Raw genomic sequence first — 144,179 nt, 5'->3', positions numbered from 1 at the left:
TCTGAACTAGTATCATTCTTTGCCGACTACATTCAAAACTTTTCCGAACTTACTATTGAAGAAAACTGGTCATTGTAAAAAAATAAACTGATAGAATTAATAGATAGATACGTACCTAAAATTAGGATTGTCTCAAATACTACCTCTCCGTGGTTTACCAAAACCCTACGCCGCTTATGCAAGAAAAAGAAGCGTATTTTTCGTCGCGCTAAAGCATCTAACCTTCCTGAACGCTGGACAGCATATCATCGCATTCATGGTGAATATTTAATAGCTGTTAAAGATACAATACAGAACTTTTTGACAACACCCTCCTATCACTTCTGCAATCTAATCCGCGTAAATCCTGGAATATTGTTGGGGGCAAAGAAGATAAGGTAATTCAACTAACCCGTTCTGACAAAATTTTCATTCCTCCGAACCAGTGTTGTTCCGTTTTAAATGATGCGGTTGCTTTCGTTTTCCAGAAAAGTGCTAATATTGTACCGTCCGTAACTACTTTCTCTTATTTGCCAATGGACCCTATCAGTATTGACTGGGTCGGCGTGCAAAAGTTGGTTGGAAACTTGAAAATGTCTTCTTCACCCGGTGACGATGCAATCAGCTCATAAATGCTAAAACTCACTGAACCCTACTCTTCTGTTATGCTTTCAATGCTTCTTGCCCAGTCACTCTGTTCCTCAGTACTTCCAGGCGATTGTAGGGTTGGCAAGGTTGTTCCAGTACCAAAATCAGGTAACACTCATTCTCCTGATAACTATCGTCCTATATTACTCACAAGTATACCATGTAAAATTTTGGAGCATATCATATACTCTCATCTGATTGATTTCCTTGAGTCTAATTCCTCCTTTTCAGCAGAACAACACGGTTTCAGGAAGACATTTTTATGTGAAACACAGCTTGTATGTTTTACTAATGACCTTTTTCTTACACTGACTTGAACATAGATGTAGACTGTGTGTTTTTGGACTTCGCGAAAGCTTTTGATACTGTTCCCCACGATCTCCTAATTCTTAAGCTTAGCATGCTTAACATTGACCCTAACGTACTGAACTGGCTTAAAAGCTTCTTATCGAATGGAACTCAATATGTCTCTGCTAACGGCTGTTCCTCCTCTCACACCTCTGTGACATCTGGTGTACCACAAGGGTCGGTACTGGGGCCTCTTCTCTTCCTAATTTACATTAACGATATTCCTGAATGCCTCTCTCATTCTTCTATCAGGCTTTTGGCAGATGACTGTGTCATCTATCACAAAATATCTAACCAAACTGATTCTGTTTATTTTCAGTATGGTCTCACAAGCGTATCTAACTGGTGTGATAAGTGGTGCATGCGACTAAACGTTAATAAATGTAAAACGATGCATGTGTCACGTCGCACTAACATCACTGATAACAAGCGTACTTATGTTCTTCACGACATTCCCCTTGAATCAGATAACTCCTATATATACCTAGGCGTTCATATCTCACGTAACTTATCATGGCATAGACACGTCGAACATGTCGCAAATAACGCCAACAGGACTCTTGGATACTTGAGCCGAAATTTCTCTACCGCGCCTATGCCTATAAAACTAACCCTTTATAAAACATTAGTACGACCAAAGTTAGAATATGCATCTGCAGTTCGGGATCCTAATATAATCACACTGTTAAACACACTAGAATCCATTCAAAATTCTGCAGCGCGTTTTATCTTATCTAACTATTCCCGTTACGCCAGCATTACTTCTATGAAAAAACACATTTGCCTTACCAGACCTTTCATTGCGCCGAAAGTGTTTTCGACTGTGTCTTTTCTACAGACTGTATCACCATAACCCTCTGTTAAAGGATCATCTTTTTTCGAGCCCTTCATACATTTCATCCCGTTCCGAGAACAAAATTGTATTATGATTCTTTTATTCCTAAAACCAGCGTTGACTGGAACGACCTTCCTCCCTCCATCGCTGCCATTACCGATGTTGAGAACTTCAAGAAAACTGTGGTTTCTGCCATCATATAACTTATTTTGTGTACTATGCACTGTATTTTTTTGCTTTGTTGTACCACTCCTTCCTGTAATGCCTTCGGGCTCTGGAAGTATGTGAAATAAATAAATAAATAATTAAATATATAAATGTCTCCAGCTTAGCGCCTTGTATATTTCGGAAGCACGAGAATCCAATGACTCGCCAACACGTTTTGTCAGTTTTCACGGTGAAGACTTTGACCACCACTGGCAACCCTGCTGGATCGCTTCCTCGTGGAGCAAAGCCTCCGGATCGACTTTGTCATCTACACCCATTGTCGATGTGAACAGCTGACGTGTCCCGGAACTGTTCAGTGGGCGTGGGAGCAGCTACGTGATGCGGCTCTTCAATTTCGTCCGTTTTATTGCCCAGGTTACTTCAGGTCTCCAGCTTAGCGCCTTGTATACTTCGGAAGCACGGGAATGCAACGACTCGCCAACACGTTTCGTCAGCTTTCACGGTGAAGACTTTGACCACCACTTGCAATGCTGCTGGATCGCTTCCTCGTGGATCAAGGCATCCGGATCGATTTTGTCATCACCACTCGTCGTCGATAAGAACTGCTGGCGTGTCTCGGAACTGTTCAGTGGGCCTGGGAGCAGCTACGTGATGTGGCTCTTCAGTTTCGTTCGTTTCTTTTCCCAGGTTACTTCATGTCTCCAGCTTATTGCCTTGTATACTTCGGAAGCACGGGAATGCAACGGCTCGCCAACACGTTTCGTCAGCTTTCACGGTGAAGACTTTGACCACCACTGGCAACCCTGCTGGATCGCTTCCTCGTGAATCAAGGCATCCGGATCAACTATGTCATCAACAATCGTCATCGATAAGAACTGCTGTCGTGTCCCGGAACTTTCAGTGGGCGTGGGAGCAGCTACGTGATGCGGCTCTTCAATTTAGTCCGTTTCTTTGCCCAGGTTACTTCATGTCTCCAGATTGGGGCCTAGTATACATCGGAAGCACGGGTGTGCAATGACTCGCCAAGACGTTTTGTCAGCATTCACGGTGAAGACATTGACCACCACTGGCAACCCTGTTGGATCGCTTCCTCGCGGAGTAAAGCATCCGGATCGACTTTTGTCATCAACACTCGTCGTCGATAAGAACTGCTGGCGTGTCTCGGAATTGTTCAGTGGGCCTGGGAGCAGCTACGTGATGCGGCTATTCAATTTCGTCCGTTTCCTTGCTCAGGTTACTTCATGTCTCCAGCTTAGCGCCTTGTATACTTCAGAAGCACGGGAATGCAACCACTCGCCATCACGGTTCGTCAGCTTTCACGGTGAAGACTTTGATCACCACTGGCAACGCTGCTGGATTGCTTCCTCGTGAATCAAGGCAACAGGATCGACTATGTCATCAACACTCGTCGTCCATTAGAACTGCTGGCGTGTCCCGGAACTGTTCAGTGGGCGTGGGAGCAGCTACGTGATCCGGCTCATCAATTTCGTCCGTTTCTTTGCCCAGGTTACTTTATGTCTCCAACTTAGCGCCTTGTATACTTCAGAAGCACGGGAATGCAGCGACTCGCCATCACGGTTCGTCAGCTTTCACGGTGAAGACTTTGACCACCACTGGCAACCCTGCTGGATCGCTTCCTTGTGGAGCAAAGCATCCGGATCGACTTTGTCATCGACACTCGTCGTCGATAAGAACAGCCAACGTGTCCCGGAACTGTTCAGTGGGCCCGGGAGCAGCTACGTGATGCGGCTCTTCAGTTTCGTCCATTTCTTTGTCAAGGTTGCTTCATGTCTCCAGCTTAGCGCCTTGTATACTTCAGAAGCACGGGAATGCAACGACTCGCCATCACGGTTCGTCAGCTTTCACGGTGAACACTTTGACCACCACAGGCAACCTTGCTGGATCGCTTCCTCGTGGAGCAAAGTATCCGGATCGACTTTGACATCAACACTCGTCGTCGATAAGAACAGCTGGCGTGTCCCGGAACTCTTCAGTGGGCGTGGGAGCAGCTACGTGATGCTGCTCTTCAATTTCGTCCGTTTCTTTTCCCAGGTTACTTCATGTCTCCAGCTTGGCGCCTAGTATACTTCGGAAGCATGGGAATGCAATCACTCGCCAACACGTTTCTTCAGCTTTCACGGTGAAGACTTTGACCACCACTGGCAACCCTGCTGGATCGCTTCTTTGTGGAGCAAGGCCTCCGGATCGACTTTGTCATCTACACCCATCGTCGATATGAACAGCTGACGTGTCCCAGAACTGTTCAGTGGGCGTGGGAGCAGCTACGTGTTGGGGCTCTTCAATTTCGTCCGTTTTTTTGCCCAGGTTACTTCCTGTCTCCAGCTTAGCGCTTTGTATACTTCGGAAGCACGGGAATGCAACGACTCGCCATCACGGTTCGCAAGCTTTCACGGTGAAGACTTTGACCACCACTGGCAACCCTGCTGGATCGCTTCCTCGTGGAGAAAAGCATCCGGATCAACTTTGTCATCGACACTCGTCGTCGATAAGAACAACCATCATGTCCCGGAACTGTTCAGTGGGCCTGGGAGCAGCTACGTGATGCGGCTCTTCAGTTTAGTCCGTTTCTTTGTCAAGGTTGCTTCATGTCTCCAGCTTAGCGCCTTGTATACTTCGGAAGCACGGGAATGCAACGACTCGCCAACACGTTTCGTCAACTTTAACGGTGAAGACTGACCACCACTGGCAAACCTGCTGGATCGCTTCCTCGTGGAGCAAAGCATCCGGATCGACTATGTCATCAACACTCGCTGTCGATAGGAACTGCTGGCGTGTCCTGGAACTGTTCAGTGGGCGTGGGAGCAGCTATGTGGTGCGGCCCTTCTATTTCATCGGTTTCGTTGCCCAGGATACTTCATGTCTCCAGCTTGGCACCTTGTATATTTCGGAATCACGGGAATCCAACGACTCGCCAACTCGTTTCGTCAGCTTTACCTATGAAGACTTTGACCACCACTCGCAAACCTGCTGGATCGCTTTCTCGTGGATCAAGGCATCCGGATCGACTTTGTCATCAACACTGCTCATTGATAAGGAGCTGGCGTGTCCCGGAACTGTTCAGTGGGCGTGGGAGCAGCTACTTAATGCGGCTCTTCAATTTCGTCTGTTTCTTTGCCCAGGTTACTTCTTGCCTCCAGCTTAGCGCCATGTATACTTCAGAAGCACGGGAATGCAACGACTCGCCAACACGCTTCGTCAGCTTTCACGGTGAAGACTTTGACCACCACTGGCTTCCCTGCTGGGTCGCTTCCTCGTGGATCAAGGATTCCGGATCAACTATGTCAACAACACTCGTCGTCGATAAGCACTGTGGTCGTGTCCCCGAACTGTTCAGTGGGCGTGGAAGCAGCTACGTGATACGGCTCTTCAATTTCGTATATTTGTTTGGCCAGGTTACTTCATGTCTCCCGCTTGGCGCCTTGCATACTTCGGAAGCACGGGAATGCAACGACTCGCCAACACGTTTCGTCAGCTTTCACCGTGAAGACTTGGACCACCACTTCCAACCTTGCTGGATCGCTTCCTCGTGGATCAAGGCATCCGGATCAACTTTTCCATCAACACTCGTCGTCGATAAGAATTGTTGGCGTGTCCTGGAACTGTTCAGTGGGCGTGGGAGCAGCTACGTGATGCGGCTCTTCAATTTCGTCCGTTTCTTTGCCCAGGTTACTTCATGTGTGCAGCTTGGCGCCTTGTATATTTCGGAATGCAACGACTCGCCAACACGTTTCGTCAGCTTTCACGGTGAAGACTGACCGCCACTGGCAACACTGCTGATTGCTTCCTCGCGAATTAAGGCATAAGGATCGACTATATCATCAACACTCGTCGTCAATAAGAACTGCTGGCGTGTCCCGGAACTGTTCAGTGGGCGTGGGAGCAGCTGCGTGACGCGGCTCTTCAATTTCGTCCGTTTCTTTGCCCAGGTTACTTCATGCCTCCAGCTTAGCGCCTTGTATACTTTGGAAGCACGGGAATGCAACGACTCGCCAACACGTTTCGTGAGCTTTCACGGTGAAGACTGACCACCACTGGCAAACCTGCTGGATCGCTTCCTCGTGGATCAAGACATCCGGATCGACTATGTCATCAACACTCGTCGTCGATAAGAACTGCTGGCGTGTCCCGGAACTGTTCAGTGGGCGTGGGAGCAGCTACGTGATGCGGCTGTTCGATGTCCTCCGTTTCTTTGCCCAGGTTTCTTCATGTCTCCAGGTGTCTTCATGTCTCATGTCTCCAGACGTGTTGCGGCTCTTCAATTTAGTAATTTCTTTGCCCAGGTTACTTCATGTCTCCAGCTTGGCGCCTTGCATATTTCGGAAACACGGGGATGCGACTGGCCAACATGTTTCGTCAGCTTTCACGGGGAAGACGTTGACCACCACTTACAACACTGCTTTTCGCTTCCTCGTGAATCAAGGCATCCGGATCGAATTTTCATCAACACTCGTCGTCAAAAATAACTGCTGGCGTGTCCCGGAACTGTTCAGTGGGGGAGCAGCTATGTGACGCGGCTATTCAATTTCATCCGTTTCGTTGCCCAGGTAACTTCATGCTTCCAGCTTAGCGCCTTGTATACTTCGGAAGCACGGGAATGCAACGACTCGCCAACACGTTTCGTGAGCTTTCACGGTGAAGACTGACCACCACTGGCAAACCTGCTGGATCGCTTCCTCGTGGATCAAGACATCCGGATCGACTATGTCATCAACACTCGTCGTCGATAAGAACTGCTGGCGTGTCCCGGAACTGTTCAGTGGGCGTGGGAGCAGCTACGTGATGCGGCTGTTCGATGTCCTCCGTTTCTTTGCCCAGGTTTCTTCATGTCTCCAGCTTGGCGCCTTGTACACTTCGGAAGCACGGGAATGCAACGACTAGGCAACACGTTTCGTCAGCTTTCACGGTGAAGACATTGACCACCACTGCCAACCTTGCTGGATCGCTTCCTCGTGGATCAAGGCACCCGAATCGACTTTTTCATCAACACTCGTGGTCGATAAGAACTGCTGGCGTGTCCCGGAACTGTTCAGTGGGCGTGGTAGCTGCTACGTGATACGGCTCTTCAATTTCGTCCATTTCGTTGCCCAATTTACGTTATGTCTCCAGCTTTGCGCCTTGTATACTTCGAAAGCATGGGAATGCAGCGACTCGCCAACACGTTTCGTCAGCTTTCACGGTGAACCCTTTGACCACCACTGGCAAACCTGCCGGATCGCTTCCTCGTGGATCAAGGCATCCGGACCGACTATATCATCAACACTCACCGTCGATAAGAACTGCTGGAATGTCCCGGAACTGTTCAGTGGGCGTGGGAGCAGCTACGTGAATCTGCTCTTTAATTTCGTCCGTTTCTTTTAACAGGTTACTTCATGTCTCCAGCTTGGCGCCTTGTATACTTCGGAAGCACGGGAATGCAATCACTCGCCAAGACGTTTCGTCAGCTTTCACGGTGAAGACTTTGACCAGCACTGGCAACCCTGCTGGATCGCTTCCTCGTAGATCAAGGCATCCGGATCGACTATGTCATCAACACTCGCCGTCGATAAGAACTGCTGGCATGTCCTGGAACAATTCAGTGGGCGTTGGAGCAGCTACGTGATGCGGCTCTTCAATTTCGTTCGTTTCTTTGCCTAGGTTACTTCATGTCTCCAGCTTGGCGCCATGTATATTTCGGAAGCACGGGAATGAAACGACTCGCCAACACGTTCTTCAGCTTTCAAGGTGAAGACTTTGACCACCACTGGCAAACCTGCTGGATCGCTTCCTCGTGGATAAAGGCAGCCGGATCGCCTATGTCCTCAACACTCTTTGTCGATAAGAACTGCTGGCGTGTCCTGGAACTGTTCAGTGGGCGTGGGAGCAGCTACGTGTTGCGGCTCTTCAATTTCGTCAATTTCTTTGCCCAGGTTACTTCATGTCTCCAGCTTGGCGCCTTGCATATTTCGGAAGCACGGGGATGCGACTGGCCAACATGTTTCGTCAGCTTTCACGGGGAAGACGTTGACCACCACTTACAACACTGCTTTTCGCTTCCTCGTGAATCAAGGCATCCGGATCGAATTTTCATCAACACTCGTCGTCAAAAATAACTGCTGGCGTGTCCCGGAACTGTTCAGTGGGGGAGCAGCTATGTGACGCGGCTATTCAATTTCATCCGTTTCGTTGCCCAGGTAACTTCATGCTTCCAGCTTAGCGCCTTGTATACTTCGGAAGCACGGGAATGCAACAACTCGCCAACACGTTCCGTCAGCTTTCACGGTGAAGACTTTGACCACCACTGGCAGATCTGCTGGATCGCTTCCTCGTGGATCAAGGCATCCGGATCCACTATGTCATAAACACTCGTCGTCCATTAGAACTGCTGGCGTGTCCCGGAACTGTTCAGTGGGCCTGGGAGCAGCTACGTGATTCTGCTCTTTAATTACGTCCGTTTCATTTCCCAGGTTACTTCATGTCTCCAGCTTGGCGCCTTGTATACTTAGGAAGCACGGGAATGCAATCACTCGCCAAGACGTTTCGTCAGGTTTCACGGTGAAGACTTTGACCAGCACTGGCAACCCTGCTGGATCGCTTCCTCGTGGATCAAGGCATCCGGATCGACTTTTTCATCAACACTCGTCGTCGATAAGAATTGCTGGCGTGTCCCGGAACTGTTCAGTGGGCGTGGTAGCAGCTACATGATGCGGCTCTTCAAATTCGTCCGTTTCGTTGCCCAGGTTACTTCACGCCTCGAGTTTAGCGCCTTGTATACTTCGAAAGCACGGGAATGCAGAGACTCGCCAACACGTTTCGTCAGCTTTCACGGTGAACACTTTGACCACCACTGGCAAACCTGCCGGATCGCTTCCTCGTGGATCAAGGCATCCGGATCGACTATGTCACCAACACTCGTCGTCGATAAGAACTGCTGTCGTGTCCCGGAACTGTTCAGTGGGCGTGGGAGCAGCTACGTGATGCGGCTCTTCAATTTCGTCCGTTTCTTTGCCCAGGTTACTTCATGTGTGCAGCTTGGCGCCTTGTATATTTCGGAATGCAACGACTCGCCAACACGTTTCGTGAGCTTTCACGGTGAAGACTGACCACCACTGGCAAACCTGCTGGATCGCTTCCTCGTGGATCAAGACATCCGGATCGACTATGTCATCAACACTCGTCGTCGATAAGAACTGCTGGCGTGTCCCGGAACTGTTCAGTGGGCGTGGGAGCAGCTGCGTGACGCGGCTCTTCAATTTCGTCCGTTTCTTTGCCCAGGTTACTTCATGCCTCCAGCTTAGCGCCTTGTATACTTTGGAAGCACGGGAATGCAACGACTCGCCAACACGTTTCGTCAGCTTTCACCGTGAAGACTTGGACCACCACTGCCAACCTTGCTGGATCGCTTCCTCGTGGATCAAGGCATCCGGATCAACTTTTTCATCAACACTCGTCGTCGATAAGAATTGCTGGCTAGTCCTGGAACTGTTCAGTGGGCGTGGGAGCAGCTACGTGATGCGGCTCTTCAATTTCGTCCGTTTCTTTGCCCAGGTTACTTCATGTGTGCAGCTTGGCGCCTTGTATATTTCGGAATGCAACGACTCGCCAACACGTTTCGTCAGCTTTCACGGTGAAGACTGACCACCACTGGCAACACTGCTGATTTCTTCCTCGCGAATTAAGGCATAAGGATCGACTATATCATCAACACTCGTCGTCAATAAGAACTGCTGGCGTGTCCCGGAACTGTTCAGTGGACGTGGGAGCAGCTCCGTGACGCGGCTCTTCAATTTCGTCCGTTTCTTTGCCCAGGTTACTTCATGCCTCCAGCTTAGCGCCTTGTATACTTTGGAAGCACGGGAATGCAACGACTCGCCAACACGTTTCGTGAGCTTTCACGGTGAAGATTGACCACCACTGGCAAACCTGCTGGATCGCTTCCTCGTGGATCAAGGCATCCGGACCGACTATATCATCAACACTCGCCGTCGATAAGAACTGCTGGAATGTCCCGGAACTGTTCAGTGGGCGTGGGAGCAGCTACGTGAATCTGCTCTTTAATTTCGTCCGTTTCTTTTAACAGGTTACTTCATGTCTCCAGCTTGGCGCCTTGTATACTTCGGAAGCACGGGAATGCAATCACTCGCCAAGACGTTTCGTCAGCTTTCACGGTGAAGACTTTGACCAGCACTGGCAACCCTGCTGGATCGCTTCCTCGTAGATCAAGGCATCCGGATCGACTATGTCATCAACACTCGCCGTCGATAAGAACTGCTGGCATGTCCTGGAACAATTCAGTGGGCGTTGGAGCAGCTACGTGATGCGGCTCTTCAATTTCGTTCGTTTCTTTGCCTAGGTTACTTCATGTCTCCAGCTTGGCGCCATGTATATTTCGGAAGCACGGGAATGAAACGACTCGCCAACACGTTCTTCAGCTTTCAAGGTGAAGACTTTGACCACCACTGGCAAACCTGCTGGATCGCTTCCTCGTGGATAAAGGCAGCCGGATCGCCTATGTCCTCAACACTCTTTGTCGATAAGAACTGCTGGCGTGTCCTGGAACTGTTCAGTGGGCGTGGGAGCAGCTACGTGTTGCGGCTCTTCAATTTCGTCAATTTCTTTGCCCAGGTTACTTCATGTCTCCAGCTTGGCGCCTTGCATATTTCGGAAGCACGGGGATGCGACTGGCCAACATGTTTCGTCAGCTTTCACGGGGAAGACGTTGACCACCACTTACAACACTGCTTTTCGCTTCCTCGTGAATCAAGGCATCCGGGTCGAATTTTCATCAACACTCGTCGTCAAAAATAACTGCTGGCGTGTCCCGGAACTGTTCAGTGGGGAAGCAGCTATGTGACGCGGCTATTCAATTTCATCCGTTTCGTTGCCCAGGTAACTTCATGCTTCCAGCTTAGCGCCTTGTATACTTCGGAAGCACGGGAATGCAACAACTCGCCAACACGTTCCGTCAGCTTTCACGGTGAAGACTTTGACCACCACTGGCAGATCTGCTGGATCGCTTCCTCGTGGATCAAGGCATCCGGATCCACTATGTCATAAACACTCGTCGTCCATTAGAACTGCTGGCGTGTCCCGGAACTGTTCAGTGGGCCTGGGAGCAGCTACATGATTCTGCTCTTTAATTACGTCCGTTTCATTTCCCAGGTTACTTCATGTCTCCAGCTTGGCGCCTTGTATACTTAGGAAGCACGGGAATGCAATCACTCGCCAAGACGTTTCGTCAGGTTTCACGGTGAAGACTTTGACCAGCACTGGCAACCCTGCTGGATCGCTTCCTCGTGGATCAAGGCATCCGGATCGACTTTTTCATCAACACTCGTCGTCGATAAGAATTGCTGGCGTGTCCCGGAACTGTTCAGTGGGCGTGGTAGCAGCTACATGATGCGGCTCTTCAAATTCGTCCGTTTCGTTGCCCAGGTTACTTCACGCCTCGAGCTTAGCGCCTTGTATACTTCGAAAGCACGGGAATGCAGAGACTCGCCAACACGTTTCGTCAGCTTTCACGGTGAACACTTTGACCACCACTGGCAAACCTGCCGGATCGCTTCCTCGTGGATCAAGGCATCCGGATCGACTATGTCACCAACACTCGTCGTCGATAAGAACTGCTGTCGTGTCCCGGAACTGTTCAGTGGGCGTGGGAGCAGCTACGTTATGCGGCTCTTCAATTTCGTCCGTTTCTTTGCCCAGGTTACTTCATGTGTGCAGCTTGGCGCCTTGTATATTTCGGAATGCAACGACTCGCCAACACGTTTCGTGAGCTTTCACGGTGAAGACTGACCACCACTGGCAAACCTGCTGGATCGCTTCCTCGTGGATCAAGACATCCGGATCGACTATGTCATCAACACTCGTCGTCGATAAGAACTGCTGGCGTGTCCCGGAACTGTTCAGTGGGCGTGGGAGCAGCTGCGTGACGCGGCTCTTCAATTTCGTCCGTTTCTTTGCCCAGGTTACTTCATGCCTCCAGCTTAGCGCCTTGTATACTTTGGAAGCACGGGAATGCAACGACTCGCCAACACGTTTCGTCAGCTTTCACCGTGAAGACTTGGACCACCACTGCCAACCTTGCTGGATCGCTTCCTCGTGGATCAAGGCATCCGGATCAACTTTTTCATCAACACTCGTCGTCGATAAGAATTGCTGGCTAGTCCTGGAACTGTTCAGTGGGCGTGGGAGCAGCTACGTGATGCGGCTCTTCAATTTCGTCCGTTTCTTTGCCCAGGTTACTTCATGTGTGCAGCTTGGCGCCTTGTATATTTCGGAATGCAACGACTCGCCAACACGTTTCGTCAGCTTTCACGGTGAAGACTGACCACCACTGGCAACACTGCTGATTTCTTCCTCGCGAATTAAGGCATAAGGATCGAGTATATCATCAACACTCGTCGTCAATAAGAACTGCTGGCGTGTCCCGGAACTGTTCAGTGGGCGTGGGAGCAGCTCCGTGACGCGGCTCTTCAATTTCGTCCGTTTCTTTGCCCAGGTTACTTCATGCCTCCAGCTTAGCGCCTTGTATACTTTGGAAGCACGGGAATGCAACGACTCGCCAACACGTTTCGTGAGCTTTCACGGTGAAGATTGACCACCACTGGCAAACCTGCTGGATCGCTTCCTCGTGGATCAAGACATCCGGATCGACTATGTCATCAACACTCGTCGTCGATAAGAACTGCTGGCGTGTCCCGGAACTGTTCAGTGGGCGTGGGAGCAGCTGCGTGACGCGGCTCTTAAATTTCGTCCGTTTTTTTGCCCAGGTTTCTTCATGCCTCCAGCTTAGCGCCTTGTATACTTTGGAAGCACGGGAATGCAACAACTCGCCAACACGTTTCGTGAGCTTTCACGGTGAAGATTGACCACCACTGGCAAACCTGCTGGATCGCTTCCTCGTGGATCAAGACATCCGGATAGACTATGTCATCAACACTCGTCGTCGATAAGAACTGCTGGCGTGTCCCGGAACTGTTCAGTGGGCGTGGGAGGAGCTACGTGATGCGGCTGTTCGATTTCCTCCGTTTCTTTGCCCAGGTTACTTCATGTCTCCAGCTTGGCGCCTTGTACACTTCGGAAGCACGGGAATGCAACGACTAGGCAACACGTTTCGTCAGCTTTCACGGTGAAGACATTGACCACCACTGCCAACCTTGCTGGATTGCTTCCTCGTGGATCAAGGCACCCGAATCGACTTTTTCATCAACACTCGTCGTCGATAAGAACTGCTGGCGTGTCCCGGAACTGTTCAGTGGGCGTGGTAGCTGCTACGTGATACGGCTCTTCAATTTCGTCCGTTTCGTTGCCCAATTTATGTTATGTCTCCAGCTTTGCGCCTTGTATACTTCGAAAGCACGGGAATGCAGCGACTCGCCAACACGTTTCGTCAGCTTTCACGGTGAACCCTTTGACCACCACTGGCAAACCTGCCGGATCGCTTCCTCGTGGATCAAGGCATCCGGACCGACTATATCATCAACACTCGCCGTCGATAAGAACTGCTGGAATATCCCGGAACTGTTCAGTGGGCGTGGGAGCAGCTACGTGATGCGGCTCTTCAATTTCATCCGTTTCGTTGCCCAGGTAACTTCATGCCTCCAGCTTAGCGCCTTGTATACTTCGGAAGCACGGGAATGCAACAACACGCCAACACGTTCCGTCAGCTTTCCCGGTGAAGACTTCGACCACCACTGGCTGATCTGCTGGATCGGTTCCTCGTGGATCAAGGCATCCGGATCCACTATGTCATAAAACCTCGTCGTTCATTAGAACTGCTGGCGTGTCCCGGAACTGTTCAGTGGGCGTGGTAGCTGCTACGTGATACGGCTCTTCAATTTTGTCCATTTCGTTGCCCAATTTACGTTATGTCTCCAGCTTTGCGCCTTGTATACTTCGAAAGCACGGGAATGCAGCGACTCGCCAACACGTTTCGTCAGCTTTCACGGTGAACCCTTTGACCACCACTGGCAAACCTGCCGGATCGCTTCCTCGTGGATCAAGGCATCCGGACCGACTATATCAACACTCGCCGTCGATAAGAACTGCTGGAATATCCCGGAACTGTTCAGTGGGCGTGGGAGCAGCTACGTGATGCGGCTCTTCAATTTCATCCGTTTCGTTGCCCAGGTAACTTCATGCCTCCAGCTTAGCGCCTTGTATACTTCGGAAGCACGGGAATGCAACAACTCGCCAACACTTTTCGTCAGCTTTCACGGTGAAGACTTTGACCACCACTGGCAAACCTGCTGGATCGCTTCCTCGTTTATCAAGGCATCCGGATCCACTATGTCATCAACACTCGTCGTCCATTAGATCTGCTTGCGTGTCCCGGAATTGCTCAGTGGGCGTGGGAGCAGCTACGTGAATCTGCTCTTTAATTTCGTCCGTTTCTTTTCCCAGGTTACTTCATGTCTCCAGCTTGGCGCCTTGTATACTTCGGAAGCACGGGAATGCAATCACTCGCCAAGACGTTTCGTCAGCTTTCACGGTGAAGACTTTGACCAGCACTGGCAACCCTGCTGGATCGCTTCCTCGTGGATCAAGGCATCCGGATCGACTTTTTCATCAACACTCGTCGTCGATAAGAATTGCTGGCGTGTCCCGGAACTGTTCAGTGGGCGTGGGAGCAGCTACATAATGCGGCTCTTCAAATTCGTCCGTTTCGTTGCCCAGGTTACTTCATGCCTCCAGCTTAGCGCCTTGTATACTTCGAAAGCACGGGAATGCAGCGACTCGCCAACACGTTTCGTCAGCTTTCACGGTGAACACTTTGACCACCACTGGCAATCCTGCCGCATCGCTTCCTCGTGGATCAAGGCATCCGGATCGACTATGTCATCAACACTCGCTGTCGATAAGAACTGCTGGCGTGTCCTGGAACTATTCAGTGGGCGTCGGAGCAGCTACGTGATGCGGCTCTTCAATTTCGTTCGTTTCTTTGCCTAGGTTACTTCATGTCTCCAGCTTGGCGCCTTGTATATTTCGGAAGCACGGGAATGAAACGACTCGCCAACACGTTCTTCAGCTTTCAAGGTGAAGACTTTGACCACCACTGGCAAACCTGCTGGATCGCTTCCTCGTGCATCAGGACATCCGGATCGACTATGTCATCGACACTCGTCGTCGATAAGAACTGCTGGCGTGTCCCGGAACTGTTCAGTGGGCGTGGGAGCAGCTACGTTATGCGGCTTTTCGATTTCTTCCATTTATTTGCCCAGGTTACTTCATGTCTCCAGCTTGGCGCCTTGTACACTTGGGAAGCACGGGAATGCAACGACTAGCCAACACTTTTCGTCAGCTTTCACGGTGAAGACTTTGACCACCACTGGCTACCCTACTGGATCGCTTCTTCGTGGATCAAGGCATCCGGATCAACTATGTCATCAACACTCGTCGTCGATAGGAACTGCGGGCGTGTCCCGGAACGGTTCAGTGGGCGTGGAAGCAGCTACGTGATGCGGCTTTTCAATTTGGTCCGTTTCGTTGCCCAGGTTACTTCATGCCTCCAGCTTAGCGCCTTGTATACTTCGGAAGCACGGGAATGCAAGAACTCGCCAACACGTTTCATCAGCTTTCACGGTGAAGACTTTGACCACCACTGGAAAACCTGCTGGATCGCTTCCTCGTGGATCAAGGCAGCCGGATCGACTATGTCATCAACACTCTTTGTCGATAAGAACTGCTGGCGTGTCCTGGAACTGTTCAGTGGGCGTGGGAGCAGCTACGTGTTGCGGCTCTTCAATTTCGTCAATTTCTTCTCCCACGTTACTTCATGTCTCCAGCTTGGCGCCTTGCATAATTCGGAAGCACGGGGATGCGACTGGCCAACACGTTTCGTCAGCTTTCACGGGGAAGACTTTGACCATCACTTACAACACTGCTTTTCGCTTCCTCGTGAATCAAGGCATCCGGATCGACTTTTTCATCAACACTCGTCGTCAATAAGAACTGCTGGCGTGTCCCGGAACTGTTCAGTGGGGGAGCAGCTATGTGACGCGGCTATTCAATTTCATCTGTTTCGTTGCCCAGGTAACTTCATGCTTCCAGCTTAGCGCCTTGTATACTTCGGAAGCACGGGAATGCAACAACTCGCCAACACGTTCCGTCAGCTTTCACGGTGAAGACTTTGACCACCACTGGCAAATCTGCTGGATCGCTTCCTCGTGGATCAAGGCATCCGGATCCACTATGTCATAAACACTCGTCGTCCATTAGAACTGCTGGCGTGTCCCGGAACTGTTCAGTGGGCCTGGGAGCAGCTACGTGATTCTGCTCTTTAATTTCGTCCGTTTCTTTTCCCAGGTTACTTCATGTCTCCAGCTTGGCGCCTTGTATACTTAGGAAGCACGGGAATGTAATCACTCGCCAAGACGTTTCGTCAGCTTTCACGGTGAAGACTTTGACCAGCACTGGCAACCCTGCTGGATCGCTTCCTCGTGGATCAAGGCATCCGGATCGACTATGTCATCAACACTCGTCGTCGATAAGAACTGCTGGCGTGTCCCGGAACTGTTCAGTGGGCGTGGGAGCAGCTACGTGATGCGGCTCTTCAGTTTCATCCGTTTCTTTGTCAAGGTTACTTCATGTCTCGAGCTTAGCGCCTTGTATACTTCAGAAGCACGGGAATGCAACGACTCGCCATCACGGTTCGTCAGCTTTCATGGTGAACACTTTGACCACCACAGGCAACCTTGCTGGATCGCTTCCTCGTGGAGCAAAGTATCCGGATCGACTTTGTCATCAACACTCGTCGTTGATAAGAACTGATGGCGTGTCCTGGAACTGTTCAGTGGGCGTGGGAGCAGCTACGTGATGCGGCTCTTCAATTTCGTCCGTTTCTTTGCCCAGGTTACTTCATGTGTGCAGCTTGGCGCCTTGTATATTTCGGAATGCAACGACTCGCCAACACGTTTCGTCAGCTTTCACGGTGAAGACTGACCACCACTGGCAACACTGCTGATTGCTTCCTCGCGAATTAAGGCATAAGGATCGACTATATCATCAACACTCGTCTTCAATAAGAACTGCTGGCGTGTCCCGGAACTGTTCAGTGGGCGTGGGAGCAGCTCCGTGACGCGGCTCTTCAATTTCGTCAATTTCTTTGGCCAGGTTACTTCATGTCTCCAGCTTGGCGCCTTGCATATTTCTGAAGCACGGGGATGCGACTGGCCAACACGTTTCGTCAGCTTTCACGGTGAAGACTTTGATCACCACTGGCAACCCTGCTGGATCGATTCCTCGTGGATCAAGGCATCCGGATCAATTTTGTCATCAACACTCGTCGTCGATAAGAACTGCTGGCGTGTCTCGGAACTGTTCAGTGGGCCTGGGAGCAGCTAGATTCTGCTCTTTAATTTCGTCCGTTTCTTTTCCCAGGTTACTTCATGTCTCCAGCTTGGCGCCTTGTATACTTAGGAAGCACGGGAATGTAATCACTCGCCAAGACGTTTCGTCAGCTTTCACGGTGAAGACTTTGACCAGCACTGGCAACCCTGCTGGATCGCTTCCTCGTGGATCAAGGCATCCGGATCGACTTTTTCATCAACACTCGTCGTCGATAAGAATTGCTGGCGTGTCCCGGAACTGTTCAGTGGGCGTGGTAGCAGCTCCTTGGTGCGGCTCTTCAAATTCGTCCGTTTCGTTGCCCAGGTTACTTCACGCCTCGAGCTTAGCGCCTTGTATACTTCGAAAGCACGGGAATGCAGCGACTCGCCAACACGTTTCGTTAGCTTTCACGGTGAACACTTTGACCACCACTGGCAAACCTGCCGGATCGCTTCCTCGTGGATCAAGGCATCCGGATCGACAATGTCATCAACACTCGTCGTCGATAAGAACTGCTGGCGTGTCCCGGAACTGTTCAGTGGGCGTGGGAGCAGCTACGTGATGCGGCTCTTCAGTTTCGTCCGTTTCTTTGTCAAGGTTACTTCATATCTCGAGCTTAGCGCCTTGTATACTTCAGAAGCACGGGAATGCAACGACTCGCCATCACGGTTCGTCAGGTTTCATGGTGAACACTTTGACCACCACAGGCAACCTTGCTGGATCGCTTCCTCGTGGAGCAAAGTATCCGGATCGACTTAGTCATCAACACTCGTCGTTGATAAGAACTGATGGCGTGTCCTGGAACTGTTCAGTGGGCGTGGGAGCAGCTACGTGATGCGGCTCTTCAATTTCGTCCGTTTCTTTGCCCAGGTTACTTCATGTGTGCAGCTTGGCGCCTTGTATATTTCGGAATGCAACGACTCGCCAACACGTTTCGTCAGCTTTCACGGTGAAGACTGACCACCACTGGCAACACTGCTGATTGCTTCCTCGCGAATTAAGGCATAAGGATCGACTATATCATCAACACTCGTCTTCAATAAGAACTGCTGGCGTGTCCCGGAACTGTTCAGTGGGCGTGGGAGCAGCTCCGTGACGCGGCTCTTCAATTTCGTCAATTTCTTTGCCCAGGTTACTTCATGTCTCCAGCTTGGCGCCTTGCATATTTCGGAAGCACGGGGATGCGACTGGCCAACACGTTTCGTCAGGTTTCACGGTGAAGACTTTGACCACCACTTACAACACTGCTTTTCGCTTCCTCGTGAATCAAGGCATCCGGATCGACTTTTTCATCAACACTCGTCGTCAATAAGAACTGCTGGCGTGTCCCGGAACTGTTCAGTGGGGGAGCAGCTATGTGACGCGGCTATTCAATTTCATCCGTTTCGTTGCCCAGGTAACTTCATGCTTCCAGCTTAGCGCCTTGTATACTTCGGAAGCACGGGAATGCAACAACTCGCCAACGCGTTCCGTCAGCTTTCACGGTGAAGACTTTGACCACCACTGGCAAATCTGCTGGATCGCTTCCTCGTTTATCAAGGCATCCGGATCCACTATGTCATAAACACTCGTCGTCCATTAGAACTGCTGGCGTGTCCCGGATTTGTTCAGTGGGCCTGAGAGCAGCTACGTGATTCTGCTCTTTAATTTCGTCCGTTTCTTTTCCCTGGTTACTTCATGTCTCCAGCTTGGCGCCTTGTATACATAGGAAGCACGGGAATGCAATCACTCGCCAAGACGTTTCGTCAGCTTTCACGGTGAAGACTTTGACCAGCACTGGCAACCCTGCTGGATTGCTTCCTCGTGGATCAAGGCATCCGGATCGACTTTTTCATCAACACTCGTCGTCGATAAGAACTGCTGGCGTGTCCTGGAACTGTTCAGTGGGCGTGGGAGCAGCTATGTTGTGCGGCCCTTCTATTTCATCCGTTTCTTTGCCCAGGATACTTCATGTCTCCAGCTTGGCACCTTGTATATTACGGAATCACGGGAATGCAACGACTCGCCAACTCGTTTCGCCAGCTTTACCCGTGAAGACTTTGACCACCACTCGCAAACCTGCTGGATCGCTTTCTCGTGGATCAAGGCATCCGGATCGACTTTGTCATCAACACTGCTCATTGATAAGGAGCTGGCGTGTCCCGGAACTGTTCAGTGGGCGTGGGAGCAGCTACTTAATGCGGCTATTCAATTTCGTCTGTTTCTTTGCCCAGGTTACTTCTTGCCTCCAGCTTAGCGCCTTGTATACTTCAGAAGCACGGGAATGCAACGACTCGCCAACACGCTTCGTCAGCTTTCACGGTGAAGACTTTGACCACCACTGGCTTTCCTGCTGGATCGCTTCCTCGTGGATCAAGGATTCCGGATCAACTATGTCAACAACACTCGTCGTCGATAAGAACTGTGGGCGTGTCCCCGAACTGTTCAGTGGGCGTGGGAGACGCTACGTGATGCGGCTCTTCAATTTCGTCCGTTTCTTTGCCCAGGTTACTTCATGTGTGCAGCTTGGCGCCTTGTATATTTCGGAATGCAACGACTCGCCAACACGTTTCGTCAGCTTTCACGGTGAAGACTGACCACCACTGGCAACACTGCTGATTGCTTCCTCGCGAATTAAGGCATAAGGATCGACTATATCATCAACACTCGTCGTCAAAAAGAACTGCTATCGTGTCCCGGAACTGGTCAGTGGGCGTGGGAGCAGCTGCGTGACGCGGCTCTTCAATTTCGTCCGTTTCTTTGCCCAGGTTACTTCATGCCTCCAGCTTAGCGCCTTGTATACTTTGGAAGCACGGGAATGCAACGACTCGCCAACACGTTTCGTGAGCTTTCACGGTGAAGACTGACCACCACTGGCAAACCTGCTGGATCGCTTCCTCGTGGATCAAGACATCCGGATCGACTATGTCATCAACACTCGTCGTCGATAAGAACTCCTGGCGTGTCCTCGAACTGTTCAGTGGGCGTGGGAGCAGCTGCGTGACGCTGCTCTTCAATTTCGTCCGTTTCTTTGCCCAGGTTACTTCATGCCTCCAGCTTAGCGCCTTGTATACTTTGGAAGCACGGGAATGCAACGACTCGCCAACACGTTTCGTGAGCTTTCACGGTGAAGACTGACCACCACTGGCAAACCTGCTGGATGGCTTCCTCGTAGATCAAGACATCCGGATCGACTATGTCATCAACACTCGTCGTCGATAAGAACTGCTGGCGTGTCCCGGAACTGTTCAGTGGGCGTGGGAGCAGCTACGTGATGCGGCTCTTCGATTTCCTCCGTTTCTTTGCCCAGGTTACTTCATGTCTCCAGCTTGGCGCCTTGTACACTTCGGAAGCACGGGAATGCAACGACTAGCCAACACGTTTCGTCAGCTTTCACGGTGAAGACATTGACCACCACTGCCAACCTTGCTGGATCGCTTCCTCGTGGATCAAGGCACCCGAATCGACTTTTTCATCAACACTCGTCGTCGATAAGAACTGCTGGCGTGTCCCGGAAATGTTCAGTGGGCGTGGTAGCTGCTACGTGATACGGCTCTTCAATTTCGTCTGTTTCGTTGCCCAATTTACGTTATGTCTCCAGCTTTGCGCCTTGTATACTTCGAAAGCACGGGAATGCAGCGACTCGCCAACACGTTTCGTCAGCTTTCACGGTGAACACTTTGACCACCACTGGCAAACCTGCCGGATCGCTTCCTCGTGGATCAAGGCATCCGGATCGACTATATCATCAACAATCGCCGTCCATTAGATCTGCTGGCGTGTCCCGGAACTGTTCAGTGGGCGTGGGAGCAGCTACGTGAATCTGCTGTTTAATTTCGTCCATTTCTTTTCCCAGGTTACTTCATGTCTCCAGCTTGGCGCCTTGTATACTTCGGAAGCACGGGAATGCAATCACTCGCCAAGACGTTTCGTCAGCTTTCACGGTGAAGACTTTGACCAGCACTGGCAACCCTGCTGGATCGCTTCCTCGTGGATCAAGGCATCCGGATCGACTTTTTCATCAACACTCGTCGTCGATAAGAATTGCTGGCGTGTCCCGGAACTGTTCAGTGGGCGTGGTAGCAGCTACATGATGCGGCTCTTCACATTCGTCCGTTTCGTTGCCCAGGTTACTTCATGCCTCCAGCTTAGCGCCTTGTATACTTCGAAAGCACGGGAATGCAGCGACTCGCCATCACGTTTCGTCAGCTTTCACGGTGAACACTTTGACCACCACTGGCAAACCTGCCGCATCGCTTCCTCGTGGATCAAGGCATCCGGATCGACTATGTCATCAACACTCGCCGTCAATAAGAACTGCTGGCGTGTCCTGGAACTGTTCAGTGGGGGAGCAGCTATGTGACGCGGCTATTCAATTTCATCCGTTTCGTTGCCCAGGTAACTTCATGTCTCCAGCTTGGCGCCTTGTATATTTCGGAAGCACGGGAATGCAACGACTCGCCAACACGTTCTTCAGGTTTAAATGTGAAGACTTTGACCAGCACTCGCAAACCTGCTGGATCACTTCCTCGTGCATCAGGACATCCGGATCGACTATGTCATCGACACTCGTCGTCGATAAGAACTGCTGGCGTGTCCCGGAACTGTTCAGTGGGCGTGGGAGCAGCTACGTGTTGCGGCTCTTCAATTTCGTCCATTTCTTTGCCCAGGTTACTTCATGTCTCCAGCTTGGCGCCTTGCATATTTCGGAAGCACGAGGATGCAACGACTCGCCAACACGTTTCGTCAGCTTTCACGGGGAAGACTTTGACCACCACTGACAACACTGCTTTTCGCTTCCACGTGAATCAAGACATCCGGATCGACTTTTTCATCAACACTCGTCGTCAGTAAGAACTGCTGGCGTGTCCCGGAACTGTTCAGTGGGGGAGCAGCTATGTGACGCGGCTATTCAATTTCATCCGTTTCGTTGCCCAGGTAACTTCATGCCTCGCGCTTAGCGCCTTGTATACTTCGGAAGTACGGGAATGCAACAACTCGCCAACACGTTCCGTCAGCTTTCACGGTGAAGACTTTGACCAGCACTGGCAACCCTGCTGGATCGCTTCCTCGTGGATCAAGGCATCCGGATCGACTTTTCCATACACTCGTCGTCGATAAGAATTCCTGCCGTGTCCCGGAAGTGTTCAGTCGGCGTGGTAGCAGCTACATGATGCGGCTCTTCAATTTCGTTCGTTTCTTTGCCCAGGTTACTTCATGTCTCCAGCTTGGCGCCTTGTATATTTCGGAAGCACGGGAATGCAACGACTCGCCAACACGTTTCGTCAGCTTTCACGGTGAAGACTTTGACCACCACTGGCAAACCTGCTGGATAGCTTCCTTGTGGATCAAGGCAGCCGGATCGACTATGTCATCAACACTCTTTGTCGAAAAGAACTGCTGGCGTGTCCTGGAACTGTTCAGTGGTCGTGGGAGCAGCTACGTGTTGCGGCTCTTCAATTTCGTCAATTTCTTTGCCCAGGTTACTTCATGTCTCCAGCTTGGCGCCTTGCATATTTCGGAAGCACGGGTATGCAACGACTCGCCAACACGTTTCGTTAGCTTTCACGGGGGAAGACTTTGACCACCACTGACAACAGTGCTTTTCGCTTCCTCGTGAATCAAGGCATCCGGATCGACTTTTTCATCAACACTCGTCGTCAATAAGAACTGCTGGCGTGTCCCGGAACTGTTCAGTGGGGGAGCAGCTATGTGACGCGGCTATTCAATTTCATCCGTTTGGTTGCCCAGGTAACTTCATGCTTCCAGCTTAGCGCCTTGTATACTTCGGAAGCACGGGAATGCAACAACTCGCCAACACGTTCCGTCAGCTTTCACGGTGAAGGTTTTGACCACCACTGCCAACCTTCCTGGATCGCTTCCTCGTGGATCAAGGCAACCGGATCAACTTTTCCACCAACACTCTTCGTCGATAAGAATTGCTGGCGTGTCCTGGAACTGTTCAGTGGGCGTGGGAGATGCTACGTGATGCGGCTCTTCAATTTCGTCCGTTTCTTTGCCCAGGTTACTTCATGTGTGCTGCTTGGCGCCTTGTATATTTCGGAATGCAACGACTCGCCAACACGTTTCGTCAGCTTTCACGGTGAAGACTGACCACCACTGGCAACACTGCTGATTGCTTCCTCACGAATTAAGGCATAAGGATCGACTATATCATCAACACTCGTCGTCAAAAAGAACTGCTCTCGTGTCCCGGAACTGTTCAGTGGGCGTGGGAGCAGCTGCGTGACGCGGCTCTTCAATTTCGTCCGTTTCTTTGCCCAGGTTACTTCATGCCTCCAGCTTAGCGCCTTGAATACTTTGGAAGCACGGGAATGCAACGACTCGCCAACACGTCTCGTGAGCTTTCACGGTGAAGACTGACCACCACTGGCAAACCTGCTGGATCGCTTCCTCGTGGATCAAGACATCCGGATCGACTATGTGATCAACACTCGTCGTCGATAAGAACTCCTGGCGTGTCCTCGAACTGTTCAGTGGGCGTGGGAGCAGCTGCGTGACGCTGCTCTTCAATTTCGTCCGTTTCTTTGCCCAGGTTACTTCATGCCTCCAGCATAGCGCCTTGTATACTTTGGAAGCACGGGAATGCAACGACTCGCCAACACGTTTCGTGAGCTTTCACGGTGAAGACTGACCACCACTGGCAAACCTGCTGGATCGCTTCCTCGTGGATCAAGACATCCGGATCGACTATGTCATCAACATTCGTCGTCGATAAGAACTGCTGGCGTGTCCCGGAACTGTTCAGTGGGCGTGGGAGCAGCTACGTGATGCGGCTCTTCGATTTCCTCCGTTTCTTTGCCCAGGTTACTTCATGTCTCCAGCTTGGCGCCTTGTACTCTTCGGAAGCACGGGAATGCAACGACTAGCCAACACGTTTCGTCACCTTTCACGGTGAAGACATTGACCACCACTGCCAACCTTGCTGGATCGCTTCCTCGTGGATCAAGGCACCCGAATCGACTTTTTCATCAACACTCGTCGTCGATAAGAACTGCTGGCGTGTCCCGGAAATGTTCAGTGGGCGTGGTAGCTGCTACGTGATACGGCTCTTCAATTTCGTCTGTTTCGTTGCCCAATTTACGTTATGTCTCCAGCTTTGCGCCTTGTATACTTCGAAAGCACGGGAATGCAGCGACTCGCCAACACGTTTCGTCAGCTTTCACGGTGAACACTTTGACCACCACTGGCAAACCTGCCGGATCGCTTCCTCGTGGATCAAGGCATCCGGATCGACTATATCATCAACAATCGCCGTCCATTAGATCTGCTGGCGTGTCCCGGAACTGTTCAGTGGGCGTGGGAGCAGCTACGTGAATCTGCTCTTTAATTTCGTCCGTTTCTTTTCCCAGGTTACTTCATGTCTCCAGCTTGGCGCCTTGTATACTTCGGAAGCACGGCAATGCAATCACTCGCCAAGACGTTTCGTCAGCTTTCACGGTGAAGACTTTGACCAGCACTGGCAACCCTGCTGGATCGCTTCCTCGTGGATCAAGGCATCCGGATCGAGTTTTTCATCAAAACTCGTCGTCGATAAGAATTGCTGGCGTGTCCCGGAACTGTTCAGTGGGCGTGGTAGCAGCTACATGATGCGGCTCTTCACATTCGTCCGTTTCGTTGCCCAGGTTACTTCATGCCTCCAGCCTAGCGCCTTGTATACTTCGAAAGCACGGGAATGCAGCGACTCGCCAACACGTTTCGTCAGCTTTCACGGTGAACACTTTTACCACCACTGGCAAACCTGCCGCATCGCTTCCTCGTGGATCAAGGCATCCGGATCGACTATGTCATCAACACTCGCCGTCAATAAGAACTGCTGGCGTGTCCTGGAACTGTTCAGTGGGGGAGCAGCTATGTGACGCGGCTATTCAATTTCATCCGTTTCGTTGCCCAGGTAACTTCATGTCTCCAGCTTGGCGCCTTGTATATTTCGGAAGCACGGGAATGCAACGACTCGCCAATACGTTCTTCAGCTTTAAAGGTGAAGACTTTGACCAGCACTCGCAAACCTGCTGGATCACTTCCTCGTGCATCAGGACATCCGGATCGACTATGTCATCGACACTCGTCGTCGATAAGAACTGCTGGCGTGTCCCGGAACTGTTCAGTGGGCGTGGGAGCAGCTACGTGATGCGGCTTTTCGATTTCCGCCGTTTATTTGCCCAGGTTACTTCATGTCTCCAGCTTGGCGCCTTGTACACTTGGGAAGCACGGGAATGCAACGACTAGCCAACACGTTTCGTCAGCTTTCACGGTGAAGACTTTGACCCCCACTGGCTAACCTAGTGGATCGCTTCCTCGTGGATCAAGGCATCCGGATCAACTATGTCATCAACAATCGTCGTCGATAGGAACTGCTAGCGTGTCCCGGAACGGTTCAGTGGGCGTGGAAGCAGCTACGTGATGCGGCTCTTCAATTTGGTCCGTTTCGTTGCCCAGGTTACTTCATGCCTCCAGCTTAGCCCCTTGTATACTTCGGAAGCACGGGAATGCAAGAACTCGCCAACACGTTTCGTCAGCTTTCACGGTGAAGACTTTGACCACCACTGGCAAACCTGCTGGATCGCTTCCTCGTGGATCAAGGCAGCCGGATCGACTATGTCATCAACACTCTTTGTCGAAAAGAACTGCTGGCGTGTCCTGGAACTGTTCAGTGGGCGTGGGAGCAGCTACGTGTTGCGGCTCTTCAATTTCGTCAATTTCTTTGCCCAGGTTACTTCATGTCTCCAGCTTGGCGCCTTGCATATTTCGGAAGCACGGGGATGCAACGACTCGCCAACACGTTTCGTCAGCTTTCACGGGGGAAGACTTTCACCACCACTGACAACAGTGCTTTTCGCTTCCTCGTGAATCAAGGCATCCGGATCGACTTTTTCATCAACACTCGTCGTCAATAAGAACTGCTGGCGTGTCCCGGAACTGTTCAGTGGGGGAGCAGCTATGTGACGCGGCTATTCAATTTCATCCGTTTCGTTGCCCAGGTAACTTCATGCTTCCAGCTTAGCGCCTTGTATACTTCGGAAGCACGGGAATGCAACAACTCGCCAACACGTTCCGCCAGCTTTCACGGTGAAGGTTTTGACCGCCACTGGCAAATCTGCTGGATCGCTTCCTCGTGGATCAAGACATCCGGATCCACTATGTCATCAACACTCATCGTCCATTAGAACTGCTGACGTGTCCCGGAACTGTTCAGCGGCTTGGGAGCAGCTACGTGGTGCGACTCTCCAATTTCGTCCGTTTCTTTGCCCAGGTTACTTCATGTCTCCAGCTTGGCGCCTTGTATACTGCGGAAGCACGGGAATGCAACGACTAGCCAACACGCTTCGTCAGCTTTCACGGTGAACACTTTGACCACCACTGGCAACCCTGCTGGATCGCTTCCTCTTGGATCAAGGCATCCGGATCAACTATGTCATAAACACTCGTCGTCGATAAGAACTGCTGGCGTGTCCCGGAACTGTTCAGTGGGCGTGGGAGCAGCTACGTGATGCGGCTTTTCGATTTCCGCCGTTTATTTGCCCAGGTTACTTCATGTCTCCAGCTTGGCGCCTTGTACACTTGGGAAGCACGGGAATGCAACGACTAGCCAACACGTTTCGTCAGCTTTCACGGTGAAGACTTTGACCCCCACTGGCTAACCTACTGGATCGCTTCCTCGTGGATCAAGGCATCCGGATGAACTATGTCATCAACAATCGTCGTCGATAGGAACTGCTAGCGTGTCCCGGAACGGTTCAGTGGGCGTGGAAGCAGCTACGTGATGCGGCTCTTCAATTTGGTCCGTTTCGTTGCCCAGGTTACTTCATGCCTCCAGCTTAGCGCCTTGTATACTTCGGAAGCACGGGAATGCAAGAACTCGCCAACACGTTTCGTCAGCTTTCACGGTGAAGACTTTGACCACCACTGGCAAACCTGCTGGATCGCTTCCTCGTGGATCAAGGCAGCCGGATCGACTATGTCATCAACACTCTTTGTCGAAAAGAACTGCTGGCGTGTCCTGGAACTGTTCAGTGGGCGTGGGAGCAGCTACGTGTTGCGGCTCTTCAATTTCGTCAATTTCTTTGCCCAGGTTACTTCATGTCTCCAGCTTGGCGCCTTGCATATTTCGGAAGCACGGGGATGCAACGACTCGCCAACACGTTTCGTCAGCTTTCACGGGGGAAGACTTTCACCACCACTGACAACAGTGCTTTTCGCTTCCTCGTGAATCACGGCATCCGGATCGACTTTTTCATCAACACTCGTCGTCAATAAGAACTGCTGGCGTGTCCCGGAACTGTTCAGTGGGGGAGCAGCTATGTGACGCGGCTATTCAATTTCATCCGTTTCGTTGCCCAGGTAACTTCATGCTTCCAGCTTAGCGCCTTGTATACTTCGGAAGCACGGGAATGCAACAACTCGCCAACACGTTCCGTCAGCTTTCACGGTGAAGGTTTTGACCGCCACTGGCAAATCTGCTGGATCGCTTCCTCGTGGATCAAGACATCCGGATCCACTATGTCATCAACACTCATCGTCCATTAGAACTGCTGACGTGTCCCGGAACTGTTCAGCGGCCTGGGAGCAGCTACGTGATTCTGCTCTTTAATTTCGTCCGTTTCTTTTCCCAGGTTACTTCATGTCTCCAGCTTGGCGCCTTGTATACTTCGGAAGCACGGGAATGCAATCACTCGCCAAGACGTTTCGTCAGCTTTCACGGTGAAGACTTTGACCAGCACTGGCAACCCTGCTGGATCGCTTCCTCGTGGATCAAGGCATCCGTATCGACTATGTCATCAACACTCGTCGTCGATAAGAATTGCTGGCGTGTCCCGGAACTGTTCAGTGGGCGTGGGAGCAGCTACGTGATGCGGCTCTTCGATTTCCTCCGTTTCTTTGCCCAGGTTACTTCATGTCTCCCGCTTGGTACCTTGCATACGTCGGAAGCACGGGAATGCAACGACTCGCCAACACGTTTCGTCAGCTTTCACCGTGAAGACTTGAACCACCACTGCCAACCTTGCTGGATCGCTTCCTCGTGGATCAAGGCAACCGGATCAACTTTTCCACCAACACTCGTCGTCGATAAGAATTGCTGGCGTGTCCTGGAACTGTTCAGTGGGCGTGGGAGACGCTACGTGATGCGGCTCTTCAATTTCGTCCGTTTCTTTGCCCAGGTTACTTCATGCCTCCAGCTTAGCGCCTTGTATACTTTGGAAGCACGGGAATGCAACGACTCGCCAACACGTTTCGTGAGCTTTCACGGTGAAGACTGACCACCACTGGCAAACCTGCTGGATCGCTTCCTCGTGGATCAAGACATCCGGATCGACTATGTCATCAACACTCGTCGTCGATAAGAACTCCTGGCGTGTCCTCGAACTGTTCAGTGGGCGTGGGAGCAGCTGCGTGACGCTGCTCTTCAATTTCGTCCGTTTCTTTGCCCAGGTTACTTCATGCCTCCAGCTTAGCGCCTTGTATACTTTGGAAGCACGGGAATGCAACGACTCGCCAACACGTTTCGTGAGCTTTCACGGTGAAGACTGACCACCACTGGCAAACCTGCTGGATCGCTTCCTCGTGGATCAAGACATCCGGATCGACTATGTCATCAACACTCGTCGTCGATTAGAAGTGCTGGCGTGTCCCGGAACTGTTCAGTGGGCGTGGGAGCAGCTACGTGATGCGGCTCTTCGATTTCCTCCGTTTCTTTGCCCAGGTTACTTCATGTCTCCAGCTTGGCGCCTTGTACACTTCGGAAGCACGGGAATGCAACGACTAGCCAACACGTTTCGTCAGCTTTCACGGTGAAGACATTGACCACCACTGCCAACTTTGCTGGATCGCTTCCTCGTGGATCAAGGCACCCGAATCAACTTTTTCATCAACACTCGTCGTCGATAAGAACTGCTGGCGTGTCCCGGAAATGTTCAGTGGGCGTGGTAGCTGCTACGTGATACGGCTCTTCAATTTCGTCCGTTTCGTTGCCCAATTTACGTTATGTCTCCAGCTTTGCGCCTTGTATACTTCGAAAGCACGGGAATGCAGCGACTCGCCAACACGTTTCGTCAGCTTTCACGGTGAACACTTTGACCACCACTGGCAAACCTGCCGGATCGCTTCCTCGTGGATCAAGGCATCCGGATCGACTATATCATCAACAATCGCCGTCCATTAGATCTGCTGGCGTGTCCCGGAACTGTTCAGTGGGCGTGGGAGCAGCTACGTGAATCTGCTCTTTAATTTCGTCCGTTTCTTTTCCCAGGTTACTTCATGTCTCCAGCTTGGCGCCTTGTATACTTCGGAAGCACGGGAATGCAATCACTCGCCAAGACGTTTCGTCAGCTTTCACGGTGAAGACTTTGACCAGCACTGGCAACCCTGCTGGATCGCTTCCTCGTAGATCAAGGCATCCGGATCGACTTTTTCATCAAAACTCGTCGTCGATAAGAATTGCTGACGTGTCCCGGAACTGTTCAGTGGGCGTGGTAGCAGCTACATGATGCGGCTCTTCACATTCGTCCGTTTCGTTGCCCAGGTTACTTCATGCCTCCAGCTTAGCGCCTTGTATACTTCGGAAGCACGGGAATGCAAGAACTCGCCAACACGTTTCGTCAGCTTTCACGGTGAAGACTTTGACCACCACTGGCAAACCTGCTGGATCGCTTCCTCGTGGATCAAGGCAGCCGGATCGACTATGTCATCAACACTCTTTGTCGAAAAAAACTGCTGGCGTGTCCTTGAACTGTTCAGTGGGCGTGGGAGCAGCTACGTGTTGCGGCTCTTCAATTTCGTCAATTTCTTTGCCCAGGTTACTTCATGCATCCAGCTTGGAGCCTTGCATATTTCGGAAGCACGGGGATGCAACGACTCGCCAACACGTTTCGTCAGCTTTCACGGGGGAAGACTTTGACCACCACTGACAACAGTGCTTTTCGCTTCCTCGTGAATCAATGCATCCGGATCGACTTTTTCATCACCACTCGTCGTCAATAAGAACTGCTGGCGTGTCCCGGAACTGTTCAGTGGGGGAGCAGCTATGTGACGCGGCTATTCAATTTCATCCGTTTCGTTGCCCAGGTAACTTCATGCTTCCAGCTTAGCGCCTTGTATACTTCGGAAGCACGGGAATGCAACAACTCGCCAACACGTTTCGTCAGCCTTCACGGGGAAGACTTTGACCACCACTGACAACACTGCTTTTCGCTTCCACGTGAATCAAGGCATCCGGATCGACTTTTTCATCAACACTCGTCGTCAGTAAGAACTGCTGGCGTGTCCCGGAACTGTTCAGTGGGGGAGCAGATATGTGACGCGGCTATTCAATTTCATCCGTTTCGTTGCCCAGGTAACTTCATGCCTCCCGCTTAGCGCCTTGTATACTTCGGAAGCACGGGAATGCAACAACTCGCCAACACGTTCCGTCAGCTTTCACGGTGAAGACTTTGACCAGCACTGGCAACCCTGGTGGATCGCTTCCTCGTGGATCAAGGCATCCGGATCAACTTTTTCATCAACACTCGTCGTCGATAAGAATTGCTGCCGTGTCCCGGAACTGTTCAGTCGGCGTGGTAGCAGCTACATGATGCGGCTCTTCAATTTCGTTCGTTTCTTTGCCCAGGTTACTTCATGTCTCCAGCTTGGCGCCTTGTATATTTCGGAAGCACGGGAATGCAACGACTCGCCAACACGTTTCATCAGCTTTCACGTGAAGACTTTGACCACCACTGGCAAACCTGCTGGATAGCTTCCTCGTGGATCAAGGCAGCCGGATCGACTATGTCATCAACACTCTTTGTCGAAAAGAACTGCTGGCGTGTCCTGGAACTGTTCAGTGGGCGTGGGAGCAGCTACGTGTTGCGGCTCTTCAATTTCGTCCATTTCTTTGCCCAGGTTACTTCATGTCTCCAGCTTGGCGCCTTGCATATTTCGGAAGCACGGGGATGCAACGACTCGCCAACACGTTTCGTTAGCTTTCACGGGGGAAGACTTTGACCACCACTGACAACAGTGCTTTTCGCTTCCTCGTGAATCAAGGCATCCGGATCGACTTTTTCTTCAACACTCGTCGTCAATAAGAACTGCTGGCGTGTCCCTGAACTGTTCAGTGGGGGAGCAGCTATGTGACGCGGCTATTCAATTTCATCCGTTTCGTTGCCCAGGTAACTTCATGCTTCCAGCTTAGCGCCTTGTATACTTCGGAAGCACGGGAATGCAACAACTCGCCAACACGTTCCGTCAGCTTTCACGGTGAAGGTTTTGACCACCACTGGCAAATCTGCTGGATCGCTTCCTCGTGGATCAAAACATCCGGATCCACTATGTCATCAACACTCATCGTCCATTAGAACTGCTGACGTGTCCCGGAACGGTTCAGTGGGCGTGGAAGCAGCTACGTGATGCGGCTCTTCAATTTGGTCCGTTTCGTTGCCCAGGTTACTTCATGCCTCCAGCTTAGCGCCTTGTATACTTCGGAAGCACGGGAATGCAAGAACTCGCCAACACGTTTCGTCAGCTTTCACGGTGAAGAATTTGACCACCACTGCCAAACTTGCTGGATCGCTTCCTCGTGGATCAAGGCACCCGGATCGGCTTTTTCATCAACACTCTTCGTCGATAAGAATTGCTGGCGTGTCCCGGAACTGTTCAGTGGGCGTGGAAGCAGCTACGTGACGCGGCTCTTCAATTTCGTCCGTTTCGTTGCCCAGGTTACTTCATGCCTCCAGCTTAGCGCCTTGTATACTTCGGAAGCACGGGAATGCAAGAACTCGCCAACACGTTTCGTGAGCTTTCACGGTGAAGACTTTGACCACCACTGGCAAACCTGCTGGATCGCTTCCTCGTGTATCAAGGCAGCCGGATCGACTATTTCATCAACACTCTTTGTCGATAAGAACCGCTGGCGTGTCCTGGAACTGTTCAGTTGGCGTGGGAGCAGCTACGTTTTGCGGCTCTTCAATTTCGTCCATTTCTTTGCCCAGGTTACTTCATGTCTCCAGCTTGGCGCCTTGCATATTTCGGAAGCACGGGGATGCAACGACTCGCCAACACGTTTCGTCAGCTTTAACGGGGAAGACTTTGACCACCACTGACAACACTGCTTTTCGCTTCCTCGTGAATCAAGGCATCCGGATCGACTTTTTCAACAACACTTGTCGTCAATAAGAACTGCTGGCGTGTCCCGGAACTGTTGAGTGTGCGTGGGAGAAGCTACGTGACGCGGCTCTTCAATTTCGTCCGTTTCCTTGCCTAGGTTACTTTATGTCTCCAGCTTAGCGCCTTGTATACTTCGAAAGCACGGGAATGCAGCGACTCGACAGCACGTTTCGTCAGCTTTCACGGTGAAGACTTTGACCACCACTGGCAAACCTGCTGCATCGCGTCCTCGTGCATCAAGACATCCGGATCGAGGATGTCATCAACACTCGTCGTCGATAAGAACTACTGGCGTGTCCCGGAACTGTTCAGTGGGCGTGGGAGCAGCTACGTGATGCGGCTCTTCAATTTCTTCTGTTTCTTTGCCCACGTTACTTCTTGTCTTCAGCTTGGCGCCTTGTACACTTTGGAAGCACGGGAATGCAATGACTAGCCAACACGTTTCGTCAGCTTTCACGGTGAAGACTTTGACCAGCACTGGCAACCCTGCTGGATCGCTTCCTCGTGGATCAAGGCATCCGGATCGACTTTTTCATCAACACTCGTCGTCGATAAGAATTGCTGGCGTGTCCTGGAACTGTTCAGTGGGCACCGAAGCAGCTACGTGATGCGGCTCTTCAATATCGTTCGTTTCTTTGCCCAGGTTTATTCATGTCTCCAGCTTGGCACCTTGTATATTTCGGAAGCACAGGAATGCAACGACTCGCCAACACGTTTCTTCAGCTTTCACGGTGAAGACTGACCACCACTGGCAAACCTGTTGGATCGCTTCCTCGTGGATCAAGACATCCGGATCGACTATGTCATCAACACTCGTCGTCGATAAGAATTGCTGCCGTGTCCCAGAACTGTTCAGTGGGCGTGGTAGCAGCTACGTGGTGCGACTCTCCAATTTCGTCCGTTTCTTTGCCCAGGTTACTTCATGTCTCCAGCTTGGCGCCTTGTATACTGCGGAAGCACGGGAATGCAACGACTAGCCAACACGCTTCGTCAGCTTTCACGGTGAACACTTTGACCACCACTGGCAACCCTGCTGGATCGCTTCCTCTTGGATCAAGGCATCCGGATCAACTATGTCATAAACGCTCGTCGTCGATAAGAACTGCGAGAGTGTCCCGGAACTGTTCAGTGGGCGAGGGAGCAGATACGTGAAGCGGCTCATCGATTTCCTCCATTTCTTTGCCGAGGTTACTTCATGTCTCCAGCTTGGCGCCTTGTACACTTCGGAAAAACGGGAATGCAACGACTAGGCAACACGTTTCGCAAGCTTTCACGGTGAAGACTTTGACCACCACTGGCAACCCTGCTGGATCGCTTCCTCGCGGTTCAAGACATTTGCATCGACTTTGTCATCAGCACTCGCCGTCGATAAGAACTGCTGGAATGTCTCGGAACTGTTCAGTGGCCGTGGGAGCAGCTACGTGATGCTGCTCTTCAATTTCGTCTGTTTATTTGCCCAGGTAACTTCATGTCTCGAGCTTGGCGCCTAGCATACTTCGGAAGTACGGGAATGCAACGACTCGCCAACACGTTTCGTCAGCTTTCACCGTGAAGGCATTGACCACCACTGCCAACCTTGCTGGATAGCTTCCTCGTGGATCAAGGCATCCGGTTCGACTATGTCATCAACACTTGTCGTCGATAAAACTGCTGGCGTGTCCCGGAACTGTTCAGTGGTCGTGGGAGCAGCTACGTGATGCGACTCTTCAATATCGTCCGTTTCCCTTCCCAGGTTACTTTATGTCTCCAGCTTAGCGCCTTGTATACATCGAAAGCACGGGAATGCAGCGACTCGCCAACACGTTGCTTAAGCTTTCACGGTGAAGACTTCGACCACCACTGGCAACTTTGCTGGATCGCTTCCTCGTGGATCAAGACATCCGGTTCGACTATGTCATCAACACTTGTCGTCGATAAAACTGCTGGCGTGTCCCGGAACTGTTCAGTGGTCGTGGGAGCAGCTACGTGATGCGACTCTTCAATTTCGTCCGTTTCCCTTCCCAGGTTACTTTCTGTCTCCAGCTTAGCGCCTTGTATACTTCGAAAGCACGGGAATGCAGCGACTCGCCAACACGTTTCGTCAACTTTCACGTTGAAGACTTCGACCACCACTGACAACACTGCTTATCGCTTCCACGTGAATCAAGGCATCCGGATCGACTTTTTCATCAACACTCGTCGTCAGTAAGAACTGCTGGCGTGTCCCGGAACTGTTCAGTGGGGGAGCAGATATGTGACGCGGCTATTCAATTTCATCCGTTTCGTTGCCCAGGTAACTTCATGCCTCCCGCTTAGCGCCTTGTATACTTCGGAAGCACGGGAATGCAACAACTCGCCAACACGTTCCGTCAGCTTTCACGGTGAAGACTTTGACCAGCACTGGCAACCCTGGTGGATCGCTTCCTCGTGGATCAAGGCATGCGGATCGACTTTTTCATCAACACTCGTTGTCGATAAGAATTGCTGCCGTGTCCCGGAACTGTTCAGTCGGCGTGGTAGCAGCTACATGATGCGGCTCTTCAATTTCGTTCGTTTCTTTGCCCAGGTTACTTCATGTCTCCAGCTTGGCGCCTTGTATATTTCGGAAGCACGGGAATGCAACGACTCGCCAACACGTTTCATCAGCTTTCACGGTGAAGACTTTGACCACCACTGGCAAACCTGCTGGATAGCTTCCTCGAGGATCAAGGCAGCCGGATCGACTATGTCATCAACACTCTTTGTCGAAAAGAACTGCTGGCGTGTCCTGGAACTGTTCAGTGGGCGTGGGAGCAGCTACGTGTTGCGGCTCTTCAATTTCGTCCATTTCTTTGCCCAGGTTACTTCATGTCTCCAGCTTGGCGCCTTGCATATTTCGGAAGCACGGGGATGCAACGACTCGCCAACTCGTTTCGTTAGCTTTCACGGGGGAAGACTTTGACCACCACTGACAACAGTGCTTTTCGCTTCCTCGTGAATCAAGGCATCCGGATCGACTTTTTCTTCAACACTCGTCGTCAATAAGAACTGCTGGCGTGTCCCAGAACTGTTCAGTGGGGGAGCAGCTATGTGACGCGGCTATTCAATTTCATCCGTTTCGTTGCCCAGGTAACTTCATGCTTCTAGCTTAGCGCCTTGTATACTTCGGAAGCACGGGAATGCAACAACTCGCCAACACGTTCCGTCAGCTTTCACGGTGAAGGTTTTGACCACCACTGGCAAATCTGCTGGATCGCTTCCTCGTGGATCAAGACATCCGGATCCACTATGTCATCAACACTCATCGTCCATTAGAACTGCTGACGTGTCCCGGAACGGTTCAGTGGGCGTGGAAGCAGCTACGTGATGCGGCTTTTAAATTTGGTCCGTTTCGTTGCCCAGGTTACTTCATGCCTCCAGCTTAGCGCCTTGTATACTTCGGAAGCACGGGAATGCAAGAACTCGCCAACACGTTTCGTCAGCTTTCACGGTGAAGAATTTGACCACCACTGGCAAACCTGCTGGATCGCTTCCTCGTGTATCAAGGCAGCCGGATCGACTATGTCATCAACACTCTTTGTCGATAAGAACCGCTGGCGTGTCCTGGAACTGTTCAGTTGGCGTGGGAGCAGCTACGTTTTGCGGCTCTTCAATTTCGTCCATTTCTTTGCCCAGGTTACTTCATGTCTCCAGCTTGGCGCCTTGCATATTTCGGAAGCACGGGGATGCAACGACTCGCCAACACGTTTCGTCAGCTTTCACGGGGAAGACTTTGACCACCACTGACAACACTGCTTTTCGCTTCCTCGTGAATCAAGGCATCCGGATCGACTTTTTCAACAACACTTGTCGTCAATAAGAACTGCTGGCGTGTCCCGGAACTGTTGAGTGTGCGTGGGAGAAGCTACGTGACGCGGCTCTTCAATTTCGTCCGTTTCGTTGCCTAGGTTACTTTATGTCTCCAGCTTAGCGCCTTGTATACTTCGAAAGCACGGGAATGCAGCGACTCGACAGCACGTTTCGTCAGCTTTCACGGTGAAGACTTTGACCACCACTGGCAAACCTGCTGCATCGCTTCCTCGTGCATCAAGACATCCGGATCGAGGATGTCATCAACACTCGCCATCGAGAAGAACTGCTGGCGTGTCCTGGAACTGTTCAGTGGGCACCGAAGCAGCTACGTGATGCGGCTCTTCAATATCGTTCGTTTCTTTGCCCAGGTTTATTCATGTCTCCAGCTTGGCACCTTGTATATTTCGGAAGCACAGGAATGCAACGACTCGCCAACACGTTTCGTCAGCTTTCAGGGCGAAGACTTTGACCACCACTGGCAAACCTGCTGATCGCTTCCTCGTGGATCAAGGCATCCGGATCGACTATGTCATCAACACTCGCCGTCGATAAGAACTGCTGGCGTGTCCTGGAACTGTTCAGTGGGCGTGGGAGCACCTACGTGACGCGGCTCTTCAATTTCGTCTGTTTCTTTGCCCAGGTTACTTCATGCCTCCAACTTAGCGCCTTGTATACTTCGGAAGCACGGGAACGCAACGACTCGCCAACACGTTTCTTCAGCTTTCACGGTGAAGACTGACCACCACTGGCAAACCTGTTGGATCGCTTCCTCGTGGATCAAGACATCCGGATCGACTATGTCATCAACACTCGTCGTCGATAAGAATTGCTGCCGTGTCCCAGAACTGTTCAGTGGGCGTGGGAGCAGCTACGTGGTGCGACTCTCCAATTTCGTCCGTTTCTTTGCCCAGGTTACTTCATGTCTCCAGCTTGGCGCCTTGTATACTGCGGAAGCACGGGAATGCAACGACTAGCCAACACGCTTCGTCAGCTTTCACGGTGAACACTTTGACCACCACTGGCAACCCTGCTAGATCGCTTCCTCTTGGATCAAGGCATCCGGATCAACTATGTCATAAACACTCGTCGTCGATAAGAACTGCGAGAGTGTCCCGGAACTGTTCAGTGGGCGAGGGAGCAGATACGCGAAGCGGCTCATCGATTTCCTCCATTTCTTTGCCGAGGTGACTTCATGTCTCCAGCTTGGCGCCTTGTACACTTCGGAAAAACGGGAATGCAACGACTAGCCAACACGTTTCGCAAGCTTTCACGGTGAAGACTTTGACCACCACTGGCAACCCTGCTGGATCGCTTCCTCGCGGTTCAAGACATTTGCATCGACTTTGTCATCAGCACTCGCCGTCGATAAGAACTGCAGGAATGTCTCGGAACTGTTCAGTGGCCGTAGGAGCAGCTACGTGATGCTGCTCTTCAATTTCGTCTGTTTATTTGCCCAGGTAACTTCATGTCTCCAGCTTGGCGCCTAGCATACTTCGGAAGTACGGGAATGCAACGACTCGCCAACACGTTTCGTCAGCTTTCACCGTGAAGGCTTTGACCACCACTGCCAACCTTGCTGGATAGCTTCCTCGTGGATCAAGGCATCCGGATCGACTTTTTCATCAACACTTGTCGATAAGAATTGCTGGCGTGTCCTGGAGCTGTTCAGTGGGCGTGGGAGCAGCTACGTGATGCGACTCTTCAATATCGTCCGTTTCCCTTCCCAAGTTACTTTCTGTCTCCAGCTTAGCGCCTTGTATACTTCTAAAGCACGGGAATGCAGCGACTCGCCAACACGTTTCGTCAACTTTCACGGTGAAGACTTCGACCACCACTGGCAACCCTGCTGGATCGCTTCCTCGCGGTTCAAGGCATTAGCATCGACTTTGTCATCAACACTCGTCGTCGATGAGAACTGCTGGAATGTCCTGGAACTGTTCAGTAGGTGTTGGAGCAGCTACGTGATGCGGCTCTTCAATTTCGTCCGTTTTGTTGCCCAGGTTACTTCATGCCTCCAGCTTAGCGCCTTGTATTCTTCGTAAGCACGGGAATGCAACAACTCGCGAACACGTTTCGTCAGCTTTCACGGTGAAGGCTTTGACCACCACTGGCAAACCTGCTGGATCACTTCCTCCTGGATCAAGGCATCCGGATCGACTATGTCATCAACACTCGCCGTCGATAAGAACTGCTGGCGTGTCCTGGAACTGTTAAGTGGACGTGGGAGCAGCTACGTGATGCGGCTCTTCGATTTCCTCCGTTTCTTTGCCCAGGTTACTTCATGTCTCCAGCTTGGCGCCTTGTATACTGCGGAAGCACGGGAATGCAAGGACTAGCCAACACGCTTCGTCAGCTTTCACGGTGAACACTTTGACCACCACTGGCAACCCTGCTGGATCTCTTCCTCTTGGATCAAGGCATACGGATCAACTATGTCATAAACATTCGTTGTCGATAAGAACTGCGAGAGTGTCTCGGAACTGTTCAGTGGGCGTGGGAGCAGACACGTGAAGCGGCTCATCAATTTCCTCCATTTCTTTGCCCAGGTTACTTCATGTCTCCAGCTTTGCGCCTTGTACACTTCGGAAGCACGGGAATGCAACGACTAGCCAACACGTTTCGTAATCTTTCACGGTGCAGACTTTGACCACCACTGGCAACCCTGATGGATCGCTTTCTCGCGGTTCAAGACATTTGCATCGAATTTGTCAACAGCACTCGTCGTCGATAAGAACTGCTGGAATGTCTCGGAACTGTTCAGTGGGCGTGGGAGCAGCTACGTGATGCTGCTCTTCAATTTCGTCCGTTTCCCTGCCTAGGTTACTTCATGTCTCCAGCTTGGCGCCTTGTATACTTCGGAATCACGGGAATGCAACGACTCGCCAACACGTTGCTTAAGCTTTCGCGGTGAAGGCTTTGACCACCACTGGCAAACCTGCTGGATCACTTCCTCGTGGATCAAGGCATCCGGATCGACTATGTCATCAACACTCGCCGTCGATAAGAACTGCTGGCGTGTCCTGGAACTGTTCAGTGGACGTGGGAGCAGCTACGTGATGCGGCTTTTCAATTTCGTCCGTTTCTTTGCCCCGGTTACTTCATGTCTCCAGCTTGGCGCCTTGTATACTGCGGAAGCACGGGAATGCAAGGACTAGCCAACACGCTTCGTCAGCTTTCACGGTGAACACTTTGACCACCACTGGCAACCCAGCTGGATCGCTTCCTCTTGGATCAAGGCATACGGATCAACTATGTCATAAACATTCGTCGTCGATAAGAACTGCGAGAGTGTCCCGGAACTGTTCAGTGGGCGTGGGAGCAGACACGTGAAGCGGCTCATCGATTTCCTCCATTTCTTTTCCCAGGTTACTTCATGTCTCCAGCTTTGCGCCTTGTACACTTCGGAAGCACGGGAATGCAACGACTAGCCAACACGTTTCGTAATCTTTCACGGTGCAGACTTTGACCACCACTGGCAACCCTGATGGATCGCTTTCTCGCGGTTCAAGACATTTGCATCGAATTTGTCAACAGCACTCGTCGTCGATAAGAACTGCTGGAATGTCTCGGAACTGTTCAGTGGGCGTGGGAGCAGCTACGTGATGCTGCTCTTCAATTTCGTCCGTTTCCCTGCCTAGGTTACTTCATGTCTCCAGCTTGGCGCCTTGTATACTTCGGAATCACGGGAATGCAACGACTCGCCAACACGTTGCTTAAGCTTTCGCGGTGAATGCTTTGACCACCACTGGCAAACCTGCTGGATCACTTCCTCGTGGATCAAGGCATCCGGATCGACTATGTCATCAACACTCGCCGTCGATAAGAACTGCTGGCGTGTCCTGGAACTGTTCAGTGGACGTGGGAGCAGCTACGTGATGCGGCTTTTCAATTTCGTCCGTTTCTTTGCCCCGGTTACTTCATGTCTCCAGCTTGGCGCCTTGTATATTTCGGAAGCACGGGAATGCAACGACTCGCCAACCCGTTTCGTCAGCTTTCACGATGAAGACTTTGACCACCACTGACAACACTGCTGGATCGCTTCCTCGTGGATCAAGGCATCCGGATCAACTATGTCATAAACACTCGTCGTCGATAAGAACTGCGAGCGTGTCCCGGAACTGTTCAGTGGGCGTGGGAGCAGATACGTGATGCGGCTCATCGATTTCCTCCGTTTCTTTGCCCAGGTTACTTCATGTCTCCAGCTTGGCGCCTTGTACACTTCGGAAGCACGGAAATGCAACGACTAGCCAACACGCTTCGTAAGCTTTCACGGTGAAGACTTTGACCACCACTGGCAACCCTGCTGGATCGCTTCCTCGCGGTTCAAGACATTTGCATCGACTTTGTCATCAGCACTCGTCGTCGATAAGAACTGCTGGAATGTATCGGAACTGTTCAGTGGGCGTGGGAGCAGCTACGTGATGCTGCTCTTCAATTTCGTCCGTTTTCCTGCCTAGGTTACTTCATGTCTCCAGCTTGGCGCCTTGTATACTTCGGAATCACGGGAATGCAACGACTCGCCAACACGTTTCGTCAGCTTTAACTGTGTAGACTTTGACCACCACTCGCAAACCTGCTGGATCGCTGTCTTGTGGATCAAGGCATCCGGATCGACTATGTCATTAACACTCGTCGTCGATAAGAATTGCTGGCGTGTCCCGGAACTGTTCAGTGGGCGTGGGAGCAGCTACGTAATGCGGCATTTCAATTTCGTCCGTTTCGTTGCCCAGGTTACTTCATGCCTCCAGCTTAGCGCCTTGTATACTTCGGAAGCACGGAAATGCAAGAACTCGCCAACACGTATCGTCAGCTTTCACGGTGAAGACTTTGACCACCACTCGCAAACCTGCTGGATCGCTTTCTTGTGGATCAAGGCATCCGGACCGACTTTGTCGTCAACACTGGTCGTCGATAAGGAGCTGGCGTGTCCTGGAGCTGTTCAGTGGGCGTGGGAGCAGCTACGTGATGCGACTCTTCAATTTCGTCCGTTTCCCTTCCCAGGTTACTTTGTGTCTCCAGCTTAGCGCCTTGTATACATCGAAAGCATGGGAACGCAGCGACTAGCCAACACGTTGCTTAAGCTTTCACGGTGAAGACTTCGACCACCACTGGCAACTTTGCTGGATCGCTTCCTCGTAGATCAAGGCAGCCGGATCGACTATGTCATCAACACTCTTTGTCGATAAGAACCGCTGGCGTGTCCTGGAACTGTTCAGTGGGCATGGGAGCAGCTACTTGTTGCGGCTCTTCAATTTCGTCCATTTCTTTGCCCAGGTTACTTAATGTCTCCAGCTTGGCGCCTTGCATATTTCGGAAGCACGGGGATGCAACGACTCGCCAACACGTTTCGTCAGCTTTCCCGGGGAAGACTTTGACCACCACTGACAACACTGCTTTTCGCTTCCTCGTGAATCAAGGCATCCGAATCGACTTTTTCATCAACACTCGCCGTCGATAAGAACTGCTGGCGTGTCCTGGAACTGTTCAGTGGACGTGGGAGCAGCTACGTGATGCGGCTTTTCAATTTCGTCCGTTTCTTTGCCCAGGTTACTTCATGTCTCCAGCTTCTCGCCTTGTATATTTCGGAAGCACGGGAATGCAACGACTCGCCACCCGTTTCGTCAGCTTTCACGATGAAGACTTTGACCACCACTGACAACACTGCTGGATCGCTTCCTCGTGGAACAAGGCATCCGGATCAACTATGTCATAAACACTCGTCGTCGATAAGAACTGCGAGCGTGTCCCGGAACTGTTCAGTGGGCGTGGGAGCAGATACGTGATGCGGCTCATCGATTTCCTCCGTTTCTTTGCCCAGGTTACTTCATGTCTCCAGCTTGGCGCCTTGTACACTTCTGAAGCACGGAAATGCAACGACTAGCCAACACGCTTCGTAAGCTTTCATGGTGAAGACTTTGACCACCCCTGGCAACCCTGCTGGATCGCTTCCTCGCGGTTCAAGACATTTGCATCGACTTTGTCATCAGCACTCGTCGTCGATAAGACTGCTGGAATGTCTCGGAACTGTTCAGTAGGCGTGGGAGCAGCTACGTGATGCTGCTCTTCAATTTCGTTCGTTTTCCTGCCTAGGTTACTTCATGTCTCCAGCTTGGCGCCTTGTATACTTCGGAATCACGGGAATGCAGCGACTCGCCAACACGTTTCGTCAGCTTTCACGGTGAACACTTTGACCACCACTGGCAAACCTGCCGGATCGCTTCCTCGTGGATCAAGGCATCCGGATCGACTATATCATCAACAATCGCCGTCCATTAGATCTGCTGGCGTGTCCCGGAACTGTTCAGTGGGCGTGGGAGCAGCTACGTGAATCTGCTCTTTAATTTCGTCCGTTTCTTTTCCCAGGTTACTTCATGTCTCCAGCTTGGCGCCTTGTATACTTCGGAAGCACGGGAATGCAATCACTCGCCAAGACGTTTCGTCAGCTTTCACGGTGAAGACTTTGACCAGCACTGGCAACCCTGCTGGATCGCTTCCTCGTGGATCAAGGCATCCGGATCGACTTTTTCATCAACACTCGTCGTCGATAAGAATTGCTGGCGTGTCCTGTAACTGTTTAGTGGGAGTGGTAGCAGCTACGTGATGCGGCTCTTCAATTTCGTCCGTTTCGTGGCCCAGGTTACGTCATGCCTCCAGCTTAGCGCCTTGTATACTTCGAAAGCACGGGAATGCAGCGACTCGCCAACACGTTTCGTCAGCTTTCACGGTGAACACTTTGACCACCACTGGCAAACCTGCCGCAGCGCTTCCTCGTGGATCAAGGCATCCGGATCGACTATGTCATCAACACTCGCCGTGAATAAGAACTGCTGGCGTGTCCTGGAACTGTTCAGTGGGCGTGGGGGCAGCTACGTGATGCGGCTTTTCGATTTCCGCCGTTTATTTGCCCAGGTTACTTCATGTCTCCAGCTTGGCGCCTTGTACACTTGGGAAGCACGGGAATGCAACGACTAGCCAACACGTTTCGTCAGCTTTCACGGTGAAGACTTTGACCCCCACTGGCTACCCTACTGGATCGCTTCCTCGTGGATCAAGGCATCCGGATCAACTATGTCATCAACAATCGTCGTCGATAGGAACTGCTAGCGTGTCCCGGACCGGTTCAGTGGGCGTGGAAGCAGCTACGTGATGCGGCTCTTCAATTTGGTGCGTTTCGTTGCCCAGGTTACTTCATGCCTCCAGCTTAGCGCCTTGTATACTTCGGAAGCACGGGAATGCAAGAACTCGCCAACACGTTTCGTCAGCTTTCACGGTGAAGACTTTGACCACCACTGGCAAACCTGCTGGATTGCTTCCTCGTGGATCAAGGCAGCCGGATCGACTATGTCATCAACACTCTTTGTCGAAAAGAACTGCTGGCGTGTCCTTGAACTGTTCAGTGGGCGTGGGAGCAGCTACGTGTTGCGGCTCTTCAATTTCGTCAATTTCTTTGCCCAGGTTACTTCATGTCTCCAGCTTGGAGCCTTGCATATTTCGGAAGCACGGGGATGCAACGACTCGCCAACACGTTTCGTCAGCTTTCACGGGGGAAGACTTTGACCACCACTGACAACAGTGCTTTTCGCTTCCTCGTGAATCAATGCATCCGGATCGACTTTTTCATCACCACTCGTCGTCAATAAGAACTGCTGGCGTGTCCCGGAACTGTTCAGTGGGGGAGCAGCTATGTGACGCGGCTATTCAATTTCATCCGTTTCGTTGCCCAGGTAACTTCATGCTTCCAGCTTAGCGCCTTGTATACTTCGGAAGCACGGGAATGCAACAACTCGCCAACACGTTCCGTCAGCTTTCACGGTGAAGGTTTTGACCGCCACTGGTAAATATGCTGGATCGCTTCCTCGTGGATCAAGACATCCGAATCCACTATGTCATCAACACTCATCGTCCACTAGAACTGCTGACGTGTCCCGGAACTGTTCAGTGGGCCTGGGAGCAGCTACGTGTTTCTGCTCTTTAATTTCGTCCGTTTCTTTTCCCAGGTTACTTCATGTCTCCAGCTTGGCGCCTTGTATACTTCGGAAGCACGGGAATGCAATCACTCGCCAAGACGTTTCGTCAGCTTTCACGGTGAAGACTTTGACCAGCACTGGCAACCCTGCTGGATCGCTTCCTCGAGGATCAAGGCATCCGGATCGACTTTTTCATGAACACTCGTCGTCGATAAGAATTGCTGGCGTCTCCCGGAACTGTTCAGTGGGCGTGGTAGCAGTTACATGATGCGGCTCTTCAAATTCGTCGGTTTCGTTGCCCAGGTTACTTCATGCCTCGAGCTTAGCGCCTTGTATACTTCGAAAGCACGGGAATGCAGCGACTCGCCAACACGTTTCGTCAGCTTTCACGGTGAACACTTTGACCACCACTGGCAAACCTGCCGGATCGCTTCCTCGTGGATCAAGGCATCCGGATCGACTATGTCATCAACACTCTTTGTCGATAAGAACTGCTGGCGTGTCCTGGAACTGTTCAGTGGGCGTGGGAGCAGCTACGTGTTGCGGCTCTTCAATTTCGTCCATTTCTTTGCCCAGGTTACTTCATGTCTCCAGCTTGGCGCCTTGCATATTTCGGAAGCACGAGGATGCAACGACTCGCCAACACGTTTCGTCAGCCTTCACGGGGAAGACTTTGACCACCACTGACAACACTGCTTTTCGCTTCCACGTGAATCAAGGCATCCGGATCGACTTTTTCATCAACACTCGTCGTCAGTAAGAACTGCTGGCGTGTCCCGGAACTGTTCAGTGGGGGAGCAGATATGTGACGCGGCTATTCAATTTCATCCGTTTCGTTGCCCAGGTAACTTCATGCCTCCCGCTTAGCGCCTTGTATACTTCGGAAGCACGGGAATGCAACAACTCGCCAACACGTTCCGTCAGCTTTCACGGTGAAGACTTTGACCAGCACTGGCAACCCTGGTGGATCGCTTCCTCGTGGATCAAGGCATCCGGATCGACTTTTTCATCAACACTCGTCGTCGATAAGAATTGCTGCCGTGTCCCGGAACTGTTCAGTCGGCGTGGTAGCAGCTACATGATGCGGCTCTTCAATTTCGTTCGTTTCTTTGCCCAGGTTACTTCATGTCTCCAGCTTGGCGCCTTGTATATTTCGGAAGCACGGGAATGCAACGACTCGCCAACACGTTTCATCAGCTTTCACGTGAAGACTGACCACCACTGGCAAACCTGCTGGATAGCTTCCTCGTGAATCAAGGCAGCCGGATCGACTATGTCATCAACACTCTTTGTCGAAAAGAACTGCTGGCGTGTCCTGGAACTGTTCAGTGGGCGTGGGAGGAGCTACGTGTTGCGGCTCTTCAATTTCGTCCATTTCTTTGCCCAGGTTACTTCATGTCTCCAGCTTGGCGCCTTGCATATTTCGGAAGCACGGGGATGCAACGACTCGCCAACACGTTTCGTTAGCTTTCACGGGGGAAGACTTTGACCACCACTGACAACAGTGCTTTTCGCTTCCTCGTGAATCAAGGCATCCGGATCGACTTTTTCTGCAACACTCGTCGTCAATAAGAACTGCTGGCGTGTCCCTGAACTGTTCAGTGGGGGAGCAGCTATGTGACGCGGCTATTCAATTTCATCCGTTTCGTTTCCCAGGTAACTTCATGCTTCCAGCTTAGCGCCTTGTATACTTCGGAAGCACGGGAATGCAACAACTCGCCAACACGTTCCGTCAGCTTTCACGGTGAAGGTTTTGACCACCACTGGCAAATCTGCTGGATCGCTTCCTCGTGGATCAAAACATCCGGATCCACTATGTCATCAACACTCATCGTCCATTAGAACTGCTGACGTGTCCCGGAACGGTTCAGTAGACGTGGAAGCAGCTACGTGATGCGGCTCTTCAATTTGGTCCGTTTCGTTGCCCAGGTTACTTCATGCCTCCAGCTTAGCGCCTTGTATACTTCGGAAGCACGGGAATGCAAGAACTCGCCAACACGTTTCGTCAGCTTTCACGGTGAAGAATTTGACCACCACTGCCAACCTTGCTGGATCGCTTCCTCGTGGAACAAGGCACCCGGATCGGCTTTTTCATCAACACTCTTCGTCGATAAGAATTGCTGGCGTGTCCCGGAACTGTTCAGTGGGCGTGGAAGCAGCTACGTGACGCGGCTCTTCAATTTCGTCCGTTTCGTTGCCCAGGTTACTTCATGCCTCCAGCTTAGCGCCTTGTATACTTCGGAAGCACGGGAATGCAAGAACTCGCCAACACGTTTCGTCAGCTTTCACGGTGAAGACTTTGACCACCACTGGCAAACCTGCTGGATCGCTTCCTCGTGTATCAAGGCAGCCGGATCGACTATTTCATCAACACTCTTTGTCGATAAGAACCGCTGGCGTGTCCTGGAACTGTTCAGTTGGCGTGGGAGCAGCTACGTTTTGCGGCTCTTCAATTTCGGCCATTTCTTTGCCCAGGTTACTTCATGTCTCCAGCTTGGCGCCTTGCATATTTCGGAAGCACGGGGATGCAACGACTCGCCAACACGTTTCGTCAGCTTTAACGGGGAAGACTTTGACCACCACTGACAACACTGCTTTTCGCTTCCTCGTGAATCAAGGCATCCGGATCGACTTTTTCAACAACACTTGTCGTCAATAAGAACTGCTGGCGTGTCCCGGAACTGTTGAGTGTGCGTGGGAGAAGCTACGTGACGCGGCTCTTCAATTTCGTCCGTTTCCTTGCCTAGGTTACTTTATGTCTCCAGCTTAGCGCCTTGTATACTTCGAAAGCACGGGAATGCAGCGACTCGACAGCACGTTTCGTCAGCTTTCACGGTGAAGACTTTGACCACCACTGGCAAACCTGCTGCATCGCGTCCTCGTGCATCAAGACATCCGGATCGAGGATGTCATCAACACTCGTCGTCGATAAGAACTACTGGCGTGTCCCGGAACTGTTCAGTGGGCGTGGGAGCAGCTACGTGATGCGGCTCTTCAATTTCTTCTGTTTCTTTGCCCACGTTACTTCTTGTCTTCAGCTTGGCGCCTTGTACACTTTGGAAGCACGGGAATGCAATGACTAGCCAACACGTTTCGTCAGCTTTCACGGTGAAGACTTTGACCAGCACTGGCAACCCTGCTGGATCGCTTCCTCGTGGATCAAGGCATCCGGATCGACTTTTTCATCAACACTCGTCGTCGATAAGAATTGCTGGCGTGTCCTGTAACTGTTTAGTGGGAGTGGTAGCAGCTACGTGATGCGGCTCTTCAATTTCGTCCGTTTCGTGGCCCAGGTTACGTCATGCCTCCAGCTTAGTGCCTTGTATACTTCGGAAGCACGGGAATGCAGCGACTCGACAGCACGTTTCGTCAGCTTTCACGGTGAAGACTTTGACCACCACTGGCAAACCTGCTGGATCGCTTCCTCGTGGATCAAGGCATCCGGATCGACTGTCATCAACACTCGCCATCGAGAAGAACTGCTGGCGTGTCCTGGAACTGTTCAGTGGGCACCGAAGCAGCTACGTGATGCGGCTCTTCAATATCGTTCGTTTCTTTGCCCAGGTTTATTCATGTCTCCAGCTTGGCACCTTGTATATTTCGGAAGCACAGGAATGCAACGACTCGCCAACACGTTTCGTCAGCTTTCAGGGTGAAGACTTTGACCACCACTGACAACACTGCTGATCGCTTCCTCGTGAATCAAGGCATCAGGAACGACTATATCATCAACACTTGTCGTCAATAAGAACTGCTGGCGTGTCCCGGAACTGTTCAGTGGGCGTGGGAGCACCTACGTGACGCGGCTCTTCAATTTCGTCTGTTTCTTTGCCCAGGTTACTTCATGCCTCTAACTTAGCGCCTTGTATACTTCGGAAGCACGGGAACGCAACGACTCGCCAACACGTTTCTTCAGCTTTCACGGTGAAGACTGACCACCACTGGCAAACCTGTTGGATCGCTTCCTCGTGGATCAAGACATCCGGATCGACTATGTCATCAACACTCGCCGTCGATAAGAACTGCTGGCGTGTCCTGGAACTGTTCAGTGGACGTGGGAGCAGCTACGTGATGCGGCTTTTCAATTTCGTCCGTTTCTTTGCCCCGGTTACTTCATGTCTCCAGCTTGGCGCCTTGTATATTTCGGAAGCACGGGAATGCAATGACTCGCCAACCCGTTTCGTCAGCTTTCACGATGAAGACTTTGACCACCACTGACAACACTGCTGGATCGCTTCCTCGTGGATCAAGGCATCCGGATCAACTATGTCATAAACACTCGTCATCGATAAGAACTGCGAGAGTGTCCCGGAACTGTTCAGTGGGCGAGGGAGCAGATACGTGAAGCGGCTCATCGATTTCCTCCATTTCTTTGCCGAGGTTACTTCATGTCTCCAGCTTGGCGCCTTGTACACTTCGGAAAAACGGGAATGCAACGACTAGCCAACACGTTTCGCAAGCTTTCACGGTGAAGACTTTGACCACCACTGGCAACCCTGCTGGATCGCTTCCTCGCGGTTCAAGACATTTGCATCGACTTTGTCATCAGCACTCGCCGTCGATAAGAACTGCTGGAATGTCTCGGAACTGTTCAGTGGCCGTGGGAGCAGCTACGTGATGCTGCTCTTCAATTTCGTCTGTTTATTTGCCCAGGTAACTTCATGTCTCCAGCTTGGCGCCTAGCATACTTCGGAAGTACGGGAATGCAACGACTCGCCAACACGTTTCGTCAGCTTTCACCGTGAAGGCATTGACCACCACTGCCATCCTTGCTGGATAGCTTCCTCGTGGATCAAGGCATCCGGTTCGACTATGTCATCAACACTTGTCGTCGATAAAACTGCTGGCGTGTCCCGGAACTGTTCAGTGGTCGTGGGAGCAGCTACGTGATGCGACTCTTCAATATCGTCCGTTTCCCTTCCCAGGTTACTTTATGTCTCCAGCTTAGCGCCTTGTATACATCGAAAGCACGGGAATGCAGCGACTCGCCAACACGTTGCTTAAGCTTTCACGGTGAAGACTTCGACCACCACTGGCAACTTTGCTGGATCGCTTCCTCGTGGATCAAGACATCCGGTTCGACTATGTCATCAACACTTGTCGTCGAAAAAACTGCTGGCGTGTCCCGGAACTGTTCAGTGGTCGTGGGAGCAGCTACGTGATGCGACTCTTCAATTTCGTCCGTTTCCCTTCCCAGGTTACTTTCTGTCTCCAGCTTAGCGCCTTGTATACTTCGAAAGCACGGGAATGCAGCGACTCGCCAACACGTTTCGTCAACTTTCACGTTGAAGACTTCGACCACCACTGACAACACTGCTTTTCGCTTCCACGTGAATCAAGGCATCCGGATCGACTTTTTCATCAACACTCGTCGTCAGTAAGAACTGCTGGCGTGTCCCGGAACTGTTCAGTGGGGGAGCAGATATGTGACGCGGCTATTCAATTTCATCCGTTTCGTTGCCCAGGTAACTTCATGCCTCCCGCTTAGCGCCTTGTATACTTCGGAAGCACGGGAATGCAACAACTCGCCAACACGTTCCGTCAGCTTTCACGGTGAAGACTTTGACCAGCACTGGCAACCCTGGTGGATCGCTTCCTCGTGGATCAAGGCATGCGGATCGACTTTTTCATCAACACTCGTTGTCGATAAGAATTGCTGCCGTGTCCCGGAACTGTTCAGTCGGCGTGGTAGCAGCTACATGATGCGGCTCTTCAATTTCGTTCGTTTCTTTGCCCAGGTTACTTCATGTCTCCAGCTTGGCGCCTTGTATATTTCGGAAGCACGGGAATGCAACGACTCGCCAACACGTTTCATCAGCTTTCACGGTGAAGACTTTGACCACCACTGGCAAACCTGCTGGATAGCTTCCTCGAGGATCAAGGCAGCCGGATCGACTATGTCATCAACACTCTTTGTCGAAAAGAACTGCTGGCGTGTCCTGGAACTGTTCAGTGGGCGTGGGAGCAGCTACGTGTTGCGGCTCTTCAATTTCGTCCATTTCTTTGCCCAGGTTACTTCATGTCTCCAGCTTGGCGCCTTGCATATTTCGGAAGCACGGGGATGCAACGACTCGCCAACTCGTTTCGTTAGCTTTCACGGGGGAAGACTTTGACCACCACTGACAACAGTGCTTTTCGCTTCCTCGTGAATCAAGGCATCCGGATCGACTTTTTCTTCAACACTCGTCGTCAATAAGAACTGCTGGCGTGTCCCAGAACTGTTCAGTGGGGGAGCAGCTATGTGACGCGGCTATTCAATTTCATCCGTTTCGTTGCCCAGGTAACTTCATGCTTCCAGCTTAGCGCCTTGTATACTTCGGAAGCACGGGAATGCAACAACTCGCCAACACGTTCCGTCCGCTTTCACGGTGAAGGTTTTGACCACCACTGGCAAATCTGCTGGATCGCTTCCTCGTGGATCAAGACATCCGGATCCACTATGTCATCAACACTCATCGTCCATTAGAACTGCTGACGTTCCCGGAACGGTTCAGTGGGCGTGGAAGCAGCTACGTGATGCGGCTCTTAAATTTGGTCCGTTTCGTTGCCCAGGTTACTTCATGCCTCCAGCTTAGCGCCTTGTATACTTCGGAAGCACGGGAATGCAAGAACTCGCCAACACGTTTCGTCAGCTTTCACGGGGAAGACTTTGACCACCACTGACAACACTGCTTTTCGCTTCCTCGTGAATCAAGGCATCCGGATCGACTTTTTCAACAACACTTGTCGTCAATAAGAACTGCTGGCGTGTCCCGGAACTGTTGAGTGTGCGTGGGAGAAGCTACGTGACGCGGCTCTTCAATTTCGTCCGTTTCGTTGCCTAGGTTACTTTATGTCTCCAGCTTAGCGCCTTGTATACTTCGAAAGCACGGGAATGCAGCGACTCGACAGCACGTTTCGTCAGCTTTCACGGTGAAGACTTTGACCACCACTGGCAAACCTGCTGCATCGCTTCCTCGTGCATCAAGACATCCGGATCGAGGATGTCATCAACACTCGCCATCGAGAAGAACTGCTGGCTTGTCCTGGAACTGTTCAGTGGGCACCGAAGCAGCTACGTGATGCGGCTCTTCAATATCGTTCGTTTCTTTGCCCAGGTTTATTCATGTCTCCAGCTTGGCACCTTGTATATTTCGGAAGCACAGGAATGCAACGACTCGCCAACACGTTTCGTCAGCTTTCAGGGTGAAGACTTTGACCACCACTGACAACACTGCTGATCGCTTCCTCGTGAATCAAGGCATCAGCAACGACTATATCATCAACACTTGTCGTCAATAAGAACTGCTGGCGTGTCCCGGAACTGTTCAGTGGGCGTGGGAGCACCTACGTGACGCGGCTCTTCAATTTCGTCTGTTTCTTTGCCCAGGTTACTTCATGCCTCCAACTTAGCGCCTTGTATACTTCGGAAGCACGGGAACGCAACGACTCGCCAACACGTTTCTTCAGCTTTCACGGTGAAGACTGACCACCACTGGCAAACCTGTTGGATCGCTTCCTCGTGGATCAAGACATCCGGATCGACTATGTCATCAACACTCGTCGTCGATAAGAATTGCTGCCGTGTCCCAGAACTGTTCAGTGGGCGTGGGAGCAGCTACGTGGTGCGACTCTCCAATTTCGTCCGTTTCTTTGCCCAGGTTACTTCATGTCTCCAGCTTGGCGCCTTGTATACTGCGGAAGCACGGGAATGCAACGACTAGCCAACACGCTTCGTCAGCTTTCACGGTGAACACTTTGACCACCACTGGCAACCCTGCTAGATCGCTTCCTCTTGGATCAAGGCATCCGGATCAACTATGTCATAAACACTCGTCGTCGATAAGAACTGCGAGAGTGTCCCGGAACTGTTCAGTGGGCGAGGGAGCAGATACGCGAAGCGGCTCATCGATTTTCTCCATTTCTTTGCCGAGGTGACTTCATGTCTCCAGCTTGGCGCCTTGTACACTTCGGAAAAACGGGAATGCAACGACTAGCCAACACGTTTCGCAAGCTTTCACGGTGAAGACTTTGACCACCACTGGCAACCCTGCTGAATCGCTTCCTCGCGGTTCAAGACATTTGCATCGACTTTGTCATCAGCACTCGCCGTCGATAAGAACTGCAGGAATGTCTCGGAACTGTTCAGTGGCCGTAGGAGCAGCTACGTGATGCTGCTCTTCAATTTCGTCTGTTTATTTGCCCAGGTAACTTCATGTCTCCAGCTTGGCGCCTAGCATACTTCGGAAGTACGGGAATGCAACGACTCGCCAACACGTTTCGTCAGCTTTCACCGTGAAGGCTTTGACCACCACTGCCAACCTTGCTGGATAGCTTCCTCGTGGATCAAGGCATCCGGATCGACTTTTTCATCAACACTTGTCGATAAGAATTGCTGGCGTGTCCTGGAGCTGTTCAGTGGGCGTGGGAGCAGCTACGTGATGCGACTCTTCAATATCGTCCGTTTCCCTTCCCAAGTTACTTTCTGTCTCCAGCTTAGCGCCTTGTATACTTCTAAAGCACGGGAATGCAGCGACTCGCCAACACGTTTCGTCAACTTTCACGGTGAAGACTTCGACCACCACTGGCAACCCTGCTGGATCGCTTCCTCGCGGTTCAAGGCATTAGCATCGACTTTGTCATCAACACTCGTCGTCGATGAGAACTGCTGGAATGTCCCGGAACTGTTCAGTAGGTGTTGGAGCAGCTACGTGATGCGGCTCTTCAATTTCGTCCGTTTTGTTGCCCAGGTTACTTCATGCCTCCAGCTTAGCGCCTTGTATTCTTCGGAAGCACGGGAATGCAACAACTCGCGAACACGTTTCGTCAGCTTTCACGGTGAAGGCTTTGACCACCACTGGCAAACCTGCTGGATCACTTCCTCGTGGATCAAGGCATCCGGATCGACTATGTCATCAACACTCGCCGTCGATAAGAACTGCTGGCGTGTCCTGGAACTGTTAAGTGGGCGTGGGAGCAGCTACGTGATGCGGCTCTTCGATTTCCTCCGTTTCTTTGCCCAGGTTACTTCATGTCTCCAGCTTGGCGCCTTGCATACTGCGGAAGCACGGGAATGCAAGGACTAGCCAACACGCTTCGTCAGCTTTCACGGTGAACACTTTGACCACCACTGGCAACCCTGCTGGATCTCTTCCTCTTGGATCAAGGCATACGGATCAACTATGTCATAAACATTCGTCGTCGATAAGAACTGCGAGAGTGTCTCGGAACTGTTCAGTGGGCGTGGGAGCAGACACGTGAAGCGGCTCATCAATTTCCTCCATTTCTTTGCCCAGGTTACTTCATGTCTCCAGCTTTGCGCCTTGTACACTTCGGAAGCACGGGAATGCAACGACTAGCCAACACGTTTCGTAAGCTTTCACGGTGAAGACTTTGACCACCACTGGCAACCCTGCTGGATCGCTTCCTCGCGGTTCAAGACATTTGCGTCGACTTTGTCATCAGCAATCGTCGTCGATAAGAACTGCTGGAATGTCTCGGAACTGTTCAGTGGGCGTGGGAGCAGCTACGTGATGCTGCTCTTCAATTTCGTCCGTTTCCCTGCCTAGGTTACTTCATGTCTCCAGCTTGGCGCCTTGTATACTTCGGAATCACGGGAATGCAACGACTCGCCAACTCGTTTCGTCAGCTTTAACTGTGAAGATTTTGACCACCACTCGCAAACCTGCTGGATCGCTTTCTTGTGGATCAAGGCATCCGGATCGACTATGTCATTAACACTCGTCGTCGATAAGAATTGCTGGCGTGTCCCGGAACTGTGCAGTGGGCGTGGGAGCAGCTGCGTGATGCGGCTCTTCGATTTCCTCCGTTTCTTTGCCCAGGTTACTTCATGTCTCCAGCTTGGCGCCTTGTATACTTCGGAATCACGGGAATGCAACGACTCGCCAACACGTTGCTTAAGCTTTCGCGGTGAAGGCTTTGACCACCACTGGCAAACCTGCTGGATCACTTCCTCGTGGATCAAGGCATCCGGATCGACTATGTCATCAACACTCGCCGTCGATAAGAACTGCTGGCGTGTCCTGGAACTGTTCAGTGGACGTGGGAGCAGCTACGTGATGCGGCTTTTCAATTTCGTCCGTTTCTTTGCCCCGGTTACTTCATGTCTCCAGCTTGGCGCCTTGTATATTTCGGAAGCACGGGAATGCAATGACTCGCCAACCCGTTTCGTCAGCTTTCACGATGAAGACTTTGACCACCACTGACAACACTGCTGGATCGCTTCCTCGTGGATCAAGGCATCCGGATCAACTATGTCATAAACACTCGTCGTCGATAAGAACTGCGAGCGTGTCCCGGAACTGTTCAGTGGGCGTGGGAGCAGATACGTGATGCGGCTCATCGATTTCCTCCGTTTCTTTGCCCAGGTTACTTCATGTCTCCAGCTTGGCGCCTTGTACACTTCGGAAGCACGGAAATGCAACGACTAGCCAACACGCTTCGTAAGCTTTCACGGTGAAGACTTTGACCACCACTGGCAACCCTGCTGGATCGCTTCCTCGCGGTTCAAGACATTTGCATCGACTTTGTCATCAGCACTCGTCGTCGATAAGAACTGCTGGAATGTATCGGAACTGTTCAGTGGGCGTGGGAGCAGCTACGTGATGCTGCTCTTCAATTTCGTCCGTTTTCCTGCCTAGGTTACTTCATGTCTCCAGCTTGGCGCCTTGTATACTTCGGAATCACGGGAATGCAACGACTCGCCAACACGTTTCGTCAGCTTTAACTGTGTAGACTTTGACCACCACTCGCAAACCTGCTGGATCGCTGTCTTGTGGATCAAGGCATCCGGATCGACTATGTCATTAACACTCGTCGTCGATAAGAATTGCTGGCGTGTCCCGGAACTGTTCAGTGGGCGTGGGAGCAGCTACGTAATGCGGCATTTCAATTTCGTCCGTTTCGTTGCCCAGGTTACTTCATGCCTCCAGCTTAGCGCCTTGTATACTTCGGAAGCACGGAAATGCAAGAACTCGCCAACACGTATCGTCAGCTTTCACGGTGAAGACTTTGACCACCACTCGCAAACCTGCTGGATCGCTTTCTTGTGGATCAAGGCATCCGGACCGACTTTGTCGTCAACACTGGTCGTCGATAAGGAGCTGGCGTGTCCTGGAGCTGTTCAGTGGGCGTGGGAGCAGCTACGTGATGCGACTCTTCAATTTCGTCCGTTTCCCTTCCCAGGTTACTTTGTGTCTCCAGCTTAGCGCCTTGTATACATCGAAAGCATGGGAATGCAGCGACTAGCCAACACGTTGCTTAAGCTTTCACGGTGAAGACTTCGACCACCACTAGCAACTTTGCTGGATCGCTTCTTCGTAGATCAAGGCAGCCGGATCGACTATGTCATCAACACTCTTTGTCGATAAGAACCGCTGGCGTGTCCTGGAACTGTTCAGTGGGCATGGGAGCAGCTACTTGTTGCGGCTCTTCAATTTCGTCCATTTCTTTGCCCAGGTTACTTAATGTCTCCAGCTTGGCGTCTTGCATATTTCGGAAGCACGGGGATGCAACGACTCGCCAACACGTTTCGTCAGCTTTCCCGGGGAAGACTTTGACCACCACTGACAACACTGCTTTTCGCTTCCTCGTGAATCAAGGCATCCGAATCGACTTTTTCATCAACACTCGCCGTCGATAAGAACTGCTGGCGTGTCCTGGAACTGTTCAGTGGACGTGGGAGCAGCTACGTGATGCGGCTTTTCAATTTCGTCCGTTTCTTTGCCCAGGTTACTTCATGTCTCCAGCTTCTCGCCTTGTATATTTCGGAAGCACGGGAATGCAACGACTCGCCACCCGTTTCGTCAGCTTTCACGATGAAGACTTTGACCACCACTGACAACACTGCTGGATCGCTTCCTCGTGGAACAAGGCATCCGGATCAACTATGTCATAAACACTCGTCGTCGATAAGAACTGCGAGCGTGTCCCGGAACTGTTCAGTGGGCGTGGGAGCAGATACGTGATGCGGCTCATCGATTTCCTCCGTTTCTTTGCCCAGGTTACTTCATGTCTCCAGCTTGGCGCCTTGTACACTTCTGAAGCACGGAAATGCAACGACTAGCCAACACGCTTCGTAAGCTTTCATGGTGAAGACTTTGACCACCCCTGGCAACCCTGCTGGATCGCTTCCTCGCGGTTCAAGACATTTGCATCGACTTTGTCATCAGCACTCGTCGTCGATAAGACTGCTGGAATGTCTCGGAACTGTTCAGTAGGCGTGGGAGCAGCTACGTGATGCTGCTCTTCAATTTCGTTCGTTTTCCTGCCTAGGTTACTTCATGTCTCCAGCTTGGCGCCTTGTATACTTCGGAATCACGGGAATGCAACGACTCGCCAACACGTTTCGTCAGCTTTAACAGTGAAGACTTTGACCACCACTCGCAAACCTGCTGGATCGCTTTCTTGTGGATCAAGGCATCCGGATCGACTATGTCATCAACACTCGTCGTCGATAAGAATTGCTGGCGTGTCCCGGAACAGTTCAGTGGGCGTGGGAGCAGCTACGTGACGCGGCTCTTCGATTTCCTCCGTTTCTTTGCCCAGGTTACTTCATGTCTCCAGCTTGGCGCCTTGTATACTGCGGAAGCACGGGAATGCAACGACTAGCCAACACGCTTCGTCAGCTTTCACGGTGAACACTTTGACCACCACTGGCAACCCTGCTGGATCGCTTCCTCTTGGATCAAGGCATCCGGATCAACTATGTCATAAACACTCGTCGTCGATAAGAACTGCGAGAGTGTCCCGGAACTGTTCAGTGGGCGTGGGAGCAGATACGTGAAGTGGCTCATCGATTTCCTCCATTTCTTTGCCCAGGTTACTTCATGTCTCCAGCTTTGCGCCTTGTACACTTCGGCAGCACGGGAATGCAACGACTAGCCAACACGTTTCGTAAGCTTTCACGATGAAGACTTTGACCACCACTGGCAACCCTGCTGGATCGCTTCCTCGCGGTTCAAGACATTTGCATCGACTTTGTCATCAGCACTCGTCGTCGATAAGAACTGCTGGAATGTCTCGCAACTGTTCAGTGGGCGTGGGAGCAGCTACGTGGTGCGACTCTCCAATTTCGTCCGTTTCTTTGCCCAGGTTACTTCATGTCTCCAGCTTGGCGCCTTGTATACTTCGGAATCACGGGAATGCAACGACTCGCCAACACGTTCCGTCAGCTTTAACTGTGAAGACTTTGACCACCACTCGCAAACCTGCTGGATCGCTTTCTTGTGGATAAAGGCATCCGGACCGACTTTGTCGTCAACAGTGGTCGTCGATAAGGAGCTGGCGTGTCCCGGAACTGTTCAGTGGGCGTGGAAGCAGCTACGTGATACGGCTCTTCAATTTCGTCCCTTTCTTTGCCCCGGTTACTTCATGTCTCCAGCTTGGCGCCTTGCATACTTCGGAAGTACGGGAATGCAAGGACTCGCCAACACGTTTCGTCAGCTTTCACCGTGAAGGCTTTGACCACCACTGCCAACCTTGCTGGATAGCTTCCTCGTGGATCAAGGCACCCGGATCGACTTTTTCATCAACACTTGTCGTCGATAAGAATTGCTGGCGTGTCCTGGAGCTGTTCTGTGGGCGTGGGAGCAGCTACGTGATGCGACTCTAAAATTTCGTCCGTTTCCCTTCCCAGGTTACTTTGTGTCTCCAGCTTAGCGCCTTGTATACATCGAAAGCACGGGAATGCAGCGACTAGCCAACACGTTGCTTAAGCTTTCACGGTGAAGACTTCGACCACCACTGGCAACTTTGCTGGATCGCTTCCACGTGGATCAAGGCATCCGGTTCGACTATGTCTTCAACACTTGTCGTCGATAAAAACTGCTGGCGTGTCCCGGAACTGTTCAGTGGTCGTGGGAGCAGCTACGTGAGGCGAGTCTTCAATTTCGTCCGTTTCCCTTCCCAGGTTACTTTATGTCTCCAGCTTAGCGCCTTGTATACTTCGAAAGCACGGGAATGCAGCGACTCGCCAACACGTTTCGTCAGCTTTCGCGGTGAAGACTTCGACCACCACTGGCAATCCTGCTGGATCACTTCCTCGTGGATCAAGGCATCCGGATCGACTATGTCATCAACACTCGCCGTCGATAAGAACTGCTGGCGTGTCCTGGAACTGTTCAGTGGACGTGCGAGCAGCTACGTGATGCGGCTTTTCAATTTCGTCCGTTTCTTTGCCCAGGTTACTTCATGTCTCCAGCTTGGCGCCTTGTATATTTCGGAAGCACGGGAATGCAACGACTCGCCACCCGTTTCGTCAGCTTTCACGATGTAGACTTTGACCACCACTGACAACACTGCTGGATCGCTTCCTCGTGGAACAAGGCATCCGGATCAACTATGTCATAAACACTCGTCGTCGATAAGAACTGCGAGCGTGTCCCGGAACTGTTCAGTGGGCGTGGGAGCAGATACGTGATGCGGCTCATCGATCTCCTCCTTTTCTTTGCCCAGGTTACTTCATGTCTCCAGCTTGGCGCCTTGTACACTTCTGAAGCACGGAAATGCAAGACTAGCCAACACGCTTCGTAAGCTTTCACGGTGAAGACTTTGACCACCACTGGCAACCCTGCTGGATCGCTTCCTCGCGATTCAAGACATTTGCATCGACTTTGTCATCAGCACACGTCGTCGATAAGACTGCTGGAATGTCTCGGAACTGTTCAGTAGGCGTGGGAGCAGCTACGTGATGCTGCTCTTCAATTTCGTCCGTTTGCCTGCCTAGGTTACTTCATGTCTCCAGCTTGGTGCCTTGTATACTTCGGAATCACGGGAATGCAACGACTCGCCAACACGTTTCGTCAGCTTTAACTGTGAAGACATTGACCACCACTCACAAACCTGCTGGATCGCTTTCTTGTGGATCAAGGCATCCGTATCGACTATGTCATCAACACTCGTCGTCGATAAGAATTGCTGGCGTGTCCCGGAACTGTTCAGTGGGCGTGGGAGCAGCTACGTGATGCGGCTCTTCGATTTCCTCCGTTTGTTTGCCCAGGTTACTTCATGTCCCCAGCTTGGCGCCTTGTATACTGCGGAAGCACGGGAATGCAACGACTAGCCAACACGCTTCGTCAACTTTCACGGTGAACACTTTGACCACCACTGGCAACCCTGCTGGATCGGTTCCTCTTGGATCAAGGCATCCGGATCAACTGTGTCATAAACACTCGTCGTCGATAAGAACTGCGAGAGTGTCCCGGAACTGTTCAGTGGGCGTGGGAGCAGATATGTGAAGCGGCTCATCGATCTCCTCCATTTCTTTGCCCAGGTTACTTCATGTCTCCAGCTTGGCGCCTTGTACACTTCGGAAGCACGGGAATGCAACGACTAGCCAACACGTTTCTTAAGCTTTCACGGTGAAGACTTTGACCACCACTGGCAACCCTGCTGGATCGCTTCCTCGCGGTTCAAGACATTTGCATCGACTTTGTCATCAGCACTCGTCGTCGATAAGAACTGCTGGAATGTCTCGGACCCGTTCAGTGGGCGTGGGAGCACCTACGTGATGCTGCTCTTCAATTTCGTCCGTTTCTTTGCCCAGGTTACTTCATGTCTCCAGCTTGGCGCCTTGCATACTTCGGAAGTACTGGAATGCAACGACTCGCCAAGACGTTTCGTCAGCTTTCACCGTGAAGGCTTTGACCACCACTGCCAACCTTGCTGGATAGCTTCCTCGTGGGTCAAGGCATCCGGATCGACTTTTTCATCAACACTTGTCGTCGATAAGAATTGCTGGCGTGTCCTGGAGCTGTTCACTGGGCGTGGGAGCAGCTACGTGATGCGGCTCTTCAATTTCGTCCGTTTCTTTGCCCAGGTTACTTCATGCCTGCAGCTTAGCGCCATGTATACTTCGAAAGCACGGGAATGCAACGACTAGCCAACACGTTTCGTCAGCTTTCACGGTGATGACTTTGACCACCACTGGCAACCCTGCTGGATCGCTTCCTTGTGGATCAAGGCATCCGGATCAACTATGTCAACAACACTCGTCGCCGATAAGAACTGTGGGCGTGTCCCCGAACTGTTCAGTGGGCGTGGAAGCAGCTACGTGATACGGCTCTACAATTTCGTCCATTTCTTTGCCCAGGTTACTTCCTGTCTCCAGCTTCGCGCCTTGCATACTTCGGAAGCACGGGAATGCAATGACTCGCCAACACGTTTCGTCAGCTTTCACCGTGAAGACTTGGACCACCACTGCCATCCTTGCTGGATCGCTTCCTCGTGAATCAAGGCATCCGGATCAACTTTTCCATCAACACTCGTCGTCGATAAGAATTGCTGGCGTGTCCTGGAACTGTTCACTGGGCGTGGGAGCAGCTACGTGATGCGGCTCTTCAATTTCGTCCGTTTCTTTGCCCAGGTTACTTCATGCCTGCAGCTTAGCGCCATGTATACTTCGAAAGCACGGGAATGCAACGACTAGCCAACACGTTTCGTCAGCTTTCACGGTGAAGACTTTGACCACCACTGGCAACCCTGCTGGATCGCTTCCTCGTGGGTCAAGGCATCCGGATCAACTATGTCATAAACATTCGTCGTCGATAAGAACTGCTGGCGTGTCCCGGAACTGTTCAGTGGTCGTGGGAGCAGCTACGTGATGCGACTCTTCAATTTCGTCCGTTTCCCTTCCCAGGTTACTTTATGTCTCCAGCTTAGCGCCTTGTATACTTCGAAAGGACGGGAATGCAGCGACTCGCCAACACGTTTCGTCAGCTTTCACGGTAAAGACTTCGACCACCACTGGCAACCCTGCTGGATCGCTTCCTCGCGGTTCAAGGCATTAGCATCGACTTTGTCATCAACACTCGTCGTCGATGAGAACTGCTGGAATGTCCCGGAACTGTTCAGTAGGCGTGGGAGCAGCTACGTGATGCGGGTCTTCAATTTCGTCCGTTTCGTTGCCCAGGTTACTTCATGCCTCCAGCTTAGCGCCTTGTATTCTTCGGAAGCACGGGAATGCAACAACTCGCCAACACGTTTCGTCAGCTTTCACGGTGAAGGCTTTGACCACCACTGGCAACCCTGCTGGATCGCTTCCTCCCGGTTCAAGGCATTTGCATCGACTTTGTCATCAACACTCGTCGTCGATGAGAACTGCTGGAATGTCCCGGAACTGTTCAGTAGGCGTGGGAGCAGCTACGTGATGCGGCTCTTCAATTTCGTCCGTTTCTTTGCCCAGGTTACTTCATGTCTCCAGCTTGGCGCCTTGTATATTTCGGAAGCACGGGAATGCAACGACTCGCCAACCCATTTCGTCAGCTTTCACGATGTAGACTTTGACCACCACTGACAACACTGCTGGATCGCCTCCTCCTGGATCAAGGCATCCGGATCAACTATGTCATAAACACTCGTCGTCGATAAGAACAGCGGCCGTGTCCCGGAACTGTTCAGTGGGCGTAGAAGCAGGTACGTGATGCGGCTCTTCAATTTCGTCCGTTTCTTTGCCCAGGTTACTTCATGTCTCCAGCTTGGCGCCTTGTACACTTCGGAAGCACGGGAATGCAACGACTAGCCAACACGTTTCGTAAGCTTTCACGGTGAAGACTGACCACCACTGGCAACCCTGCTGGATCGCTTCCTCGCGGTTCAAGACATTTGCATCGACTTTGTCATCAGCACTCGTCGTCGATAAGAACTGCTGGAATGTCTCGGAATTGTTCAGTGGGCGTGGGAGCAGCTACGTGATGCTTCTCTTCAATTTCGTCCGTTTCCCTGCCTAGGTTACTTCATATCTCCAGCTTGGCGCCTTGTATACTTCGGAATCACGGGAATGCAACGATTCGCCAACACGTTTCGTCAGCTTTAACTGTGAAGACATTGACCACCACTCGCAAACCTGCTGGATCGCTTTCTTGTGGATCAAGGCATCCGGATCGACTATGTCATCAACACTCGTGGTCGATAAGAATTGGTGGCCTGTCCCGGAGCTGTTCAGTTGGCGTGGTAGCAGCTACGTGATGCGGCTCTTCAATTTCGTCCGTTTCTTTGCCCAGGTTACTTCATGTCTCCAGCTTGGCGCCTTGTACACTTCGGAAGCACGGGAATGCAACGACTAGCCAACACGCTTCGTCAGCTTTCACGGTGAACACTTTGACCACCACTGGCAACCCTGCTGGATCGCTTCCTCTTGGATCAAGGCATCCGTATCAACTATGTCATAAACACTCGTCGTCGATAAGAACTGCGAGAGTGTCCCAGAACTGTTCAGTGGGCGTGGCAGCAGATACGTGAAGCGGCTCATCGATCTCCTCCATTTCTTTGCCCAGGTTACTTCATGTCTCAAGCTTGGCGCCTTGCATACTTCGGAAGTACGGGAATGCAACGACTCGCCAACACGTTTCGTCAGCTTTCACCGTGAAGGCTTTGACCACCACTGCCAACCTTGCTGGATAGCTTCCTCGTGGATCAAGGCATCCGGATCGACTTTTTCATCAACACTTGTCGTCGATAAGAATTGCTGGCGTGTCCTGGAGCTGTTCAGTGGGCGTGGGAGCAGCTACGTGATGCGACTCTTCAATTTCGTCCGTTTCCCTTCCCAGGTTACTTTATGTCTCCAGCTTAGCGCCTTGTATACTTCGGAATCACGGGAATGCAACGACTCGCCAACACGTTGCTTAAGCTTTCACGGTGAAGACTGACCACCACTGGGAAACCTGCTGGATCGCTTCCTCGTGGATCAAGACATCCGGATCGACTATGTCATCAACACTAGTCGTCAATAAGAACTGCTGGCGTGTCCCGGAACTGTTCAGTGTGCGTGGGAGCAGCTACGTGACGCGGCTCTTCAATTTCGTCCGTTTCTTTGCCCAGGTTACTTCATGCCTCCAGCTTAGCGCCTTGTATACTTCGGAATCACGGGAATGCAACGACTCGCCAGCACGTTTCGTCAGCTTTCACGGTGAAGACTGACCACCACTGGCAAACCTGCTGCATCTCTTCCTCGTGAATCAAGGCATCATGGTCGACTATATCATCAACACTCGTCGTCAATAAGAACTGCTGGCGTGTCCGGGAACTGTTCAGTGGGGGAGCAGCTACGTTACGCGGCTATTCAATTTCGTCCGTTTCTTTGCCCAGGTTACTTCATGCCTCCAGCTTAGCGCCTGGTATACTTCGGAAGCACGGGAATGCAAAGACTCGCCAAGTCGTTTCGTCAGCATTCACGGCGAAGACTTTGACCACCACTGGAAACCCTGCTGGATCGCTTCCTCGTGGATCAAGGCATCCGGGTCAACTATGTCATCAACACTCGTCGTCGATAAGAACTGCTGGCCTGTCCCGGAGCTGTTCAGTTGGCGTGGTAGCAGCTACGTGATACGGCTCTTCATTTTCGTCCGTTTCGTTGCCGAGGTTACTTTATGTCTCCAGCTTAGCGCCTTGTATACTTCGAAAGCACGGGAATGCAGCGACTCGACAACACGTTTCGTCAGCTTTCACGGTGAAGACTTTGACCACCACTGGCAAACTTGCCGGATCGCTTCCTCGTGGATCAAGGCAGCCTGATCGACTTTTCCATCAACACTCGTCGTCAATAGGAACTGCTGGCATGTCCCGGAACTGTTCAGTGTGCGTGGGAGCAGCTACGTGACGCGCTTCTTCAATTTCGTCCGTTTCATTGCCCAGGTTACTTCATGCCTTCAGCTTAGCGCCTTGTACACTTCGGAAGCACGGGAATGCAACGACTCGCCAACACGTTTCGTCAGCTTTAACTGTGAAGACATTGACCACCACTCGCAAACCTGCTGGATCGCTTTCTTGTGGATCAAGGCATCCGGATCGACTATGTCATCAACACTCGTGGTCGATAAGAATTGCTGGCGTGTCCCGGAACTGTTCAGTGGGCGTGGGAGCAGCTACGTGATGCGGCTCTTCGATTTCCTCCGTTTCTTTGCCCAGGTTACTTCATGTCTCCAGCTTGGCGCCTTGTATACTTCGGAAGTACGGGAATGCAACGACTCGCCAACACGTTTCGTCAGCTTTCACCGTGAAGGCTTTGACCACCACTGCCAACCTTGCGGGATACCTTCCTCGTGGATCAAGGCATCCGGATCGACTTTTTCATCAACACTTGTCGTCGATAAGAATTGCTGGCGTGTCCTGGAGCTGTTCAGTGGGCGTGGGAGCAGCTACGTGATGCGACTCTTTAATTTCGTCCGTTTCCCTTCCCAGGTTACTTTATGTCTCCAGCTTAGCGCCTTGTATACATCGAAAGCACGGGAATGCAGCGACTCGCCAACACGTTGCTTATGCTTTCACGGTGAAGACTTCGACCACCACTGGCAACTTTGCTGGATCGCTTCCTCGTGGATCAAGGCATCCGGTTCGACTATGTCATCAACACTTGTCGTCGTTAAAACTGCTGGCGTGTCCCGAAACTGTTCAGTGGTCGTGGGAGCAGCTACGTGAGGCGAGTCTTCAATTTCATCCGTTTCCCTTCCCAGGTTACTTTATGTCTCCAGCTTAGCGCCTTGTATACTTCGAAAGCGCGGGAATGCAGCGACTCGCCAACACGTTTCGTCAGCTTTCGCGGTGAAGACTTCGACCACCACTGGCAATCCTGCTGGATCACTTCCTCGTGGATCAAGGCATCCGGATCGACTATGTCATCAACACTCGCCGTCGATAAGAACTGCTGGCGTGTCCTGGAACTGTTCAGTGGACGTGCGAGCAGCTACGTGATGCGGCTTTTCAATTTCGTCCGTTTCTTTGCCCAGGTTACTTCATGTCTCCAGCTTGGCGCCTTGTATATTTCGGAAGCACGGGAATGCAACGACTCGCCACCCGTTTCGTCAGCTTTCACGATGTAGACTTTGACCACCACTGACAACACTGCTGGATCGCTTCCTCCTGGAACAAGGCATCCGGATCAACTATGTCATAAACACTCGTCGTCGATAAGAACTGCGAGCGTGTCCCGGAACTGTTCAGTGGGCGTGGGAGCAGATACGTGATGCGGCTCATCGATCTCCTCCCTTTCTTTGCCCAGGTTACTTCATGTCTCCAGCTTGGCGCCTTGTACACTTCTGAAGCACGGAAATGCAAGACTAGCCAACACGCTTCGTAAGCTTTCACGGTGAAGACTTTGACCACCACTGGCAACCCTGCTGGATCGCTTCCTCGCGATTCAAGACATTTGCATCGACTTTGTCATCAGCACTCGTCGTCGATAAGACTGCTGGAATGTCTCGGAACTGTTCAGTAGGCGTGGGAGCAGCTACGTGATGCTGCTCTTCAATTTCGTCCGTTTCCCTGCCTAGGTTACTTCATGTCTCCAGCTTGGTGCCTTGTATACTTCGGAATCACGGGAATACAACGACTCGCCAACACGTTTCGTCAGCTTTAACTGTGAAGACATTGACCACCACTCACAAACCTGCTGGATCGCTTTCTTGTGGATCAAGGCATCCGTATCGACTATGTCATCAACACTCGTCGTCGATAAGAATTGCTGGCGTGTCCCGGAACTGTGCAGTGGGCGTGGGAGCAGCTGCGTGATGCGGCTCTTCGATTTCCTCCGTTTCTTTGCCCAGGTTACTTCATGTCTCCAGCTTGGCGCCTTGTATACTGCGGAAGCACGGGAATGCAAGGACTAGCCAACACGATTCGTCAGCTTTCACGGTGAACACTTTGACCACCACTGGCAACCCAGCTGGATCGCTTCCTCTTGGATCAAGGCATACGGATCAACTATGTCATAAACATTCGTCGTCGATAAGAACTGCGAGAGTGTCCCGGAACTGTTCAGTGGGCGTGGGAGCAGACACGTGAAGCGGCTCATCGATTTCCTCCATTTCTTTTCCCAGGTTACTTCATGTCTCCAGCTTTGCGCCTTGTACACTTCGGAAGCACGGGAATGCAACGACTAGCCAACACGTTTCGTAACCTTTCACGGTGCAGACTTTGACCACCACTGGCAACCCTGATGGATCGCTTTCTCGCGGTTCAAGACATTTGCATCGAATTTGTCAACAGCACTCGTCGTCGATAAGAACTGCTGGAATGTCTCGGAACTGTTCAGTGGGCGTGGGAGCAGCTACGTGATGCTGCTCTTCAATTTCGTCCGTTTCCCTGCCTAGGTTACTTCATGTCTCCAGCTTGGCGCCTTGTATACTTCGGAGTCACGGGAATGCAACGACTCGCCAACACGTTGCTTAAGCTTTCGCGGTGAAGGCTTTGACCACCACTGGCAAACCTGCTGGATCACTTCCTCGTGGATCAAGGCATCCGGATCGACTATGTCATCAACACTCGCCGTCGATAAGAACTGCTGGCGTGTCCTGGAACTGTTCAGTGGACGTGGGAGCAGCTACGTGATGCGGCTTTTCAATTTCGTCCGTTTCTTTGCCCCGGTTACTTCATGTCTCCAGCTTGGCGCCTTGTATATTTCGGAAGCACGGGAATGCAATGACTCGCCAACCCGTTTCGTCAGCTTTCACGATGAAGACTTTGACCACCACTGACAACACTGCTGGATCGCTTCCTCGTGGATCAAGGCATCCGGATCAACTATGTCATAAACACTCGTCATCGATAAGAACTGCGAGAGTGTCCCGGAACTGTTCAGTGGGCGAGGGAGCAGATACGTGAAGCGGCTCATCGATTTCCTCCATTTCTTTGCCGAGGTTACTTCATGTCTCCAGCTTGGCGCCTTGTACACTTCGGAAAAACGGGAATGCAACGACTAGCCAACACGTTTCGCAAGCTTTCACGGTGAAGACTTTGACCACCACTGGCAACCCTGCTGGATCGCTTCCTCGCGGTTCAAGACATTTGCATCGACTTTGTAATCAGCACTCGCCGTCGATAAGAACTGCTGGAATGTCTCGGAACTGTTCAGTGGCCGTGGTAGCAGCTACATGATGCGGCTCTTCAATTTCGTTCGTTTCTTTGCCCAGGTTACTTCATGTCTCCAGCTTGGCGCCTTGTATATTTCGGAAGCACGGGAATGCAACGACTCGCCAACACGTTTCATCAGCTTTCACGGTGAAGACTTTGACCACCACTGGCAAACCTGCTGGATAGCTTCCTCGAGGATCAAGGCAGCCGGATCGACTATGTCATCAACACTCTTTGTCGAAAAGAACTGCTGGCGTGTCCTGGAACTGTTCAGTGGGCGTGGGAGCAGCTACGTGTTGCGGCTCTTCAATTTCGTCCATTTCTTTGCCCAGGTTACTTCATGTCTCCAGCTTGGCGCCTTGCATATTTCGGAAGCACGGGGATGCAACGACTCGCCAACTCGTTTCGTTAGCTTTCACGGGGGAAGACTTTGACCACCACTGACAACAGTGCTTTTCGCTTCCTCGTGAATCAAGGCATCCGGATCGACTTTTTCTTCAACACTCGTCGTCAATAAGAACTGCTGGCGTGTCCCAGAACTGTTCAGTGGGGGAGCAGCTATGTGACGCGGCTATTCAATTTCATCCGTTTCGTTGCCCAGGTAACTTCATGCTTCCAGCTTAGCGCCTTGTATACTTCGGAAGCACGGGAATGCAACAACTCGCCAACACGTTCCGTCCGCTTTCACGGTGAAGGTTTTGACCACCACTGGCAAATCTGCTGGATCGCTTCCTCGTGGATCAAGACATCCGGATCCACTATGTCATCAACACTCATCGTCCATTAGAACTGCTGACGTTCCCGGAACGGTTCAGTGGGCGTGGAAGCAGCTACGTGATGCGGCTCTTAAATTTGGTCCGTTTCGTTGCCCAGGTTACTTCATGCCTCCAGCTTAGCGCCTTGTATACTTCGGAAGCACGGGAATGCAAGAACTCGCCAACACGTTTCGTCAGCTTTCACGGGGAAGACTTTGACCACCACTGACAACACTGCTTTTCGCTTCCTCGTGAATCAAGGCATCCGGATCGACTTTTTCAACAACACTTGTCGTCAATAAGAACTGCTGGCGTGTCCCGGAACTGTTGAGTGTGCGTGGGAGAAGCTACGTGACGCGGCTCTTCAATTTCGTCCGTTTCGTTGCCTAGGTTACTTTATGTCTCCAGCTTAGCGCCTTGTATACTTCGAAAGCACGGGAATGCAGCGACTCGACAGCACGTTTCGTCAGCTTTCACGGTGAAGACTTTGACCACCACTGGCAAACCTGCTGCATCGCTTCCTCGTGCATCAAGACATCCGGATCGAGGATGTCATCAACACTCGCCATCGAGAAGAACTGCTGGCTTGTCCTGGAACTGTTCAGTGGGCACCGAAGCAGCTACGTGATGCGGCTCTTCAATATCGTTCGTTTCTTTGCCCAGGTTTATTCATGTCTCCAGCTTGGCACCTTGTATATTTCGGAAGCACAGGAATGCAACGACTCGCCAACACGTTTCGTCAGCTTTCAGGGTGAAGACTTTGACCACCACTGACAACACTGCTGATCGCTTCCTCGTGAATCAAGGCATCAGCAACGACTATATCATCAACACTTGTCGTCAATAAGAACTGCTGGCGTGTCCCGGAACTGTTCAGTGGGCGTGGGAGCACCTACGTGACGCGGCTCTTCAATTTCGTCTGTTTCTTTGCCCAGGTTACTTCATGCCTCCAACTTAGCGCCTTGTATACTTCGGAAGCACGGGAACGCAACGACTCGCCAACACGTTTCTTCAGCTTTCACGGTGAAGACTGACCACCACTGGCAAACCTGTTGGATCGCTTCCTCGTGGATCAAGACATCCGGATCGACTATGTCATCAACACTCGTCGTCGATAAGAATTGCTGCCGTGTCCCAGAACTGTTCAGTGGGCGTGGGAGCAGCTACGTGGTGCGACTCTCCAATTTCGTCCGTTTCTTTGCCCAGGTTACTTCATGTCTCCAGCTTGGCGCCTTGTATACTGCGGAAGCACGGGAATGCAACGACTAGCCAACACGCTTCGTCAGCTTTCACGGTGAACACTTTGACCACCACTGGCAACCCTGCTAGATCGCTTCCTCTTGGATCAAGGCATCCGGATCAACTATGTCATAAACACTCGTCGTCGATAAGAACTGCGAGAGTGTCCCGGAACTGTTCAGTGGGCGAGGGAGCAGATACGCGAAGCGGCTCATCGATTTTCTCCATTTCTTTGCCGAGGTGACTTCATGTCTCCAGCTTGGCGCCTTGTACACTTCGGAAAAACGGGAATGCAACGACTAGCCAACACGTTTCGCAAGCTTTCACGGTGAAGACTTTGACCACCACTGGCAACCCTGCTGGATCGCTTCCTCGCGGTTCAAGACATTTGCATCGACTTTGTCATCAGCACTCGCCGTCGATAAGAACTGCAGGAATGTCTCGGAACTGTTCAGTGGCCGTAGGAGCAGCTACGTGATGCTGCTCTTCAATTTCGTCTGTTTATTTGCCCAGGTAACTTCATGTCTCCAGCTTGGCGCCTAGCATACTTCGGAAGTACGGGAATGCAACGACTCGCCAACACGTTTCGTCAGCTTTCACCGTGAAGGCTTTGACCACCACTGCCAACCTTGCTGGATAGCTTCCTCGTGGATCAAGGCATCCGGATCGACTTTTTCATCAACACTTGTCGATAAGAATTGCTGGCGTGTCCTGGAGCTGTTCAGTGGGCGTGGGAGCAGCTACGTGATGCGACTCTTCAATATCGTCCGTTTCCCTTCCCAAGTTACTTTCTGTCTCCAGCTTAGCGCCTTGTATACTTCTAAAGCACGGGAATGCAGCGACTCGCCAACACGTTTCGTCAACTTTCACGGTGAAGACTTCGACCACCACTGGCAACCCTGCTGGATCGCTTCCTCGCGGTTCAAGGCATTAGCATCGACTTTGTCATCAACACTCGTCGTCGATGAGAACTGCTGGAATGTCCCGGAACTGTTCAGTAGGTGTTGGAGCAGCTACGTGATGCGGCTCTTCAATTTCGTCCGTTTTGTTGCCCAGGTTACTTCATGCCTCCAGCTTAGCGCCTTGTATTCTTCGGAAGCACGGGAATGCAACAACTCGCGAACACGTTTCGTCAGCTTTCACGGTGAAGGCTTTGACCACCACTGGCAAACCTGCTGGATCACTTCCTCGTGGATCAAGGCATCCGGATCGACTATGTCATCAACACTCGCCGTCGATAAGAACTGCTGGCGTGTCCTGGAACTGTTAAGTGGACGTGGGAGCAGCTACGTGATGCGGCTCTTCGATTTCCTCCGTTTCTTTGCCCAGGTTACTTCATGTCTCCAGCTTGGCGCCTTGCATACTGCGGAAGCACGGGAATGCAAGGACTAGCCAACACGCTTCGTCAGCTTTCACGGTGAACACTTTGACCACCACTGGCAACCCTGCTGGATCTCTTCCTCTTGGATCAAGGCATACGGATCAACTATGTCATAAACATTCGTCGTCGATAAGAACTGCGAGAGTGTCTCGGAACTGTTCAGTGGGCGTGGGAGCAGACACGTGAAGCGGCTCATCAATTTCCTCCATTTCTTTGCCCAGGTTACTTCATGTCTCCAGCTTTGCGCCTTGTACACTTCGGAAGCACGGGAATGCAACGACTAGCCAACACGTTTCGTAAGCTTTCACGGTGAAGACTTTGACCACCACTGGCAACCCTGCTGGATCGCTTCCTCGCGGTTCAAGACATTTGCGTCGACTTTGTCATCAGCAATCGTCGTCGATAAGAACTGCTGGAATGTCTCGGAACTGTTCAGTGGGCGTGGGAGCAGCTACGTGATGCTGCTCTTCAATTTCGTCCGTTTCCCTGCCTAGGTTACTTCATGTCTCCAGCTTGGCGCCTTGTATACTTCGGAATCACGGGAATGCAACGACTCGCCAACTCGTTTCGTCAGCTTTAACTGTGAAGATTTTGACCACCACTCGCAAACCTGCTGGATCGCTTTCTTGTGGATCAAGGCATCCGGATCGACTATGTCATTAACACTCGTCGTCGATAAGAATTGCTGGCGTGTCCCGGAACTGTGCAGTGGGCGTGGGAGCAGCTGCGTGATGCGGCTCTTCGATTTCCTCCGTTTCTTTGCCCAGGTTACTTCATGTCTCCAGCTTGGCGCCTTGTATACTTCGGAATCACGGGAATGCAACGACTCGCCAACACGTTGCTTAAGCTTTCGCGGTGAAGGCTTTGACCACCACTGGCAAACCTGCTGGATCACTTCCTCGTGGATCAAGGCATCCGGATCGACTATGTCATCAACACTCGCCGTCGATAAGAACTGCTGGCGTGTCCTGGAACTGTTCAGTGGACGTGGGAGCAGCTACGTGATGCGGCTTTTCAATTTCGTCCGTTTCTTTGCCCCGGTTACTTCATGTCTCCAGCTTGGCGCCTTGTATATTTCGGAAGCACGGGAATGCAATGACTCGCCAACCCGTTTCGTCAGCTTTCACGATGAAGACTTTGACCACCACTGACAACACTGCCGGATCGCTTCCTCGTGGATCAAGGCATACGGATCAACTATGTCATAAACATTCGTCGTCGATAAGAACTGCGAGAGTGTCTCGGAACTGTTCAGTGGGCGTGGGAGCAGACACGTGAAGCGGCTCATCAATTTCCTCCATTTCTTTGCCCAGGTTACTTCATGTCTCCAGCTTTGCGCCTTGTACACTTCGGAAGCACGGGAATGCAACGACTAGCCAACACGTTTCGTAAGCTTTCACGGTGAAGACTTTGACCACCACTGGCAACCCTGCTGGATCGCTTCCTCGCGGTTCAAGACATTTGCGTCGACTTTGTCATCAGCAATCGTCGTCGATAAGAACTGCTGGAATGTCTCGGAACTGTTCAGTGGGCGTGGGAGCAGCTACGTGATGCTCCTCTTCAATTTCGTCCGTTTCCCTGCCTAGGTTACTTCATGTCTCCAGCTTGGCGCCTTGTATACTTCGGAATCACGGGAATGCAACGACTCGCCAACTCGTTTCGTCAGCTTTAACTGTGAAGATTTTGACCACCACTCGCAAACCTGCTGGATCGCTTTCTTGTGGATCAAGGCATCCGGATCGACTATGTCATTAACACTCGTCGTCGATAAGAATTGCTGGCGTGTCCCGGAACTGTGCAGTGGGCGTGGGAGCAGCTGCGTGATGCGGCTCTTCGATTTCCTCCGTTTCTTTGCCCAGGTTACTTCATGTCTCCAGCTTGGCGCCTTGTATACTGCGGAAGCACGGGAATGCAAGGACTAGCCAACACGCTTCGTCAGCTTTCACGGTGAACACTTTGACCACCACTGGCAACCCAGCTGGATCGCTTCCTCTTGGATCAAGGCATACGGATCAACTATGTCATAAACATTCGTCGTCGATAAGAACTGCGAGAGTGTCCCGGAACTGTTCAGTGGGCGTGGGAGCAGACACGTGAAGCGGCTCATCGATTTCCTCCATTTCTTTTCCCAGGTTACTTCATGTCTCCAGCTTTGCGCCTTGTACACTTCGGAAGCACGGGAATGCAACGACTAGCCAACACGTTTCGTAACCTTTCACGGTGCAGACTTTGACCACCACTGGCAACCCTGATGGATCGCTTTCTCGCGGTTCAAGACATTTGCATCGAATTTGTCAACAGCACTCGTCGTCGATAAGAACTGCTGGAATGTCTCGGAACTGTTCAGTGGGCGTGGGAGCAGCTACGTGATGCTGCTCTTCAATTTCGTCCGTTTCCCTGCCTAGGTTACTTCATGTCTCCAGCTTGGCGCCTTGTATACTTCGGAATCACGGGAATGCAACGACTCGCCAACACGTTGCTTAAGCTTTCGCGGTGAAGGCTTTGACCACCACTGGCAAACCTGCTGGATCACTTCCTCGTGGATCAAGGCATCCGGATCGACTATGTCATCAACACTCGCCGTCGATAAGAACTGCTGGCGTGTCCTGGAACTGTTCAGTGGACGTGGGAGCAGCTACGTGATGCGGCTTTTCAATTTCGTCCGTTTCTTTGCCCCGGTTACTTCATGTCTCCAGCTTGGCGCCTTGTATATTTCGGAAGCACGGGAATGCAATGACTCGCCAACCCGTTTCGTCAGCTTTCACGATGAAGACTTTGACCACCACTGACAACACTGCTGGATCGCTTCCTCGTGGATCAAGGCATCCGGATCAACTATGTCATAAACACTCGTCATCGATAAGAACTGCGAGAGTGTCCCGGAACTGTTCAGTGGGCGAGGGAGCAGATACGTGAAGCGGCTCATCGATTTCCTCCATTTCTTTGCCGAGGTTACTTCATGTCTCCAGCTTGGCGCCTTGTACACTTCGGAAAAACGGGAATGCAACGACTAGCCAACACGTTTCGCAAGCTTTCACGGTGAAGACTTTGACCACCACTGGCAACCCTGCTGGATCGCTTCCTCGCGGTTCAAGACATTTGCATCGACTTTGTCATCAGCACTCGCCGTCGATAAGAACTGCTGGAATGTCTCGGAACTGTTCAGTGGCCGTGGGAGCAGCTACGTGATGCTGCTCTTCAATTTCGTCTGTTTATTTGCCCAGGTAACTTCATGTCTCCAGCTTGGCGCCTAGCATACTTCGGAAGTACGGGAATGCAACGACTCGCCAACACGTTTCGTCAGCTTTCACCGTGAAGGCATTGACCACCACTGCCAACCTTGCTGGATAGCTTCCTCGTGGATCAAGGCATCCGGTTCGACTATGTCATCAACACTTGTCGTCGATAAAACTGCTGGCGTGTCCCGGAACTGTTCAGTGGTCGTGGGAGCAGCTACGTGATGCGACTCTTCAATATCGTCCGTTTCCCTTCCCAGGTTACTTTATGTCTCCAGCTTAGCGCCTTGTATACATCGAAAGCACGGGAATGCAGCGACTCGCCAACACGTTGCTTAAGCTTTCACGGTGAAGACTTCGACCACCACTGGCAACTTTGCTGGATCGCTTCCTCGTGGATCAAGACATCCGGTTCGACTATGTCATCAACACTTGTCGTCGAAAAAACTGCTGGCGTGTCCCGGAACTGTTCAGTGGTCGTGGGAGCAGCTACGTGATGCGACTCTTCAATTTCGTCCGTTTCCCTTCCCAGGTTACTTTCTGTCTCCAGCTTAGCGCCTTGTATACTTCGAAAGCACGGGAATGCAGCGACTCGCCAACACGTTTCGTCAACTTTCACGTTGAAGACTTCGACCACCACTGACAACACTGCTTTTCGCTTCCACGTGAATCAAGGCATCCGGATCGACTTTTTCATCAACACTCGTCGTCAGTAAGAACTGCTGGCGTGTCCCGGAACTGTTCAGTGGGGGAGCAGATATGTGACGCGGCTATTCAATTTCATCCGTTTCGTTGCCCAGGTAACTTCATGCCTCCCGCTTAGCGCCTTGTATACTTCGGAAGCACGGGAATGCAACAACTCGCCAACACGTTCCGTCAGCTTTCACGGTGAAGACTTTGACCAGCACTGGCAACCCTGGTGGATCGCTTCCTCGTGGATCAAGGCATGCGGATCGACTTTTTCATCAACACTCGTTGTCGATAAGAATTGCTGCCGTGTCCCGGAACTGTTCAGTCGGCGTGGTAGCAGCTACATGATGCGGCTCTTCAATTTCGTTCGTTTCTTTGCCCAGGTTACTTCATGTCTCCAGCTTGGCGCCTTGTATATTTCGGAAGCACGGGAATGCAACGACTCGCCAACACGTTTCATTAGCTTTCACGGTGAAGACTTTGACCACCACTGGCAAACCTGCTGGATAGCTTCCTCGAGGATCAAGGCAGCCGGATCGACTATGTCATCAACACTCTTTGTCGAAAAGAACTGCTGGCGTGTCCTGGAACTGTTCAGTGGGCGTGGGAGCAGCTACGTGTTGCGGCTCTTCAATTTCGTCCATTTCTTTGCCCAGGTTACTTCATGTCTCCAGCTTGGCGCCTTGCATATTTCGGAAGCACGGGGATGCAACGACTCGCCAACTCGTTTCGTTAGCTTTCACGGGGGAAGACTTTGACCACCACTGACAACAGTGCTTTTCGCTTCCTCGTGAATCAAGGCATCCGGATCGACTTTTTCTTCAACACTCGTCGTCAATAAGAACTGCTGGCGTGTCCCAGAACTGTTCAGTGGGGGAGCAGCTATGTGACGCGGCTATTCAATTTCATCCGTTTCGTTGCCCAGGTAACTTCATGCTTCCAGCTTAGCGCCTTGTATACTTCGGAAGCACGGGAATGCAACAACTCGCCAACACGTTCCGTCCGCTTTCACGGTGAAGGTTTTGACCACCACTGGCAAATCTGCTGGATCGCTTCCTCGTGGATCAAGACATCCGGATCCACTATGTCATCAACACTCATCGTCCATTAGAACTGCTGACGTTCCCGGAACGGTTCAGTGGGCGTGGAAGCAGCTACGTGATGCGGCTCTTAAATTTGGTCCGTTTCGTTGCCCAGGTTACTTCATGCCTCCAGCTTAGCGCCTTGTATACTTCGGAAGCACGGGAATGCAAGAACTCGCCAACACGTTTCGTCAGCTTTCACGGGGAAGACTTTGACCACCACTGACAACACTGCTTTTCGCTTCCTCGTGAATCAAGGCATCCGGATCGACTTTTTCAACAACACTTGTCGTCAATAAGAACTGCTGGCGTGTCCCGGAACTGTTGAGTGTGCGTGGGAGAAGCTACGTGACGCGGCTCTTCAATTTCGTCCGTTTCGTTGCCTAGGTTACTTTATGTCTCCAGCTTAGCGCCTTGTATACTTCGAAAGCACGGGAATGCAGCGACTCGACAGCACGTTTCGTCAGCTTTCACGGTGAAGACTTTGACCACCACTGGCAAACCTGCTGCATCGCTTCCTCGTGCATCAAGACATCCGGATCGAGGATGTCATCAACACTCGCCATCGAGAAGAACTGCTGGCTTGTCCTGGAACTGTTCAGTGGGCACCGAAGCAGCTACGTGATGCGGCTCTTCAATATCGTTCGTTTCTTTGCCCAGGTTTATTCATGTCTCCAGCTTGGCACCTTGTATATTTCGGAAGCACAGGAATGCAACGACTCGCCAACACGTTTCGTCAGCTTTCAGGGTGAAGACTTTGACCACCACTGACAACACTGCTGATCGCTTCCTCGTGAATCAAGGCATCAGCAACGACTATATCATCAACACTTGTCGTCAATAAGAACTGCTGGCGTGTCCCGGAACTGTTCAGTGGGCGTGGGAGCACCTACGTGACGCGGCTCTTCAATTTCGTCTGTTTCTTTGCCCAGGTTACTTCATGCCTCCAACTTAGCGCCTTGTATACTTCGGAAGCACGGGAACGCAACGACTCGCCAACACGTTTCTTCAGCTTTCACGGTGAAGACTGACCACCACTGGCAAACCTGTTGGATCGCTTCCTCGTGGATCAAGACATCCGGATCGACTATGTCATCAACACTCGTCGTCGATAAGAATTGCTGCCGTGTCCCAGAACTGTTCAGTGGGCGTGGGAGCAGCTACGTGGTGCGACTCTCCAATTTCGTCCGTTTCTTTGCCCAGGTTACTTCATGTCTCCAGCTTGGCGCCTTGTATACTGCGGAAGCACGGGAATGCAACGACTAGCCAACACGCTTCGTCAGCTTTCACGGTGAACACTTTGACCACCACTGGCAACCCTGCTAGATCGCTTCCTCTTGGATCAAGGCATCCGGATCAACTATGTCATAAACACTCGTCGTCGATAAGAACTGCGAGAGTGTCCCGGAACTGTTCAGTGGGCGAGGGAGCAGATACGCGAAGCGGCTCATCGATTTTCTCCATTTCTTTGCCGAGGTGACTTCATGTCTCCAGCTTGGCGCCTTGTACACTTCGGAAAAACGGGAATGCAACGACTAGCCAACACGTTTCGCAAGCTTTCACGGTGAAGACTTTGACCACCACTGGCAACCCTGCTGGATCGCTTCCTCGCGGTTCAAGACATTTGCATCGACTTTGTCATCAGCACTCGCCGTCGATAAGAACTGCAGGAATGTCTCGGAACTGTTCAGTGGCCGTAGGAGCAGCTACGTGATGCTGCTCTTCAATTTCGTCTGTTTATTTGCCCAGGTAACTTCATGTCTCCAGCTTGGCGCCTAGCATACTTCGGAAGTACGGGAATGCAACGACTCGCCAACACGTTTCGTCAGCTTTCACCGTGAAGGCTTTGACCACCACTGCCAACCTTGCTGGATAGCTTCCTCGTGGATCAAGGCATCCGGATCGACTTTTTCATCAACACTTGTCGATAAGAATTGCTGGCGTGTCCTGGAGCTGTTCAGTGGGCGTGGGAGCAGCTACGTGATGCGACTCTTCAATATCGTCCGTTTCCCTTCCCAAGTTACTTTCTGTCTCCAGCTTAGCGCCTTGTATACTTCTAAAGCACGGGAATGCAGCGACTCGCCAACACGTTTCGTCAACTTTCACGGTGAAGACTTTGACCACCACTGGCAACCCTGCTGGATCGCTTCCTCGCGGTTCAAGACATTTGCGTCGACTTTGTCATCAGCAATCGTCGTCGATAAGAACTGCTGGAATGTCTCGGAACTGTTCAGTGGGCGTGGGAGCAGCTACGTGATGCTGCTCTTCAATTTCGTCCGTTTCCCTGCCTAGGTTACTTCATGTCTCCAGCTTGGCGCCTTGTATACTTCGGAATCACGGGAATGCAACGACTCGCCAACTCGTTTCGTCAGCTTTAACTGTGAAGATTTTGACCACCACTCGCAAACCTGCTGGATCGCTTTCTTGTGGATCAAGGCATCCGGATCGACTATGTCATTAACACTCGTCGTCGATAAGAATTGCTGGCGTGTCCCGGAACTGTGCAGTGGGCGTGGGAGCAGCTGCGTGATGCGGCTCTTCGATTTCCTCCGTTTCTTTGCCCAGGTTACTTCATGTCTCCAGCTTGGCGCCTTGTATACTTCGGAATCACGGGAATGCAACGACTCGCCAACACGTTGCTTAAGCTTTCGCGGTGAAGGCTTTGACCACCACTGGCAAACCTGCTGGATCACTTCCTCGTGGATCAAGGCATCCGGATCGACTATGTCATCAACACTCGCCGTCGATAAGAACTGCTGGCGTGTCCTGGAACTGTTCAGTGGACGTGGGAGCAGCTACGTGATGCGGCTTTTCAATTTCGTCCGTTTCTTTGCCCCGGTTACTTCATGTCTCCAGCTTGGCGCCTTGTATATTTCGGAAGCACGGGAATGCAATGACTCGCCAACCCGTTTCGTCAGCTTTCACGATGAAGACTTTGACCACCACTGACAACACTGCTGGATCGCTTCCTCGTGGATCAAGGCATCCGGATCAACTATGTCATAAACACTCGTCGTCGATAAGAACTGCGAGCGTGTCCCGGAACTGTTCAGTGGGCGTGGGAGCAGATACGTGATGCGGCTCATCGATTTCCTCCGTTTCTTTGCCCAGGTTACTTCATGTCTCCAGCTTGGCGCCTTGTACACTTCGGAAGCACGGAAATGCAACGACTAGCCAACACGCTTCGTAAGCTTTCACGGTGAAGACTTTGACCACCACTGGCAACCCTGCTGGATCGCTTCCTCGCGGTTCAAGACATTTGCATCGACTTTGTCATCAGCACTCGTCGTCGATAAGAACTGCTGGAATGTATCGGAACTGTTCAGTGGGCGTGGGAGCAGCTACGTGATGCTGCTCTTCAATTTCGTCCGTTTTCCTGCCTAGGTTACTTCATGTCTCCAGCTTGGCGCCTTGTATACTTCGGAATCACGGGAATGCAACGACTCGCCAACACGTTTCGTCAGCTTTAACTGTGTAGACTTTGACCACCACTCGCAAACCTGCTGGATCGCTGTCTTGTGGATCAAGGCATCCGGATCGACTATGTCATTAACACTCGTCGTCGATAAGAATTGCTGGCGTGTCCCGGAACTGTTCAGTGGGCGTGGGAGCAGCTACGTAATGCGGCATTTCAATTTCGTCCGTTTCGTTGCCCAGGTTACTTCATGCCTCCAGCTTAGCGCCTTGTATACTTCGGAAGCACGGAAATGCAAGAACTCGCCAACACGTATCGTCAGCTTTCACGGTGAAGACTTTGACCACCACTCGCAAACCTGCTGGATCGCTTTCTTGTGGATCAAGGCATCCGGACCGACTTTGTCGTCAACACTGGTCGTCGATAAGGAGCTGGCGTGTCCTGGAGCTGTTCAGTGGGCGTGGGAGCAGCTACGTGATGCGACTCTTCAATTTCGTCCGTTTCCCTTCCCAGGTTACTTTGTGTCTCCAGCTTAGCGCCTTGTATACATCGAAAGCATGGGAATGCAGCGACTAGCCAACACGTTGCTTAAGCTTTCACGGTGAAGACTTCGACCACCACTAGCAACTTTGCTGGATCGCTTCTTCGTAGATCAAGGCAGCCGGATCGACTATGTCATCAACACTCTTTGTCGATAAGAACCGCTGGCGTGTCCTGGAACTGTTCAGTGGGCATGGGAGCAGCTACTTGTTGCGGCTCTTCAATTTCGTCCATTTCTTTGCCCAGGTTACTTAATGTCTCCAGCTTGGCGTCTTGCATATTTCGGAAGCACGGGGATGCAACGACTCGCCAACACGTTTCGTCAGCTTTCCCGGGGAAGACTTTGACCACCACTGACAACACTGCTTTTCGCTTCCTCGTGAATCAAGGCATCCGAATCGACTTTTTCATCAACACTCGCCGTCGATAAGAACTGCTGGCGTGTCCTGGAACTGTTCAGTGGACGTGGGAGCAGCTACGTGATGCGGCTTTTCAATTTCGTCCGTTTCTTTGCCCAGGTTACTTCATGTCTCCAGCTTCTCGCCTTGTATATTTCGGAAGCACGGGAATGCAACGACTCGCCACCCGTTTCGTCAGCTTTCACGATGAAGACTTTGACCACCACTGACAACACTGCTGGATCGCTTCCTCGTGGAACAAGGCATCCGGATCAACTATGTCATAAACACTCGTCGTCGATAAGAACTGCGAGCGTGTCCCGGAACTGTTCAGTGGGCGTGGGAGCAGATACGTGATGCGGCTCATCGATTTCCTCCGTTTCTTTGCCCAGGTTACTTCATGTCTCCAGCTTGGCGCCTTGTACACTTCTGAAGCACGGAAATGCAACGACTAGCCAACACGCTTCGTAAGCTTTCATGGTGAAGACTTTGACCACCCCTGGCAACCCTGCTGGATCGCTTCCTCGCGGTTCAAGACATTTGCATCGACTTTGTCATCAGCACTCGTCGTCGATAAGACTGCTGGAATGTCTCGGAACTGTTCAGTAGGCGTGGGAGCAGCTACGTGATGCTGCTCTTCAATTTCGTTCGTTTTCCTGCCTAGGTTACTTCATGTCTCCAGCTTGGCGCCTTGTATACTTCGGAATCACGGGAATGCAACGACTCGCCAACACGTTTCGTCAGCTTTAACAGTGAAGACTTTGACCACCACTCGCAAACCTGCTGGATCGCTTTCTTGTGGATCAAGGCATCCGGATCGACTATGTCATCAACACTCGTCGTCGATAAGAATTGCTGGCGTGTCCCGGAACAGTTCAGTGGGCGTGGGAGCAGCTACGTGACGCGGCTCTTCGATTTCCTCCGTTTCTTTGCCCAGGTTACTTCATGTCTCCAGCTTGGCGCCTTGTATACTGCGGAAGCACGGGAATGCAACGACTAGCCAACACGCTTCGTCAGCTTTCACGGTGAACACTTTGACCACCACTGGCAACCCTGCTGGATCGCTTCCTCTTGGATCAAGGCATCCGGATCAACTATGTCATAAACACTCGTCGTCGATAAGAACTGCGAGAGTGTCCCGGAACTGTTCAGTGGGCGTGGGAGCAGATACGTGAAGTGGCTCATCGATTTCCTCCATTTCTTTGCCCAGGTTACTTCATGTCTCCAGCTTTGCGCCTTGTACACTTCGGCAGCACGGGAATGCAACGACTAGCCAACACGTTTCGTAAGCTTTCACGATGAAGACTTTGACCACCACTGGCAACCCTGCTGGATCGCTTCCTCGCGGTTCAAGACATTTGCATCGACTTTGTCATCAGCACTCGTCGTCGATAAGAACTGCTGGAATGTCTCGCAACTGTTCAGTGGGCGTGGGAGCAGCTACGTGGTGCGACTCTCCAATTTCGTCCGTTTCTTTGCCCAGGTTACTTCATGTCTCCAGCTTGGCGCCTTGTATACTTCGGAATCACGGGAATGCAACGACTCGCCAACACGTTCCGTCAGCTTTAACTGTGAAGACTTTGACCACCACTCGCAAACCTGCTGGATCGCTTTCTTGTGGATAAAGGCATCCGGACCGACTTTGTCGTCAACAGTGGTCGTCGATAAGGAGCTGGCGTGTCCCGGAACTGTTCAGTGGGCGTGGAAGCAGCTACGTGATACGGCTCTTCAATTTCGTCCCTTTCTTTGCCCCGGTTACTTCATGTCTCCAGCTTGGCGCCTTGCATACTTCGGAAGTACGGGAATGCAAGGACTCGCCAACACGTTTCGTCAGCTTTCACCGTGAAGGCTTTGACCACCACTGCCAACCTTGCTGGATAGCTTCCTCGTGGATCAAGGCACCCGGATCGACTTTTTCATCAACACTTGTCGTCGATAAGAATTGCTGGCGTGTCCTGGAGCTGTTCTGTGGGCGTGGGAGCAGCTACGTGATGCGACTCTAAAATTTCGTCCGTTTCCCTTCCCAGGTTACTTTGTGTCTCCAGCTTAGCGCCTTGTATACATCGAAAGCACGGGAATGCAGCGACTAGCCAACACGTTGCTTAAGCTTTCACGGTGAAGACTTCGACCACCACTGGCAACTTTGCTGGATCGCTTCCACGTGGATCAAGGCATCCGGTTCGACTATGTCTTCAACACTTGTCGTCGATAAAAACTGCTGGCGTGTCCCGGAACTGTTCAGTGGTCGTGGGAGCAGCTACGTGAGGCGAGTCTTCAATTTCGTCCGTTTCCCTTCCCAGGTTACTTTATGTCTCCAGCTTAGCGCCTTGTATACTTCGAAAGCACGGGAATGCAGCGACTCGCCAACACGTTTCGTCAGCTTTCGCGGTGAAGACTTCGACCACCACTGGCAATCCTGCTGGATCACTTCCTCGTGGATCAAGGCATCCGGATCGACTATGTCATCAACACTCGCCGTCGATAAGAACTGCTGGCGTGTCCTGGAACTGTTCAGTGGACGTGCGAGCAGCTACGTGATGCGGCTTTTCAATTTCGTCCGTTTCTTTGCCCAGGTTACTTCATGTCTCCAGCTTGGCGCCTTGTATATTTCGGAAGCACGGGAATGCAACGACTCGCCACCCGTTTCGTCAGCTTTCACGATGTAGACTTTGACCACCACTGACAACACTGCTGGATCGCTTCCTCGTGGAACAAGGCATCCGGATCAACTATGTCATAAACACTCGTCGTCGATAAGAACTGCGAGCGTGTCCCGGAACTGTTCAGTGGGCGTGGGAGCAGATACGTGATGCGGCTCATCGATCTCCTCCTTTTCTTTGCCCAGGTTACTTCATGTCTCCAGCTTGGCGCCTTGTACACTTCTGAAGCACGGAAATGCAAGACTAGCCAACACGCTTCGTAAGCTTTCACGGTGAAGACTTTGACCACCACTGGCAACCCTGCTGGATCGCTTCCTCGCGATTCAAGACATTTGCATCGACTTTGTCATCAGCACACGTCGTCGATAAGACTGCTGGAATGTCTCGGAACTGTTCAGTAGGCGTGGGAGCAGCTACGTGATGCTGCTCTTCAATTTCGTCCGTTTGCCTGCCTAGGTTACTTCATGTCTCCAGCTTGGTGCCTTGTATACTTCGGAATCACGGGAATGCAACGACTCGCCAACACGTTTCGTCAGCTTTAACTGTGAAGACATTGACCACCACTCACAAACCTGCTGGATCGCTTTCTTGTGGATCAAGGCATCCGTATCGACTATGTCATCAACACTCGTCGTCGATAAGAATTGCTGGCGTGTCCCGGAACTGTTCAGTGGGCGTGGGAGCAGCTACGTGATGCGGCTCTTCGATTTCCTCCGTTTGTTTGCCCAGGTTACTTCATGTCCCCAGCTTGGCGCCTTGTATACTGCGGAAGCACGGGAATGCAACGACTAGCCAACACGCTTCGTCAACTTTCACGGTGAACACTTTGACCACCACTGGCAACCCTGCTGGATCGGTTCCTCTTGGATCAAGGCATCCGGATCAACTGTGTCATAAACACTCGTCGTCGATAAGAACTGCGAGAGTGTCCCGGAACTGTTCAGTGGGCGTGGGAGCAGATATGTGAAGCGGCTCATCGATCTCCTCCATTTCTTTGCCCAGGTTACTTCATGTCTCCAGCTTGGCGCCTTGTACACTTCGGAAGCACGGGAATGCAACGACTAGCCAACACGTTTCTTAAGCTTTCACGGTGAAGACTTTGACCACCACTGGCAACCCTGCTGGATCGCTTCCTCGCGGTTCAAGACATTTGCATCGACTTTGTCATCAGCACTCGTCGTCGATAAGAACTGCTGGAATGTCTCGGACCCGTTCAGTGGGCGTGGGAGCACCTACGTGATGCTGCTCTTCAATTTCGTCCGTTTCTTTGCCCAGGTTACTTCATGTCTCCAGCTTGGCGCCTTGCATACTTCGGAAGTACTGGAATGCAACGACTCGCCAAGACGTTTCGTCAGCTTTCACCGTGAAGGCTTTGACCACCACTGCCAACCTTGCTGGATAGCTTCCTCGTGGGTCAAGGCATCCGGATCGACTTTTTCATCAACACTTGTCGTCGATAAGAATTGCTGGCGTGTCCTGGAGCTGTTCACTGGGCGTGGGAGCAGCTACGTGATGCGGCTCTTCAATTTCGTCCGTTTCTTTGCCCAGGTTACTTCATGCCTGCAGCTTAGCGCCATGTATACTTCGAAAGCACGGGAATGCAACGACTAGCCAACACGTTTCGTCAGCTTTCACGGTGATGACTTTGACCACCACTGGCAACCCTGCTGGATCGCTTCCTCGTGGATCAAGGCATCCGGATCAACTATGTCAACAACACTCGTCGCCGATAAGAACTGTGGGCGTGTCCCCGAACTGTTCAGTGGGCGTGGAAGCAGCTACGTGATACGGCTCTACAATTTCGTCCATTTCTTTGCCCAGGTTACTTCCTGTCTCCAGCTTCGCGCCTTGCATACTTCGGAAGCACGGGAATGCAATGACTCGCCAACACGTTTCGTCAGCTTTCACCGTGAAGGCTTGGACCACCACTGCCATCCTTGCTGGATCGCTTCCTCGTGAATCAAGGCATCCGGATCAACTTTTCCATCAACACTCGTCGTCGATAAGAATTGCTGGCGTGTCCTGGAACTGTTCACTGGGCGTGGGAGCAGCTACGTGATGCGGCTCTTCAATTTCGTCCGTTTCTTTGCCCAGGTTACTTCATGCCTGCAGCTTAGCGCCATGTATACTTCGAAAGCACGGGAATGCAACGACTAGCCAACACGTTTCGTCAGCTTTCACGGTGAAGACTTTGACCACCACTGGCAACCCTGCTGGATCGCTTCCTCGTGGGTCAAGGCATCCGGATCAACTATGTCATAAACATTCGTCGTCGATAAGAACTGCTGGCGTGTCCCGGAACTGTTCAGTGGTCGTGGGAGCAGCTACGTGATGCGACTCTTCAATTTCGTCCGTTTCCCTTCCCAGGTTACTTTATGTCTCCAGCTTAGCGCCTTGTATACTTCGAAAGGACGGGAATGCAGCGACTCGCCAACACGTTTCGTCAGCTTTCACGGTAAAGACTTCGACCACCACTGGCAACCCTGCTGGATCGCTTCCTCGCGGTTCAAGGCATTAGCATCGACTTTGTCATCAACACTCGTCGTCGATGAGAACTGCTGGAATGTCCCGGAACTGTTCAGTAGGCGTGGGAGCAGCTACGTGATGCGGGTCTTCAATTTCGTCCGTTTCGTTGCCCAGGTTACTTCATGCCTCCAGCTTAGCGCCTTGTATTCTTCGGAAGCACGGGAATGCAACAACTCGCCAACACGTTTCGTCAGCTTTCACGGTGAAGGCTTTGACCACCACTGGCAACCCTGCTGGATCGCTTCCTCCCGGTTCAAGGCATTTGCATCGACTTTGTCATCAACACTCGTCGTCGATGAGAACTGCTGGAATGTCCCGGAACTGTTCAGTAGGCGTGGGAGCAGCTACGTGATGCGGCTCTTCAATTTCGTCCGTTTCTTTGCCCAGGTTACTTCATGTCTCCAGCTTGGCGCCTTGTATATTTCGGAAGCACGGTAATGCAACGACTCGCCAACCCATTTCGTCAGCTTTCACGATGTAGACTTTGACCACCACTGACAACACTGCTGGATCGCCTCCTCCTGGATCAAGGCATCCGGATCAACTATGTCATAAACACTCGTCGTCGATAAGAACAGCGGCCGTGTCCCGGAACTGTTCAGTGGGCGTAGAAGCAGGTACGTGATGCGGCTCTTCAATTTCGTCCGTTTCTTTGCCCAGGTTACTTCATGTCTCCAGCTTGGCGCCTTGTACACTTCGGAAGCACGGGAATGCAACGACTAGCCAACACGTTTCGTAAGCTTTCACGGTGAAGACTGACCACCACTGGCAACCCTGCTGGATCGCTTCCTCGCGGTTCAAGACATTTGCATCGACTTTGTCATCAGCACTCGTCGTCGATAAGAACTGCTGGAATGTCTCGGAATTGTTCAGTGGGCGTGGGAGCAGCTACGTGATGCTTCTCTTCAATTTCGTCCGTTTCCCTGCCTAGGTTACTTCATATCTCCAGCTTGGCGCCTTGTATACTTCGGAATCACGGGAATGCAACGATTCGCCAACACGTTTCGTCAGCTTTAACTGTGAAGACATTGACCACCACTCGCAAACCTGCTGGATCGCTTTCTTGTGGATCAAGGCATCCGGATCGACTATGTCATCAACACTCGTGGTCGATAAGAATTGGTGGCCTGTCCCGGAGCTGTTCAGTTGGCGTGGTAGCAGCTACGTGATGCGGCTCTTCAATTTCGTCCGTTTCTTTGCCCAGGTTACTTCATGTCTCCAGCTTGGCGCCTTGTACACTTCGGAAGCACGGGAATGCAACGACTAGCCAACACGCTTCGTCAGCTTTCACGGTGAACACTTTGACCACCACTGGCAACCCTGCTGGATCGCTTCCTCTTGGATCAAGGCATCCGTATCAACTATGTCATAAACACTCGTCGTCGATAAGAACTGCGAGAGTGTCCCAGAACTGTTCAGTGGGCGTGGCAGCAGATACGTGAAGCGGCTCATCGATCTCCTCCATTTCTTTGCCCAGGTTACTTCATGTCTCAAGCTTGGCGCCTTGCATACTTCGGAAGTACGGGAATGCAACGACTCGCCAACACGTTTCGTCAGCTTTCACCGTGAAGGCTTTGACCACCACTGCCAACCTTGCTGGATAGCTTCCTCGTGGATCAAGGCATCCGGATCGACTTTTTCATCAACACTTGTCGTCGATAAGAATTGCTGGCGTGTCCTGGAGCTGTTCAGTGGGCGTGGGAGCAGCTACGTGATGCGACTCTTCAATTTCGTCCGTTTCCCTTCCCAGGTTACTTTATGTCTCCAGCTTAGCGCCTTGTATACTTCGGAATCACGGGAATGCAACGACTCGCCAACACGTTGCTTAAGCTTTCACGGTGAAGGCTGACCACCACTGGGAAACCTGCTGGATCGCTTCCTCGTGGATCAAGACATCCGGATCGACTATGTCATCAACACTAGTCGTCAATAAGAACTGCTGGCGTGTCCCGGAACTGTTCAGTGTGCGTGGGAGCAGCTACGTGACGCGGCTCTTCAATTTCGTCCGTTTCTTTGCCCAGGTTACTTCATGCCTCCAGCTTAGCGCCTTGTATACTTCGGAATCACGGGAATGCAACGACTCGCCAGCACGTTTCGTCAGCTTTCACGGTGAAGACTGACCACCACTGGCAAACCTGCTGCATCTCTTCCTCGTGAATCAAGGCATCATGGTCGACTATATCATCAACACTCGTCGTCAATAAGAACTGCTGGCGTGTCCGGGAACTGTTCAGTGGGGGAGCAGCTACGTTACGCGGCTATTCAATTTCGTCCGTTTCTTTGCCCAGGTTACTTCATGCCTCCAGCTTAGCGCCTGGTATACTTCGGAAGCACGGGAATGCAAAGACTCGCCAAGTCGTTTCGTCAGCATTCACGGCGAAGACTTTGACCACCACTGGAAACCCTGCTGGATCGCTTCCTCGTGGATCAAGGCATCCGGGTCAACTATGTCATCAACACTCGTCGTCGATAAGAACTGCTGGCCTGTCCCGGAGCTGTTCAGTTGGCGTGGTAGCAGCTACGTGATACGGCTCTTCATTTTCGTCCGTTTCGTTGCCGAGGTTACTTTATGTCTCCAGCTTAGCGCCTTGTATACTTCGAAAGCACGGGAATGCAGCGACTCGACAACACGTTTCGTCAGCTTTCACGGTGAAGACTTTGACCACCACTGGCAAACTTGCCGGATCGCTTCCTCGTGGATCAAGGCAGCCTGATCGACTTTTCCATCAACACTCGTCGTCAATAGGAACTGCTGGCATGTCCCGGAACTGTTCAGTGTGCGTGGGAGCAGCTACGTGACGCGCTTCTTCAATTTCGTCCGTTTCATTGCCCAGGTTACTTCATGCCTTCAGCTTAGCGCCTTGTACACTTCGGAAGCACGGGAATGCAACGACTCGCCAACACGTTTCGTCAGCTTTAACTGTGAAGACATTGACCACCACTCGCAAACCTGCTGGATCGCTTTCTTGTGGATCAAGGCATCCGGATCGACTATGTCATCAACACTCGTGGTCGATAAGAATTGCTGGCGTGTCCCGGAACTGTTCAGTGGGCGTGGGAGCAGCTACGTGATGCGGCTCTTCGATTTCCTCCGTTTCTTTGCCCAGGTTACTTCATGTCTCCAGCTTGGCGCCTTGTATACTTCGGAAGTACGGGAATGCAACGACTCGCCAACACGTTTCGTCAGCTTTCACCGTGAAGGCTTTGACCACCACTGCCAACCTTGCGGGATACCTTCCTCGTGGATCAAGGCATCCGGATCGACTTTTTCATCAACACTTGTCGTCGATAAGAATTGCTGGCGTGTCCTGGAGCTGTTCAGTGGGCGTGGGAGCAGCTACGTGATGCGACTCTTTAATTTCGTCCGTTTCCCTTCCCAGGTTACTTTATGTCTCCAGCTTAGCGCCTTGTATACATCGAAAGCACGGGAATGCAGCGACTCGCCAACACGTTGCTTATGCTTTCACGGTGAAGACTTCGACCACCACTGGCAACTTTGCTGGATCGCTTCCTCGTGGATCAAGGCATCCGGTTCGACTATGTCATCAACACTTGTCGTCGTTAAAACTGCTGGCGTGTCCCGAAACTGTTCAGTGGTCGTGGGAGCAGCTACGTGAGGCGAGTCTTCAATTTCATCCGTTTCCCTTCCCAGGTTACTTTATGTCTCCAGCTTAGCGCCTTGTATACTTCGAAAGCGCGGGAATGCAGCGACTCGCCAACACGTTTCGTCAGCTTTCGCGGTGAAGACTTCGACCACCACTGGCAATCCTGCTGGATCACTTCCTCGTGGATCAAGGCATCCGGATCGACTATGTCATCAACACTCGCCGTCGATAAGAACTGCTGGCGTGTCCTGGAACTGTTCAGTGGGCGTGGGAGCAGCTACGTGATGCGGCTCTTCGATTTCCTCCGTTTGTTTGCCCAGGTTACTTCATGTCTCCAGCTTGGCGCCTTGTATACTGCGGAAGCACGGGAATGCAACGACTAGCCAACACGCTTCGTCAACTTTCACGGTGAACACTTTGACCACCACTGGCAACCCTGCTGGATCGCTTTCTCTTGGATCAAGGCATCCGGATCAACTGTGTCATAAACACTCGTCGTCGATAAGAACTGCGAGAGTGTCCCGGAACTGTTCAGTGGGCGTGGGAGCAGATATGTGAAGCGGCTCATCGATCTCCTCCATTTCTTTGCCCAGGTTACTTCATGTCTCCAGCTTGGCGCCTTGTACACTTCGGAAGCATGGGAATGCAACGACTAGCCAACACGTTTCGTAAGCTTTCACGGTGAAGACTTTGACCACCACTGGCAACCCTGCTGGATCGCTTCCTCGCGGTTCAAGACATTTGCATCGACTTTGTCATCAGCACTCGTCGTCGATAAGAACTGCTGGAATGTCTCGGACCTGTTTAGTGGGCGTGGGAGCACCTACGTGATGCTGCTCTTCAATTTCGTCCGTTTCTTTGCCCAGGTTACTTCATGTCTCCAGCTTAGCGCCTTGTATACATCGAAAGCACGGGAATGCAGCGACTCGCCAACACGTTGCTTAAGCTTTCACGGTGAGGACTGACCACCACTGGCAACCCTGCTGGATCGCTTCCTCGTGGATCAAGGCATCCGGATCAACTATGTCAACAACACTGGTCGCCGATAAGAACTGTGGGCGTGTCCCCGAACTGTTCAGTGGGCGTGGAAGCAGCTACGTGATACGGCTCTACAATTTCGTCCATTTCTTTGCCCAGGTTACTTCCTGTCTCCAGCTTCGCGCCTTCCATACTTCGGAAGCACGGGAATGCAATGACTCGCCAACACGTTTCGTCAGCTTTCACCGTGAAGACTTGGACCACCACTGCCATCCTTGCTGGATCGCTTCCTCGTGAATCAAGGCATCCGGATCAACTTTTCCATCAACACTCGTCGTCGATAAGAATTGCTGGCGTGTCCTGGAACTGTTCACTGGGCGTGGGAGCAGCTACGTGATGCGGCTCTTCAATTTCGTCCGTTTCTTTGCCCAGGTTACTTCGTGCCTGCAGCTTAGCGCCATGTATACTTCGAAAGCACGGGAATGCAACGACTAGCCAACACGTTTCGTCAGCTTTCACGGTGAAGACTTTGACCACCACTGGCAACCCTGCTGGATCGCTTCCTCGTGGGTCAAGGCATCCGGATCAACTATGTCATAAACATTCGTCGTCGATAAGTACTGCTGGCGTGTCCCGGAACTGTTCAGTGGTCGTGGGAGCAGCTACGTGATGCGACTCTTCAATTTCGTAAGTTTCCCTTCCCAGGTTACTTTACGTCTCCAGCTTAGCGCCTTATATACTTCGAAAGGACGGGAATGCAGCGACTCGCCAACACGTTTCGTCAGCTTTCACGGTGAAGACTTCGACCACCACTGGCAACCCTGCTGGATCGCTTCCTCGTGGTTCAAGGCATTAGCATCGACTTTGTCATCAACACTCGTCGTCGATGAGAACTGCTGGAATGTCCCGGAACTGTTCAGTAGGCGTGGGAGCAGCTACGTGATGCGGCTCTTCAATTTCGTCCGTTTCTTTGCCCAGGTTACGTCATGTCGCCAGCTTGGCGCCTTGTATATTTCAGAAGCACGGGAGGGCAACGACTCGCCAACCCATTTCGTCAGCTTTCACGATGAAGACTTTGACCACCACTGACAACACTGCTGGATCGCTTCCTCGTGGATCAACTATGTCATAAACACTCGTCGTCGATAAGAACTGCGGCCGTGTCCCGGAACTGTTCAGTGGGCGTGGGAGCAGCTACGTGATGCAACTGTTCAATTTCGTCTGTTTCCCTTTCCAGGTTACTTTATGTCTCCAGCTTAGCGCCTTGTATACTTCGAAAGCACGGGAATGCAGCGACTCGCCAACACGTTTCCTCAGCTTTGAAGATGAAGACTTCGACCACCACTGGCAACCCTGCTGGATCGTTTCCTCCCGGTTCAAGGCATTTGCATCGAATTTTCATCAACACTCGTCGTCGATAAGAACTACTGGAATGTCCCGGAACTGTTCAGTAGGCGTGGGAGCAGCTACGTGATGCGGCTCTTCAATTTCGTCCGTTTCGTTGCCCAGGTTACTTCATGTCTCCAGCTTGGCGCCTTGTATACTGCGGAAGCACGGGAATGCAACGACTAGCCAACACGCTTCGTCAGCTTTCACGGTGAACACTTTGACCACCACTGGCAACCCTGCTGGATCGCTTCCTCTTGGATCAAGGCATCCGGATCGACTATGTCATCAACACTCGCCGTCGATAAGAACTGCTGGCGTGTCCTGGAACTGTTCAGTGGGCGTGGGAGCAGCTACGTGTTGCGGCTCTTCAATTTCGTCCATTTCTTTGACAAGGTTACTTCATGTCTCCAGCTTGGTGCCTTGTATATTTCGGAAGCACGGGGATGAAACGACTCGCCAACACGTTTCGTAAGCTTTCGCGGGGAAGACTGACCACCACTGACAACACTGCTTTTCGCTTCCTCGTGAATCAAGGCATCATGGTCGACTATATCACCAACACTCGTCGTCAATAAGAACTGCTGGCGTGTCCGGGAACTATTCAGTGGGGGAGCAGCTACGTTGCGCGGCTATTCAATTTCGTCCGTTTCTTTGCCCAGGTTTCTCCATGCCTCCAGCTTAGCGCCTTGTATACTTCGAAAGCACGGGAATGCAGCGACTCGACAACACGTTTCGTCAGCTTTCACGGTGAAGACTGAATAAGCGTAGACAGCTGGGCTAATTGGTTCACAGTCGCATTATGATACATCGTTCTGGCGCACGAAAAACACGGACGAAGGAAGAACAGACACACAATCGCCGGACATCAACTGTCCGGCGATCAAATGTCCGGCGATTGTGTGTCTGTTCTTCCTTCGTCCGTGTTTTTCGTGCGCCAGAACGATGTATCATAATAAGACTTTGACCACCACTGGCAAACTTGCCGGATCGCTTCCTCGTGGATCAAGGCATCCTGATCGACTTTTCCATCAACACTCGTCGTCAATAAGAACTGCTGGCATGTCCCGGAACTGTTCAGTGTGCGTGGGAGCAGCTACGTGACGCGCTCCTTCAATTTCGTCCATTTCATTGCCCAGGTTACTTCATGCCTTCAGCTTAGCGCCTTGTACACTTCGGAAGCACGGGAATGCAACGACTCGCCAACACGTTTCGTCAGCTTTCACGGTAAAGACTGACCACCACTGGCAAACCTACTGGATCGCTTTCTCGTGGAGCAAAGCATCCGGATCGACTATGTCATCAACACTCGCCGTCGATAGGAACTGCTGGCGTGTCCTGGAACTGTTCAGTGGCCGTGGGAGCAGCGACGTGGTGCGGCTCTTCAATTTCATCCGTTTTTTTGCCCAGGTTACTTCATGTCTCCAGCTTGGCGCCTTGTATATTTCGGAATCACGGGAATGCAACGACTCGCCAACACGTTTCGTCAGCTTTAACTGTGAAGACTTTGACCACCACTCGCAACCCTGCTGGATCGCTTCCTCGTGGATCAAGGCATCCGGATCAACTATGTCAAACACACTCGTCGTCGATAAGAACTGTGGGCGTGTCCCCGAACTTTTCAGTGGGCGTGGAAGCATCTACGTGATACGGCTATTCAATTTCGTCCATTTCTTTGCCCAGGTTACTTCATGTCTCCAGCTCGGCGCCTTGCATACTTCGGAAGCACGGGAATGCAATGACTCGCCAACACGTTTCGTCAGCTTTCACCGTGAAGACTTGGACCACCACTGCCATCCTTGCTGGATCGCTTCCTCGTGAATCAAGGCATCCGGATCAACTTTTCCATCAACACTCGTCGTCGATAAGAATTGCTGGCGTGTCCTGGAACTGTTCAGTGGGCGTGGGAGCAGCTACGTGATGCGGCTCTTCAATTTCGTCCGTTTCTTTGCCCAGGTTACTTCATGCCTGCAGCTTAGCGCCTTGTATACTTCGAAAGCACGGGAATGGAACGACTGGCCAACACGTTTCGTCAGCTTTCACGGTGAAGACTTTGACCACCACTGGCAACCCTGCTGGATCGCTTCCTCGTGGGTCAAGGCATCCGGATCAACTATGTCATAAACATTCGTCGTCGATAAGAACTGCGAGCGTGTCCCGGAACTGTTCAGTGGGTGTGGGAGCAGCTACGTGATTCTGCTCTTCGATTTCCTCCGCTTCTTTGCCGAGGTTACTTCATGTCTCCAGCTTGGCGCCTTGTACACTTCGGAAGCACGGGAATGCAACGACTAGCCAACGCGTTTCGTCAGCTTTCGCGGTGAAGACTTTGACCACGACTGGCAACCCTGCTAGATCGCTTCCTCGCGGTTCAAGGCATTTGCATCGACTTTGTCATCAGCACTCGTCGTCGATAAGAACTGCTCGAATGTCTCGGAACTGTTCAGTGGGCGTGGGAGCAGCTACGTGATGCTGCTCTTCAATTTCGTCCGTTTCCCTGCCCAGGTTACTTCATGTCACCAGCTTGGCGCCTTGTATACTTCGGAATCACGGGAATGCGACGACTCGCCAACACGTTTCGTCAGCTTTAACTGTGAAGAAATTTGACCACCACTCGCAAACCTGCTGGATCGCTTCCTTTTGGAACAAGGCATCCGGATCGACTTTGTCGTCAACACTGGTCGTCGATAAGGAGCTGGCGTGTCCCTGAACTGTTCAGAGGGCGTTCATGTGGCGATTATGTGTTCATGCGGCTCTTCAATTTCGTCTGTTTATTTGCCCAGCTTACTTCATGTCTCCAGCTTAGCACCTTGTACACTTCAGAAGCACGGGAATGCAACGACTAGCCAACAAGTTTCGTCAGCTTTCACGGTGAAGACTTTGACCACCACTGACTACACTGCTGATCGCTTCCTCGTGAATGAAGGCATAGGGATCGACTATACCATCAACACTCGTCGTCAGTAAGAACTGCTGGCGTGTCCCGGATCTGTTCAGTGGGCGTGGGAGCAGCCATGTCACGCCGCTCTTCAATTTCGTTCGTTTCTTTGCCCAGGTTACTTCAACCCTCCAGCTCAGCGCCTTGTATACTTCGGAAGCACGGGAATGCAGCGACTCGCCAACACGTTTCGTCAGCTTTCACGGTGAAGACTGACCACCACTGGCAAACCTGCTGGATCGCTTCCTCGTGGATCAAGACATCCGGATCGACTATGTCATCAACACTAGTCGTCAATAAGAACTGCTGGCGTGTCCCGGAACTGTTCAGTGTGCGTGGGAGCAGCTACGTGACGCGGCTCTTCAATTTCGTCCGTTTCTTTGCCCAGGTTACTTCATGCCTCCAGCTTAGCGCCTTGTATACTTCGGAATCACGGGAATGCAACGACTCGCCAACACGTTTCGTCAGCTTTAACTGTGAAGAAATTTGACCACCACTCGCAAACCTGCTGGATCGCTTCCTCTTGGATCAAGGCATCCGTATCAACTATGTCATAAACACTCGTCGTCGATAAGAACTGCGAGAGTGTCCCAGAACTGTTCAGTGGGCGTGGCAGCAGATACGTGAAGCGGCTCATCGATCTCCTCCATTTCTTTGCCCAGGTTACTTCATGTCTCAAGCTTGGCGCCTTGCATACTTCGGAAGTACGGGAATGCAACGACTCGCCAACACGTTTCGTCAGCTTTCACCGTGAAGGCTTTGACCACCACTGCCAACCTTGCTGGATAGCTTCCTCGTGGATCAAGGCATCCGGATCGACTTTTTCATCAACACTTGTCGTCGATAAGAATTGCTGGCGTGTCCTGGAGCTGTTCAGTGGGCGTGGCAGCAGATACGTGAAGCGGCTCATCGATCTCCTCCATTTCTTTGCCCAGGTTACTTCATGTCTCAAGCTTGGCGCCTTGCATACTTCGGAAGTACGGGAATGCAACGACTCGCCAACACGTTTCGTCAGCTTTCACGGTGAAGACTGACCACCACTGGCAAACCTGCTGCATCTCTTCCTCGTGAATCAAGGCATCATGGTCGACTATATCATCAACACTCGTCGTCAATAAGAACTGCTGGCGTGTCCGGGAACTGTTCAGTGGGGGAGCAGCTACGTTACGCGGCTATTCAATTTCGTCCGTTTCTTTGCCCAGGTTACTTCATGCCTCCAGCTTAGCGCCTGGTATACTTCGGAAGCACGGGAATGCAAAGACTCGCCAAGTCGTTTCGTCAGCATTCACGGCGAAGACTTTGAACACCACTGGCAACCCTGCTGGATCGCTTCCTCGTGGATCAAGGCATCCGGGTCAACTATGTCATCAACACTCGTCGTCGATAAGAACTGCTGGCCTGTCCCGGAGCTGTTCAGTTGGCGTGGTAGCAGCTACGTGATACGGCTCTTCATTTTCGTCCGTTTCGTTGCCGAGGTTACTTTATGTCTCCAGCTTAGCGCCTTGTATACTTCGAAAGCACGAGAATGCAGCGACTCGACAACACGTTTCGTCAGCTTTCACGGTGAAGACTTTGACCACCACTGGCAAACTTGCCGGATCGCTTCCTCGTGGATCAAGGCAGCCTGATCGACTTTTCCATCAACACTCGTCGTCAATAGGAACTGCTGGCATGTCCCGGAACTGTTCAGTGTGCGTGGGAGCAGCTACGTGACGCGCTTCTTCAATTTCGTCCGTTTCATTGCCCAGGTTACTTCATGCCTTCAGCTTAGCGCCTTGTACACTTCGGAAGCACGGGAATGCAACGACTCGCCAACACGTTTCGTCAGCTTTAACTGTGAAGACATTGACCACCACTCGCAAACCTGCTGGATCGCTTTCTTGTGGATCAAGGCATCCGGATCGACTATGTCATCAACACTCGTGGTCGATAAGAATTGCTGGCGTGTCCCGGAACTGTTCAGTGGGCGTGGGAGCAGCTACGTGATGCGGCTCTTCGATTTCCTCCGTTTCTTTGCCCAGGTTACTTCATGTCTCCAGCTTGGCGCCTTGTATACTTCGGAAGTACGGGAATGCAACGACTCGCCAACACGTTTCGTCAGCTTTCACCGTGAAGGCTTTGACCACCACTGCCAACCTTGCGGGATACCTTCCTCGTGGATCAAGGCATCCGGATCGACTTTTTCATCAACACTTGTCGTCGATAAGAATTGCTGGCGTGTCCTGGAGCTGTTCAGTGGGCGTGGGAGCAGCTACGTGATGCGACTCTTTAATTTCGTCCGTTTCCCTTCCCAGGTTACTTTATGTCTCCAGCTTAGCGCCTTGTATACATCGAAAGCACGGGAATGCAGCGACTCGCCAACACGTTGCTTATGCTTTCACGGTGAAGACTTCGACCACCACTGGCAACTTTGCTGGATCGCTTCCTCGTGGATCAAGGCATCCGGTTCGACTATGTCATCAACACTTGTCGTCGTTAAAACTGCTGGCGTGTCCCGAAACTGTTCAGTGGTCGTGGGAGCAGCTACGTGAGGCGAGTCTTCAATTACGTCCGTTTCCCTTCCCAGGTTACTTTGTGTCTCCAGCTTAGCGCCTTGTATACTTCGAAAGCACGGGAATGCAGCGACTCGCCAACACGTTTCGTCAGCTTTCGCGGTGAAGACTTCGACCACCACTGGCAATCCTGCTGGATCACTTCCTCGTGGATCAAGGCATCCGGATAGACTATGTCATCAACACTCGCCGTCGATAAGAACTGCTGGCGTGTCCTGGAACTGTTCAGTGGACGTGCGAGCAGCTACGTGATGCGGCTTTTCAGTTTCGTCCGTTTCTTTGCCCAGGTTACTTCATGTCTCCAGCTTGGCGCCTTGTATATTTCGGAAGCACGGGAATGCAACGACTCGCCACCCGTTTCGTCAGCTTTCACGATGTAGACTTTGACCACCACTGACAACACTGCTGGATCGCTTCCTCGTGGAACAAGGCATCCGGATCAACTATGTCATAAACACTCGTCGTCGATAAGAACTGCGAGCGTGTCCCGGAACTGTTCAGTGGGCGTGGGAGCAGATACGTGATGCGGCTCATCGATCTCCTCCCTTTCTTTGCCCAGGTTACTTCATGTCTCCAGCTTGGCGCCTTGTACACTTCTGAAGCACGGAAATGCAAGACTAGCCAACACGCTTCGTAAGCTTTCACGGTGAAGACTTTGACCACCACTGGCAACCCTGCTGGATCGCTTCCTCGCGATTCAAGACATTTGCATCGACTTTGTCATCAGCACTCGTCGTCGATAAGACTGCTGGAATGTCTCGGAACTGTTCAGTAGGCGTGGGAGCAGCTACGTGATGCTGCTCTTCAATTTCGTCCGTTTCCCTGCCTAGGTTACTTCATGTCTCCAGCTTGGTGCCTTTTATACTTCGGAATCACGGGAATGCAACGACTCGCCAACACGTTTCGTCAGCTTTAACTGTGAAGACATTGACCACCACTCACAAACCTGCTGGATCGCTTTCTTGTGGATCAAGGCATCCGTATCGACTATGTCATCAACACTCGTCGTCGATAAGAATTGCTGGCGTGTCCCGGAACTGTTCAGTGGGCGTGGGAGCAGCTACGTGATGCGGCTCTTCGATTTCCTCCGTTTGTTTGCCCAGGTTATTTCATGTCTCCAGCTTGGCGCCTTGTATACTGCGGAAGCACGGGAATGCAACGACTAGCCAACACGCTTCGTCAACTTTCACGGTGAACACTTTGACCACCACTGGCAACCCTGCTGGATCGCTTCCTCTTGGATCAAGGCATCCGGATCAACTGTGTCATAAACACTCGTCGTCGATAAGAACTGCGAGAGTGTCCCGGAACTGTTCAGTGGGCGTGGGAGCAGATATGTGAAGCGGCTCATCGATCTCCTCCATTTCTTTGCCCAGGTTACTTCATGTCTCCAGCTTGGCGCCTTGTACACTTCGGAAGCACGGGAATGCAACGACTAGCCAACACGTTTCGTAAGCTTTCACGGTGAAGACTTTGACCACCACTGGCAACCCTGCTGGATCGCTTCCTCGCGGTTCAAGACATTTGCATCGACTTTGTCATCAGCACTCGTCGTCGATAAGAACTGCTGGAATGTCTCGGACCTGTTCAGTGGGCGTGGGAGCACCTACGTGATGCTGCTCTTCAATTTCGTCCGTTTCTTTGCCCAGGTTACTTCATGTCTCCAGCTTAGCGCCTTGTATACATCGAAAGCACGGGAATGCAGCGACTCGCCAACACGTTGCTTAAGCTTTCACGGTGAAGACTGACCACCACTGGCAACCCTGCTGGATCGCTTCCTCGTGGATCAAGGCATCCGGATCAACTATGTCAACAACACTCGTCGCAGATAAGAACTGTGGGCGTGTCCCCGAACTGTTCAGTGGGCGTGGAAGCAGCTACGTGATACGGCTCTACAATTTCGTCCATTTCTTTGCCCAGGTTACTTCCTGTCTCCAGCTTCGCGCCTTGCATACTTCGGAAGCACGGGAATGCAATGACTCGCCAACACGTTTCGTCAGCTTTCACCGTGAAGACTTGGACCACCACTGCCATCCTTGCTGGATCGCTTCCTCGTGAATCAAGGCATCCGGATCAACTTTTCCATCAACACTCGTCGTCGATAAGAATTGCTGGCGTGTCCTGGAACTGTTCACTGGGCGTGGGAGCAGCTACGTGATGCGGCTCTTCAATTTCGTCCGTTTCTTTGCCCAGGTTACTTCATGCCTGCAGCTTAGCGCCATGTATACTTCGAAAGCACGGGAATGCAACCACTAGCCAACACGTTTCGTCAGCTTTCACGGTGAAGACTTTGACCACCACTGGCAACCCTGCTGGATCGCTTCCTCGTGGGTCAAGGCATCCGGATCAACTATGTCATAAACATTCGTCGTCGATAAGTACTGCTGGCGTGTCCCGGAACTGTTCAGTGGTCGTGGGAGCAGCTACGTGATGCGACTCTTCAATTTCGTCCGTTTCCCTTCCCAGGTTACTTTATGTCTCCAGCTTAGCGCCTTATATACTTCGAAAGGACGGGAATGCAGCGACTCGCCAACACGTTTCGTCAGCTTTCACGGTGAAGACTTCGACCACCACTGGCAACCCTGCTGGATCGCTTCCTCGCGGTTCAAGGCATTAGCATCGACTTTGTCATCAACACTCGTCGTCGATGAGAACTGCTGGAATGTCCCGGAACTGTTCAGTAGGCGTGGGAGCAGCTACGTGATGCGGCTCTTCAATTTCGTCCGTTTCTTTGCCCAGGTTACGTCATGTCGCCAGCTTGGCGCCTTGTATATTTCGGAAGCACGGGAGGGCAACGACTCGCCAACCCATTTCGTCAGCTTTCACGATGAAGACTTTGACCACCACTGACAACACTGCTGGATCGCTTCCTCGTGGATCAACTATGTCATAAACACTCGTCGTCGATAAGAACTGCGGCCGTGTCCCGGAACTGTTCAGTGGGCGTGGGAGCAGCTACGTGATGCAACTGTTCAATTTCGTCTGTTTCCCTTTCCAGGTTACTTTATGTCTCCAGCTTAGCGCCTTGTATACCTCGAAAGCACGGGAATGCAGCGACTCGCCAACACGTTTCCTCAGCTTTGAAGATGAAGACTTCGACCACCACTGGCAACCCTGCTGGATCGTTTCCTCCCGGTTCAAGGCATTTGCATCGAATTTTCATCAACACTCGTCGTCGATAAGAACTACTGGAATGTCCCGGAACTGTTCAGTAGGCGTGGGAGCAGCTACGTGATGCGGCTCTTCAATTTCGTCCGTTTCGTTGCCCAGGTTACTTCATGTCTCCAGCTTGGCGCCTTGTATACTGCGGAAGCACGGCAATGCAACGACTATCCAACACGCTTCGTCAGCTTTCACGGTGAACACTTTGACCACCACTGGCAACCCTGCTGGATCGCTTCCTCTTGGATCAAGGCATCCGGATCGACTATGTCATCAACACTCGCCGTCGATAAGAACTGCTGGCGTGTCCTGGAACTGTTCAGTGGGCGTGGGAGCAGCTACGTGTTGCGGCTCTTCAATTTCGTCCATTTCTTTGACAAGGTTACTTCATGTCTCCAGCTTGGTGCCTTGTATATTTCGGAAGCACGGGGATGAAACGACTCGCCAACACGTTTCGTAAGCTTTCGCGGGGAAGACTGACCACCACTGACAACACTGCTTTTCGCTTCCTCGTGAATCAAGGCATCATGGTCGACTATATCACCAAGACTCGTCGTCAATAAGAACTGCTGGCGTGTCCGGGAACTATTCAGTGGGGGAGCAGCTACGTTGCGCGGCTATTCAATTTCGTCCGTTTCTTTGCCCAGGTTACTCCATGCCTCCAGCTTAGCGCCTTGTATACTTCGAAAGCACGGGAATGCAGCGACTCGACAACACGTTTCGTCAGCTTTCACGGTGAAGACTTTGACTAAGCGTAGACAGCTGGGCTAATTGGTTCACAGTCGCATTATGATACATCGTTCTGGCGCACGAAAAACACGGACGAAGGAAGAACAGACACACAATCGCCGGACATCAACTGTCCGGCGATCAAATGTCCGGCGATTGTGTGTCTGTTCTTCCTTCGTCCGTGTTTTTCGTGCGCCAGAACGATGTATCATAATAAGACTTTGACCACCACTGGCAAACTTGCCGGATCGCTTCCTCGTGGATCAAGGCATCCTGATCGACTTTTCCATCAACACCCGTCGTCAATAAGAACTGCTGGCATGTCCCGGAACTGTTCAGTGTGCGTGGGAGCAGCTACGTGACGCGCTCCTTCAATTTCGTCCATTTCATTGCCCAGGTTACTTCATGCCTTCAGCTTAGCGCCTTGTACACTTCGGAAGCACGGGAATGCAATGACTCGCCAACACGTTTCGTCAGCTTTCACCGTGAAGACTTGGACCACCACTGCCATCCTTGCTGGATCGCTTCCTCGTGAATCAAGGCATCCGGATCAACTTTTCCATCAACACTCGTCGTCGATAAGAATTGCTGGCGTGTCCTGGAACTGTTCAGTGGGCGTGGGAGCAGCTACGTGATGCGGCTCTTCAATTTCGTCCGTTTCTTTGCCCAGGTTACTTCATGCCTGCAGCTTAGCGCCTTGTATACTTCGAAAGCACGGGAATGGAACGACTGGCCAACACGTTTCGTCAGCTTTCACGGTGAAGACTTTGACCACCACTGGCAACCCTGCTGGATCGCTTCCTCGTGGGTCAAGGCATCCGGATCAACTATGTCATAAACATTCGTCGTCGATAAGAACTGCGAGCGTGTCCCGGAACTGTTCAGTGGGTGTGGGAGCAGCTACGTGATTCGGCTCTTCGATTTCCTCCGCTTCTTTGCCGAGGTTACTTCATGTCTCCAGCTTTGCGCCTTGTACACTTCGGAAGCACGGGAATGCAACGACTAGCCAACGCGTTTCGTCAGGTTTCGCGGTGAAGACTTTGACCACGACTGGCAACCCTGCTAGATCGCTTCCTCGCGGTTCAAGGCATTTGCATCGACTTTGTCATCAGCACTCGTCGTCGATAAGAACTGCTCGAATGTCTCGGAACTGTTCAGTGGGCGTGGGAGCAGCTACGTGATGCTGCTCTTCAATTTCGTCCGTTTCCCTGCCCAGGTTACTTCATGTCACCAGCTTGGCGCCTTGTATACTTCGGAATCACGGGAATGCGACGACTCGCCAACACGTTTCGTCAGCTTTAACTGTGAAGAAATTTGACCACCACTCGCAAACCTGCTGGATCGCTTCCTTTTGGAACAAGGCATCCGGATCGACTTTGTCGTCAACACTGGTCGTCGATAAGGAGCTGGCGTGTCCCTGAACTGTTCAGAGGGCGTTCATGTGGCGATTATGTGTTCATGCGGCTCTTCAATTTCGTCTGTTTATTTGCCCAGGTTACTTCATGTCTCCAGCTTAGTACCTTGTACACTTCAGAAGCACGGGAATGCAACGACTAGCCAACAAGTTTCGTCAGCTTTCACGGTGAAGACTTTGACCACCACTGACTACACTGCTGATCGCTTCCTCGTGAATGAAGGCATAGGGATCGACTATACCATCAACACTCGTCGTCAATAAGAACTGCTGGCGTGTCCCGGATCTGTTCAGTGGGCGTGGGAGCAGCCATGTCACGGGGCTCTTCAATTTCGTTCGTTTCTTTGCCCAGGTTACTTCAACCCTCCAGCTCAGCGCCTTGTATACTTCGGAAGCACGGGAATGCAGCGACTCGCCAACACGTTTCGTCAGCTTTCACGGTGAAGACTGACCGCCACTGGCAAACCTGCTGGATCGCTTCCTCGTGGATCAAGACATCCGGATCGACTATGTCATCAACACTAGTCGTCAATAAGAACTGCTGGCGTGTCCCGGAACTGTTCAGTGTGCGTGGGAGCAGCTACGTGACGCGGCTCTTCAATTTCGTCCGTTTCTTTGCCCAGGTTACTTCATGCCTCCAGCTTAGCGCCTTGTATACTTCGGAATCACGGGAATGCAACGACTCGCCAACACGTTTCGTCAGCTTTAACTGTGAAGACTTTGACCACCACTCGGAAACCTGCTGGATCGCTTTCTTGTGGATCAAGGCATCCGGATCGACTATGTCATCAACCCTCGTCGTCGATAAGAATTGCTGGCGTGTCCCGGAACTGTTCAGTGGGCGTGGGAGCAGCTACGTGATGCGGCTCTTCGATTTCCTCCGTTTCTTTGCCCAGGTTACTTCATGTCTCCAGCTTGGCGCCTTGTATACTGCGGAAGCACGGGAATGCAACGACTAGCCAACACGCTTCGTCAGCTTTCACGGTGAACACTTTGACCACCACTGGCAACCCTGCTGGATCGCTTCCTCTTGGATCAAGGCATCCGGATCAACTATGTCATAAACACTCGTCGTCGATAAGAACTGCGAGAGTGTTCCGGAACTGTTCAGTGGGCGTGGGAGCAGCTACGTGACGCGGCTCTTCAATTTCGTCCGTTTCTTTGCCCAGGTTACTTCATGCCTCCAGCTTAGCGCCTTGTATACTTCGGAATCACGGGAATGCAACGACTCGCCAACACGTTTCGTAAGCTTTCACGGTGAAGACTTTGACCACCACTGGCAACTCTGCTGGATCGCTTCCTCGTGGATCAGGCATCCGGATCGACTATGTCATCAACACTCGCAGTCGATAAGAACTGCTGGCGTGTCCTGGAACTGTTCAGTGGTCGTGGGAGCAGCTACGTGATGCGACTCTTCAATTTCGTCCCTTTCCCTCCCCAGGGTAGTTTATGTCTCCAGCTTAGCGCCTTGTATACGTCGAATGCACGGGAATGCAGCGACTCGCCAAAACTTTTCGTCAGCTTTCACGGTGAAGACTTCGACCACCACTGGCAACCCTGCTGGATCGCTTCCTCCCGGTTCAAGGCATTTGCATCGACTTTGTCATCAACACTCGTCGTCGATGAGAACTGCTGGAATGTCCCGGAACTGTTCAGTAGGCGTGGGAGCAGCTACGTGATGCGGCTCTTCAATTTCGTCCGTTTCGTTGCCCAGGTTACTTCATGCCTCCAGCTTAGCGCCTTGTATTCTTCGGAAGCACGGGAATGCAACAACTCGCCAACACGTTTCGTCAGCTTTCACGGTGAAGGCTTTGACCACCACTGGCAAACCTGCTGGATCACTTCCTCGTGGATCAAGGCATCCGGATCGACTATGTCAGCAACACTCGCCGTCGATTAGAACTGCTGGCGTGTCCTGGAACTGTTCAGTGGACATGGGAGCAGCTACGTGATGCAGCTTTTCAATTTCGTCCGTTTCTTTGCCCAGGTTACTTCATGTCTCCAGCTTGGCGCCTTGTATATTTCGGAAGCACGGGAATGCAACGACTCGCCAACCCGTTTCGTCAGCTTTCACGATGTAGACTTTGACCACCACTGGCAACCCTGCTGGATCGCTTCCTCGCGGTTCAAGACATTTGCATCGACTTTGTCATCAGCACTCGTCGTCGATAAGAACTGCTGGAATGTCTCGGAATTGTTCAGTGGGCGTGGGAGCAGCTACGTGATGCTTCTCTTCAATTTCGTCCGTTTCCCTGCCTAGGTTACTTCATGTCTCCAGCTTGGCGCCTTGTATACTTCGGAAGCACGGGAATGCAAGAACTCGCCAACACGTTTCGTCAGCTTTAACTGTGAAGACATTGACCACCACTCGCAAACCTGCTGGATCGCTTTCTTGTGGATCAAGGCATCCGGATCTACTATGTCATCAACACTCGTGGTCGATAAGAATTGCTGGCGTGTCCCGGAACTGTTCAGTGGGCGTGGGAGCAGCTACGTGATGCGGCTCTTCGATTTCCTCCGTTTCTTTGCCCAGGTTACTTCATGTCTCCAGCTTGGCGCCTTGTATACAGCGGAAGCACGGGAATGCAACGACTAGCCAACACGCTTCGTCAGCTTTCACGGTGAACACTATGACCACCACTGGCAACCCTGCTGGATCGCTTCCTCTTGGATCAAGGCATCCGGATCAAATATGTCATAAACACTCGTCGTCGATAAGAACTGCGAGAGTGTCCCAGAACTGTTCAGTGGGCGTGGGAGCAGATACGTGAAGCGGCTCATCGATCTCCTCCATTTCTTTGCCCAGGTTACTTCATGTCTCCAGCTTGGCGCCTTGCATACTTCGGAAGTACGGGAATGCAACGACTCGCCAACACGTTTCGTCAGCTTTCACTTTGAAGGCTTTGACCACCACTGCCAACCTTGCTGGATAGCTTCCTCGTGGATCAAGGCATCCGGATCGACTTTTTCATCAACACTTGTCGTCGATAAGAATTGCTGGCGTGTCATGGAGCTGTTCAGTGGGCGTGGGAACAGCTACGTGATGCGACTCTTCAATTTCAGCCGTTTCCCTTCCCAGGTTACTTTATGTCTCCAGCTTAGCGCCTTGTATACATCGAAAGCACGGGAATGCAGCGACTCGCCAACACGTTGCTTATGCTTTCACGGTGAAGACTAACCACCACTGGCAAACCTGCTGGATCGCTTCCTCGTGGATCAAGACATCCGGATCGACTATGTCATCAACACTAGCCGTCAATAAGAACTGCTGGCGTGTCCCGGAACTGTTCAGTGTGCGTGGGAGCAGCTACGTGACGCGGCTCTTCAATTTCGTCCGTTTCTTTGCCCAGGTTACTTCATGCCTCCAGCTTAGCGCCTTGTATACTTCGGAATCACGGGAATGCAACGACTCGCCAACACGTTTCGTCAGCTTTCACGGTGAAGACTGACCACCACTGGCAAACCTGCTGCATCGCTTCCTCGTGAATCAAGGCATCATGGTCGACTATATCATCAACACTCGTCGTCAATAAGAACTGCTGGCGTGTCCGGGAACTGTTCAGTGGGGGAGCAGCTACGTTACGCGGCTATTCAATTTCGTTCGTTTCTTTGCCCAGGTTACTTCATGCCTCCAGATTAGCGCCTGGTATACTTCGGAAGCACGGGAATGCAAAGACTCGCCAAGACGTTTCGTCAGCATTCACGGTGAAGACTTTGACCACCACTGGCAACCCTGCTGGATCGCTTCCTCGTGTATCAAGGCATCCGGGTCAACTATGTCATCAACACTCGTCGTCGATAAGAACTGCTGGCCTGTCCCGGAGCTGTTCAGTGTGCGTGGGAGCAGCTACGTGACGCGCTTCTTCAATTTCGTCCGTTTCATTACCCAGGTTACTTCATGCCTTCAGCTTAGCGCCTTGTACACTTCGGAAGCACGGGAATGCAACGACTCGCCAACACGTTTCGTCAGCTTTCACGGTAAAGACTGACCACCACTGGCAAACCTACTGGATCGCTTCCTCGTGGAGCAAAGCATCTGGATCGACTATGTCATCAACACTCGCCGTCGAAAGGAACTGCTGGCGTGTCCTGGAACTGTTCAGTGGGCGTCGGAGCAGCTACGTGGTGCGACTCTTCAATTTCGTCCGTTTCTTTGCCCAGGTTACTTCATGTCTCCAGCTTGGCGCCTTGTATATTTCGGAATCACGGGAATGCAACGACTCGCCAACACGTTTCGTCAGTTTAACTGTGAAGACTTGGACCACCACTGCCATCCTTGCTGGATCGCTCCCTCGTGAATCAAGGCATCCGGATCAACTTTTCCATCAACACTCGTCGTCGATAAGAATTGCTGGCGAGTCCTGGAACTGTTCAGTGGGCGTGGGAGCAGCTACGTGATGCGGCTCTTCAATTTCGTCCGTTTCTTTGCCCAGGTTACTTCATGCCTGCAGCTTAGCGCCATGTATACTTCGAAAGCACGGGAATGCAACGACTAGCCAACACGTTTCGTCAGCTTTCACGGTGAAGACTTTGACCACCACTGGCAACCCTGCTGAATCGCTTCCTCGTGGGTCAAGGCATCCGGATCAACTATGTCATAAACATTCGTCGTCGATAAGAACTGCTGGCGTGTCCCGGAACTGTTCAGTGGTCGTGGGAGCAGCTACGTGATGCGGCTCTTCAATTTCGTCCGTTTCCCTTCCCAGGTTACTTTATGTCTCCAGCTTAGCGCCTTTTATACTTCGAAAGGACAGGAATGCAGCGACTCGCCAAAACTTTTCGTCAGCTTTCACGGTGAAGACTTCGACCACCACAGACAACACTGCTGGATCGCTTCCTCGTGGATCAAGACATTAGCATCGACTTTGTCATCAGCACTCGTCGTCGATAAGAACTGCTGGAATGTCTCGGAACTGTTCAGTGGGCGTGGGAGCAGCTACGTGATGCTGCTCTTCAATTTCGTCTGTTTCCCTGCCTAGGTTACTTTATGTCTCCAGCTTGGCGCCTTGTATACTTCGGAATCACGGGAATGCAACGACTCGCCAACATGTTTCGTCAGCTTTCACGGTGTGGACTTTGACCACCACTGACAACACTGCTTATCGCTTCCTCGTGAATCAAGGCATCAAGATCGACTATATCATCAACACTCGCCGTCGTTAAGAACTGCTGCCGTGTCCTGGAACTGTTCAGTGGGCGTCGGAGCAACTACGTGATGCGACTCTTCAATTTCGTCCGTTTCCCTTCTCAGGTTACTTTATGTCTCCAGCTTAGCGCCTTGTATACATCGAAAGCACGGGAATGCAGCGACTCGCCAACACGTTGCTTAAGCTTTCACGGTGAAGACTTCGACCACCACTGGCAACTTTGCTGGATCGCTTTCTCGTGGATCAAGGCATCCGGTTCGACTATGTGATCAACACTTGTCGTCGTTAAAACTGCTGGCGTGTCCCGAAACTGTTCAGTGGTCGTGGGAGCAGCTACGTGAGGCGACTCTTCAATGTCGTCCGTTTCCCTTCCCAGGTTACTTTATGTCTCCAGCTTAGCGCCTTGTATACTTCGAAAGCACGGGAATGCAGCGACTCGCCAACACGTTTCGTCAGCTTTCGCGGTGAAGACTTCGACCACCACTGGCAACCCTGCTGGATCGCTTCCTCGCGGTTCAAGGCATTAGCATCGACTTTGTCATCAACACTCGTCGTCGATGAGAACTGCTGGAATGTCCCGGAACTGTTCAGTAGGCGTGGGAGCAGCTACGTGATGGGGCTCTTCAATTTCGTCCGTTTCGTTGCCCAGGTTACTTCATGCCTCCAGCTTAGCGCCTTGTATTCTTCGGAAGCAATGGAATGCAACAATTCGCGAACACGTTTCGTCAGCTTTCACGGTGAAGGCTTTGACCACCACTGGCAATCCTGCTGGATCACTTCCTCGTGGATCAAGGCATCCGGATCGACTATGTCGTCAACACTCGCCGTCGATAAGAACTGCTGGCGTGTCCTGGAACTGTTCAGTGGACGTGCGAGCAGCTACGTGATGCGGCTTTTCAATTTCGTCCGTTTATTTGCCCAGGTTACTTCATGTCTCCAGCTTGGCGCCTTGTATATTTCGGAAGCACGGGAATGCAACGACTGACCACCCGTTTCGTCAGCTTTCACGATGAAGACTTTGACCACCACTGACAACACTGCTGGATCGCTTCCTCGTGGAACAAGGCATCCGGATCAACTATGTCATAAACACTCGTCGTCGATAAGAACTGCGAGCGTGTCCCGGAACTGTTCAGTGGGCGTGGGAGCAGATACGTGATGCGGCTCATCGATCTCCTCCCTTTCTTTGCCCAGGTTACTTCATGTCTCCAGCTTGCGCCTTGTATACTGCGGAAGCACGGGAATGCAACGACTAGCCAACACGCTTCGTCAGCTTTCACGGTGAACACTGACCACCACTGGCAACCCTGCTGGATCGCTTCCTCTTGGATCAAGGTATCCGGATCAACTATGTCATAAACACTCGTCGTCGATAAGAACTGCGAGAGTGTCCCGGAACTGTTCAGTGGGCGTGGGAGCAGATACGTGAAGTGGCTCATCGATTTCCTCCATTTCTTTGCCCAGGTTACTTCATGTCTCCAGCTTTGCGCCTTGTACACTTCGGAATCACGGGAATGCAACGACTCGCCAACACGTTTCGTCAGCTTTAACTGTGAAGACTTTGACCACCACTCGCAAACCTGCTGGATCGCTTTCTTGTGGATCAAGGCATCCGGACCGACTTTGTCGTCAACACTGGTCGTCGATAAGGAGCTGGCGTGTCACGGAACTGTTCAGTGGGCGTGGAAGCAGCTACGTGATACGGCTCTTCAATTTCGTTCCTTTCTTTGCCCCGGTTACTTCATGTCTCCAGCTTGGCGCCTTGCATACTTCGGAAATACGGGAATGCAACGACTCACCAACACGTTTCGTCAGCTTTCACCGTGAAGGCTTTGACCACCACTGCCAACCTTGCTGGATAGCTTCCTCGTGGATCAAGGTACCCGGATCGACTTTTTCATCAACACTTGTCGTCGATAAGAATTGCTGGCGTGTCCTGGAGCTGTTCAGTTGGCGTGGGAGCAGCTACGTGATGCGACTCTTCAATTTCGTCCGTTTCCCTTCCCAGGTTACTTTGTGTCTCCAGCTTAGCGCCTTGTATACATCGAAAGCACGGGAATGCAGCGACTCGCCAACACGTTGCTTAAGCTTTCACGGTGAAGACTTCGACCACCACTGGCAACCCTGCTGGATCGCTTCCTCCCGGTTCAAGGCATTTGCATCGACTTTGTCATCAACACTCGTCGTCGATGAGAAGTGCTGGAATGTCCCGGAACTGTTCAGTAGGCGTGGGAGCAGCTACGTGATGCGGCTCTTCAATTTCGTCCGTTTCGTTGCCCAGGTTACTTCATGCCTCCAGCTTAGCGCATTGTATTCTTCGGAAGCACGGGAATGCAACAACTAGCCAACACGTTTCGTCAGCTTTCACGGTGAAGGCTTTGACCACCACTGGCAAACCTGCTGGATCAATTCCTCGTGGATCAAGGCATCCGGATCGACTATGTCAGCAACACTCGCCGTCGATAAGAACTGCTGGCGTGTCCTGGAACTGTTCAGTGGACATGGGAGCAGCTACGTGATGCAGCTTTTCAATTTCGTCCGTTTCTTTGCCCAGGTTACTTCATGTCTCCAGCTTGGCGCCTTGTATATTTCGGAAGCACGGGAATGCAACGACTCGCCAACCCGTTTCGTCAGCTTACACGATGTAGACTTTCACCACCACTGACAACACTGCTGGATCGCTTCCTCGTGGATCAAGCCATCCGGATCAACTATGTCATAAACACTCGTCGTCGATAAGAACTGCGGCCTTGTCCCGGAACTGTACAGCGGGCGTGGAAGCAGCTACGTGATACGGCTCTTCAATTTCGTCCGTTTCTTTGCCCAGGTTACTTCATGTCTCCAGCTTTGCGCCTTGTACACTTCGGAAGCACGGGAATGCAACGACTAGCCAACACGTTTCGTAAGCTTTCACGGTGAAGACTTTGACCACCACTGGCAACCCTGCTGGATCGCTTCCTCGCGGTTCAAGACATTTGCATCGACTTTGTCATCAGCACTCGTCGTCTATAAGAACTGCTGGAACGTCTCGGAATTGTTCAGTGGGCGTGGGAGCAGCTACGTGATGCGGCTCTTCGATTTCCTCCGTTTCTTTGCCCAGGTTACTTCATGTCTCCAGCTTGGCGCCTTGTATACTGCGGAAGCACGGGAATGCAACGACTAGCCAACACGCTTCGTCAGCTTTCACGGTGAACACTTTGACCACCACTGGCAACCCTGCTGGATCGCTTCCTCTTGGATTAAGGCATCCGGATCAACTGTGTCATAAACACTCGTCGTTGATAAGAACTGCGAGAGTGTCCCGGAACTGTTCAGTGGGCGTGGGAGCAGATATGTGAAGCGGCTCATCGATCTCCTCCATTTCTTTGCCCAGGTTACTTCATGTTTCCAGCTTGGCGCCTTGTACTCTTCGGAAGCACGGGAATGCAACGACTAGCCAACACGTTTCGTAAGCTTTCACGGTGAAGACTTTGACCACCACTGGTAACCCTGCTGGATCGCTTCCTCGCGGTTCAAGACATTTGCATCGACTTTGTCATCAGCACTCGCCGTCGATAGGAACTGCTGGCATGTCCTGGAACTGTTCAGTGGGCGTGGGAGCAGCTACGTGGTGCGACTCTCCAATTTCGTCCTTTTCTTTGCCCAGGTTACTTCATGTCTCCAGCTTGGCGCCTTTTATATTTCGGAATCACGGGAATGCAACGACTCGCCAACACGTTTCGTCAGCTTCAACTGTGAAGACTTTGACCACCACTGGCAACCCTGCTGGATCGCTTCCTCGTGGATCAAGGCATCCGGATCAACTATATCAACAACACTCGTCGCCGATAAGAAGTGTGGGCGTGTCCCCGAACTGTTCAGTGGGCGTGGAAGCAGCTACGTGATACGGCTCTACAATTTCGTCCATTTCTTTGCCCAGGTTACTTCATGTCTCCAGCTTCGCGCCTTGCATACTTCGGAAGCACGGGAATGCAATGACTCGCCAACACGTTTCGTCAGCTTTCACCGTGAAGACTTGGACCACCACTGCCATCCTTGCTGGATTGCTTCCTCGTGAATCAAGGCATCCGGATCAACTTTTCCATCAACACTCGTCGTCGATAAGAATTGCTGGCGTGTCCTGGAACTGTTCAGTGGGCGTGGGAGCAGCTACGTGATGCGGCTCTTCAATTTCGTCCGTTTCTTTGCCCAGGTTACTTCATGCCTGCAGCTTAGCGCCATGTATACTTCAAACACGGGAATGCAACGACTAGCCAACACGTTTCGTCAGCTTTCACGGTGAAGACTTTGACCACCACTGGCAACCCTGCTGGATCGCTTCCTCGTGGGTCAAGGCATCCGGATCAACTATGTCATAAACATTCGTCGTCGATAAGAACTGGTGGCGAGTCCCGGAACTGTTCAGTGGTCGTGGGAGCAGCTACGTGATGCGACTCTTCAATTTCGTCCGTTTCCCTTCCCAGGTTACTTTATGTATCCAGATTAGCGCCTTGTATACTTCGAAAGGACGGGAATGCAGCGACTCGCCAACACGTTTCGTCAGCTTTCACGGTGAAGACTTCGACCACCACTGGCAACCCTGCTGGATCGCTTCCTCGCGGTTCAAGGCATTAGCATCGACTTTGTCATCAACACTCGTCGTCGATGAGAACTGCTGGAATGTCCCGGAACTGTTCAGTAGGCGTGGGAGCAGCTACGTGATGCGGCTCTTCAATTTCGTCCGTTTCTTTGCCCAGGTTACTTCATGTCGCCAGCTTGGCGCCTTGTATATTTCGGAAGCACGGGAGGGCAACGACTTGCCAACCCATTTCGTCAGCTTTCACGATGAAGACTTTGACCACCACTGACAACACTGCTGGATCGCTTCCTCGTGGATCAACTATGTCATAAACACTCGTCGTCGATAAGAACTGCGGCCGTGTCCCGGAACTGTTCAGTGGGCGTGGGAGCAGCTACGTGATGCGACTGTTCAATTTCGTCTGTTTCCCTTTCCAGTTTACTTTATGTCTCCAGCTTAGCGCCTTGTATACTTCGAAAGCACGGGAATGCAGTGACTCGCCAACACGTTTCCTCAGCTTTGACGATGAAGACTTCGACCACCACTGGCAACCCTGCTGGATCGTTTCCTCCCGGTTCAAGGCATTTGCATCGAATTTTCATCAACACTCGTCGTCGATAAGAACTACTGGAATGTCCCGGAACTGTTCAGTAGGCGTGGGAGCAGCTACGTGATGCGGCTCTTCAATTTCGTCCGTTTCTTTGCCCAGGTTACTTCATGTCGCCAGCTTGGCACCTTGTATATTTCGGAAGCACGGGAGGGCAACGACTTGCCAACCCATTTCGTCAGCTTTCACGATGAAGACTTTGACCACCACTGACAACACTGCTGGATCGCTTCCTCGTGGATCAACTATGTCATAAACACTCGTCGTCGATAAGAACTGCGGCCGTGTCCCGGAACTGTTCAGTGGGCGTGGGAGCAGCTACGTGATGCGACAGTTCAATTTCGTCTGTTTCCCTTTCCAGGTTACTTTATGTCTCCAGCTTAGCGCCTTGTATACTTCGAAAGCATGGGAATGCAGCGACTCGCCAACACGTTTCCTCAGCTTTGACGATGAAGACTTCGACCACCACTGGCAGCCCTGCTGGATCGTTTCCTCCCGGTTCAAGGCATTTGCATCGAATTTTCATCAACACTCGTCGTCGATAAGAACTACTGGAATGTCCCGGAACTGTTCAGTAGGCGTGGGAGCAGCTACGTGACGCGGCTCTTCAATTTCGTCCGTTTCTTTGCCCAGGTTACATCATGCCTCCAGCTTAGCGCCTTGTATACTTCGGAATCACGGGAATGCAACGACTCGCCAACACGTTTCGTCAGCTTTCACGGTGAAGGCTTTGACCACCAGTGGCAAACCTGCTGGATCGCTTCCTCTTGGATCAGGGCATCCGGATCAACTATGTCATAAACACTCGTCGTCGATGAGAACTGCTGGAATGTCCCGGAACTGTTCAGTAGGCATGGGAGCAGCTACGTGATGCGGCTCTTCAATTTCGTCCGTTTCGTTGCCCAGGTTACTTCATGCCTCCAGCTTAGCGCCTTGTATTCTTCGGAAGCACGGGAATGCAACAACTCGCCAACACGTTTCGTCAGCTTTCACGGTGAAGGCTTTGACCACCACTGGCAAACCTGCTGGATCACTTCCTCGTGGATCAAGGCATCCGGATCGACTATGTCAGCAACACTCGCCGTCGATTAGAACTGCTGGCGTGTCCTGGAACTGTTCAGTGGACATGGGAGCAGCTACGTGATGCAGCTTTTCAATTTCGTCCGTTTCTTTGCCCAGGTTACTTCATGTCTCCAGCTTGGCGCCTTGTATATTTCGGAAGCACGGGAATGCAACGACTCGCCAACCCGTTTCGTCAGCTTTCACGATGTAGACTTTGACCACCACTGGCAACCCTGCTGGATCGCTTCCTCGCGGTTCAAGACATTTGCATCGACTTTGTCATCAGCACTCGTCGTCGATAAGAACTGCTGGAATGTCTCGGAATTATTCAGTGGGCGTGGGAGCAGCTACGTGATGCTTCTCTTCAATTTCGTCCGTTTCCCTGCCTAGGTTACTTCATGTCTCCAGCTTGGCGCCTTGTATACTTCGGAATCACGGGAATGCAACGATTCGCCAACACGTTTCGTCAGCTTTAACTGTGAGGACATTGACCACCACTCGCAAACCTGCTGGATCGCTTTCTTGTGGATCAAGGCATCCGGATCTACTATGTCATCAACACTCGTGGTCGATAAGAATTGCTGGTTTGTCCCGCAACTGTTCAGTGGGCGTGGGAGCAGCTACGTGATGCGGCTCTTCGATTTCCTCCGTTTCTTTGCCCAGGTTACTTCATGTCTCCAGCTTGGCGCCTTGTATACAGCGGAAGCACGGGAATGCAACGACTAGCCAACACGCTTCGTCAGCTTTCACGGTGAACACTTTGACCACCACTGGCAACCCTGCTGGATCGCTTCCTCCTGGATCAAGGCATCCGGATCAACTATGTCATAAACACTCGTCGTCGATAAGAACTGCGAGAGTGTCCTGGAACTGTTCAGTGGGCGTCGGAGCAGCTACGTGGTGCGACTCTTCAATTTCGTCCGTTTCTTTGCCCAGGTTGCTTCATGTCTCCAGCTTGGCGCCATGTATACTTCGAAAGCACGGGAATGCAGCGACCCGCCAACACGTTTCGTCAGCTTTCACGGTGAAGACTTCGACCACCACTGGCAACCCTGCTGGATCGCTTCCTCGCGGTTCAAGGCATTAGCATCGACTTTGTCAGCAACACTCGTCGTCGATGAGAACTGCTGGAACGTCCCGGAACTGTTCAGTAGGCGTGGGAGCAGCTACGTGATGCGGCTCTTCAATTTCGTCCGTTTCGTTGCCCAGCCTACTTCATGGCTCCAGCTTAGCGCCTTGTATACTTCGGAAGCACGGGAATGCAACAACTCGCCAACACGTTTCGTCAGCTTTCACGGTGAAGACTTTGACCACCACTGGCAAACCTGCTGGATCGCTTCCGCGTGGATCAAGGCATCCGGATCGACTATGTCATCAACACTCGCCGTCGATAAGAACTGCTGGCGTGTCCTGGAACTGTTCAGTGGGCGTGGGAGCAGCTACGTGTTGCGGCTCTTCAATTTCGTCCATTTCTTTGCCCAGGTTACTTCATGTCTCCAGCTTGGCGCCTTGTATATTTCGGAAGCACAGGAATGCAACGACTCGCCAACACGTTTCGTCAGCTTTCACGGTGAAGACTTTGACCACCATTGACAACACTGCTGACCGCTTCCTCGTGAATCAAGGTATCAGGATCGACTATGTCATGAACACTCGTCGTCGATAAGATATGCTGGCGTGTCCCGGAACTGTTCAGTAGGTGCGGGAGCAGCTACGTGATGCGGCTCTTCAATTTCGTCTGTTTCCCTGCCTAGGTTACTTTATGTCTCCAGCTTGGCGCCTTGTATACTTCGGAATCACGGGAATGCAACGACTCGCCAACATGTTTCGTCAGCTTTAACTGTGAAGACTTTGACCGCCACTCGCAAACCTGCTGGATCGCTTTTTTGGATCAAGGCATCCGGACCGACTTTGTCGTCAACACTGGTAGTCGATAAGGAGCTGGCGTGTCCCGGAACTGTTCAGTGGGCGTGGGAGCAGCTACGTAAAGCGGCTCTTCAATTTCGTCTGGTTATTTGCCCAGGTAACTTCATGTCTCCAGCTTGGCGCCTTGCATACTTCGGAAGTACGGGAATGCAACGACTCGCCAACACGTTTCGTCAGCTTTCACCGTGAAGGCTTTGAGCACCACTGCCAACCTTGCGGGATACCTTTCTCGTGGATCAAGGCATCCGGATCGACTTTTTCATCAACACTTGTCGTCGATAAGAATTGCTGGCGTGTCCTGGAGCTGTTCAGTGGGCGTGGGAGCAGCTACGTGATGCGACTCTTCAATTTCGTCCGTTTCCCTTCCCAGGTTACTTTATGTCTCCAGCTTAGCGCCTTGTATACATCGAAAGCACGGGAATGCAGCGACTCGCCAACACATTGCTTAAGCTTTCACGGTGAAGACTTCGACCACCACTGGCAACTTTGCTGGATCGCTTCCTCGTGGATCAAGGCATCCGGTTCGACTATGTGATCAACACTTGTCGTCGTTAAAACTGCTGGCGTGTCCCGAAACTGTTCAGTGGTCGTGGGAGCAGCTACGTGAGGCGACTCTTCAATATCGTCCGTTTCTCTTCCCAGGTTACTTTATGTCTCCAGCTTAGCGCCTTGTATACTTCGAAAGCACGGGAATGCAGCGACTCGCCAACACGTTTCGTCAGCTTTCGCGGTGAAGACTTCGACCACCACTGGCAACCCTGCTGGATCGCTTCCTCGCGGTTCAAGGCATTAGCGTCGACTTTGTCATCAACACTCGTCGTCGATGAGAACTGCTGGAATGTCCCGGAACTGTTCAGTAGGCGTGGGAGCAGCTACGTGATGCGGCTCTTCAATTTCGTCCGTTTCGTTGCCCAGGTTACTTCATGCCTCCAGCTTAGCGCCTTGTATTCTTCGGAAGCAATGGAATGCAACAACTCGCGAACACGTTTCGTCAGCTTTCACGGTGAAGGCTTTGACCACCACTGGCAATCCTGCTGGATCACTTCCTCGTGGATCAAGGCATCCGGATCGACTATGTCGTCAACACTCGCCGTCGATAAGAACTGCTGGCGTGTCCTGGAACTGTTCAGTGGACGTGCGAGCAGCTACGTGATGCGGCTTTTCAATTTCGTCCGTTTCTTTGCCCAGGTTACTTCATGTCTCCAGCTTGGCGCCTTGTATATTTCGGAAGCACAGGAATGCAACGACTCGCCACCCGTTTCGTCAGCTTTAACGATGAAGACTTTGACCACCACTGACAACACTGCTGGATCGCTTCCTCGTGGAACAAGGCATCCGGATCAACTATGTCATAAACACTCGTCGTCGATAAGAACTGCGAGCGTGTCCCGGAACTGTTCAGTGGGCGTGGGAGCAGATACGTGATGCGGCTCATCGATCTCCTCCCTTTCTTTGCCCAGGTTACTTCATGTCTCCAGCTTGGCGCCTTGTACACTTCTGAAGCACGGAAATGCAACGACTAGCCAACACGCTTCGTAAGCTTTCACGGTGAAGACTTTGACCACCACTGGCAACCCTGCTGGATCGCTTCCTCGCGGTTCAAGACATCTGCATCGACTTTGTCATCAGCACTCGTCGTCGATAAGACTGCTGGAATGTCTCGGAACTGTTCAGTAGGCGTGGGAGAAGCTACGTGATGCTGATCTTCAATTTCGTCCGTTTCCCTGCCTAGGTTACTTCATGTCTCCAGCTTGGCGCCTTGTATACTTCGGAATCACGGGAATGCAACGACACGCCAACACGTTTCGTCAGCTTTAACTGTGAAGACTTTGACCACCACTCGCAAACCTGCTGGATCGCTTTCTTGTGGATCAAGGCATCCGTATCGACTATGTCATCAACACTCGCCAACGATAAGAACTGCTGGCGTGTCCCGGAGCTGTTCAGTTGGCGTGGTAGCAGCTACGTGATACGGCTCTTCATTTTCGTCCGTTTCGTTGCCTAGGTTACTTTATGTCTCCAGCTTAGCGCCTTGTATACTTCGAAAGCACGGGAATGCAGCGACTCGACAACACGTTTCGTCAGCTTTCACGGTGAAGACTTTGACGACCACTGGCAAACTTGCCGGATCGCTTCCTCGTGGATCAAGGCATACTGATCGACTTTTCCATCAACACTCGTCGTCAATAGGAACTGCTGGCATGTCCCGGAACTGTTCAGTGTGCGTGGGAGCAGCGACGTGACGCGCTTCTTCAATTTCGTCCGTTTCTTTGCCCACGTTACTTCATGTCTCCAGCTTGGCGCCTTGCATACTTCGGCAGCACGGGAATGCAATGACTCGCCAACACGTTTCGTCAGCTTTCACCGTGAAGACTTGACCACCACTGCCATCCTTGCTGGATCGCTTCCTCGTGAATCAAAACATCCGGATCAACTTTTCCATCAACACTCGTCGTCGATAAGAATTGCTGGCGTGTCCTGGAACTGTTCAGTGGGCGTGGGAGCAGCTACGTGATGCGGCTCTTCAATTTCGTCCGTTTCTTTGCCCAGGTTACTTCATGCCTGCAGCTTAGCGCCATGTATACTGCGAAAGCACGGGAATGCAACGACTAGCCAACACGTTTCGTCAGCTTTCACGGTGAAGAGTTTGACCACCACTGGCAACCCTACTGGATCGCTTCCTCGTGGGTCAAGGCATCCGGATCAACTATGTCATAAACATTCGTCGTCGATAAGAACTGCGAGCGTGTCCCGGAACTGTTCAGTGGGCGTGGGAGCAGCTACGTGATGCGGCTCTTCGATTTCCTCCGTTTCTTTGCCGAGGTTACTTCATGTCTCCAGCTTGGCGCCTTGTACACTTCGGAAGCACGGGAATGCAACGACTAGCCAACGCGTTTCGTCAGCTTTCGCGGTGAAGACTTTGACCACGACTGGCAACCCTGCTAGATCGGTTCCTCGCGGTTCAAGGCATTTGCATCGACTTTGCCATCAGCACTCGTCGTCGATAAGAACTGCTCGAATGTCTCGGAACTGTTCAGTGGGCGTTGGAGCAGCTACGTGATGCTGCTCTTCAATTTCGTCCGTTTCCCTGCCCAGGTTACTTCATGTCACCAGCTTGGCGCCTTGTATACTTCGGAATCACGGGAATGCAACGACTCGCCAACACGTTTCGTCAGCTTTCACGGTGAAGACTTTGACCACCACTGGCAACCCTGATGGATCGCTTCCTCGCGGTCCAAGACATTTGCATCGACTTTGTCATCAGCACTCGTCGTCGATAAGAACTGCTGGAATGTCTCGGAACTGTTCAGTGGGCGTGGGAGCAGCTACGTGATGCTGCTCTTCAATTTCGTTTTTTTCCCTGCCAAGGTTACTTCATGTCTCCAGTTTGGCGCCTTGTATACTTCGGAATCACGGGAATGCAACGACTAGCCAACACGTTTCGTCAGCTTCAACTGTGAAGACTTTTACCACCACTCGCAAACCTGCTGGATCGCTTTCTTGCGAATCAAGGCATCCGGACCGACTTTGTCGTCAACACTGGACGTCGATAAGGAGCTGGCGTGTCCCGGAACTGTTCAGTGGGCGTGGAAGCAGCTACGTGATACGGCTCTTCAATTTCGTCCCTTTCTTTGCACCGGTTACTTCATGTCTCCAGCTTGGCGCCTTGCATACTTCGGAAATACGGGAATGCAACGACTCGCCAACACGTTTCGTCAGCTTTCACCGTGAAGGCTTTGACCACCACTGCCAACCTTGCTGGATAGCTTCCTCGTGGATCAAGGCACCCGGATCGACTTTTTCATCAACACTTGTCGTCGATAAGAATTGCTGGCGTGTCCTGGAGCTGTTCAGTTGGCGTGGGAGCAGCTACGTGATGCGACTCTTCAATTTCGTCCGTTTCCCTTCCCAGGTTACTTTGTGTCTCCAGCTTAGCGCCTTGTATACATCGAAAGCACGGGAATGCAGCGACTCGCCAACACGTTGCTTAAGCTTTCACGGTGAATACTTCGACCACCACTGGCAACTTTGCTGGATCGCTTCCACGTGGATCAAGGCATCCGGTTCGACTATGTCTTCAACACTTGTCGTCGATAAAAACTGCTAGCGTGTCCCGGAACTGTTCAGTGGTTGTGGGAGCAGCTACGTGATGCGACACTTCAATTTCGTCCCTTTTCCTTCCCAGGGTACTTTATGTCTCCAGCTTAGCGCCTTGTATACGTCGAAAGCACGGGAATGCAGCGACTCGCCAACTCTTTTCGTCAGCTTTCACGGTGAAGACTTCGACCACCACTGGCAACCCTGCTGGATCGCTTCCTCCCGGTTCAAGGCATTTGCATCGACTTTGTCATCAACACTCGTCGTCGATGAGAACTGCTGGAATGTCCCGGAACTGTTCAGTAGGCGTGGGAGCAGCTACGTGATGCGGCTCTTCAATTTCGTTCGTTTCGTTGCCCAGGTTACTTCATGCCTCCAGCTTAGCGCATTGTATTCTTCGGAAGCACGGGAATGCAACAACTCGCCAACACGTTTCGTCAGCTTTCACGGTGAAGGCTTTGACCACCACTGGCAAACGTGCTGGATCACTTCCTCGTGGATCAAGGCATCCGGATCGACTATGTCAGCAACACTCGCCGTCGATAAGAACTGCTGGCGTGTCCTGGAACTGTTCAGTGGACATGGGAGCAGCTACGTGATGCAGCTTTTCAATTTCGTCCGTTTCTTTGCCCAGGTTACTTCATGTCTCCAGCTTGGCGCCTTGTATATTTCGGAAGCACGGGAATGCAACGACTCGCCAACCCGTTTCGTCAGCTTTCACGATGTAGACTTTGACCACCACTGACAACACTGCTGGATCGCTTCCTCGTGGATCAAGCCATCCGGATCAACTATGTCATAAACACTCGTCGTCGATAAGAACTGCGGCCGTGTCCCGGAACTGTACAGTGGGCGTGGAAGCAGCTACGTGATACGGCTCTTCAATTTCGTCCGTTTCTTTGCCCAGGTTACTTCATGTCTCCAGCTTGGCGCTTTGTACACTTCGGAAGCACGGGAATGCAATGACTAGCCAACACGTTTCGTCAGCTTTCACGGTGAAGTCTTTGACCACCACTGGCAACCCTTCTGGATCGCTTCTTCGTGAATCAACGCATCAGGATCGAATATGTCATCAACACTCGTCGTCAATAAGAACTGCTAGCGTGTCCCGGAACTGTTCAGTGGGCGTAGGAGCAGCTACGTGATGCAGATCTTCGATTTCCTAAGTTTCTTTGCCCAGGTTACGTCATGTCTCCAGCTTGGCGCCTTGTACACTTCGGATGCACGGGAATGCAATGACTAGCCAACACGTTTCGTCAGCTTTCGTGGTGAGGACTTTTACCACCACTGGCAAACCTGCTGGATCGCTTCCTCGTGGGTCAAGGCATCCGGATCGACTATGTCATCAACACTCGCCAACGATAAGAACTGCTGGCGTGTCCTGGAGCTGTTCAGTTGGCGTGGTAGCAGCTACGTGATACGGCTCTTCATTTTCGTCCGTTTCGTTGCCTAGGTTACTTTATGTCTCCAGCTTAGCGCCTTGTATACTTCGAAAGCACGGGAATGCAGCGACTCGACAACACGTTTCGTCAGCTTTCACGGTGAAGACTTTGACGGCCACTGGCAAACTTGCCGGATCGCTTCCTCGTGGATCAAGGCATACTGATCGACTTTTCCATCAACACTCGTCGTCAATAGGAACTGCTGGCATGTCCCGGAACTGTTCAGTGTGCGTGGGAGCAGCTACGTGACGCGCTTCTTCAATTTCGTCCGTTTCGTTGCCAAGGTTACTTCATGCCTTCAGCTTAGCGCCTTGTACACTTCGGAAGCACGGGAATGCAACGACTCGCCAACACGTTTCGTCAGCTTTAACAGTGAAGACTTTGACCACCACTGGCAACCCTGCTGGATCGGTTCCTCGTGGATCAAGGCATCCGGATCAATTATGTCAACAACACTCGTCGCCGATAAGAACTGTGGGCGTGTCCCCGAACTGTTCAGTGGGCGTGGAAGCAGCTACGTGATACGGCTCTTCAATTTCGTCCATTTCTTTGCCCACGTTACTTCATGTCTCCAGCTTGGCGCCTTGCATACTTCGGCAGCACGGGAATGCAATGACTCGCCAACACGTTTCGTCAGCTTTCACCGTGAAGACTTGACCACCACTGCCATCCTTGCTGGATCGCTTCCTCGTGAATCAAAACATCCGGATCAACTTTTCCATCAACACTCGTCGTCGATAAGAATAGCTGGCGTGTCCTGGAACTGTTCAGTGGGCGTGGGAGCAGCTACGTGATGCGGCTCTTCAATTTCGTCCGTTTCTTTGCCCAGGTTACTTCATGCCTGCAGCTTAGCGCCATGTATACTGCGAAAGCACGGGAATGCAACGACTAGCCAACACGTTTCGTCAGCTTTCACGGTGAAGAGTTTGACCACCACTGGCAACCCTGCTGGATCGCTTCCTCGTGGGTCAAGGCATCCGGATCAACTATGTCATAAACATTCGTCGTCGATAAGAACTGCGAGCGTGTCCCGGAACTGTTCAGTGGGCGTGGGAGCAGCTACGTGATGCGGCTCTTCGATTTCCTCCGTTTCTTTGCCGAGGTTACTTCATGTCTCCAGCTTGGCGCCTTGTACACTTCGGAAGCACGGGAATGCAACGACTAGCCAACGCGTTTCGTCAGCTTTCGCGGTGAAGACTTTGACCACGACTGGCAACCCTGCTAGATCGGTTCCTCGCGGTTCAAGGCATTTGCATCGACTTTGCCATCAGCACTCGTCGTCGATAAGAACTGCTCGAATGTCTCGGAACTGTTCAGTGGGCGTTGGAGCAGCTACGTGATGCTGCTCTTCAATTTCGTCCGTTTCCCTGCCCAGGTTACTTCATGTCACCAGCTTGGCGCCTTGTATACTTCGGAATCACGGGAATGCAACGACTCGCCAACACGTTTCGTCAGCTTTAACTGTGAAGACTTTGACCACCACTCGCAAACCTGCTGGATCGCTTCCTTTTGGAACAAGGCATCCGGATCGACTTTGTCGTCAACACTGGTCGTCGATAAGGAGCTGGCGTGTCCCGGAACTGTTCAGTGGGCGTTCATGTGGCGATTATGTGTTCATGCGGCTCTTCAATTTCGTCTGTTTCTTTGCCCAGGTTACTTCATGTCTCCAGCTTAGCACCTTGTACACTTCAGAAGCACGGGAATGCAACGACTAGCCAACACGTTTCGTCAGCTTTCACGGTGAAGACTTTGACCACCATTGACTACACTGCTGGATCGCTTCCTCGTGGATCAAGACATCCGGATCGACTATGTCTTCAACACTAGTCGTCAATAAGAACTGCTTGCGTGTCCCGGAACTGTTCAGTGTGCGTGGGAGCAGCTACGTGACGCGGCTCTTCAATTTCGTCCGTTTCTTTGCCCAGGTTACTTCATGCCTCCAGCTTAGCGCCTTGTATACTTTGGAATCACGGGAATGCAACGACTCGCCAACACGTTTCGGCAGCTTTCACGGTGAAGACTGACCACCACTGGCAAACCTGCTGGATCGCTTCCTCGTGGAACAAGACATCCAGATCGACTATGTCATCAGCACTTGTCGTCAATAAGAACTGCCGGCGTGTCCCGGAACTGTACAGTGGGCGTGGAAGCAGCTACGTGATACGGCTCTTCAATTTCGTCCGTTTCTTTGCCCAGGTTGCTTCATGCCTCCAGCTTAGCGCCTTGTATACTTCGGAATCACGGGAATGCAACGACTCGCCAACACGTTTCGTCAGCTTTCACGGTGAAGACTGACCACCACTGGCAAACCTGCTGCATCGCTTCCTCGTGCAACAAGACATCCGGATCCACTATGTCATCAACACTCGTCGTCGATAAAAACTGCTGGCGTGTCCCGGAAATGTTCAGTGGGAGTGGTAGCAGCTACGTGATGCGGCTTTTCAATTTCGTCCGTTTCGTTGCCCAGGTTACGCCATGCCTCCAGCTTAGCGCTTTGTATACTTCGGAAGCACGGGAATGCAGCAACTCGCCAACACGTTTCGTCAGCTTTTGCGGTGAGGACTTTGACCACCACTGACAAACCTGCTGGATCGCTTCCTCGTGGGTCAAGGCATCCGGTTCGACTGTGTCATCAACACTCGCCATCGATAAGAACTGCTGGTATGTCCTGGAACTGTTCAGTGGGCGTCGGAGCAGCTACGTGATGCGGCTCTTCATTTTCGTTCGTTTCTTTGCCCAGGTTTCTTCATGTCTCCAGCTTGGCGCCTGGTATATTTCGGAAGCACGGGAATGCAACGACTCGCCAACACGTTTCGTCAGCTTTCACGGTGAAGACTTTGACCACCACTGACAACACTGCTGGATCGCTTCTTCGTGAATCAACGCATCAGGATCGACTATGTCATCAACACTCGTCGTCAATAAGAACTGCTGGCGTGTCCCGGAACTGTTCAGTGGGCGTAGGAGCAGCTACGTGATGCAGATCTTCGATTTCCTAAGTTTCTTTGCCCAGGTTACTTCATGTCTCCGGCTTGGCGCCTTGCACACTTCGGAAGCACGGGAATGCAATTACTAGCCAACACGTTTTGTCAGCTTTCACGGTGAAGATTTTGACCACAACTGGCAACCCTGCTGGATCGCTTCCTCGTGGATCAAGGCATCCGGATCGACTTTTTCATAAACACTCGTCGTCGATTAGAATTGCTATCATGTCCCGGAACTGTTCAGTGGGAGTGGTAGCAGCTACGTGATGCGGCTTTTCAATTTCGTCCGTTTTGTTGCCCAGGTTACGCCATGCCTCCAGCTTAGAGCTTTGTATACTTTGGAACCACGGGAATGTAGCAACTCGCCAACACGTTTCGTCAGCTTTCGCGGTGAGGACTTTGACCACCACTGGCAAACCTGCTGGATCGCTTCCTCGTGGGTCAAGGCATCCGGATCGACTATGTCATCAACACTCGCCATCGATAAGAACTGCTGGCGTGTCCTGGAACTGTTCAGTGGGCGTCGGAGCAGCTACATGATGCGGCTCTTCATTTTCGTTCGTTTCTTTGCCCAGGTTTCTTCATGTCTCCAGCTTGGCGCCTGGTATATTTCGGAAGCACGGGAATGCAACGACTCGCCAACACGTTTCGTCAGCTTTCACATTGAAGACTTTGACCACCACTGACAACACTGCTGATCGCTTCCTCGTGAATCAAGGCATCAGGATCGACTATATCATCAACACTCGTCGTCAATAAGAACTGCTGGCGTGTCCCGGAACTGTTCAGTGGGCGTGGGAGCAGCTACGTGATGCAGCTTTTCAATTTCGTCCGTTTCTTTGCCCAGGTTACTTCATGTCTCCAGCTTGGCGCCTTGTATATTTCGGAAGCACGGGAATGCAACGACTCGCCAACCCGTTTCGTCAGCTTTCACGATGTAGACTTTGACCACCACTGACAACACTGCTGGATCGCTTCCTCGTGGATCAAGCCATCCGGATCAACTATGTCATAAACACTCGTCGTCGATAAGAACTGCGGCCGTGTCCCGGAACTGTACAGTGGGCGTGGAAGCAGCTACGTGATACGGCTCTTCAATTTCGTCCGTTTCTTTGCCCAGGTTACTTCATGTCTCCAGCTTGCCGCTTTGTACACTTCGGAAGCACGGGAATGCAATGACTAGCCAACACGTTTCGTCAGCTTTCACGGTGAAGTCTTTGACCACCACTGGCAACCCTGCTGGATCGCTTCTTCGTGAATCAACGCATCAGGATCGACTATGTCATCAACACTCGTCGTCAATAAGAACTGCTGGAGTGTCCCGGAACTGTTCAGTGTGCGTGGGAGCAGCTACGTGACGCGGCTCTTCAATTTCGTCCGTTTCTTTGCCCAGGTTACTTCATGCCTCCAGCTTAGCGCCTTGTATACTTCGGAATCACGGGAATGCAACGACTCGCCAACACGTTTCGTCAGCTTTCACGGTGGAGACTGACCACCACTGGCAAACCTGCTGCATCGCTTCCTCGTGAATCAAGGCATCATGGTCGACTATATCATCAACACTCGTCGTCAATAAGAACTGCTTGCGTGTCCAGGAACTGTTCAGTGTGGGAGCAGCTACGTTACGCGGCTAATCAATTTCGTCCCTTTCTTTGCCCAGGTTACTTCATGCCTCCAGCTTAGCGCCTGGTATACTTCGGAAGCACGGGAATGCAAAGACTCGACAAGACGTTTCGTCAGCATTCACGGTGAAGACTTTGACCACCACTGGCAACCCTGCTGGATCGCTTCCTCGTGGATCAAGGCATCCGGATCAACTATGTCATCTACACTCGTCGTCGATAAGAACTGCTGGCGTGTCCCGGAGCTGTTCAGTTGGCGTGGTAGCAGCTACGTGATACGGCTCTTCATTTTCGTCCGTTTCGTTGCCTAGGTTACCTTATGTCTCCAGCTTAGCGCCTTGTATACTTCGAAAGCACGGGAATGCAGCGACTCGACAACACGTTTCGTCAGCTTTCACGGTGAAGACTTTGACGACCACTGGCAAACTTGCCGGATCGCTTCCTCGTGGATCAAGGCATCCTGATCGACTTTTCCATCAACACTCGTCGTCAATAGGAACTGCTGACATGTCCCGGAACTATTCAGTGTGCGTGGGAGCAGCTAAGTGACGCGCTTCTACAATTTCGTCCGTTTCGTTGCCAAGGTTACTTCATGCCTTCAGCTTAGCGCCTTGTACACTTCGGAAGCACGGGAATGCAACGACTCGCCAACACGTTTCGTCAGCTTCAACTGTGAAGACTTTGACCACCACTGGCAACCCTGCTGGATCGGTTCCTCGTGGATCAAGGCATCCGGATCAACTATGTCAACAACACTCGTCGCCGATAAGAACTGTGGGCGTGTCCAAGAACTGTTCAGTGGGCGTGGAAGCAGCTACGTGATACGGCTCTTCAATTTCGTCCATTTCTTTGCCCAGGTTACTTCATGTCTCCAGCTTGGCGCCTTGCATACTTCGGAAGCACGGGAATGCAATGACTCGCCAACACGTTTCGTCAGCTTTCACCATGAAGACTTGACCACCACTGCCATCCTTGCTGGATCGCTTCCTCGTGAATCAAAACATCCGGATCAACTTTTCCATCAACACTCGTCGTCGATAAGAATTGTTGGCGTGTCCTGGAACTGTTCAGTGGGCGTGGGAGCAGGTACGTGATGCGGCTCTTCAATTTCGTCCGTTTCTTTGCCCAGGTTACTTCATGCCTGCAGCTTAGCGCCATGTATACTGCGAAAGCACGGGAATGCAACGACTAGCCAACAAGTTTCGTCAGCTTTCATGGTGAAGACTTTGACCACCACTGGCAACCCTGCTGGATCGCTTCCTCGTGGGTCAAGGCATCCGGATCAACTATGTCATAAACATTCGTCGTCGATAAGAACTGCGAGCGTGTCCCGGAACTGTTCAGTGGGCGTGAGAGCAGCTACGTGATGCGGCTCTTCGATCTCCTCCGTTTCTTTGCCGCGGTTACTTCATGTCTCCAGCTTGGCGCCTTGTACACTTCGGAAGCACGGGAATGCAACGACTAGCCAACGCGTTTCGTCAGCTTTCGCGGTGAAGACTTTGACCACGACTGGCAACCCTGCTATATCGGTTCCTCGCGGTTCAAGGCATTTGCATCGACTTTGTCATCAGCACTCGTCGTCGATAAGAACTGCTCGAATGTCTCGGAACTGTTCAGTAGGCGTGGGAGCAGCTACGTGATGCGGCTCTTCAATTTCGTCCGTTTCTTTGCCCAGGTTACTTCATGTCGCCAGCTTGGCGCCTTGTATATTTCGGAAGCACGGGAGGGCAACGACTTGCCAACCCATTTCGTCAGCTTTAACTGTGAAGACTTTGACCACCACTCGCAAACCTGCTGGATCGCTTCCTTTTGGAACAAGGCATCCGGATCGACTTTGTCGTCAACACTGGTCGTCGATAAGGAGCTGGCGTGTCCCGGAACTGTTCAGTGGGCGTTCATGTGGCGATTATGTGTTCATGCGGCTCTTCAATTTCGTCTGTTTCTTTGCCCAGGTTACTTCATGTCTCCAGCTTAGCACTTTGTACACTTCAGAAGCACGGGAATGCAACGACTAGCCAACACGTTTCGTCAGCTTTCACGGTGAAGACTTTGACCACCACTGACTACACTGCTGGATCGCTTCCTCGTGGATCAAGACATCCGGATCGACTATGTCATCAACACTAGTCGTCAATAAGAACTGCTGGCGCATCCCTGAACTGTTCAGTGTGCGTGGGAGCAGCTACGTGACGCGGCTCTTCAATTTCGTCCGTTTCTTTGCCCAGGTTACTTCATGCCTCCAGCTTAGCGCCTTGTATACTTCGGAATCACGGGAATGCAACGACTCGCCAACACGTTTCGTCAGCTTTCACGGTGAAGACTGACCACCACTGGCAAACCTGCTGCATCGCTTCCTCGTGGATCAAGACATCCAGATCGACTATGTCATCAACACTCGTCGTCGATAAGAATTGCTGCCGTGTCCCAGAACTGTTCAGTGGGCGTCGGAGCAGCTACGTGATGCGGCTTTTCAATTTCGTCCGTTTCGTTGCCCAGGTTAAGCCATGCCTCCAGCTTAGCGCTTTGTATACTTCGGAAGCACGGGAATGCAGCAACTCGCCAACACGTTTCGTCAGCTTTCGCGGTGAGGACTTTGACCACCACTGACAAACCTGCTGGATCGCTTCCTCGTGGGTCAAGGCATCCGGATCGACTATGTCATCAACACTCGCCATCGATAAGAACTGCTGGAGTGTCCTGGAACTGTTCAGTGGGCGTCGGAGCAGCTACGTGATGCGGCTCTTCATTTTCGTTCGTTTCTTTGCCCAGGTTTCTTCATGTCTCCAGCTTGGCGCCTGGTATATTTCGGAAGCACGGGAATGCAACGACTCGCCAACACGTTTCGTCAGCTTTCACGGTGAAGACTTTGACCACCACTGACAACACTGCTGGTCGCTTCCTCGTGAATCAAGGCATGAGGATCGACTATATCATCAACACTCGTCGTCAATAAGAACTGCTGGCGTGTCCCGGAACTGTTCAGTGGGCGTGGGAGCAACTACGTGATGCGGATCTTCGATTTCTTCCGTTTCTTTGCCCAGGTTACTTCATGTCCCCAGCTTGGCGCTTTGTACACTTCGGAAGCACGGGAATGCAATGACTAGCCAACACGTTTCGTCAGCTTTCACGGTGAAGACTGTGACCACCACTGGCAACCCTGCTGGATCGCTTCCTCGTTGGTCAAGGCATCCGGATCGACTATGTCATCAACACTCGCCATCGATAAGAACTGCTGGCGTGTCCTGGAACTGTTCAGTGGGCGTCGGAGCAGCTACATGATGCGGCTCTTCATTTTCGTTCGTTTCTTTGCGCAGGTTTCTTCATGTCTCCAGCTTGGCGCCTGGTATATTTCGGAAGCACGGGAATGCAACGACTCGCCAATACGTTTTGTCAGCTTTCACATTGAAGACTTTGACCACCACTGACAACACTGCTGATCGCTTCCTCGTGAATCAAGGCATCAGGATCGACTATATCATCAACACTCGTCGTCAATAAGAACTGCTGGCGTGTCCCGGAACTGTTCAGTGGGCGTGGGAGCAGCTACGTGATGCGGATCTTCGATTTCCTCCGTTTCTTTGCCCAGGTTACTTCATGTCTCCAGCTTGGTGCTTTGTATTTATTTATTTATTTATTTATTTATACACAGTACCTACAGCGCCCTCATTGGGGCATTATTGTAGGGGGGAAACATCATAAATAAGAACAAACATCTAGTACATAACAAATTAGGCAAATGATGCGGTCTACACAGAAAATACAATAAACCCATGCACACGGAAGCAAAAACAAACAAACAAACAAACAAACAAACAAAATAAAAACCATTGTAGAAAGGCAAACATACCCTAAACACACACATACACACACAAAAAAAGATACATTTTAAAATACAGCACTGCTTAAAGCATAATACACTCGGACAAGAATTATTGCCCTTATATTGACAGGTGGCTTGGCAAATCGGTCAGAAACGATGTAGGAGGAGCGGTAGCGACCCGCGAAGGGAGACAGTTCCAATCATGCACTGTTCGTGGGAAAAAAACTATATTTGAATGCGTTTATATGGCAATTGTACTCGCGCACCTTAAGTGGGTGGTCAGTGCGGGCGGAAATGTAGCTGTGTTCACTAATGTATTTCTCTTTTGGAATTCCAGTTTTATTATTAAGCACATTATAAAAGAAAGAGAGTCTCAAATATTTGCGCCTGTTTTCAAGTAATGGCCACCCCAACTTTTCGCGCAAACCAGAAGAACCTTTTTGGAAATTGTAATCGGCGGACACAAACCTAGCAGCCCGTTTCTGGACGCGCTCCAGCTCCTCAATATTCAGTTTTGTATGCGGGTCCCAAGCCGCGCAAGCATACTCAAGTATCGGACGTACAGTAGACATGTATAATGTCTCCTTCAGCGTAAGGGGAGCGTCCTAAAGTTACGTCTGAGAAAGTTTAATGTGCGACTGGCTTTAGCAGATATTAAATTACGTGTGTATTCCATGATAGGTCAGAAGAAAAAAAGACTCCCAAGTACTTATAAGTTGAAACTGCGGATAATTCAGTGATACCAAGGAAATAGTCTGTTTGGAGGAATTGTTTATTTTTTGTAAACCGGACCAAATTACATTTGGAGATGTTTAGCGCCATATTCCAGTTGTTGCACCAAGAGAATACAGAGTTGAGGTCATGCTGTAGTGAAATTGCATCTGCTTCAGAAGAAATATTGCGGTAGATACATTAGTCATCAGCATAAAGTCTGATTATACTTGAAATGTTACTAGTGAGGTCATTTATAAAAATGAGAAATAGAAGAGGGCCCAAAACCGACCCCTGCGGAACACCTGAAGTTACACCCACACTTTCCGAGCTGACACCGTCGATAACCACGCACTGTCTCCTTTCCGCAAGATACGCCTCAATCCAGGGTAAGAGTGAGGTAGGAATATTTAATTTTGAAAGCTTCTGTAACAATAGGTTGTGAGCAACTAAATCGAACGCTTTTCGAAAATCTAAAAATATACAATCTACCTGACCGGCGGAGTTTAAGGAAACAGAAATGTCATGTGTGAATTCCACGAGCTGTGTTTCACATGAGAAGCCGGACCTAAATCCATGTTGTGTCGAACAGAAAAAACTATTGTTTTGTAGATGGCTAATTAACTGAGTATAAATGACATGTTCCAGTGTTTTGCACGACACGCTCGTCAGCGATATGGGCCTACAGTTACATGTTTTAGTTTTATCACCACTCTTATGAATCGGAACGACATTGGCACTTCTCCAGTCAAGGGGCAAAGAAGAATTCTCTAACGATTTCTGAAATAATGCAACGAGATACGGGGCAACTGAAGCTGCAAAATTTTTCAAAACGTAATTGGAAATGTTGTCAGGCCCTGGTGCTGATGTAACTTTAATTTTCTGTAATAAAAGCATGATCCCCCGTTCAGAAATTTCTACGTCATTCATTCTGGTCAGGGTGCTGGAAGATTGAAAGTCAGTATGTGTATTAATGGGATCGGAAAACACCGATTGGAAATAAAGATTGAAACTTCTCGCTTTACCTTTTGAATCCCTTCCAAAATTAGTTGCGTCTAGTATATCAGGCGCAGAGACCCTGCTGTTTCTCTTATTTTTAACATATTTCCAGACTGCCTTTGGGTTTGTATTTAGTTGTTGGCCTAGTGTGCTGAAGTATGCCCTTTTCGCTTTACGGATTTCATTCGATAAGTTCTTAGTTTGCTTTTTCATCTCGGAGTACAAAGTTAGTGCGGGCGTATCACAATATCTGCGAAAGAGCCGTTTCCGCCGGTTGATCATTGCCCGCAACTGTCTATTCGTCCAATGCATATCGTCACGACGCTTGGCTGAAATCAAGCGGGATGGGATGAAAGTCTGCGTCAGTGACAAAATTTTAGTTTTAAACAAGTTCCAGAAGGAATCAATATTCAGGGATGGCTGATGTGAAAGAAACTCAGGAAAAAATGCGTCGAGTTCCTGTGATAGCGAAGCATAATCCCCTTTTTCATAAAAAGACACTTTGCGTGGTTGGGTGTGGTGGGTCTTCATAGCATTACAGGATACTTTTGCTAAAACTACATCATGGTCGCTTATGCCTGGCAGCGTTATGACAGACGAGACTAGGCTAGGGTCATTGCAGAAAAACAAGTCTAGCACATTAGCACTGGTAAGGCCGAGTCTGGTAGGGGTTTGAACGAACTGAAATAATGAGTGAGGACCAATTACTTCACGGAAAGCGGTATACAAGAGGGATGCAGTGCGAATTACTGGTTTAAAACAAGACCATTCTACGCTGGGCATATTAAAATCACCGGCAAGGATAATATGTGTTGCGTCTAAGGCTAATAATGTGTTGCTAAGTTCAAAAAATGGCTGTGCGCAGGTTGAACCGGGCGTCCTATAAAAAGAGCCAATTGCCAAAGAAGTACCATCGCCCAGCCGAACCCTGCACCAGACAGCTTCAGAGGAATCGTTGTCTAAGTTAACAGACACGCTTCTCAAACTGCTATGAACGAGGATGAACACACCACCACCGCGTACATTGCGATCCTTCCTATACGTGGTATAGGATGGAGGAAATGGAGGAAACCATCACTTATGTTGCTGTCCAGCCATGACTCGGTTCCAATAACCACATGTGCGCTCGTCATTTGTAAGAGTGAGAGGAATTGGTCAGTTTTGTTTTTTAGACTGCGGCAATTGACAACAATACAGACAAGTTCATTTTTAATAGCAGTTTGTGGGCTAGCTAAAAGCCTCGGTGATGGCTATTGGTTTACACAAGTGATATCGTCTGTTTCAATGTTGTACATATAGGTTTTGTTGTCCAGGTTTAGCTTATTAAACCGCAGATTCAACTTTCCGCCGCGTGCCTTAGCAAACTGCATGAGCTTTTTTTTTTGCTGCCGTACTTTGGCCGAGTAGTCCTCGCTTATCGCCCAGTCAGTATCTTTTAGTTTGGCAGCATTTGAAAGAACACGAGTCTTTTCTTTAAAGGACAAAAATTTAACGATCAGGGGTCTGTGCTTGTCGGGCGCATATCTTTCTAATCTGTGCGCTCTTTCAATGGCAGCGGCGTCAACGGAAAGCTTTAACTTTTCAGCGCAAAAAGAGATAATTTTAGTCTCAGACTGTTCCCACGATTCGGTTTCTTTGTCATGGATGCCGTAGAATGTTAAGTTGTTTCTTCGTGATTGGTTCTCCAGGTCATCATGCGATGACTCGAGGGCCGTGCACGCGACAGCAAGTTTCTGGGAACTTTGAGATAATCTTTCTACTTCAGGCTTTAGCGGGAGCACCAGTGACACGTTATCTTCAACGCTCTTGACTTTTTCTGCGAGTTTTGTTAGATTTTCTTCGAGATTCTTTTGCTCAAGCCGAATGGAACGTAGTTCGTCCAATATTTCGGTCTGTTGCTGTTGTATCACAGGTATTGTCATGATAGTATCAAACATCTGCTTTTCCTGCTCAGCAGACAGAGGCCCAGGGTTTTGCTCTACGTCTCCCGCAAGCAAAAGCTTTCTTTGAAACAAACCTATGTATCCTGAACAGCTCGCGCACACGTCGTACAGAAGGCGTAAAAACATGCACACAGCAAAGTTGGGATCTGGCGACGACTTCCTAAACGGTTTGCCATTAACAGAAAGGTAAGAGTAACAAACCTGAAGAAGAACAAGATGTAAGCGTCTGGCTGCCATGTCGGAGCCAGATCCCGGAGTGGCTGGGTACAACAGCTGCTTATGTCGGTCATGCATGTGCGGAAGGTTCCAGGGTTGCCAGTCGATGAAGCGTTCGAGCGCCGGTAGCGCTGTGAAGTCCAACGGCGAAGCGTCACCCAAAAAAGCCAGGTCAGCAGAACAGACTTGCTCGGTAGAAGCAGCTCCGTTCATTGGCAGGCACGTCGACATCGCGGCAGCATCGAAAATCGCCATCATTTGCAGCACGTGAAGAAGAACAAGATGTAAGCGTCTGGCTGCCATGTCGGCGCCAGATCCCGGAGTGGCTGGGTACAACAGCTGCTTATGTAGGTCATGCACGTGCGGAAGGTTCCAGGGTTGCCAGTCGGAAGCACGGGAATGCAATGACTAGCCAACACGTTTCGTCAGCTTTCACGGTGAAGACTTTGACCACCACTGGCAACCCTGCTGGATCGCTTCTTCGTGAATCAACGCATCAGGATCGACTATGTCATCAACACTCGTCGTCAATAAGACCTGCTGGCGTGTCCCGGAACTGTTCAGTGGGCGTGGGAGCAGCTACGTGATGCAGATCTTCGATTTCCTAAGTTTCTTTGCCCAGGTTACTTCATGTCTCCAGCTTGGCGCCTGGTACACTTCGGAAGCACGGGAATGCAATGACTAGCCAACACGTTTTGTCAGCTTTCACGGTGAAGACTTTGACCACCACTGGCAACCCTGCTGGTGGATCAAGGCATCCGGATCGACTTTTTCATCAACACTCGTCGTCGATTAGAATTGCTGGCGTGTCCCGGAACTGTTCAGTGGGCGTGGGACCAGCTACGTGATGCTGTTCTTCGATTTCCTCCGTTTCTTCGCACAGGTTACTTCATGTCTCCAGCTTGGCGCCTTGTACACTTCGGAAGCACGGGAATGCAACGACAAGCCAACACGTTTCGTCAGCGTTCACGGTGAAGACTTTGACCACCACTGGCAAATCTGCTGGATTGCTTTCTCGTGGATCAAGGCATCCGGATCAACTATGTCATAAACACTCGTCGTCGATAAGAACTGCGGCAGTGTCCCGGAACTGTTCAGTGGGCGTGGAAGCAGATACGTGATACGGCTCTTCAATTTCGTCCGTTTCTTTGCCCAGGTTACTTCATGTCTCCAGCTTGGCGCCTTGCATACTTCGGAAGCACGGGAATGCAACGACTCGCCAACATGTTTCGTCAGCTTTCACCGTGAACACATTGACCACCACTGCCAACCTTGCTGGATCGCTTCCGCGTGCATCAAGGCATCTGGATCGACTTTTCCATCAACACTCGTCGTCGATAAGAATTGCTGGCGTGTCCTGGAACTGTTAAGTGGGCGTGGGAGCAGCTACGTGATGCGACAGTTCAATGTCGTCCGTTTCCCTTCCCAGGTTACTTTATGTCTCCAGCTTAGCGCCTTGTATACTTCGAAAGCGCGGGAATGCAGCGACTCGCCAACACGTTTCGTCAGCTTTCACGGTGAAGACTTCGACCACCACTGGCAACTTTGTTGGATCGCTTCCTCGTGTATCAAAGCATCCGGTTAGACTATGTCATCAACACTCGTCGTCGATAAAAACTGCTGACGGGTCCCGGAACTGTACAGTGGGCGTGGGAGCAGCTAATTGATGCGACTCTTCAATTTCGTCCGTTTCCTTTCCAAGGTTACTTTGTCCCCAGATTAGCGCCTTGTATACTTCGAAAGCACGGGAATGCAGCGACTCGCCAACACGTTTCGTCAGCTTTCACAGGGAAGACTTCGACCACCACTGGCAACCCTGCTGGATCGTTTCCTCCCGGTTCAAGGCATTTGCATCGACTTCGTCATCAACACTCGTCGTCGATTATAACTGCTGGAACGTCCCAGTACTGTTCAGTAGGCGTGTGAGCAGCTACGTGGTGCGGCTCTTCAATTTCGTCCGTTTCGTTGCCCAGGTTACTTCATGCCTCCAGCTTAGCGCCTTGTATACTTCGGAAGCACGGGAATGCAACAACTCGCCAAAACGTTTCGTCAGCTTTCACGGTGAAGACTTTGACCACCACTGGCAAATCTGCTGGATCGCTTCCGCGTGGATCAAGGCATTCGGATCGACTATGTCATCAACACTCGCCGTCGATAAGAACTGCTGGCGTGTCCTGGAACTGTTCACTGGACGTGGGAGCAGCTACGTGATGCGGCTCTTCAATTTTGTCCGTTTCTTTGCCCAGGTTACTTCATGTCTCCAGCTTGGCGCCTTGTATACTTCGGAAGCACGGGAATGCAACGACTCGCCAACACGTTTCGTCAGCTTTCACGGTGAAGACTTTGACCACCACTTACAACACTGCTGACCGCTTCCTCGTGAATCAAGGCATCAGGATCGACTATGTCATCAACACTCGTCGTCGATAAGATATGCTGGCGTGTCCCGGAACTGTTCAGTGGGTGTGGGAGCAGCTACGTGATGCGGCTCTTCAATTTCGTCCGTATCGTTGCCCAGGTTACTTCATGTCTCCAGCTTTGCGCCTTTTACACTTCGGAAGCACAGGAATGCAATGAATAGCCAACACGTTTCGTCAGCTTTCACGGTGAAGACTGACCACCACTGGCAACCCTGCTGGATCGCTTCCTCGTGGATCAAAGCATCCGAATCGACTTTTTCGACAACACTCGTCGCCGATAAGAATTGCTGGCGTGTCCCGTAACGGCTCAGTAGGCGTGGGAGCAGCTACGTGATGCAGCTCTTCAATTTCAGTCGTTTCGTTGCCCAGGTTACTTTATGCCTCCAGCTTAGCGCCTTGTATACTTCGGAAGCACGGGAATGCAACATCTCGCCAACACGTTTAGTCAGCTTTCACGGTGAAGACTTTGACCACCACTGGCAAACCTGCCGGATCGCTTCCTCGTGGATCAAGGCATCCGGATGGACTAAGTCATCAACACTCGTCGTCAATAAGAACTGCTGGCGTGTCCCGGAACTGTTCAGTGGGTGTGGGAGCAGCTACGTGACGCGGCTCTTCAATTTCGTCCGTTTCGTTGCCCAGGTTACTTCATGTCTCCAGCTTTGCGCCTTTTACACTTCGGAAGCACGGGAATGCAATGAATAGCCAAAACGTTTCGTCAGCTTTCACGGTGAAAACTTTGACCACCACTGACAACACTGCTGGTCGCTTCCTCGTGAATCAAGGCATCAGGATCGACTATATCATCAACACTCGTCGTCAATAAGAACTGCTGGCGTGTCCCGGAACTGTTCAGTGGGCGTGGGAGCAACTACGTGATGCGGATCTTCGATTTCCTCCGTTTCTTTGCCCAGGATACTTCATGTCCCCAGCTTGGCGCTTTGTACACTTCGGAAGCACGGGAATGCAATGACTAGCCAACACGTTTCGTCAGCTTTCACGGTGAAGTCTTTAACCACCACTGGCAACCCTGCTGGATCGCTTCTTCGTGAATCAACGCATCAGAATCGACTATGTCATCAACACTCGTCGTCAATAAGAACTGCTGGCGTGTCCCGGAACTGTTCAGTGGGCGTAGGAGCAGCTACGTGATGCAGATCTTTGATTTCCTAAGTTTCTTTGCCCAGGTTACTTCATGTCTCCAGCTTGGCGCCTTGTACACTTCGGAAGCACGGGAATGCAATTACTAGCCAACACGTTTCGTCAGCTTTCACGGTGAAGACTTTGACCACCACTGGCAACCCTGCTGGATCGCTTCCTCGTGGGTCAAGGCATCCGGATCGACTATGTCATCAACACTCGCCATCGATAAGAACTGCTGGCGTGTCCTGGAACTGTTCAGTGGGCGTCGGAGCAGCTACATGATGCGGCTCTTCATTTTCGTTCGTTTCTTTGCGCAGGTTTCTTCATGTCTCCAGCTTGGCGCCTGGTATATTTCGGAAGCACGGGAATGCAACGACTCGCCAACACGTTTTGTCAGCTTTCACATTGAAGACTTTGACCACCACTGACAACACTGCTGATCGCTTCCTCGTGAATCAAGGCATCAGGATCGACTATATCATCAACACTCGTCGTCAATAAGAACTGCTGGCGTGTCCCGGAACTGTTCAGTGGGCGTGGGAGCAGCTACGTGATGCGGATCTTCGATTTCCTCCGTTTCTTTGCCCAGGTTACTTCATGTCTCCAGCTTGGTGCTTTGTATTTATTTATTTATTTATTTATTTATTTATTTATTTATTTATTTATTTATTTATACACAGTACCTACAGCGCCCTCATTGGGGCAATATTGTAGGGGGGAAACATCATAAATAAGAACAAACATCTAGTACATAACAAATTAGGCAAATGATGCGGTCTACACAGAAAATACAATAAACCCATGCACTCGGAAGCAAAAACAAACAAACAAACAAACAAAATAAAAACCATTGTAGAAAGGCAAACATACCCTAAACACACACATACACACACAAAAAAAGATACATTTTAAAATACAGCACTGCTTAAAACATAATACACTCGGACAAGAATTATTGCACTTATATTGACAGGTGGCTTGGCAAATCGGTCAGAAACGATGTAGGAGGAGCGGTAGCGACCCGCGAAGGGAGACAGTTCCAATCATGCACTGTTCGTGGGAAAAAACTATATTTGAATGCGTTTATATGGCAATTGTACTCGCGCACCTTAAGTGGGTGGTCAGTGCGGGCGGAAATGTAGCTGGGTTCACTAATGTATTTCTCTTTTGGAATTCCAGTTTTATTATTAAGCACATTATAAAAGAAAGAGAGTCTCAAATATTTGCGCCTGTTTTCAAGTAATGGCCATCCCAACTTTTCGCGCAAACCAGAAGAACCTTTTTGGAAATTGTAATCGGCGGACACAAACCTAGCAGCCCGTTTCTGGACGCGCTCCAGCTCCTCAATATTCAGTTTTGTATGCGGGTCCCAAACCGCGCAAGCATACTCAAGTATCGGACGTACAGTAGACATGTGTAATGTCTCCTTCAGCGTAAGGGGAGCGTCCTTAAAGTTACGTCTGAGAAAGTTTAATGTGCGACTGGCTTTAGCAGATATGTAATTTACGTGTGTATTCCATGATAGGTCAGAAGAAAAAAAGACTCCCAAGTACTTATAAGTTGAAACTGCGGATAATTCAGTGCTACCAAGGAAATAGTCTGTTTGGAGGAATTGTTTCTTTTTTGTAAACCGGACCAAATTACATTTGGAGATGTTTAGCGCCATATTCCAGTTGTTGCACCAAGAGAATACAGAGTTGAGGTCATGCTGTAGTGAAATTGCATCTGCTTCAGAAGAAATATTGCGGTAGATACATTAGTCATCAGCATAAAGTCTGATTATACTTGAAATGTTACTAGTGAGGTCATTTATAAAAATGAGAAATAGAAGAGGGCCCAAAACCGACCCCTGCGGAACACCTGAAGTTACACCCACACTTTCCGAGCTGACACCGTCGATAACCACGCACTGTCTCCTTTCCGCAAGATACGCCTCAATCCAGGGTAAGAGTGAGGTAGGAATATTTAATTTTGAAAGCTTCTGTAACAATAGGTTGTGAGCAACTAAATCGAACGCTTTTCGAAAATATAAAAATATACAATCTACCTGACCGGCGGAGTTTAAGGAAACAGAAATGTCATGTGTGAATTCCACGAGCTGTGTTTCACATGAGAAGCCGGACCTAAATCCATGTTGTGTCGAACAGAAAAAACTATTGTTTTGTAGATGGCTAATTAACTGAGTATAAATGACATGTTCCAGTGTTTTGCACGACACGCTCGTCAGCGATATGGGCCTACAGTTACATGTTTTAGTTTTATCACCACTCTTATGAATCGGAACGACATTGGCACTTCTCCAGTCAAGGGGCAAAGAAGAATTCTCTAACAATTTCTGAAATAATGCAACGAGATACGGGGCAACTGAAGCTGCAAAATTTTTCAAAACGTAATTGGAAATGTTGTCAGGCCCTGGTGCTGATGTAACTTTAATTTTCTGTAATAAAAGCATGATCCCCCGTTCAGAAATTTCTACGTCATTCATTCTGGTCAGGGTGCTGGAAGATTGAAAGTCAGTATGTGTATTAATGTGATCGGAAAACACCGATTGGAAATAAAGATTGAAACTTCTCGCTTTACCTTTTGAATCCCTTCCAAAATCAGTTGCGTCTAGTATATCAGGCGCAGAGACCCTGCTGTTTCTCTTATTTTTAACATATTTCCAGACTGCCTTTGGGTTTGTATTTAGTTGTTGGCCTAGTGTGCTGAAGTATGCCCTTTTCGCTTTACGGATTTCATTCGATAAGTTCTTAGTTTGCTTTTTCATCTCGGAGTACAAAGTTAGTGCGGGCGTATCACAATATCTGCGAAAGAGCCGTTTCCGCCGGTTGATCATTGCCCGCAACTGTCTATTCGTCCAATGCTTATCGTCACGACGCTTGGCTGAAATCAAGCGGGATGGGATGAAAGTCTGCGTCAGAGACAAAATTTTAGTTTTAAACAAGTTCCAGAAGGAATCAATATTCAGGGATGGCTGATGTGAAAGAAACTCAGGAAAAAATGCGTCGAGTTCCTGTGATTGCGAAGCATAATCCCCTTTTTCATAAAAAGACACTTTGCGTGGTTGGGTGTGGTGGGTCTTCATAGCATTACAGGATTCTTTTGCTAAAACTACATCATGGTCGCTTATGCCTGGCAGCGTTATGACAGACGAGACTAGGCTAGGGTCATTGCAGAAAAACAAGTCTAGCACATTAGCACTGGTAAGGCCGAGTCTGGTAGGGGTTTGAACGAACTGAAATAATGAGTGAGGACCAATTACTTCACGGAAAGCGGTATACAAGAGGGATGCAGTGCGAATTACTGGTTTAAAACAAGACCATTCTACGCTGGGCATATTAAAATCACCGGCAAGGATAATATGTGTTGCGTCTAAGGCTAATAATGTGTTGCTAAGTTCAAAAAATGGCTGTGCGCAGGTTGAACCGGGCGTCCTATAAAAAGAGCCAATTGCCAAAGAAGTACCATCGCCCAGCCGAACCCTGCACCAGACAGCTTCAGAGGAATCGTTGTCTAAGTTAACAGACACGCTTCTCAAACTGCTATGAACGAGGATGAACACACCACCACCGCGTACATTGCGATCCTTCCTATACGTGGTATAGGATGGAGGAAATGGAGGAAACCATCACTTATGTTGCTGTCCAGCCATGACTCGGTTCCAATAACCACATGTGCGCTCGTCATTTGTAAGAGTGAGAGGAATTGGTCAGTTTTGTTTTTTAGACTGCGGCAATTAACAACAATACAGACAAGTTCATTTTTAATAGCAGTTTGTGGGCTAGCTAAAAGCCTCGGTGATGGCTATTGGTTTACACAAGTGATATCGTCTGTTTCAATGTTGTACATATAGGTTTTGTTGTCCAGGTTTAGCTTAATAAACCGCAGATTCAACTTTCCGCCGCGTGCCTTAGCAAACTGCATGAGCTTTTTTCTTTGCTGCCGTACTTTGGCCGAGTAGTCCTCGCTTATCGCCCAGTCAGTATCTTTTAGTTTGGCAGCATTTGAAAGAACACGAGTCTTTTCTTTAAAGGACAAAAATTTAACGATCAGGGGTCTGTGCTTGTCGGGCGCATATCTTTCTAGTCTGTGCGCTCTTTCAATGGCAGCGGCGTCAACGGAAAGTTTTAACTTTTCAGCGCAAAAAGAGATAATTTTAGTCTCAGACTGTTCCCACGATTCGGTTTCTTTGTCATGGATGCCGTAGAATATTAAATTGTTTCTTCGTGATTGGTTCTCCAGGTCATCATGCGATGACTCGAGGGCCGTGCACGCGACAGCAAGTTTCTGGGAACATTGAGATAATCTTTCTACTTCAGGCTTTAGCGGGAGCACCAGTGACACGTTATCTTCAACGCTCTTGACTTTTTCTGCGAGTTTTGTTAGATTTTCTTCGAGATTCTTTTGCTCAAGCCGAATGGAACGTAGTTCGTCCAATATTTCGGTCTGTTGCTGTTGTATCACAGGTATTGTCATGATAGTATCAAACATCTGCTTTTCCTGCTCAGCAGACAGAGGCCCAGGGTTTTGCTCTACGTCTCCCGCAAGCAAAAGCTTTCTTTGAAACAAACCTATGTATCCTGAACAGCTCGCGCACACGTCGTACAGAAGGCGTAAAAACATGCACACAGCAAAGTTGGGATCTGGCGACGACTTCCTAAACGGTTTGCCATTAACAGAAAGGTAAGAGTAACAAACCTGAAGAAGAAAAAAGATGTAAGCGTCTGGCTGCCATGTCGGAGCCAGATCCCGGAGTGGCTGGGTACAACAGCTGCTTATGTAGGTCATGCATGTGCGGAAGGTTCCAGGGTTGCCAGTCGATGAAGCGTTCGAGCGCCGGTAGCGCTGTGAAGTCCAACGGCGAAGCGTCACCCAAAAAAGCCAGGTCAGCAGAACAGACTTGCTCGGTAGAAGCAGCTCCGTTCATTGGCAGGCACGTCGACATCGCGGCAGCATCGAAAATCGCCATCATTTGCAGCACGTGAAGAAGAACAAGATGTAAGCGTCTGGCTGCCATGTCGGCGCCAGATCCCGGAGTGGCTGGGTACAACAGCTGCTTATGTAGGTCATGCACGTGCGGAAGGTTCCAGGGTTGCCAGTCGGAAGCACGGGAATGCAATGACTAGCCAACACGTTTCGTCAGCTTTCACGGTGAAGACTTTGACCACCACTGGCAACCCTGCTGGATCGCTTCTTCGTGAATCAACGCATCAGGATCGACTATGTCATCAACACTCGTCGTCAATAAGACCTGCTGGCGTGTCCCGGAACTGTTCAGTGGGCGTGGGAGCAGCTACGTGATGCAGATCTTCGATTTCCTAAGTTTCTTTGCCCAGGTTACTTCATGTCTCCAGCTTGGCGCCTTGTACACTTCGGAAGCACGGGAATGCAATGACTAGCCAACACGTTTTGTCAGCTTTCATGGTGAAGACTTTGACCACCACTGGCAACCCTGCTGGTGGATCAAGGCATCCGGATCGACTTTATCATCAACACTCGTCGTCGATTAGAATTGCTGGCGTGTCCCGGAACTGTTCAGTGGGCGTGGGACCAGCTACGTGATGCGGTTCTTCGATTTCCTCCGTTTCTTTGCACAGGTTACTTCATGTCTCCAGCTTGGCGCCTTGTACACTTCGGAAGCACGGGAATGCAACGACAAGCCAACACGTTTCGTCAGCGTTCACGGTGAAGACTTTGACCACCACTGGCAAATCTGCTGGATTGCTTTCTCGTGGATCAAGGCATCCGGATCAACTATGTCATAAACACTCGTCGTCGATAAGAACTGCGGCAGTGTCCCGGAACTGTTCAGTGGGCGTGGAAGCAGATACGTGATACGGCTCTTCAATTTCGTCCGTTTCTTTGCCCAGCTTACTTCCTGTCTCCAGCTTGGCGCCTTGCATACTTCGGAAGCACGGGAATGCAACGACTCGCCAACATGTTTCGTCAGCTTTCACCGTGAACACATTGACCACCACTGCCAACCTTGCTGGATCGCTTCCGCGTTCATCAAGGCATCTGGATCGACTTTTCCATCAACACTCGTCGTCGATAAGAATTGCTGGCGTGTCCTGGAACTGTTAAGTGGGCGTGGGAGCAGCTACGTGATGCGACAGTTCAATGTCGTCCGTTTCCCTTCCCAGGTTACTTTATGTCTCCAGCTTAGCGCCTTGTATACTTCGAAAGCGCGGGAATGCAGCGACTCGCCAACACGTTTCGTCAGCTTTCACGGTGAAGACTTCGACCACCACTGGCAACTTTGTTGGATCGCTTCCTCGTGTATCAAGGCATCCGGTTAGACTATGTCATCAACACTCGTCGTCGATAAAAACTGCTGGCGGGTCCCGGAACTGTACAGTGGGCGTGGGAGCAGCTAATTGATGCGACTCTTCAATTTCGTCCGTTTCCTTTCCAAGGTTACTTTGTCCCCAGATTAGCGCCTTGTATACTTCGAAAGCACGGGAATGCAGCGACTCGCCAACACGTTTCGTCAGCTTTCACAGTGAAGACTTCGACCACCACTGGCAACCCTGCTGGATCGTTTCCTCCCGGTTCAAGGCATTTGCATCGACTTCGTCATCAACACTCGTCGTCGATAATAACTGCTGGAATGTCCCAGTACTGTTCAGTAGGCGTGTGAGCAGCTACGTGGTGCGGCTCTTCAATTTCGTCCGTTTCGTTGCCCAGGTTACTTCATGCCTCCAGCTTAGCGCCTTGTATACTTCGGAAGCACGGGAATGCAACAACTCGCCAAAACGTTTCGTCAGCTTTCACGGTGAAGAATTTGACCACCACTGGCAAACCTGCTGGATCGCTTCCTCGTGGATCAAGGCATTCGGATCGACTATGTCATCAACACTCGCCGTCGATAAGAACTGCTGGCGTGTCCTGGAACTGTTCAGTGGACGTGGGAGCAGCTACGTGATGCGGCTCTTCAATTTTGTCCGTTTCTTTGCCCAGGTTACTTCATGTCTCCAGCTTGGCGCCTTGTATACTTCGGTAGCACTGGAATGCAACGATTCGCCAACACGTTTCGTCAGCTTTCACGGTGACGACTTTGACCACCATTGGCAACCTTGGATCGCTTCCTCGTGGATCAAGGCATCCGGATCAACAATATCATCAACACTCGTCGTCGATAAGAACTGCTGGCATGTCCCGGAACTGTTCAGTAGGCGTGGAAGCAGCTACGTGATGCGGCTTGTCAATTTCGTCCGTTTCTCTGCCCAGGTTACTTCATGTCTCCAGCTTGGCGCATTGTATACTTCGGAAGCACGGGAATGCCACGACTGGCCAACACGTTTCGTCAGCTTTCACGGTGAAGAATTTGACCACCACTTTAAACCCTGCTGGAACGCTTCCTCGTGGGTCAAGGCATCCGGATCGACTTTGTCATCAACACTCGTCGTCGATAAGGAGCTGGCGTGTCCCGGAATTGTTCAGTGGGCGTGGGAGTAGCTACTTGATACGGCGCTTCAATTTCGTCCGTTTCTATGCCCAGGTTACTTCATGTCTCCAGCTTGGCGCATTGTATACTTCGGAAGCACGGGAATGCAACGACTAGCCAACACGTTTCGTCAGCTTTCGCGGTGAAGACTTTGACCACCACTGGCAACCCTAATGGATCGCTTCCTCGTGGATAAAGGCATCCGGATCGACTGTGTCATCAACACTCATCGTCGATAAGGAGCTGGCGTGTCCCGGAACTGTTCAGTGTGCGTGGGAGCAGCTAC

The sequence above is a fragment of the Amblyomma americanum genome, chromosome 2 (genome assembly GCF_052857255.1).
Source record: "Amblyomma americanum isolate KBUSLIRL-KWMA chromosome 2, ASM5285725v1, whole genome shotgun sequence".
Lineage (NCBI taxonomy): Eukaryota > Metazoa > Arthropoda > Arachnida > Ixodida > Ixodidae > Amblyomma > Amblyomma americanum.
The sequence above is the reverse complement of the archived record's forward strand: the minus strand, read 5'-3'. Positions refer to the sequence as shown.